The 144179-nt window shown below is 43.6% G+C and overlaps 1 protein-coding gene, 1 long non-coding RNA gene and 1 pseudogene across 6 annotated transcripts; 2 read left to right on the top strand and 1 right to left on the bottom strand.

Annotated features, from left to right (window-relative positions):
- Positions 1-28754: 28754 nt before the first annotated feature.
- Positions 28755-70378, bottom strand: LOC149871607 (uncharacterized). Its single transcript, XR_016440276.1, has 3 exons — positions 70297-70378; positions 36426-36459; positions 28755-28822 (listed from the first exon to the last, which is right to left on the bottom strand). It is a non-coding gene; the product is annotated as an uncharacterized LOC149871607 (long non-coding RNA).
- A 286-nt stretch (positions 70379-70664) lies between these two features.
- LOC149871606 (uncharacterized) lies at positions 70665-81382 on the top strand. 5 transcript variants are annotated; one of them, XR_016440274.1, is made up of 5 exons: positions 70665-70992; positions 71542-71812; positions 72072-72222; positions 75532-75630; positions 75718-81354. XR_016440274.1 is itself a non-coding variant. In XM_090032846.1 (4 exons), the coding sequence occupies exons 1-3, from the start codon at positions 70900-70902 to the stop codon at positions 72218-72220; spliced, it is 513 nt and encodes a 170-aa protein (XP_089888972.1). In that variant the 5' UTR covers positions 70671-70899; the 3' UTR covers positions 72221-72222; positions 80141-81382. The 5 variants fall into 5 exon arrangements, 2 of the variants coding, with proteins under 2 accessions (XP_089888972.1, XP_089888970.1); XR_016440273.1 differs by having other exon boundaries at positions 71542-71952; positions 75532-81355; XR_016440272.1 differs by having other exon boundaries at positions 70670-70992; positions 75532-81354.
- A 52631-nt stretch (positions 81383-134013) lies between these two features.
- On the top strand, positions 134014-135342 carry LOC149871605 (hyaluronan synthase 3 pseudogene; annotated as a pseudogene).
- The last annotated feature ends 8837 nt before the right edge of the window (positions 135343-144179 follow it).

Below are 144179 nucleotides of genomic sequence, written 5' to 3'. Positions count from 1 at the left end.
GAATATATAGGCTCATATAACTATTACGGTGGTAACTTTCCTCTGGCAAAGTGAGTATGACTCCATGCTTGCAAAGAATGACATTCAGAGAGTACAGCTTTTGCTAAAATGAATGAAAATCCTTTGGTATGCTATATTTCTGAACTGATCCATGTAAACAGTTCAATAATCTGTACACTATTATCAGAACACCATTAAGCTATGTCACCCTATATCAATTCAAAACTCAAGCATAACAAACTGAGCACTACATATTAGAAATTGATAGCTATTAATTTCTCTTGAGCCTACTCTTTCCATCCAAGGAACACACATGTAATACTATTTTTGATCACGACAAAGAGCTTTCTACTATAGTAGGCTTGTGGGTTTTTTCCTCTCAGTTGTACATTAAGTCACTGGAATCTTTTGTTTCAATTGCTTGTCCAGTACTTTATCAAACACTTCTCTTGCAGGTGTAGTGCTTTCCAGTTAAAGAAAAGAATGATTTTAGATATTATCCATGTTGTGCAATATTCAGTTCAAAACATACCAGTTTGACAAACCATAGAAAGGCCTCTGAACACCTGCATGTAGACACCTGCTTTTATAATACAAAAGTATTGTGCAGTACTTTCTAATTAAATATTAAAACAATTAGAGATGAGAAGCAATTTCATCTAACTTTAAGACAAAATTTCTATCTATTATGCAGCCTGTATCTATGCATAGCATAAAAGTCACCATGTAATGAATGTTTTTACAAGTAATACATGACGCTTCCCCCAACAATAAGTTACCAACATGCCATCAGTGGAAGTTACCCTTCTCTAAATTACTGAGCTTTTAAGACCAGATAAATGTACCTGGTACAAATGGTAGGGAATAGGTAGGGAATAGGAACTGATAAATATTGATCTTTCTGTTTTAAGCTTGGCACCTGCAGGTAGGACTGATCGTTGCTTTCAACGTATTTTTTTTCTTATGGGGCATGGTATGTTGCATTGTTTTTATTAGGGAGCCATTGTTCTCACAAGCAGGTCCACTGTAGTCACTAATGTAATTAAGGGGTACACAAGGTAGCCTTTCTTTAGTTTTCCTGTCCACAGAATAATAGTATTGCTTTCACACTTCTTGATGAAATACAACCAGTGTACTTGCAGCTTTTTTGACCTTTTAAGAATTTATCATCTTGATGATGATACTCTGACATTGTTCTTGTTTGTGTCATCTATTGCTTGGCTTTTCTGTAGCATGGCTTTGTGCACATTACTCAAAGTCTCAAATGTCAGCTTCACTATACAAGCACTAAATATGCAAAATGGTTGTAAAGACTCGAGTCTAGTGAACACAGAAAAGAAAAATTGCAAATATTTCTTTGAATCCTTAATGAGGTTCACAATGTTTGTGCAGGGGGAGAGGGGGAGAAGGGAAGGGATGGGAAAGCAGGTCTCTACTTTTCTGTGACTAATTACCCATAGGAATGTTTGCAAAAGTAGAGAATTTTAAGCTATTGTTGCAAAATATTCTTGGAAAGTAACTTTTGAATTTGTAAGCAGAGTATTTGTTCCTGAAATGCCCTAAAAGTTAAACTAATGGAAGTCAGAATGAGTCATGTATGTTCATATCTGCCCATGCTCCTATGTGATACTTTCAATAAGAAAATAAGATGCTAGGTGTTAAAATCCTTGAGTGACATTTACCCTTATGTAAAATAAATTGGGTTTATTCATAAAGAAGAGAATTTTATTAGTGCTTAAATAACCATTGTCAGAATGATTATGTACAGACTTTGGTATTCATACTTGCATTTGGTGTGTATCATGGACTTTTTAATGATTTAACAACATACTGTGGTATATAGGATCACATACTAATTTCCTGTCCCAAATTTCTTCCTGATGCAATAAAAGCCTATGAAACACCTAAACGTAAATATTGTAGACATTCAGATCTAATAGACATGACTCCACCAGCAGAAGTTTTCAGATTTAATTAGTCTCCAAGTTAGCAAAAATATAGGCTAATAAACACTCATAGGAGAAATAAAGCAAAACTAAGCTATGTGATTCTGAAAAACGACCCTTATATGTATGCATAGTTTTGCCCAATAAAAAATACCTTTGGAGCAAATTTTCATAACTTCATTTTGTCCCTAATCAACAGTTCTTTCATGGTGGTGATGTCTCACTTGATTTCTCAATTTAAATAATTAATATTTATATAATTACATGCTGTATTTAATTGTGTATATATAATTAATCACATTTAATTTTTAATTTCCTACAGGATACATAAATCTTATACTGGCAGTGGAAGTAGTCACTTAACTTTGGAAAGGAAGAACTGTGAAGCCACAATGCATAGACAGCATGCAGAGATTGAGCCCTGTAATCTCTCCCCCATTCCATGTTTGACCAATAGGAGTTGGTCAAAATTAAGCTGTGCTAGGACATACTTCTTACAAGATGCATAAGAACTGCATTCAGACTGCATGCTCAGGAGCAGGAGAAAAACCAATATAAGACAATCTGACCATTCTAGGATTAATAAATATCTAAATGTAAGTAAATATCTGTCTTTCAACTCTTGGTAGAAAAAAGTATGTTTCCTCAGCTGGTATATTGTGCGCCCAAGTTATTTTCCTATGGTAATATAATGCAATGTCAAAAAAAATTACAGGTCTCTTAAGTGATTTAGAAGCCTAAGAACAAGTATCTTAGGCTTGTAGGAGATTAACTCCCATTGACAATCAGTGACATTTAGGACCTCTTTTGAATTTTTTTTCCATTTACTGAAAGTGACTGGGCCCTGGCCTGTGTGGGTAGTGTTGCATCTAACTCTACTAATAGCACTCCATTTCATAGGCAAGGGCATATGATTAATGAGTCAGATGAGGCTTGCAGGACCCAAAGCAACATGAAGGAAACTTACTACTCTCTTATTAGCTGGCTTAAGTTAAGTGATGCATAAAAAAGCTACTATAGAAAATAGGCAAGGACATGTCTGAGGTCGTACTGGGCAATAATTAAGTCAATGTCAGAAACTACATTGACTTCAATACGGCCACTAGGAGTTCATCCATATTATCAATAGTATCATATCACAAGGTTCAATGGTTTTAGAGCCACTTGACTTTATTCATTGCATTAGTGTCTGCCATTGATGATGTCGGTTTATAGAGCAGTATTCAGAATGATGCTTGCCATTTCCAGCTTTAATATCTGTTCACAGAAGAGGACAGCAATAGAGGAGTAGGTCTCTTGTTCCCAGGACTCAGCCCTCCGATATGCATCACATTAAATATTACACACACACACACACACACACACACACACACACACACACAAACTCAAAGGTTGTTTTTAAGGGGAAGAAAACCTCTTAGATCATAACAGAAGTGGAATTTCATTTTATGGACAGACAGGTGAAAGTCTTATAATCAGACCTCTGTGCTGGCTGGAGGGCTACACCCAGAGAGTGGTGGTGGAAGGGTCATTTTTGACCTGGAGGGATGTGGGCAGTGGGGTCCCGCAGGGCTCGGTCCTCGGGCCCACAGTGTTCAACATCTTCATCAGTGACTTGGACAACAGGGTAAAAAGCACCCTGTTCAAATTTGCTGACGACACTAATATGTGGGGGGATGTGGGCATGCTAGAAGGGAGGAATAGGCTGCAATCGAACCTAGACAGGTTACAGGGGTGGGCAGATAAGAACAGGATGGGTTTTAATACTGACAAATGCAAGGTGCTGCAGCTGGGGAGGAAGAACCAGCACCATACCTACAGGCTGGGGAACTCCCTTCTTGTCAGTGCAGAGGCAGAAAAGGATCTTGGAGTCATCATTGATGCCAAGATGAACATGGGCTGGCAGTGTGGGGATGCAGTCAGGAAGGACAACCATACCTTGTCATGCATCCATGGATGCATCTCAAGCAGGTCCAAGGAAGTGATCCTCCCCCACTGTCCAACAGTAGTCAGGCTGCAGTTGGAGTACTGCGTCCAGTTCTGGGTGCTGCACTTCAGGAGGGATGTGGACGACGTGGAGAGGGTCCAGAGGAGGGCCACTCACATGATCAGGGGGCAGCAGGGCAGGCCCTACGAGGAGAGGCTACGGGACCTGAACCTGTTCAGCCTCCACAAGGGAAGGCTGAGGGGGGATCTAGTGGCCTGTTACAAACTAGTCAGAGGGGACCAGCAGGCATTGGGGGAGTCCTTGTTCCCCCAAACACTACCAGGAGTGACTAGAAATAACGGTCACAAGCTGGCATAGGGTAGATTCAGACTAGGCATCAGGAGGTGCTACTTCACTGTCAGGGCAGCTAGGATCTGGAATCAGCTTCCAAGTGAAGTGGTGCTGGCTCCTACCCTGGGGGGTTTTAAGATAAGGCTTGACAATCACCTTGCTGGGGTCGTTTGACCCCAGTACTTTTTCCTGCCGTGGCAGGGGGTCGGACTTGATGATCTGCTCAGGTCCCTTCTGACCCTACCAACTATGAAACTATGAAACATTTGCATGTGCACCTGGGACCACAACACATAGGGCAGGGGTGGCAGGCTGGCCCCAGAAGTCAGCCTGCCAACTGAGGGCTGCTCCAACCCAGCTCAGCATGCTGTAGAGGGGCTGGCTGGGACATGAGTGTACTTACAGTGTGGCACTAGCCAGCAGGGAGCCCTTGCACTGTAGCACCCTTGTGCCCCAGCCAGCCCCATCAGTGTCTACATGTGCCTTGCAGTGGAGTAAATACTCCACCATAGGATAGTACTATCTTATGGCAGAGTTAATTAGTTTACTCCAGCCTAATAACACTGTGTAGACACTGATGTTTTACTGCAGAGCTAATTAATCAGCTCCCTAGTAAACGTCTTGCATAGACATGCTCTCCTTTTTGCAATTTAAGCCAGTTACAACTAGACTTATCTTAAGTGGGCATAGAGAAAAAGTTATTACTTTCCACTTTACAGCAATCTTTTGCACTTTTTTTTCAATGTTTCATCACAGGTCATGTTATATAAATCTAATTATTACTGTGACTCTCCTTTGGACTCCTTTCAATCAGTCCACCTTTACCTTAAAATGTAGTACTTCAAACTAGATATGGTATTCCTGGTGAGTCCTTAACAGGACTAAATGAAAACACTTTTTCATACATCTTACATATAAAACCCTTTTTTTACTTTGCATCAGTATGGTAGTTGCTGCCCCTGCCCCTGCCGCCCCTGCCTGTTGACTTGTATTCTGTTTATGATCCACTATAAACCTTCAAATCCTTTTCTGCAGATGGGCCAATCATTTCCATTTTACATTCCTATACAGTAGCTAATTATTTCTACCTAATAAAGTATGTTGAATGTCTCTTTGGTGAATCTCATCCCATTTTTATTAGACAGTTTCTCAAATTTGCTAAAATAATTCTGGAGGAGTGATTGGAATACAAAGACTTTGTCACACCTTCCAGCTGTTTATATTCCATCAACCAAATCACTGAGATTATAAATAGATTTGGGCCCATGACAGACCCAGCAGAATTTTAGTTGATGCATCCATCTGGTTGAAGAGTGAACTATTGGTAACCATTCTTTTAGTTCAGTTTTCCAACCAGTTGTGCATGTACTTGAAAGGATGCATCTTTTGCTACTTTTGTGACAAACTGCCCAAACTCAGCCAAGTTATAGGCCTTAAAATACTGCAGAGAGGCAACCTGTGTAGTGGTTCATAAAGATGGATTGAATGAGGCAGTGACTCTAGAAAACAAGACTCAGACTGTTTCGACAAGGGTAAAATGGGTAAGGAGCCAAGGGTGGGTGAAAGCAGATGGATGGGTTTGTGATCAGATGAGGAATTCCATTGAAAATCTGTTCACTCACCAGAAGAGGATATGTCTATGTATGCAAAGCTAGTCTACATATGTACCGCTAGTCAACATCAATAATTTATAGTAGCTATTCTTTATCAGCTGCATCAATTTTTCTGTATCTTTTTCCTTCTCAGTTACCAATGAAATCATGCTTGTCTTCACACTGTGCCTGTGCGCATGTATGTATGTGTGTGCTTCCCTTCCACCACTGGAGTTCTCTGAATTTTCACTCACATGAAAAAATTCTTGTGTTTGACTAAATACAAGACAGGCACCAAGATCTTTGAACTTAAACTGTGAATATAGGAAGGAAAAAAGAATTAATTATCTGTATTGATATTTAAGTTTTTATGGATCATTGGCAGAGATATAACTTTCATTTGTAATTGTCCAACTCCTAGTCAGATTTTATTTTCATTAATAGGCACCTTTTTAACTTTAAGAATTCCTTTTTGTCTCTCCAAATAGTGATAGTAATGTTTTCTGGAAAAGCCTTACTTGTACGTGACAATTTGTGGCTATCATTAAGCTGATATTGGGTACTTTTAATTATTTATGTGTTTTTGTAGGACTGGGACCTTATTTGCTAAAGCACTGGCAATCTTTTCTTGCTATCATGTAATGTAAATATACAGTTTTATGTATTTGAGCAAATGTATGTATTATGGAAAACTGGGAGCACTGTAAAATTGTCTCCTCATATAACCAGGTGCCATTGAAATCTATTGCTATACAACATAAAACAGGATTTTCTATTTTATCTGAACAATTGAATGCTAAGACAATGCCACAAAACTGCTAATATGACAAGATTTCTTATTAATGATGCATATTACAACAATACTTTTATTTCTGGTGTCCTATAGATAGGAGAGCATAATGGAAGAGCTGAATTTTGGCCTTTACTGTTTAATTTTGCTAATCATTTCTCACTTGACATCAATGGCATATTTTACCCAAATTTCTATATATCGCTTCCTTTTTATGCTATAACTAGATTGCAAGGGGAAGAGGTGCAATGGTAAACTATGCCCAAGAAATTCATAAAGTTGGAGACAAGTTTCACAGGTATAAACTGTGTTCACATGAGAGCATCTGGGCCTTAGTTAAGCTGTAAATATACCTCTATATCTTCTAAATCAACATAATTTTGTTTGCAGAGACCCCAGTGACTATTTTTTCAGAGCCCTTCCAACGTCATACTTTCAAAAGTAAGCTTCTAAGTTATATCAGATGTAGGGTTATAGTAAAATCTAAATGTACCCATGGTGGAGGTGGGGGAATTCTTGGTGAGATGATTGTGGAAACAAAGTTTGCTAGCCACAGATGGGTAAGAACTGATCTGATATGTGATGGGGGAAGTGGCTGAAACAGCCTTCTTAAAAATAAAAAAGGAGAGAGAACGTTAAGTTGATCTCTAACCGTACTTAATGCCTGACTGGCAGAATTTGATGGTAATCAGATTTCATGGTCTCCTTCAGACAGTCACCATAGCCTTTGAGGGAGTTCCAGGAGTTACATTTGTATATGAGAGGGCTGAATCGTGCCCTCAGTTTTAGGATAACAAGGAAGAAATAAGCAGCTACCAACTCTACGGGGAAAAAGAATTATCAGGTTATCCTGTTATGAAAGGCATGTTGTCACAGTGAGTAACTTTACAGTCCCAAGGTGCTTGCATCTAGTGACAAGGTTTTGAAATGACCAGCTCCATGGAGAAGGGAAAAATAACAAGATTTGTTTGGGTTTTGTTTGTTTGTTTTCCCCAGTGACAAGCATCAGCAACCTTTTAGGAGCATCAGGCCAAATTAATGCAGCTCGCTCTGAAGGCAGGCTGCCACTTGTGACCTGTCTGCTACTGCTCTCCTCACAGCCACTATGCTCCTTACCTGTCCACCACAAATTCCCTTGCTTCTGCCATCTCAGATTTTCAGGGCAGGATGACACCACTTTGCAGGCTGATCTAACCCATGGGCTATAGGTTCCTTCCCCTTGCCATGACCTTACGAGAGAGAACACCAAATGGATTAATCATGGAAATGAAAGGACAGTTTAAACCTCCTCAGGTGCATCTACATGAAATGCATTATTGTGCATTAGTGTAGTTTACTATGTGGTGCAGGCTCATGTCTACATGTGTGTGCCCTTATTGCGCAGTAAAAATGGCTAAGCGTGCCTACATTTGATACCTGAAACTACAGGTATTAAATTTAGTTGTGATGAGTTAGTGTGCAGTAATGCATGTATAGACACTACCTGGCACTAAGTTTAGTGCTGGGTCAGCCCTGCCACTAGAGGGCTGGCCCAAGCCCAGCCCCAGGGCTCCTAGCTGGGAGCCTCTCCTGCCTTGGGGCTGGGCTGCCTTTGTGACAGCCCCTACATGCAAGCTATAAAAGCCAACAGCCATTTTGTCCCTGGGGCATACACCGAAGGGACCTGTACACTTCCCAGGAGCACTGCAGGCCCTGTGTGCCCCCCTGGACAGGACACAGGCTGCCTCTGCCTGCCTTGTCTGGGAGCCAGAGCTGCTGCTTGACCACTTCAGGGCCACCCAACTGCCAAGGCACCCCCATCAGGCCAGGTGGGTACTGAAAAGGGCTGCAGACTGCTGCACCCCCTGGCCAGCTGTGATAGCTCCCCAGGGATGCTTACTGTTTGCCCTTGGCAGCAGGGCCACCACCAGCTCCCTGCTGCTCACCCCCAGCAGCCTGCCCTGTGCCTGCAGCTTCTGTGGGGCAGTTGAACTATTATTGAATGGAGAGGTCATGATCAGTCTGAGGGTTTGGGTTCTCCCAGAACAAGGTATCTGAATCATAAATTCAGTGCCAACAGTGCCTTGCAATGCCCCTGCGCTGGGTGCTGCTGGCAGCTGCCCAGGGCCAGCAACAGAGGGACAGCTGTGTGAGGGCCCACAGAGGTGGCACAGGTTGCACCATGTCATCTGCATCCTCACCATTGATGGCCAGGCAAGCCCATGTGTGCATGACCATGCCATCCACCTGGGGACCTAGGAGGAGATAGGGTACTTCATGGTGCTCTGGAAAGATGCAGTGATCCAGAGGCAGTTTGAACAAGGCAGGTGCTCAAATGCCTACTTATGAGGCCCTGTCAGGTGGGATGCAGGAGTGCGGGCACTCCTGGTTTGCGTGGTAGTGCCACATAAAGGTCAAGGTCTTACAGGCACGATGTAGCCAAGACCAACCACAGTCTTTGGTCCAATTGTGCCTGCAAAGCTATGCACTTTATGCAGCAACTGACCGAGATTTTAGCACCTCAAGACCCAGGTTGCAATCCGGCAATTTTCACCACCAGTGGCAGCCTGCCCAAGACCCCACCCCACCTAGCTCTCCGGCTGGTATATCCAATGGCAGCTCGGGGAGCCCTGGTTAGCGGCTGTCTTGGCCACTGAATAGCCTCAGATCCCACCACAAGGAGCAGCCAGCCATATCACTGCTATCAGCCAGTAGTGCCAGCTCCTCTCCAGAAGGGGGTCTCTAGGCAGGCACCCTCCCACCATACAGACACCGGGCACAGCCAGACACTGTCACTGACAGAAAGGCCTGTTCCAAGCCACCATCCATTCCTGCCCTGGCCACATCAGTAGTCCCGCACTGGGGGGAAGGCCTTCCCAACTTCTGACCCTTCCCTCACTTCCTTGGTCCTGGGTACTCCTCGCACAAGAGGCAGAGAGGCAGGGCACAGTTCAAAACTTTATTGAGAGGCCCGTGTCCCCACAGGTAGATAGGTATAAGCCTCTCATACCTTGAGGAAAGTATTGATGCCAGCAGTGATATTCTCCTTGGCAGCAGAAGGCAGGGACATGTAGCATTGCCATAGGTAGCCTTCCAGGTGGTGGCAGAAATTGTGGGAAGCCCAGGCTTGCCCCATCATGCTATTGTAGCTCAGGATCCCAAATTCCATCAACACAAACCCTACCCCCTGCGCACCCCCAGCACCACTCTTAGGCCTGCCACATCTTGTACCAAAAATTCTTTATTCCCCTCACAAAACCCACCCCCAATCCTTTCCCCATTCAACACACAGAGCACCCTTGCCCCTTCCCCGAAACACAGAGCTTCTCCCCCTCCACCAACAGTGCTCCCTCCTCACTCCCTCCCCAACAAAGGTGCCCAGGCCTTCCAAAACAACTCTCCCTGGGCCTCACAAATTTTGTGCGGCACATAAGTTGCAACCTGGGGGGGTTGTTCTCAGTTACTTTGAGGCAGGCAGTAAAGGACTGCCAGTGGCCTGTGAGGCAGCTGAAGGTGCACTTGATGAGGGCTTGGGTCCCTATGAGGCACAGATTAAAGTGGGCCTGGTGAGGGTTTAGGTGCCTGGTGTAAGTATCAAAATTATGCCTAAGTTGGCATAAGTAACCTTAGTTACTGCACAGTATGGCTGTGCACTATAAACGCACGCCCATACTGTGCAGTAATTTTCAGTTACTGCACAGTAACCTAAATCACTGCACAGTAAAAGTGCATGTGTAGATCCACCTACTATAAACCAAATTACTCAAGTATAGCTTTGGCAGTGAACCTTTAGGTACCTTCCACTCTAAGGGCTGGAGGCAGGCAGCCTTGATTAAGGCAGCCATTTTCAAACTTAGGCAAGACAGGCAGAGGCAGCAGTGGGATGCCAGCTGCCGAGGCAGGCCAGACAGTAACATCAGCCAGCCGAGCTACTTCTTCTGGAACATCTTGGAGGTAAGGGCAGGAGCTATGGGGATAATTGGAGGCTCCTGGTCCTGGGCATGACTTAAAACTGCACCCTCTGGGGAAGGAGGGTCTGGCAGGACTGTCTGTGGTGGGATAGCTTCCAAGAAATACCAGACCAATTACTTCCCACTGGTGAAAGGTGGGTAGGGGCACCTTAACTCTGGCCATCTGGTGGGTTAGTGTTGAGAGTGAGAAGGGCCAGAAATGCCTGGAGAGGCACCTGAGCCCTGCAGGAATGTGAGACCCCAGAGGCCCTGAAGGGGGCAGTGATTATATGGGGGTCTGCTCAGAACAGGGTGCAATGAGAGGTACCTGAAGGAATGAGTATGTGGGGTGCAGAGTAGGGCTGCTGAGAGTGGCCTGAAGGGCTGCCCAAGAGGTATACAGAGCAGAACTACAAGGGTGGTTTGAAGGGCAGTGCATGGGTCAACCCCAAACATGAGAACAGGAGCAAATTGCCTGGTGAAGGGCTAGGGGTAGAATCAGCTAAGTGTTTGGCACAAGGTCATGCCACATGGAGTAGGGGGGCATGAACAAACTGAAGGTGCTGCGTGTGCTGTGCCAGAAAGTTAATAGGCAAGCCTAATGGCTAGGAGGCTGCTCAAAGGAGAAGGGCAGGTTCTATGTGGCCCAGCAAGGGGTGGTGTGCCAGAGGCCCCTTTGAGAAGGGGGTGGAGTGTAAGAGACCCCTTTAAGAATGGGGTGGAATGAGTATGGAAGAGGCCCAACAATGGACTGAGTCTTTTCTAAGATCTTTCCTGGGATAGAAGTCAGGCTGATGGGCCTATAGTTAGATGGATCCACTTTCCTCCCTTTCTTGAAGATAGGCACCAAGTCCTGCATGGTTCCAAATTTGAGCCATTGCTGGGGAAGTTTGGGGTGGCAGTGAACAGGTCTTGGTTGTCCAAGCAGTGGGGCTTCCCCATGCCTCCCTGCCTGAGGGTGAAGGGGGGTCATGGTGGCAGATGTTTTTGGGGCCAGGTGGCAGGGAGGGAGGGAGGGAGAGGAGCAGGAAGAGTCCCCAACAACAGTTGGCAGGAAGGGGGCAGCAATGGGGAGTGAGGGAAGCTGTGCAGGCCTGGGTGGGGGCAAGGCAGGGGGAGGTGTAGGCAAGGGTCATGGTGGTAGCTGTTGTCAGAGCTGGATGGCAGGGAAGGAAGAGAGGGAAGTGGGGAGGGGAAGGGGAAGGGGAAGGGGAAGGGGAAGGGAGGGGGAGTCATGGTCGTGGTGCCCTGCCCCCCTGCCTGGCCCTGACAACAGCTGACACAGAGGGAGAGGCAGCAGGGAGGGGAGTGGGGAGGTGGGGTGATGCCCCGCTATGAGGCAGAGGTGGGTGGGGGGAAGAAGCCCCCACACTGGAGGCTGAAGGAGGAGGTGGCAGTGGCAGAGGGAGTCTTTTCATGGCTGGCCCCAAAGGGTGAGGGGGAGAAGGGGCCATGTAAGCACTCCCTGAAATCTGGCATTTTTCACAAGCAATTAGGTAGCTTGTAATAAAAATACAGAAATCAGCAAACCAAGATATAAGAAAAGCTGTCTTACTAGCACCTGCAGAGATAGATGATTCTCAGTGATTAGATCTTCTAAGCCAAGAGATGCTTTGGAAACTATTACAATTATCTGTAGCAGTGGTGCTCAACCTTTTTGGCTGGTGGGCTGGATGGGCAGTCCTCAATCTCTCCATTGCTGGATCCAGCAGAGGAGAGAGGGACATAGCCCAGCCCCTATTCATCTGTTTGGTGGAAGGGGGTTTGCGCTGGCTTCTGTGGGGTGGGGAGTGGGAGTGGACCAGAGCCATGGGAGAAGCAGGTATGGTGTGGCCCCAACTGGGCTGGGTGGAGGGAAGGCTGGGGTATGGCTCTGCAGTTGTCCGAGGAGGAGGGGGCTTGGCTTGGCCCTAAATCAGCCATGAAGGGGGAGGGAGTTGGAGGCTCTGTTGGTAGAAGGAGGTATGGCCCAGCCCCCAGCTGGCCAGGTGGAGGGAAAGTTGCATAGCCTGGCTTTTCAGGGAGAAGTGGGTGCAGCCCGGCCTTACCCCAGTAGTCTAGAGGGAAGGGGGCATGGTTTGGCTCTGATCTGGCCATATGGGGAGAGTGTCATGGCCCAGCTCAGACGTGTCCCATGGGGTTTGGGATTTTGACAGCAGGAAGGGGTGGCACTGCTCCCCCACCACAACATTTCCTAACTCATGGGGAGCTCTGTGGGACAGATTTAAAGACTCTGTAGGCTGGGTTTGGGTTTTTGTCATTGTTGTTGCTTGTTATTCATTGTTTTCTTTATTTTGTTTATATGGAGAGAGTAATCCCTGTATAGTCCCCTCTCTTCAGGATGTTGACAATCTAACTCTGCAGAGCCTTCCTTTCCATTATTTTTCTCTCTGGGAGATATTTTTGCATAATAGATAATAAATAAATTATACTTTATTGTATTTTCTTGATCTTGTATTTCTATTTTTTTGTGCTAGATTGATTGTAGACTACTGCAAAACACGATTAGGTGCATCTATGTAATTAGATAAGTTCTATCCTACATAGATGATGTGATTTCAATTCCCTTTTCTTTGTGAGTAACAAGAAATGATTTGCATGTTAATAAAAAATTTATTTCCTTTCCCCATTTCTCCATCATTCACTGGGTATCTGTGAAGCTAAACTATAACAATAGTTCTAATTATGTTACTTTAGCATTTCTAGTCTGACATTGTTTTGGGAGTTCCTAATTCCCCTGTGCAAATACGCTTCGGACTGAAGTTTGGTATTCAAAATAAGTATGTTCATTCTCCCTAAGAAAATCTGCTTGAGTAAATGCTAAATTATACAGCTTTAGTTAGGAATATTCTTATGTATTAGGGCAGAGCCAGGAACAAAGACCGTAACATTCTAAGGACTGTACAAACATTTGTGAAAAGATGAGAATTGTCCAAAAAGCCGATAAACTAAACATACAAAAAATCAATGGGTAACAAATTCTAATAAATTTGAACAAAGTCTTTCTAATATAATAAAAGGCTTAGTCTGTCTGTCTATCTTTCTGTTTGTCTGTCCATAACACTTCTGGCCAACTGCGCATGCGCCACCAAGAGGGCAGGCGGTGATTGGCTGTGCAGCCTGGGAAGTTTGGCAGCAGGGAACATGCCCCAGCTGCCTGAACAGTGGGGCTTCCCCACGCCTCCCTGCCTGAGGGTGAAGTGGGGGATCGTAATGATGGCACCCCCTGCTGCCCAGCCCAGATGCTCCCCAGAACAGCCAGCAGGGAGGGGAGTGGGGAGGCAGGTGGACATGGGCCAGGCAGACCTGGAGCAGTAGTAGGGGGGGAAGTGGGATCAGACCTGAAGTGGTTGGAGGGAAGCAGGGCCATATGCAGGGCTTCTTCCCCAACAGCCCCCCTCCCCCTGTTAATTCTTGATGGGCAATTTCTTGTTATTTGTATATGTGTGTGTGTGTGTGTGTGTGTGTGTGTGTGTGTGTATGCATGCCATGCACACATATATTTATTCTAATATAATAAAGCTTTAGTCTGTCTGTCAATCCATAACATTTTGGGCCACTGAGACAGCACATGCGAATTGGCTGTGAGGGTCTCTGGCATTATGGACAGAGGGAGTAAGAGAGCCTCCCTGCCGCTCCCCCATCAACAACAGCCAGCAGGGAGGGGGAGGTGGTAGGGAAGAAGGGAGGAAAAGAGGGAGGGGAGCAGAAAGGGGAAGGAGAAAGAGGGGTTCTGGTGGTAGCACCCCCCCACTGCTGCTGCATCAGCCCCCCTTACTGCTGCACCCTCCCCCTCTTACTGCTGTTACCTGGCCCTGAAAACAGCCAGCAGAGAGGGGGAGCCAGGGGGAGGGAGGAAAGGGGTAGGGGAGGCAGGGAGGGGGATGATGTTGCCTGCTGCTGGGTGTCAGCGTCTGTCACCATGTGCAAACTCCCTTCCCCCCTATTCCTGGGAGGTGGTGGCAGTGTGGGGTGGAGTAACAGGGGGTGGGGGGATGCACCAGGCCAGAGGTGGAGGGTGGGGGGACACATGGGACTGGAGGCAGAGATGGGGGGGCTCGAGGGGGGGCACACAAAGCCAGAGGCGGAGCGGCGGCACCGTGGGGCACTGGGTTGGCGCACTCCATCCCAGCCCACGCTGCCATCATTCATGAAAGGCAATTTGCTAGTATTTCTAATAAACTTGTATATGCAAGTACTAAGTAACTGTAGTAACAATTGTGCTGTCAGCGTCTCATGTAGACATGGCCCCTGTCTTGAAGTATTTATAGCATTATGCAATTCCCTTCTCACTTTGATGTAAAAGGGCAGAGAAGACTGAGGAATTTGAAAGAAGGCCTTGAGACTTATAAGCTGTTGCAAATTCTGTAGGCAAGTACTTGGTGCAAAAATGTGGCATTCTGTTAATGTAATAGCAGATGCTTTCAAGGGTTAAGTGCCTCACTTAAGCCTATGTGTTCTGACAGATAAATTACCTGTGAAATAAAATTCAAAGTAGGCAGGCTCTAATTTCCTTTTTTTAAAAAACTCTGCTGCTTTTTCTTTTACTTAAAATGTAAATTCAAAACTAACTTCAGTTACTGAATTTGGGAGATCTTTGGATTAACAAAAATAGTTAAGATGAATTGAAGTGTTTGTGATTGTGAGAGTGATTTTCACCTTTTCCTCCACACATGATAACACAGTGACTGAAAAATTACCATATAGTAAAAGTAATTTCTAAGGTTAAAAGAGCAAAAGTCTTTAGATGTGCTCTTAGTTATAAGTATTGTAATGCCTATGCTGCACTTAAATATTCCATATAATAAGCACATTAGGCTTTATTCTTAATATGTATGAATTAGGCCTCAAACTGAAATTGGGGTGTAGACTTCAAACATTTCCAGTGTTTGAGGTGTAGGAAGGGGAAGATTAGAGTTTGGACTTTAGCTTTAGGCCTCATTAATGCTATAATAATTAGACATAATATAGTTTGCAAAGGAGTGACTAGTTCTCTAAGCATTATTCTAATGTTTTTCCCCCCTTCCTGATGTACAGCAGACAACTGATTTAATTAATTCATAGGATTAAATAAAATTAATTTGTATTTTTTTTCCTTTGAAATCAGCTCCCTCATGAAAAAGTCCCATGGAATTAAATAGGAATTAAACTAGTAAGGGTGTTCTGTAAAAATTGATTAAAAACCTACATACAACTTCTGAGAATTATTATTTTTATAGCAGCTTGAGATTCATCCGCTAGAATTATATTGCAGGATTAGCACTCTTTATAAAACCCTGTAAGAAGTTTCTACAGTTGAAACCAATATAGAAGACTTGTGAAAAAGTTTTACAGAAAAAAAAGAGATTATGTCATTTAAATAAATAGTTGGCTTGCAATCAGCGCGCTTTCTCTAAGGTGAATATAGGTGAACTATTCCTGAAGATTTAAGCTTGAGTCTTAACTGGTAGGAAATATGGTTTTAATGCAATTTATATTAACACATTAGCAAAGCAGCTGACTAAGAAAATGGTGTGCACTATTTGCATGGGTATTTTTTCAGTTCCCAGATGGAGCATCATATAATTTGTGAAGAGTTTTTTGGCTGACTTATCAGTAATTTTTATCAAATATATATAATACTTGTGGGTCCAGTCTTCCAACCACTTAGATGTGTACAATATAAGGGAAATACAGCTCAACATTTCTAGTCATCAAAGAATAAGAAATCCAGCCCACAATTACTGTATTTTTCAGCTTCCTTTTCTTTTCACATATTAGTAGAGTATACATTTTAAAAGTTGAGTAAACTAGTTACATGGCACGGGTGATAAGAAGTGCTAACTTGGAAGACATGAAATACTGTTTATAACTCATGGCTGTCTTCCCTTTCTTATCCTTAGATTTATGACTGGTCCTCTTAACTCTAGCAAATAATGTAGTATCATCCCTGGCATTCCTTGTTTTTTCACAGCAGCAGTAATATGGTTGAGGTAACACATGGAAGCAGTGTCTGTGCCATCTCACAGACCCAGCATAGTGGCATAGTGTAATTAGGTATGAACTAATAAAGGACACCTCTTTAAAATAATTCAATTTTTTCACAACTGAATCATCCTGAATCATTTTTATGTAGCAGACTTGCCTTTCAGAGCTTGGGTTGTGTCCCAGGCTTGAGATTTTGCTGTTTTGGTTGGTGGAGCCCATCCACCAATCAGGAGGCAGCAAGAGAAGTTAAATCACATCCCTTTTCTGAGAGGAACAGGAGAGGAGCTGATTGTAGACTGCAACACTGACGGGTCTGGAAGACTTCAGGGGCGGAGCCCTGGAGAGTATAAAAGGAGCTGCGTGCCCAGCACGAGGGAGACGTGTCTGGGATGGAGAAGAGGGAAGAGCGGGGCTTAGAAGAGCTGAGGAGAGCTGCTCAGTGGGGTGAAGCAGTAGCCCAGAAGTGCCCCTGAAGACTTCTATCAGCGGGGAATGGCAGCACGGCTTACAGTGTCCAGACCCTGGGAGCTGTGTGAGGCAGCTCAAGTCTGCAACCTCTGGTGTGTGGCCGGAAACATGGTGCACAGGCCGGTGAATGGAGCAGGATCTTTGGAGCGCTTGGGTGGCTTGGGTCCCCAACCTCTGGCATGAGGATGGGAGCTTGGTTCAGGATGCACTGCACAAAAGGTCCACAGGAAAGGACTGAGCCTAGTGCTGCACGAGGCGGCCCAGGCCTCCAACCCATAGCAAAAAGTTGAGTCCAGGGAGCCAAATGGTGCTTGAACCAGAAGACAGGGCCAAGCCAGAGGCCCCAGAAGCCCTGCATAGCAGAGCACTGTTCCAGGGGACAGTGACCACCCCCCCATGGGAGAGAGGGGGCATGGCCTGGCTCCGACCCACTGTACTGGGGCTTTGGGGTTGGGAATTAGGTGGTAGGGGAAAGTGACAGTAGTATTTGCTAGTACTTCCCCACTGCCAAATTTCTTGACCCATGGGGAGCCCTGTGGGCTGGATGTCACAGCTCCATAAATTTCATTTGGCCTAGGGGGGCTGAAGGTTGAGCACCCTTGATATAGAGGATAGGGTGTTGAGTATCACATTAACAGCATAGGACTAGCTGTTAGAAATTCCTGAGCTCCAAACATGGGTCTCACCATCTTTCAAAGAATTACTTAACATTTCTTCCTCCATTTTTCCCTGTAAGAATAATGACTGTTACCTACTTCAAAGTGTAAAACTTTTTCATAAATCAAAAGCATTCTTCAAAGCCCACAGGTCAACTAATCCTACACTTGTACTGAGAAGTATTTCAGGGCTACAACAAACTAAAAAGGTAGACACCTAAGTCTTACATTTAAGTCTATAATTGAGATTCTGAGAACCTCTGCTTAGTTGTAAGGTATGTACTTAATAAGGTCAAAAAGTGAGGTGCCTAAAGTCCCTCAGCCGCTAAAACTTCTATAAAATAACCTACTTGTTAGAGCACTTGGACAAAATGTGCAACTGATTGAATTTCCTCCTCTGCCTAAGAGAATTAAAACACTTTTCTCACCTTCCATGAGGGTGTCATAACCTCTTGCCTATAAGTTGTTCTGGGGTGGAGATGCTCTCCAGCCCTCCTATTGAAGCTGTTCCATTTTGGAGGGGGAAAAAAGGCTGCATAGCCCAGTAGTGCCCTCAGTTGCTTATGATGGTGGAGGCCTGGCTTTCAGTTTCTGCTTTGAAGACTTTTCAGTTTTTGAAAAGGTGACACTACCTACCTTTAGACAAGGCTTCTAGGCTGTGCATCTTGTATGCTGACAGGACCAGCTCAAAGTAGATGAAAAGTCATTCCACGCCCAGTAGCCCACAGGGTAAATAAAATTAAAACATACTACGCAGTAGGGAGTGATGTGCTATCATGTCCAGCCACCTTATGACTCCCCCACCCAAATGACCAGGTACTCATGGACAACTGGATGTAATGAAGCCTGGATCAGCACTTGAACATGTGAGATGACCAGCCCCCCATACCCCTGCTGCACTAAGGTGTCTCATTTAAGGCAGGTGCAGGATTTATGATGTGCATACAAGTGTTCTAAGTGTTTCCATACTGACCAACTTATGTGCCTCTCACTCAGTATGCTGAGTGCAGGGCTGCCCTAACTGCAAGAGGGTTAAGTTGCAGCCCCAGTGCTCCTGCCTGGCTGCAGCTTCTTCCCTTGCTCTGGATGCAAGAGCAGCTGGAATTTCCAGGCTCCACTTCTTTTTTTTGCTACCTCTCCCTGCCCGCTGAGAGAGGGGCAGCATGGCATGGCCAGGGGATCTGAGAGTGAGCCTACAGTGCAGTGATGGATGTAGGGGGGCTTCTGTGTGGTGCAGCAGGGAAGGGAGGATCATGTGTACAGTACATGGTGTCTTTGTCTTGCTTTGGTGTGGGTTATAGATTTGTGTCCCCTGCATGTGTGGCCCATGGGGCATTTGGCTCCTTGGTGCTTAGAAACCATGTTGTAATAGCTTACATTCTGGGGTCCAGATTCAAAAAGGTGATTAAAGCACCTGGTCGCTTTTTTAGTTGTGTTTTATGTGCTTTTCACCCAGCAGGTGATCAGCATAGATCCAGTGGGATAGTTGGGGCCCAACTCCAGTGTGAGATGCACGGGTGTAAGTCCATTGCGACCCTGTGAGCTCAGACCCCAGCAGACCCCAGCCTGACCCCAGCATAAGCTAGGAGGTAAGTGGGACCCGTGGTGGGTGGGCACTGGCCAGTGGGGCAGCTGAGTTGACCCAAGGAGGCTCACACCCCCCCACAGCTCCTACTTAGGCTAGCCCCCAGGGAGCAGTAGAGGAAGAGGGGAACTTACCTGCCCCCTTCTCCAGTGGGACAAGTGTTTCCTATCCCTGAGAGCAGAATAGCACTGGCAGGTGTACTGCACATGTGCGGCTTTTAAATGGTCATGCCAATGGAAAAAAACAGTTGGGACCCAACTCCAGTGCGAGATGCATAGGTGTAAGTCCATCACGCCCCTGTGAGCTCAGACCCCGGCAGCCCCCTGGCCTGGCCTGAGCACAAGCCAGGAGATAAGTGGGGCCTGCAGTGGGTGGGCACTAGCCAGTAGGGCAGCTGAGTGGAGCTGAGGAGGGTCACACTACCCCATGGCTCCTACTTAGGCCAGACCCTAGGGAGCTGTATGACTGGAGTTGTGCAAACATATCATGCAAACAGGTTCACTCTGGGCCTGGTGCATAAGTTATCATGGGAATTTGCACAGGAGGGTGAGCAGGAGGGGTAGAAGGCTCTAGGTGGCTCACCTAAAGAGAAAGGTCACCACAGCAGTAGCCCACCTGTGTGATAGTGGTGATGCACCACACCCCAAAGATTTGCCACTCCCCCCTGCAGCTGGAGCCCCTCCCCTCTTGTACCACTGAAGCCTGTACCCAGATGGAGCCCATGGTTCCAGCCTCTACCCAGACACAGCCCCTGGCTCTCAGCTGTGGGGCTGCTTGGCATATATGCAGATGTCTGGGATCAGGAGCAAGAACACCTCCCCTTGTAGGGTGTGCTCCAGATTAGAGTTCCTGGAGTGTCAGATAGGGGAACTCCAGGCTATGGTGGAAAGTCTGCATGTCATTAGGGATGGCAAAGAGGAGATCCATGCCTATCACCAGGCTCTTCACCCAAAGAATGAGGAGGGAGGAGCAAGGAAGGCTAGCAGGATGAGGGCATATAAAAGGAGTCTCCGTGAAGCCCAGATGGGGGTTGCTTGGACAGAGGTAGTCTCCAGCCCTAAGGCACTGTAGCAGGGCACTGAGGTGCCTGCTACTTTTGACAGCAATGAGGAAGGAGCCCAGGTGCTGGTTGCTAGGGCAACAGGAGGGAGCCAGTGACTCGCACCTGTTAGCGGTCATATGACCGGAAGGGGCAGGGCCTGGCTCCCATTTAAACCCTAGGATTGAAGCCAGATGGGTAGTTGCCTGACAACAGCTAACGGAGAAGGAGCCCTTGCAGAGCTATCAGGGAGGAGAGGCCTGATTGCAGGTGCAATCCCGAGACTGGTAAAGGATGGAGCACCCCAGGAGTGGCTGGAGTAATGCTATATTTGAACAGCTAGAATTTATGTTATAGACTAGGGGCTTGAGTTTTGTGTTTGCTGTTTACCACCGGAGGTTTGGGTGAGGCTATAAGGGGATGGAGGAGGCCTCATAGAGGGTCCACAGCAGCATGGGGACCCGGGCACGAGAGAGGGTGCAGTATTGGGGTACGCTGACCACGAACGCGTGAGAAGCCACTGCAGTAGGGGGTGTGCCAACCCGAGCGTCAGAGAAGGTACAGTATTAAGGGTGAGCTTACCGTCAACACCAGAGAGAAGGCGTTGCATTGTGGGGTGTCAACCCGAGTGCCAGGGAGAATATTGCATTGTGGTGCACCGACCCCGAACCCCAGACAAGGGGGCAGTGAGAGAAGCCCCAGGCAGAGGGGGGCAGCGATTCTCAAGTGCCAGAGAGGGTGCAGAGAGAGAGAGACAAGAGCTATGGAGAGCCCGAGCACCAGAGAAGGCACAGAGAGAGAGACAAGGGCTGCAGAGAGCCCGAGTGCCAGAGAAGGCACAGAGAGAGAGAGTGAGAGAGAGAGACAAGGGCTGAGGAGAGCACAAGTGACAGGAGTGAGACCAAACAATGTCCAGTACATCAGTGAGGCTTGGGGCATGGTAAAGGGGTGGTTGGGGCCACGCATAGCCCATAAGAAATACTGAGCATATGCAATAGCTACTGTCTTGCATTTTGAAAGTAATGGGTGAGTGAGATCAGAATTATGTTAACCTCTCATCAGTTGTTCTAAACATGACCTTACATGTGGTCAAAGCATTTAGATAGATCTATGCTCAATCCCTGAACCATGGAGCCATGTTGTCCAGCTCATAGGACTCCACACAGGTCTGAAAATTTGGTGTCAGGGCATGGTAGCAGCAATTGCTACTTCTCTGCTGCCAAGTTAACAGACCTATAGGGAGCACCATGGGATAAATAGCATGCCTGATCAGTGTATGGAGGTGGCCTGGGGCCTAGGGCCCAATTCAGGTATACAGAGGCCAGCTAGATGTAGTGCATGGTTCAGATCTGAGGTGTGGGGCTGAGGAAGGTAGCATAGGGTCTGATTTGGCCTGCATCTAGGCCCCGCACTACTCATCTGGCCTGCTGCATCAAAAGGTTGAGCCACTATTTTAAACCCATTTAAGCCCAGGAGAATCTGGTATTTAGGCTATTTTCTTGGGCTAAGGGTGGCCTATGACTTGGGCCTCTCAATGCTTCACTAGTGCTATAACCACTAGGCTGCTTGCAAAATTGGGTATTGACATCTCTTCCTCCTGATTCAAATATTGGTATTCAGACTGAAAACCTCATAGAAATATCTAACTTCTGTCTAAATTTGAGAGGTAGGATTTTAATCCTGTTCTGTAATTCCTATACACTGGCCTTAAACAACTGCCATTTGGTTTGAATACTGACCTCAAGATGCTTAAAACCTTCCATTCAAGGAATATAGATCTAGGTGCTTAACTTGGATTATTGAAGTTTAAGTGAGTCTTTTGGCACAGTTTGCTTTTAATTTTTCCTTAGTGTCAAGTGTAAGATACTAAAATGAACATAAAGGCTAAGTACACAGTCACAAAAAGGCCAAGGCTGAATTGATTCAATCTTTGCAGGTTAGTCTAAGCTTTGTAGATTGAACTGATGAGCAAGTAACAGACATTCACTTTTGTATCTGGAAATGCAGCCACATGCCTGCAGTGGCCCAGGCCAGAGGCTAGAGAGTGTTAGAGCATGCCTCCCTGCTCAGCTGGAGCAGCCAGCTTGGGCCAAGGCTAGCCCACCCACCCATCCTGTGTGGGAAGGATTGTGGGAAAAGTGTAAAGCATCCTGGGATGCTGGGAGACCGTGTGTTAACATGAATGTAGAGGGTATCTGGGACATAAATTCGATAAACCTATTTAAATTAAATCAGTTAAGTCTGATACAACATCCATCCAGGTTTATCTTAAGCTGGTTTCAGGCAATTTGAAAGCAGTTTATGTGCACTGAAATTCTGTTGTGTTACAGATTTGAACTAGTTTCCAATCACTTTTACACAGTTTACGTGTAATTTCTGTCCCTAGCCAAAATGTTTTCTGAAATGTATCTGATTACTGTAAAAGGAAGACATAGCATTTTGGGTGCTATTTTTCAATAACTGTCCAAAGGGCTATCTGCAGCATTCATCTCTTTGGGCCTTGTTGCATATTAATTTTAGGCAGTTTCTGGAGCAATCAACCCCTGGATTGTCCAGACATTAATGCCTGAAACTAATTTTAAGTACACTTTAGGCAGACTAAATTTATGCAGTTTATCAGCCTGCAGAGCACATGCCAGCTAGCCAGGTCACAAGGCATAAATGAGACCAGGAGTGGGCTTTATGAGAAGTTGGGGGGAAAACAAGGTAGGGGGCTGGATCACATCCCCATGAGCTGAAGATAACATCCAAGGCAGAGGTGGTATCTCCCTTAGAAGTCCCTTTTCTCACTGCTCCCATCTTCCAGCCATCCTAATTCCAGATCCCAATGTATTAAAACATGAAACCTTCTTTAATGTTTGTCACGGAGTCACGTAAGTGCCCCGTGACTGTAAGTGTGATTGCCAGGCAGCTCAGGTGCCGGTTACCAGGGTGACCAGGTGGGTCACATGGCCAGAAGGGGGCAGGGCCAGGCCTTTATAAACAGCTTAGGCTGGAGCCTGCCTCAGTTTCCTTCTGGCTGCTGCAGGAGCAGGAGCTCTGCGGCTGGGCTGAGTGGCTTGAGTTAGTGGTCACAGCCTTACCACGCTAACCGGCTGCGATGAGGCGGGGAACAAGAATGCCCTAAAGGGAGGTAGGCTTGAGAGCCTTGGTGGGGCTTGTGTTTATGTTCGGAGCAGGGAGACTCTGTGTGGTTTATGTTACAGCCGGGTGGCTTGAGCTTCTGTTACAGCTTGCACCGGAGGACCGGGTGAGACTGTAGGGGAGTGAGGAGGCCTCACGGGGGCTCCCCAGCAGCTTGGGGGTTCCTGGTGCCCAGTAGGGGCACAGTGCCAGTGGAGCACTATTGTCGGTGCCGGAGAGGCACCGTATTGCGCCAGGGAGGTGTGGTGTGCGGGGTTGCAGACCCCAGCCCATAAGGGCGGTGTTTTGCCCAGTGGGGCAACTGGACCCAGAGAAGAGTCAAGGCGACAGGCACGGCGGCGATCACCTGTGCCCCTAGCATGCGGAGCATGGTAAAGGCCCTAGAGAGGGCAAGGCCCCAGAGCAGGGCAGAGAAGGAGCGCGAGGCATGCGGTGTCGGCCCTAGAGAGGGTAAGGCCCCAGAGCAGGGCAGAGAAGGAGCGCGAGGCATGCGGTGTCGGCCCTAGAGAGGGCAAGGCCCCAGAGCGGGGCAGAGAAAGAGCGTGTGGAGCATGGTGTTGGCCCCAGAGAGGGCAGAACAAGAGAGAGGGTGAGCAGGTGAGGAACGCTGGCAAGGGCGCCGGTATTAGGGTGGCGGTAGCGAGCCTGGCCCAAGGGCACCGGTATTAGGGTGGCGGTAGCGAGCCCGGCCCAGGGGGCGCCAGCGATAGTCGGATACCGGTGAGACAGGCCCAGGGTGCAGGGAGCGGGCTGGAAGATAGGAGCCTGGCCCAAGGGGGCGCCAGGTGGGCGAGGAGCCCAGGGTGCCCGAGAGAGAGAGGGCACCAGAGGGGCGAGGGACCGTACAAACGTCCCACAGAACAGCTGCGAGGCTTGGGGCGTGCTGAAGGGGACGTTTGGAGGCATGCATAGCCCTTAAGGCGGGGCACATAGATGATGTAAAAATCACGGTTCGTTTCTTTGGAGGCTCAATGAATATTAATGATCCTTCAGGCACACATTGTTGGTGGTACAAAAGGGTATATATTTGCAAATAGGGTCAGAGAGAGAGACAAAAGATCAAACGCTCTGCTCTGCCCGCGGGGAACACTTCTTAGCAGGCTTTTATCCCCTCTCTCCTGAGCACGTGTACAGAAGCAGGAACTCTTACAACTCATTTCCGGTTCATACAAACATGTATGTGAATACGTCACATCATACATCGCATGTGTATTATAATTAACTACTTAAGTATGCGGGGCGGATAGGCTTAATATGTATTAGCTTATTGCGCTTGCCCAGAAAGCACTTGAGGTTATGAAGTGTTTAAATTCAAGGTCAAAATCGCAATTATTTTTATCTAGTCTAAGAAATGTGGGAGCCAGGAAAGAAAGTGTGATTTTAGTGTAACAAAGAGATAGTAAATTTGCAGAACAAAGAGAGAGTGATACCTTAGTACAAAGAGCCCTTAGTAGTTTTTTTTTCCTTCAATTTCCAAACCCCCCTTCTCCCACCAAGGAGACAAGGAGAGCTAAGCAGCTGTGTTTTTCTAAATCTGCTATTGATAATGCATTTTTAATAATATTTCTAACATAGAGATACCCCATTTCAGAGTAGGGGCAGGAACATCGGTACCGTCAACTAGGGGAACAGAGGCAGCCTCCCATACAACTTAGTTGTCATCAAAGTCGTGGCGGGCAAGATTCTGAGGGTGCTGAGTTTACCCTAACGTGACGGTAGGGGGTGCTAGGGAGTTCACGGTCGCTCCTAGGCCCCACTCCCTCACAATGTGCTTACTCTTTGTTTTTCAAATTTTTTTCACTTCTATTTATTTTACCCTTCAGCAGCTGTTTCCCTTCACTTTACCACCATTCCCCCACCCCTATTTTCCTTTCTACCTCCCATTTCACTGCCCACCCCCATTCCACTAACTCTTCACTTCCCAGCTTCGTGCCCCCTCCGCCCCACTCACCAACCTATGTCTCACCCCCACCCCCCCACCTAGAGTAGGGGTGTGTGAGACTGCATAAAGCCCTGTAGTGGCAATTCACAGCTGTGCAGGTGTGGGGCAGTCAGAAGGTTTTAACCTTAAGGTGTGACTACTTGAAACTTGAGCTAGTATTAACATTGATCAACATTTGAGCTGCTCAAAGAGCAATGTGTAACAAGGTTCCTGGATCTCTTTTTCCCAAAAAGATCAGTATAATGCAGTAAGTGTGGTAGACCTTCATGAGCAAGTGTTACTATGATCTAGTTAAAGGGAGGAGATACCAGTGATAAGACCAACTACAGAAGAACTGCTGTACTAAATATCACTGAAAACCTTTCTCGCTAGTGATAAAGGAAATAAACTTTGAGCATCAGCAAGTGACAGTACTGGAGTGGAGAAGTGGATTTTTGTGACGTTTAGATCAAAATGACCTGTATCTTTATGTACAGCACATTTGGCAGGACATTCTGAAGCAGAGACTTCTGCCAGGCCCAAATCAGAATCCATAGAACAGGATCAATATTTAATTTTACACTATCTCGCACATTCATTAGATGAAATGAGAACAGAAAATATGCAGCACTATCTTCCATATTAAGCAGTGGAGGTAGTCTGTGTTACAATACAACTTAAAGACCAGGGGCCAAATCCAATATTTGTGGATGTAAATATGGATTAACTGTTTACTGCAATGGTGTTGCCTATATTTTTGCTGGTGTAAACAGAGAACAGTTTTTCCCCTTAGTATAATTCCATTGCTTGGTAAAGTGTATGAAAGCAAATCTAGACTGCTGTAACACAATTGGGGCACTAATATGTTACAACATGGTGCCTTCAGGTAGTACTATGGATTCAAGGGTAGGCTCAAGTATTGCATGTTTATGAGTTAAGATGCTAGAACAACAGCATGGTCCAATGGATATGACATTGGAATAAGAGCCCAACAGGATCAAAAGTTTGGATTCTAATCTGGGTTCTGACCCAGTTCTGCTGAATGACCTTGGTCATGTCACTATAAGCTGTAACTTCCTGCACTGTCTTTCACCACATTTAAATAGTGTTCGTCACCACACCATCAGGATTTTGATGAAGACTAGGGTTAGCTTGGCTTGCATGTGAACCTGAGGTGTAACATGACTCCTTCCAGAAAGGGACTCATATGCCCATTGTCATTTTCATGCTTTAGGTTGGTTAGCAGTCCTTTTAATATTTTAAGAAACACTTTGCAGAGGACTCTGAAGACCTTCTGCTCCCATTTATTTTCAAATACATTTATGAAAAATTCTCATATAGATAGGGACCTTAGGATGATATTAATAAAACATAATGTTGGTCTTCTCTTTGCCCAATCATACTGGAATCCTAATTAAATAGGGTTCTAAGGTTAGTTTGGATAGGGTCTCTGCTACAGTATGCTACGCTCCTGGATTTAATCACTATAGACTACATAAATAGTTCTTGAGACCACAGCTATAGAATATTCTTTTTTAAACCATAACTAACTCTTCAAATTTTTTCCTCTCAACTCTTTTTCTTGTACCCACTTTTGTCAACCTTCGCTGGCCTGAATATTTGAGACTGACTGACTTAAAGATCAAGTCAGTGGAATTTTCTACTGACTGCAACTGGCTTTGGATTAAGCTGCTTGTCAGCTGCTTTCTGGTGTTGGGTGTGCCCTTATCTAATGTAGAAAACATCAAAACCACATTGATGCACGAAATAAAAAGCACTCTACCTGAATACTTCTCTGCACTTAAATATTTCAGAACGATCTTGCCATAGAGGCCTGAAGAGCACTTGAATGACCTTGATATGGCTTGCTTGTTTAATTCAGACTGAGAAATTAAAAAGAATGAGACATGATCAGTAATAACTGGAGATCCAGGTTTTCCATTTCCTGTGGAAAAAATGTGAATCGTGACTTTTCTCCTTTTAAAGGAGAAGCTGCGAAACTGTGGGTTTGTTTCCCTTTGCAGACCAGCAGAGTTCCAGCCTGCAAGGGGCTGCTTGAGGCTGCAGGGAGCAAGAGGAGGGTGATCAGAGGCAGGGGGGGCATATGCATGTGTGCACACATGCGCACGGTCAACAGTGCAGACAGGCAGCATAGTTTCATAGTTGTTAGGTTCGGAAGGGACCACAATAGAATACTGAATCAGCCCCCCTGCCCTGGGCAGGAAAGAGCACCGGGGTCATGTGACCCCAGCCAGGGGCTTGTCCAGTCTCCTCTTAAAGACCCCCAAGGTGGGGGAGAGCAGCACCTCCCTTGGAAGCCCATTCCAGGTTCTGGCAACCCTTACCATAAAGAAGTTCTTCCTGATTTCTAACTGTCTCTGTCAGTTTGTGGCCATTGTTCCTGGTTATTCCAAGGGGTGCTCTGGTAAATGGAGCATCTCATATGTCTTGATAGCTGTTCCCTGCTTCCACAGCCTGTATGCCTCTTTCTTTGCCCCAAGGCTCTCCTGGATTTCCCTATTCAGGCAAGAGGGCTTCTTGGCCTCTCTGCCCTGTTTTGTTCACAATGGGATTGTCTCTTCCTGCCCCCAAAGGAGTGCTCCTTTAAGGAATGACCACCCTTCCTGGACTCCCATCTTGCCAATGCTCTTGATCTTCAATGCCTCTAACTAATCTCCTGAGCATGCTGAAGTTAGCCTTTCTGAAGTCTAGCACTTCTGCCCTGCTGGTTACTTTTCCCACCCTATGCCGGATAGTGAATTCAGTCAATTGATGGTCACTATCCTCTAGCTTACCTTGTACCTGCAGATCTCCCACCAGGTCATCCCTGTAGCTAGCACCAAGTCCAGCAAGATATTTCCCCTAGTGGGACTGTATACTTCCTGCATTGGATAAATGTCCTGTATGCAGGTTAAGAACCTACATGAGCAGTTAGATCTGGCTGACTGCTCTTCCCAGCAGATGTCAGGGTAATTTAAGTCACCCATGACAACCATGTCCCTTGACCGAGCTGCCTTGAGAATTCTATGTCTAGCTCATCCTCCTAGTGTGGCATTCTGTAGTAAACCCCCACTACAAAATCCCTTTCCCCCCAGCCTTCTAACCCACAGTACCTCAACTTACCTGTTCACTGATCCCAACTTGATTGTGGAAGATGTGTACTTCTCCTTAACATAGTGAGCAACACCCCCACATTTTTCCCCACTCTATCATGTCTGTATAATCTATAGCCCTCAATGCTTACTGTCCAATTGTGAGTAGGGTCCCACCAGGTTTCAGTTTGCCCAACCAGGTCAAAGTTATTGCTTGCAAGCAGGAATGCGAGTTCCTCCTGCTTTTTCCCCATGCTCCTAGCATTAGTGTAGGTGCCCTTGGTACCCTCCTGTCCTGATGCCACTTTGGCCCCTTAGTACTTACCTGGGCTGATCCAGCACATGGCTCACTGATCCTAGGTTCTCTTTCCTCTGCATCCCCTAGTTTAAAGCCCTATGTAGGAGATCAGCCAACCTGTAAGAGAACAGACTTTTACCTTTTGAAGAGAGATAAAGACCATCATGTCCCAGGATGCCCCTTTCATGGAAGTGTGGATCATGGTTGAAATAGCCAAAACCCGCATGATGACACCAACTCTGGAGTCACAGATTGACTACTCTGATGCAGGCGTCTCGATGCTGATGGTGACTGCTGACTGGAAGAACTGACAGGAAGACCACCTGCACACCTGACTTCCCAAGCCTGGCCCCCAAAGCCCTGTAGTCACTCATGATGCGGCCAGGTAGTCCAGACTGTATCATTTGTGCCCACATGGTTGAGGACCATGGGATAATAGTCAGAGGGCTGGATGAGGTCAAGAATCCTTGCAGTGACGTCCTGGATCTGGGCAGGCGGCATACTTCCTGCGCTGTGGGGTTTGGACTGCATGGTGGAGAGCAGTTCCCTGGGAGAAAGGAAAGGGGTGGCATAGGTAATGCATGGGGAGGGGACATGCTGCCCGAGACTTCTGAGCCCAGAGCGGGGCATGGAGCTGCAACCTGGTTGGATCAGCTTGAGGCAGGAGCTGCCTCAATGGCCCAGTAGGTGGGACCTGGTGTGGGAGGGTGAAGTGGGGTGGGGAAGCTCAGTGTTGCTTCTGCAGCTGCTGGGAGCGCCACACGACCAAAGCCACCAAAGTAAGGCACCCCCTGTCCACCCAGCAGCAGTGTGGGGGAGGGGATAGAGGTCACAATTCCATGCCACTGTGGCATCTCACTTTGGCGGCCATGGTGGTGCAGCTAACATAGGGTTATTGGCAGTGGCAGCAGCACAGAGTCATGGTCCCCTGCTTCTCCTGAGTGGGCAGGGGGTGCCTCACCTTGGTGGCCATGGTGGTGCAGTACTCCCTTCTAAGCTGGATCCCCCTACTGGGCTGCAGAAGTGGCTCCTGCCTGGTGCCAGCCCAGCCAGGCTGAAGCCCTGTGTCGTGGTGTGGGAGCAGAAATATAGGGAGGCATGTGCCCCCCCCATGTCCCTTTGATGCATCACCTATGCTCATACCCCCTCACCACCCTTCCCCACACCCTGGGGGTCTGGGACCTGGGATGGGGGGTAGCAGGTCAGGAGTGAGGGGTAATAGCAGGGCTGGGGGAGGTGGGAGCTGTGCGTCAGGAATGAGGAGCAGTGGCAGTGCCAGGGGACAGTAGGTTGGTGGTAAGGGGCACCAGGAGGGCTAGGGGAGGTGGGAACTGTGGGTTAGGAGTGAGGGGTACTGGCAGGGCCAGGAGGCTGCAGGTTGGGAGTGAGGAGCACCAGCAGGGCTGGGTGAGGTGGAGGCTGTGGGTTGGGTGTGAGGGGCACTGGCATGGGCATAGGCAGGGCACTGGCAAATCAGAGCTGCTTGGTGCCACAAAACAGTAGGGAGGGGATGGAGGGGCAGCCACAGATGGACCGACATCCTGGTGAGTGAAGGGAGCAGAGTGAACTCTGATTTTTCTATTATAAAAATCCAAAATATATAGGTACTTAGGCTTCCAAATTGCTTTACTTGTGCTCAGAAGAGCTTCTAATGCTTGTTTTTTACTATGTGCACTAGAAAGGTTTTTTTCTTTAACAAGATACTTTTTGTTTGAAATTGGAATTTTTTCTTTCAGTTCAAATGACATACTAATTCTTCACTGCAGTTCCTTTGTGGTGAACACATTGCTAATCTGGAGAGCTGAAATAAAAGTTTTCCTGGCTTTCTTGGTTAGATACAATTCATTCAAGATATGGGGAATAAACATGAAGCTATCCCAATTTCCCACAATTGTATTAAGTGAAAAAGGCTTTGAAAAGCTAAACATCAAATCTTGTGTCCTTGCTATGAAAGCAACATATGTGTCTACATGTGCTGTCAGGTTGCCAGTTTCCAAATTGCAGATGTCCCCAGGGTTTGCCTCTCATCAGGCTGGGTCTCATGAGTGCCAGATCTCTTTCGGGAAGTGTGACTTTCACCAAATCCTGAAGTTCTTACTCGGTGCCTCATTTCCCAATGTGTAGGAATAATTTTGAGAACTCAACAAAAGAAATCGTGTCTGCTGCTTTTAGTAAAAACTGGGAATTCTGGGCTCAGAATCACCCAGAGAGTCACCAACACACAGGATGTCCATGTGATCCCACATAAAGTTTAGCTTTCTAATCCTTCTAATTCCTGATAGTATAAAGCCAATTAAGCATAGCCTTTTTCTCTCCCCTCCTACCAATGATAACAGTGGCTTCCATTGAATTAGTAAAGATGTATGGTGGGACTAAGTCCTATGAATGGGTTTCATCCAGGCCATTCAGTAGGTGATTTATACTGCAAATGTGGCTATACTGCAAGTGAGAAAGGGAATGTGGGCAAGGTAAGGGAGGTGGGGATTTGTGCTCCTGTTTTAACTATATGACCCAGCTTCCTACCTGCATGACGTAGAACAGTGCTTCACACAAAATACCTCAGCTTTTGGGGATCTGGACAAGTAGCTCTACCATTGTATAGATATTCTGGCCAGTCTGGCTGCTGAGTAAGGAACAGGACGTGTCCCAGCTTAGGTCTCTTCATACCCGAGTCATATAAAGGCAGCAAAATAAGTGAACGTACTTTTCAGTGCTGCTAATTGCCCTCAACTTCCATGGAAAGGAGTTGGAGCTGCAAGTCATCAGAGCTATTGAAAGTCAAGATACGTATTTAGGTGCTACATGTTAGTTGCTTAAGTCTCAATGTGTTGGCCCTAACTACCCTGTCTGTCTTTCTCCACTAGGAATATAGCAATAACACTTCTTCATTACCATGCCATTGATTGTGAGAATTCATGATTTTATTCATAAGAGACTTCCTATTGTTTCCTCACAATTTTACATGATTACATTATGTCTACACACATGCAAGTGATGTTTTCTCACAGCTAAAGGCTTCTACATGCACATTTTCTGAGTGCACAACCCCAGGAACAGCCCTAACTCCTCCCGTCCTTTAGACTCTTTTGCTTCTATCCAGTTGTCTTCACTTTATTCAGCTCCTGCTTCTTGTTCTTGTCATGAACAATTGTCAAAGACTTGTCAGGGAAAAAAAAAAACCTTTATCATTAATTTTTGGCGAGAGCTAAGGTAGCTGAACAAAGTCTCTAAACTGAAGGTGTTGGTTAAACATAAGCATACCTGTAAATACACACACACACACACACACACACACACACACACACACACACACACACACACATATAGATGTGTATGTGTGTATTTATATGATATATTTATATACATAAATATAATATAATTTTTTTTTTTGGTTAGTGGTAACATTTCTGCAAAACAACAAGATATTTTTTTCTTCAGTTGCAGTGATAACTAGGGTGAGGCAATAGAGGCGACTGCTCCAGGTTGCCAGTGGGCATTGGGAGGGGAAGTGTATGAAAAAACTGGCTTTTGCTACAGTCATACAATTGTGATCACGGTTGCAGCAACAACTGCGGGTCACTGCTACATCCCCAATGGGAGTCACTACACTCCCTTTGGGAGCAGTCACAGTGAGAAGAGCTCACTGTACATGCACTACACAACCAGCATTGGACCCCTGCTGAACCAGATGAGGCAACTGACAACTGACACCCAGGAAAAAGCCAACCTATTAAATGGGTACTTTGAGTCAGTCTTCCATCAGTCCTATGGGATGCCCATGCCCACTATGGGACAGGGAGGTCTGGGTGAGGGAGTTCCCCTGCCTTCCATAAATGCCGACCTCGTGAAGGAACATCTTGAGAAGCTGGATACCTTCAAGTCAGCCAGCCCTGACAATCTACACCCCAGGGTACTCAAGGAGATGGTAAGCATCATAGCCCAGCCCCTGGCACAGATCTTTGAAAACTCCTGGTGCCCTGGTGTAGTGCCCAAAGACTGGAAGAAGGCCAATGTGGTGCCTATCTTCAAGAAAGGGAGGAAAGTGGATCTGGCTAACAATAGGCCCATCAGCCTGACTTCTATCCCAGGGAAGATCTTAGAAAAGTTTATTAAAGAGGCCATCCTTAATGGACTGGCTGACGCCAACATCCTAAGGGATAGCCAGCACGGGTTTGTTGCGGGTAGGATTTGCTTGACCAATCTCATTTCCTTCTATGACCAAGTGACCTATCACCTGGAGAAGGGAGAAGAGATTGATGTCATATATTTTGACTTCAAAAAAGCTTTCGATTTGGTATCCCATGATCACCTCTTGGCGAAACTGGCCAGTTGTGGCCCTGGGTCCATCACAATCGGCTGGCTGGGAAACTGGCTCTGTGGTTGGACCCAGAGGGTAGTAATTAATGGAAGTCACTCATCATGGTGTCCTGTGACCAGTGGGATACCCCAAGGCTCTGTCCTTGGACCCATATTGTTCAACATCTTCATTAATGATGTAGACATTGGAGTCAGGAGCAGACTGGCCAAGTTCACCGATGACACCAAACTTTGGGGCAAAGCATCCATGCCAGAAGACAGGCAGGTGATCCAGGCTGACCTGGACAGGCTCAGAAAATGGGCGGATGAGAACCTGATGGTGTTCAACACTGAAAAATGCATCCTTATAGCACTACAGAAGAAAGAGACTTGGGGGTCATCATTAACCACAAGATGAACATGAGCCTTCAATGCGATGCTGTGGCTAGTAAAGCAACCAAAACATTGGCTTGCATCCACAGATGCTTCTCAAGCAAATCCCGGGACATCATTCTCCCCTTGTACTCAGCCTTGTTGAGGCTGCAGCTGGAGTACTGCATCCAGTTCTGGGCTCCACAATTCAAAAAGGATGTGGAGAAGCTTGAGAGAGTCCAGAGAAGAGCCAGGCGCATGATCAGAGGTCAGGAAAACGGATCTTACGATGATAGGCTGAGAGCCATGGGGCTCTTTAGCCTGGAAAAGTGCAGGCTCAGGGGTGATCTGATGGCCACCTATAAGTTTATCAGGGGTGACCACCAGTACCTGGGAGAACGTTTGTTCACCAGAGTGCCCCAAGAGATGATGGGGTCGAACAGTCATAAACTCCTGCGAGACCATTTCAGGCTGGACATAAGGAAGAATTTCTTTACTGTCTGAGCCCCCAAGGTCTGGAATAGCCTGCCATCGGAGGTGGTTCAAGCACCTACATTGAATACCTTCAAGAGCAAACTGGATGCTTATCTTGCTGGGATCCTATGACTCCAGCTGACTTCCTGCCCTTTGGGCAGGAGACTGGACTTGATGATCTCCCGAGGTCCCTTCCAGCCCTAATGTCTATGAAATCTATGAAAGGGGGCAGATCCACAGCTATTATAGTTTCTAGAGATAAGGATTGGTTCCATAATTCCTATTACTTTTCTAATGGAAGATAATAACTATTCATCTCTCTTAAATTTGTCTATATTGGTTGTTCACTATAAATGGATTTGATTCATTCAATAAACAATTAATAATGAAATGTATGTACCCATTAAAATGAATTATCCATATCATTGACCAATTCTGATTGATAAGGTACTCACAAAACAGTAGAGTACATATAGATGTTAGGCAGCACTTCAAGCCTTTTATGCTTAACTGTGTAACCACTGTAATAAATATATGCATTTGCAGTGGTTATTGCTCTGTTGGAAGAGTTTTGTGCCTTGAGAATTATTGGTTAGATATTTACTTTTCTCTGTGGATTTTATGTTTATGCAAATGTTCACTCTTTTTATGGCATTTTGGCAGGTAAACCTTGTCAAGTATTTCCAGTAACTAAATTTGTAGGTCAAAAGCCTGCAATACTTTTCCATTTAAACTCCCACCAAAGTCAATGAGGCAAATCTTGTAGCCCTTATTTTGTGTGAGGTTTTCTTGTTTAATGCTGAAATGCATATTGAAGGATCTGGCCCCATATTAGTTATTCTAAAGCCATGAATGTAATGCCCCTCTTCCTCTCTCCCAAAGGATATCTGGCAGCTTGTCTGTTCCACAGGCTGTGAAATATTGGCAGGTTTCAAAACGATATGTCAACCCTTTTGACAGTTAGTCAAAGGCCAAGACAGTATGCTCATAATTTTTTGTAGAAACCAACCAGTTCTGAGTTAGAGAGAAGCAAACTGTTTCGCTTAAAATAAGAACTCTAATGAGATATTTCCCAAGTGGTACCTGTGAATGTATGTTCAAAGCTAAGATGGCCCAGATTGCAAACTCAAATCAATCCCTCTTCACCACCAGAAATGTAGAAATCTGAAATAAGCATAAGAAATGTAGTGGACCTAAGGAATGAACAAGATCTTTGGCCTTATTTGAGTACAGGTTGATTTCTGTCTCTGTATCTGAAAGTTCCCAAAGTCTTGCATGTGTGGGGGACCCAGGGTATTGTTATGTTCTGTCCCTTCTGACTTGAAATAATTCATAACAGCAATCGTAGAAGGGTGTTTTATTTTAGGACTCAGACTCTATTCCTCCTCTCTTGATTTAGTAACAGTCAAGGAAAAAATGGCCATGATTTTTGTTTGTCTGTTTCTCAGGATCTGATTCCCATTTAAAAAAAACAACAACAAAAAACCATTGCCCCTATAACTGGCCACAATTAGCTCACTAGATGGCAGTCAGGCAAAGACTAGTATGAGCCAGATGGCTGGACTTAGCTCCTTAATTGCAGAATTTATTTCCTAATCCTACAAACACATATGACTAGTCCTATTATCCTCAAAGCGAACTCCCTGGCCACGTCCAGATAAGTGTGGCTGTGCGGTCTGTGGTGCTGCAGACACATCTGTGGTGCCACATACTGGTCATTCAGCTGTTCTCCATGTGGGGTGGGGGGAGCAGGTTGACCCCTGGATATCCAGGAGTCAAAAAAACCCAGCAAAAAAACCAAAAAGCGGAGCAGTACACACAGGGGCAGCATGCACCATTCAAAACCAGAGCCTGGGCAGCTGGAGCCATGCTCCATCTGTTGGCCAGGCTCTGAGTGGCAGGATCACTGCTGCTGCAGCCCCAGGAGCACTCAAGGACCCCAGGTAAGGCTGCTGGGACCATCCCAGTGCTGTTCTATTCCACCCGGACTAACCTGCCGCATGCCAGAAGGTGTGTGGCACAGGCGTTCCCTGGGGAAAAGTAGTGGTGGCACATAGTGTGTCACTGCTAGTTGTCCCCAGGGAACCAAATGTCCATGTTCATGTGGATGTGGCCCATATATCTTTACAAGATTGTATCCTTAGGATCAGGACCCAGACACATTGGTAACCTATGAACAAGAGGCTTCATGACACTATATGCTGCTTATTTGTTACTTTGGTGGGGCATAGGTCTTCATCATATATTCCTGTTGCAATGTATATTCTAAAAGGAAATCCTGAGACCAAATCTGTGCAACAATTTTCAGATTTTTGACTTTTTTGATAATGGCATACATGCTGTTGGTGCTTTACAAGTAAGTGATAACCTAACAAGTTTGGATTGTATCCTGTAGTGAGAAACTCTTAAGTGCCATGAACCTGCAGTGTCATAAATAATAACTAATAATAGGTGACATGGTAGTACTATTATTAAAAATAACTAGTGGCTGATTCGAAGCATCCCCAAACCATTCAATTTAATGTCATGTTAGAGATCAACTACGTCTCACATCCATCTTATTGTTTATTTCACTTACCCTTGTTCTTGCTTTTCACACGTTTTTCTGTCAGCTATAAGACAAAGATAACTCCTGTTACAGATTAGCAAAATTTTAAGTGCATTAGGAGAAAGAAGTGTTTTTTCATTAAGTTGGTGAATGATTCTGTTGTGTTCCTAATATCCTTAAATCTTTGTACAGTCCATGAAAATTAAGGTGGTCATCTTCAAAGGAATGCTCATTGCCCAGCAGGATCAGAGTGCTGAACATTTTTTGAGCAACAGAAGTGATTTAGCTTGCACATTTTGCATTCATGTCTGAATACCATGTACTTAGTGGAACATTTCCAGTAATATAACTTGTTTTGTTGATGAAATCTGCTCTTTAAGGATTAGGAGAACAGACAATAGGATGATAGAAAAATATAAAACATTTTTCTCCCCTGGATTTAGTAACAGCCCCTAATTGGAAGTCTTTACTTTTATACATCTGGGACCAGAAATGCCAAGATACCAGGAAACAAGCTGTTATGTATTTCTAGCCCACTTAGAGTAGGAAGAGACAAATTTTGTGACAAATTGTTCTTGTGAGATTTCCAGCCAAAGACTACAGGTTACAGAACTTGTCCTTTGGATAAGAAGCTCTTTTGCTGTGGGTTCTTTTTTAAACTAGAATTTTCAATGTTTGGAGTTTCACCTATTGATAGTTTTCATAGTTTTTGATAGGATTCCTAGTCACTTTCAGAATGGAAGGCTGAGACAATGATGCACAAGATTTATTCTGTCTTTACTAAGTGGATGAATTCACTCTTGTAAAAACTATCAGAATTGAATAGGCATTACCACCATATCTCTTCTGCTCTATAATGGAAGAAAAGTCTTTATTCCTTGAAAACACCCCTTGACATAGCTAAAGGATTCTCTGGTAAATATAAATGGCTAACTTAAATATCTAATAACAAATATATACAATACAAAAGGATCTCTGGGATCCAGCAAACACCTGGTCACATCCTGCCAGGAATAAATCTTAGGAAAGTAAAACAGTACTAAGACTATGATTAAAAAGAGCACACAAATCTATTGGGACTTCTTAAAGCAGGGGTTGTCAACCAGGGGTACACGTATCCTCGGGGGTGCTTGGAAAGGGGCTATAGGGTATACTTGGGCATGTGGGGATGGAGTACTGCCACCCACCACCCTGTGCCACTGCCTACCAGGAGCAGGGATTGGGGGGGGGGAGGAGGAGAGAGCAGCAGCTCCCCTCTGCAGGCCACATAGGTGCTGGCCAAAGGTGGTAGTGGGGAGCTTGTACGTGGCAGCAGCCACCTCCATCCACCAACCCACGACCCCACTGCTTCTGTGTGCAAGCCCCCTCCTCCACATCCGGCTTCTGCCACCCCTCTTCTGCTCAATGGTGTCCTCCCTGGGGAGTTTTTTTCCCATGGCAGGTGCAGTCCTGTGCCCCATAGCACATCTGGGCAGGGGCACCATAGGCTGCTGGGGAGCCCACACTGTGGGGCTGCTGCAGCTGTGGGCAGCAAGCCTGTTCCCCAGGAGCAGCAGCCACAGCAGTATAGCTGCCACTTGGAGAGGTGAGACTCCATCTCCCCACCACCCCCACTTGATCCTGATCTAGTGGTCTGTATAATCCCCTTTCCTGCCTCCCATCCTTCCTAGGTGCTGAAGAAGCTTGTTTCTCTGGAGTACCTCTGCTCCAAGTATGTTATTTGGTTCTTTGACTACTTAAACCTAACTAACAATTAGACACCTGGTGCATACCACATCCTTCACTGTAAGTGAAAATTGCTCACTTCAGTTGCATGAACAATTCACTGTACTTTATGCAGAACTCTATGAGCAAGAATCTACATGGAGTTGACTTAGCACTTGATGAAATGTTTTGACTTCTTCTATATTTCTAACTGATATGAAAAAGCTTTCACAAAACTAGGTGAGTCACTGAAGACTTGATGCTTTCCTTGTTCTTGAAAATATATAGCCTTCAAGTTCCTGGGATTACCAAAACACAACAGTCTATTATGTATCAGGCAGCTAGTAGATTCTTTTTTAATTTTGATTTCTGTTATGATAATATTTAATCAATAGGTTTTACTTGAAGTTTGATCATTTTTTCTGTCTTGCTGTGTTGGCTCTAAATGCAAACTTTTATATTTCTGTTCAGTGTGATGCTAAAGAACCATAATGCTAAGCATTTCCTTTTTATGACTGCTGAAGTTGGACTTACAATATCAATTCTTTTAACGTCCTTCCTGATGCAAGAAACAATGGGGAAAATGTAAATACTTTTAATTTTTTTGCTTTCTACAATAAAAATTCAAAATAGAATGTATGGACATTATGTAAAAAGACACTTCCATGAAAGATTATAGATGTTCTGGAAAGGTCTCATTGAGTCGTGTACTAAAATGTGGGGTAGAGAATGTGTTGGAGTGATGCTGCAGCTAGGTCCCTTTCAGTCTGATAGTCATATGATTTTTATGCTGCAAGAGGTCCCTTTCAGTCTGATAGTCATATGATTTTTAATTTAAAAAATACTACCCAAAAATACAATGCAGTGCTTCTCTATTTGTGATGGATGAGTGTTTTACTCAGAGTGCTTAATATTATGCATCCATAATATTTCAGGGTGCACTCATATTTCTATGTGAAAACTGGATTCTCACCCATGTAGGCACCCATGGATAAGCACAAACAAGCACATTTTTGCTAATTTATAATCTAATGAAGATGTGATTCATAGTCACAATCCTTTTGGAATTCACTATTTCTTCCTGAGGTCAGGGATATCAAAGACATTGAAACACTTTTTCATCAAAAGAGTGAATTTGTAACCAACGATAATTTATTTATGCTTAATCTCAGTCAGAAGAAATTTCCCCCAGGGAAATTATCTCAGAACCACCCATTGTGATGTTTCTTCCATTTTATTCTGAAGCATCTGTGACTGGTGGGTTAGGTGCAGCTGTGGCAAGATCCCGGTCTAGACAAATCACTATTCTGATTCAATATGGCAGTTCACATGAACATAAAATAAATCAAAGCTAGCATGTTATTCTCTGGAGATTTTAAAATCCAGTGGAAAAAGTGTCATCAGGCCAATTTTGGACTATCATCAGATCTGAACATGGGTGACTGGCAATTAAAACACACAGGTGAAAGAAAAAAAAGAGTTTCTATTCAGTAAATTGTTCTGACTTACAGCAGCCAGTAAGACACAATGGTGTGGCTTGTTGGGAACAAACAATTATATATAATATTTGGCCTACAGTGTAGTGGCCTACAATTACTTTGTCATATACGTGGTGCTTCACGGGCAAATGAACAAACACTGATCACTTGGTGAGGAAGAGGAAGAAGTCACAAACATTTTTAAAAAAATTAAATATGCTTCTTAGGTGTTCCGGCTGAAATCAAGCCCTTCTAAAAGAAGTGAGGAAATGATGCAATGATGCACATAAGTATGGGAAGCTCCTGATGGGAAACTGAGAGTGGTCAAAACTGAGTTCAGTTGAGGTGCAGGAAGTCAAACCCATCATTGAAAGGTGAACGTGGGAGGAACAAAAGTCCAGTTGGGCATATGCCCAAGGTTCTAATACCTATTTAATGGGCTGCTACTCTCTTGAGTATTTCCACTCAAAAAGATGTCAGATTTTGGAGCTGTTCCAAAAGATAGAATGATATGAACCCATAGGCACAAGTTAGTGTTTTAGAAGAGCATAAAAGATTGTGTGAGTTGTTGTTGTTTTTCTGGGTATTGCCTCTATATATCATTTCTATCCATCACTTGTCAGTATAGCTGCTTGGACTGATAAAAATAACTTCACTGAACCAAATATAACTCCATCTTTTACTGTTTTTGAGGAAACAAGCTATTTTTTCCTTGTAACAGGTTAGTCAGCATGCGAATGAACACTGGGAACAGCAATACATGCATTGATTCATTAGTCACCAGTGAAAGGTCATCATGGAATTTATGAAGCCATTTGTCATGAAAAATATTTATATCCCAATAGAGATCAATATCTAAAGATATTTGGATGGAAATTTTCATAGGTTAAGAAATTGCTTGTGGCTCCCATGACATCTTTAAAACTGAACCATTGTTAAAAGCAGTGATGCTCTACCCAGAAATGTTAGAGATGAAAAACTTCGAAGAGGAGCGGGTGGAAGGAAAACCTCTTTGAACAGGTTCTACAAAATTAGACTTCTGTCCTGATATACAGATAAAAATCTTCCTGTTTCCCACCAACCCAAGGGAAATTTTGCATTCATCACCAAGCAGGGTAATGAAGTATCTTTTCATGTCGGATTTCTTACTTTGGGAGATGTTCTATTTGTAGTAATAACATGGGAGGAGAAGAAAGTCCCAAGTGGTAGCACAGAGCTCTGAGCAGTGGCAAACTAATTCTGCCTAGGAACATTTTCAAATTATTGGAAAATGTTTTGAAGTTGCACACTGCAAAGGCTGCAAGAAAGAGCTTTTCTTGATTACTAGAACTGCTAAGCCACTGCATAATGCCTTTGTTTGTTTTGACACATACAACTATTCACTTAATAAAACAAAATGGTTCATTAAGCCAATTCAAGTAGAAAAATACTATCAGTATGGGGGACTTTTTGTACAATTTAATTTCCTTAAGCACTTTATCACTGGCATTAATAACATCTTTCCTTTCATTTAAAAATGTGTTTAGATCCTTTGTTGCATTCTTTTCTTTGGCATTCTGGTTTTTTTTTCCGCCCCTAGTTCTGTGAATAGAGTTGTTATATAAACTTGGGCAGTTCCTCTGAGACATTTGTCCTTTTTCATAATCCTTTATCAAAAGCAGCTATAAGGCTTGACTCAATACTGTTTTAAAACACTGTGATAACAGAGTTGGAATAGGATCAAGAGCCATCTAGTCTACTGGGGAGTCGACCTTTTTGGCAGATGGGCCACAAATTAGGCATGCCCCTAGTGCCACTCTGATTCCCTTGTCCTGCCCAGTCTGCACTCTGCTTTCTGCTCCCAGTCCTGTGCTCCATGCCTGATCTGCTGCTCTGCTTCCTTTCCAGTGCTCCCTGCCCAGTCTGCTAGTTTGCTTTCTGTTCCCTGATCAGTCAGCTGCTGTGCTTCCTGCTGTTCTCCCAACATAGAAGCTGCCCATGACACTTGTGGCCTCTGTGCTGCAGGTTGGCCACCCTGATCTAATCCAGTAGCAGGATCTGTTATTCCTAAAGCATTTCAGAATAGGCAAGATGCATCCTCTTGACACTAAGATTTGGGGAGAAGTGGGCATGCTAGAAGGGAGGAATAGGCTGCAATCAGACCTAGACAGGTTACAAGGGTGGGCAGATGAGAACTGGATGGGATTCAACACAGACAAGTGCAAGGTGATGCACCTGGGGAGGAACAACCGGCACCGTACCTACAGGCTGGGGAACTCCCTTCTCATCAGTACAGAGGCAGAAAAGGATCTTGGAGTCATCACTGATGCCAAGATGAACATGCACCGACAGTGTGGGGATGTGGTCAAGAAGGCCAACTGTACCTTGTCATGCATCCACAGATGCATCTCAAGCAGGTCCAAGGAGGTGATCCTCCCCCTCTATGCGGCACTGGTCAGGCTGCAGCTGGAGTACTGCGTCCAGTTCTGGGCGCCACACTTCAAGAGGGATGTGGACAACAGAGGAGGGCCACTCCCATGATCAGGGAGCAGCAGGGCAGGCCCTATGAGGAGAGGCTCTGGGACCTGAACCTGTTCAGCCTCCACAAGAGAAGGCTGAGCAGGGATCTAGTGGCCTGTTACAAACTAGTCAGGGGGGACCAGCAGGCACTGGGGAAGTCCCTGTTCCCCCAAGCACTACCAGGAGTGACAAGAAATAACGGTCACAAGCTGGCAGAGGGTAGATTTAGGCTAGATATCAGGAGGTGCTACTTCACTGTCAGGGCGGCTAGGGTCTGGAACCAACTTCCAAGCGAAGTGGTGCTGGCTCCTACCTTGGGGGTCTTTAAAAGGAGGCTAGATATACACCTTGCTAGGGTCGTTTGACCCCAGTACTCTTTCCTGCCATGGGAGGGGGTTGGACTTGATGATCTGCTCAGGTCCCTTCTGACCCTACCAACTATGAAACTATGAGAACCTTGAGTAAAACAAGATTCGACTACTTTCCTAGTCAGTTTGTTCTACTGCCTCATGTCCTGCCTTCTCCTTCTCTATGGCAGCTTTCCAAATATTTGAAAACTGCTACCATGCTACTTCTTACCCTCCTTTTCGATGAACTAAATAATTCTAGTTCCTTCAGCTGTTCCTCATATGACTTGTATTTCAACCCATTTATCATCTATGTCGCCTGCCTCTGGATCAAAAATGCGACCCAGTATTCTAATACAGCCTAACAGCTACTGAGTAGAGTGATACTGGGGAGGTGTACACAAGATGTTTACTATGGAGTTGCCTAATTAGCTCTGCAGTAAATGCCTTGGTGTCTATTAGGCTGTAGGAAACAAATAAACTCTTGTAACAAGTTACTACTTGTAAATACAAGTACTATTCCGCTGTGGCTTTTTTCCACACCCAGTGTGCACATGTAGACGCTAACCCAGCTGGCTGGAGCACGAGGGTGCTTCAGTAAGGGGCCTGCCTGTTGGCTAGCCCTGCACTGGAACACCCTCGGGCCGCAGCCAATACCTCTAAAGCATACTGAGCCAGGTCAGAGCATCCCCGGGCTAGCAGGCTGTCCCTCCATACTCCCTGCCAGCCAGGGTTGCTGTGATCTGGCTCAACATGTTGCGGTCCCAGGTGCCCGTGTTTGAATTTGGGGTGGAATTTTGGCTGTGTGCCCGCACATTGCAGTTGTGGGGAAGGGATTTGTATTTGTGCACTCGCACAGTGCAGCAGGGGGTCGGGTATCTGATGCAGCAATGGAGGTGGATGAGGAGGGATGTCCACATGATCTTGTGGTCAGCGTTTCAAGGAGTGTGGCCAGCATGGTATGCAGCCCCTGCTAGTGTGACTCCCAGTGGCTTAGAAGTTGGACAGCCCTGGTGATAGCCTTGAATGGACATCTCTATAGCAGTGCAAGGAACTATTAAAGCACTTTAAATATCAGCATCACTATTATCACAATATCAATATTAAAACACTTTAAAGGTCAATCTCATGACACCAGTCCTTTGCCAAGATTTAGGGCTGCATGGGATAATTGAGGAGAAAGGGCACAATGCTTATACACTAAGTATGAGCTAGCTGGGCAATGCCTTAATTTGATTATGCTCTAAGTTATTCAGGATGACCTCCCCAGCCAAATAAAGGAGTTAGAGATTGCTAGGAAGTAAAGAAGCTACTTGCTTCCTGGATGTATAAGTATGGGATGGAGCAGGATTAGGTGATTCCTTGGAGTCAATTGTGCTTGTATCCAAAATATGCTGCTGGCAAGCAGCACTCTGCAATGGAAAAGGAGGTATTTTATCTTTGAGAATGCTTAAGACATAGCCAATGAGAACATTTCGGACACAGTATACTGGCAAAGCACAGTATGGAAACTTGAAATGTGTTGACATGAATGGTGGAGAAAGGGGAGGGGTTTATTCTCAAAGCAGCAGCAATTGTTAGTCTTCCTGCTGTGCCTATGAGCTGTACACAATGTGCTGTCAAATGCACAAACTGAAAAATAGTAAGCAAAATATTGTGCTTACTGTTTTAACTTACAATATTCAGAGCTGTGACTTGTAACAATAGCAGGGTATTTTCAGATAAAAGGTCTTTTTATGACTTTTTATGACTTGTTTGGAGTCAGAAAAGAAGCCTTTCAAATGCACGGTATTGAGCTGAGATTCAGGAAGTATATCTACAAGACCAGTCTTCCTGGAATACCCACTGCAGCGATCTGTAAGCCACCAGATGACAAGTGCTATGCTGCATAATGCTGTTCTTTAGCTACTGATAAAGAATAGGCTTAAGTGAAAGGAGATTTGTAACATGAGACCATGAATGTGTTTCTTGTAAACATGATTCAGTTTCACATTATGACTTTTCAAAATCTTTTTCATTTCCATAAGGCACAGCTGTCCAACTGGTGGGCTGCAGGTAGCCACCAAGGGATACAGTTCCTGCTACAGATATTAGACACCTCAATCTCCTGCTGGTGCCAGATGAGTCCTTATGCTCCCCCTCCCTCCTCTGGATTTCATTTTCTGTTCCCACCCCTTGGGAACAGAGGGTAGGATGGAGCCTAGGGGGTGTGATTGAGCCTACAGTCAGCACCTTCAAGGAGTCCTGTAGGCCTCAGAAGGACCTGGGGAACCCATGTAGCACATGAGCATAGGCACAGTGCATTGGAGGAGCAACTGCTGCACAAAGCTTTGGGGTCCCGCGTGGCACAGTGGATGGCTTGCGCAGCACATGAATGGTGGACCTGCAACTCCTGGCCACTTAGAAATTGGAGAGTTAGCCACAGGCAGGGTGTTGGACTAGATGACTTCTGGAGGCCCCTTCCAGCCCTTGTTTTCTATGATTCTGCTTGGCAGAAAATGATGATCTCCAAAATAGTCCCTCATATTCCATAAATAGTGTCTACTTACTCTTGACCTGGTGCTCTGACTGATCACACTTTCAGGATGGATTCAGTTCTTCATAGCCCTTCAATTTCATTTTACAAATTTCCATTATACCTTCCAGCTCTGTATCTCTGTTCCTTGATGTTATTTATATAGTACTTTGGATAAACAATGACAGCTGTACCAGACAAATAGCTGAGTCTTAGCCATCTGGCTTGCTGGCTTTAACAGGAGTTGTACCCTCATATCCTCTTAGGTCTTAACCTTGAGCTGGTAGCATTTAGCAGTGATACTTTTTCCCTTGAACTCCATTCTTTTATTCTATCTTCTTGCTATCTGTAGTTGGCATAAGGTCCTTGTGGCAGAGGCAATTTGTTTTATGTCTGGACAGTACCTAGCTCAATGAGGCTTTAAACTATAGACACTACTAATACAATGCAAGTAATAATGAAGAAAATAGGGTTAACTAATATTTGTCTCTATTATACCCAGAACACCATGTATCTGTCATCAGGATTTCCCTTCCACACTTTCATTGCTATTTCTGATTGCTATCTGGATCCATCCAAACTCTTATTTGTATGCAGCTTCTCTAATATAGCTAGAGTGCACTATGCTGTCCTCCATCTGTTTACCAGTGATTCAGTTATCTATATATTTTAGAGTATTTTTTGTTCAAATATACTAAATGATCTGAGATTAAGGGAAGTGAGCCTGGAGTTGCTGGTCTACCAGAGTCAAAGCAAACTAGGTAAACAGAGAGCACATAGCAGAAAGAAGAAAAAGAAAGAAAACATCATTGAAAATTCAAGCCGTTTTATGGTAATCGTAGACTGCAGTTACAACAGTATCTCACTATCCATTCATTTTACTCTTTTACTTTCTCTGCAGAGAAGGGTTTTAGGGCATCCAATTATAACATAAAAATATTAAGCTAATCACTTAATAAGATGATCAAGATCACTTAAATCCTTCACAGACAGAAATCTTGAGTAAAACCTTTTATCTGTATGTCCTTAAGATATAGCAAGAATGTGGAGAGCAGGGAATCCTTATGGGACCAGAATTTTGGCTGATGTAAATTAATGACTTTAGTGAATCTGCTCCGACTTGTACCCACTAAGGATCAGGTCCAAAATGGAGGCTCTTCTACACGTGATGATGTCACAATGTACAGGTGAGGAAAATTTCCCTTTGTGGCATCACACATTACACGTACATGAGTTTTGGGGGTTTGAAATGAGTTTGCATTGTTACAAATTAAATGACCTCCCGATGTAGTTTAGTTTGCAACTTTGCAACTTGTAACGTTGCAGCCATTAATCAGCTCGACCCCGGCCATGGAAGAGGTGGGTAGGCTCTGCAGAAAAAAAGGATTGGGCCCCTTGCTACTTCTGCCTTCAGCAAGCTCCTGCAAGCTTCTGCAGCCAGCAAGATGCCTGAGGCCACCTAGAAATGGACTGGTTTGCCCCTGGGGCAGCACAGGGAGGTGTCAGGAGGGTGGCTGGGTGTGCTGGCAGCTGCAGAAGGTGGTGGGGATAGTGCACAGGGTGTAGAGCCACCCAGGCTGGCTGCTAGCTTCCCCAAGCCTGCCTAGGCTTTCAGCACCATCTGTGCCACCTTCTCCAGCTGCCAACACACCCAGCTGCCTTCCTGATGCCCCCCATACTGCCCCAGGGGCAAGCCAGACTGTTCCCAGGCAGCTCCAGGGATCCTGCTAGCTGCAGGAAGCCTGCTGAAGGCAGAAGCAGCAAAGAGCCCAATCCTTTATTTCTGTAGAGCCTGGCTGCCTTTCTTGCAGCTGGGGTGTGAGCTGAGAGATTAATGGCACAGATTAATGGCCTCCCAGCTACAAGAGAGGTTGTTAGACTCTGCAAGGGAAAAAAAAGAATCAGGTGCCTGCAGCTGCCAGGACAATCACATGTATACAGTGACAGAAAAATAAAAGCCATCTTTCAATTAAAAACTCACCATTTCAATTTAGGGGGCATAGAATGCAACCCTAAGGGCTAAAACCCTGTCACATGTACAAATGCTTATGCTTTCTAGATGAAAGGTAGCATATAGATGTAACAGATTAACCATTCTTTCTAATTTAAGCCCTCTTAGGTAAATTCATTATTTATAGCTTTATACTGCATGGTATGCTTCTATCTAATTTTAAAATATACGGGCTGAAAAACAGTGCTACATCTCCCTTAGATTGTTTATTTCCCCAGTTTATCCTTTGAAAATGATCTCTTGGTTTGTGCAATCACTATGTATTTTTTTCTTTGTTCCAAGAACAGACATTTTTCTCTTCCAAACTTCCTGATGCCATCTAGGCTGTAATCAGGCTCCATCCATTCTCTTCTCCTGCCCTAGGCTGTGACTGCTTTATCCAGAACATCTGCTAATCAAGCCTATAGGCTGGAATCTGGCATTTCACACCACTCCTGTAGCATGTTGGGGCACTGGATCTGCATAAAAGTAAATCCCATGTCCTTTCTCTGACCTACATTATATTGCTTTCTCTGCTGGCTAAACAGACTTAGCTGGAAACCCTCTGCAGCTGTTTGGAGTATGCCGGTATGTCTGTATATTTGCTCTATCTCCCTGCCCAGTTTTGTAGGAATATCATAAATGATGCAAATAGCTGTAAGATGCCCTTTGTACCAACAGTGAATTCCATCTTTATATCCAATCCAATTGTAGAATCATCAGTAGCTCTTATGCTTTTGATTTTTTGGATGAATCTAACATTGAAACAGCTAAAAAGTTCACAGTTGATGTTTGCAGTAGCTCATACAGAATAAATAAAATCCTAACCCTCCCCTTTTCAACATTATAATCAAACCATAAAGAGGGAGGCTGCCATACCTAATCAGTGTATTTGTGAATGTGAAGAGAAACATTTCTTTTCCAGTGGTACTGAATGATCTTTAACCTGATGGAAGTTGGCCATCTCAAAAAAGACTCTGATGGAGTCCTTTTATTAAATATCCTGCAGATCTACAACTTATGTTGTGTGCTGATCAGCTATGTCACTGTTTATATTTGTTTTACTGCTGATAAAATTTTCAGATGACACTAAGATTGGAGAAGTAGTCAATAACAGTGAATACTGGTTGGTGAGCTGGGCCCACTGGAAAAAAAAGTGGATTTAATGCAATCAAATGTAAAACAGTACATGTTGGAAGAGGGACTGTAGATGATACTTACAAAAGAGCAGAGTGTACTTTGAAATGCAATGATGCTGAAGAGAAGAATCCTTGGACAGGGGGTGACAACATATAATTTTTATCCATAGCTTTGGTGAATGTGATGCTGGAATACTATGTGCTCTTGGCCTTTTTGCATTGAAAAATATTGAAGAATTGGAAGGAGGGACAAAAAAGAGGCGTGAACTTTGTGGGTTTGATGCAAATACTCTCTGTTCATCTAGGCTTGTTTGCTTGTCCATGCACGTAGTGGCAGCTCAGCCTTTGAGGGTGACATATATCCCTTTCCAAACACATGCTAGTCAAAAAACACCCCTTAGAAAATTCATAATGCCTGAAAAGATTTGAAACTCTAAGGTACAGACCATATTAACTTGAATATAAGATGAGGTTTTAGTTCTCCCCAATGGCATTTGGGGGGTGGGCAGAGACAGCAGAGAAACTCATTATCTTATATACATAGTGATAGACATTTTATTTAGTTCCCCTCAGTATCAATTCTTTTTAAGTCAAGCCACTACATGGGCTTGACACTACAAGGTCATGGTTTCCTATATTTTGACACTCTCTTCAGTCCCACAGCTGAGCTGTGCTTTTCTTTATCATTTTCAACGAATCCTTTTTCTTTACCAGCCTTATATGTCTGGCAAACCTAACCAAACGGGGCCCCAAATAATTCACCCAGAATCCCTCTGTTGACCCCTCTCTCAGCTTGTTGCATATGACTAGTGTGGCCCTGCCCTCCATGAAGTGAAGCCAGCCCAGATTACCCTGTACCTCATCTGCATATAAATGTTTGGAGGATCCGTCAATTCATGACAAGAACAGTCAGTTCTTGGGGGGCTAATTAGCACATGACTCCTTTGGTGGGGGGGTATATGGAGTATACACATACTGAGTAGTGCTGACCTCTGGGTCACTGTGGCTTGAAAAGCTGTTGACTCTGCTGGAGCCCAGCCTAATGAAGTATTTGGTAAGTCATGTGCCTTTTTGCTTTGGACTGATATCATGCATAGTTTGCACTATATACAAGTAGGTGTAAAGGTGCTGCTTAAAAGTGTGTTTATAGAGTTCCTGTGCCAAAACTTGAAGCAGTTTCAAAAAGGTAAAACGTATCAATTCTGGAGGAACTAAATCAATGGGTACCCATAGTAATTAACCTATGTGCAAGATTTACTATATGTAAAGTCAGTGTTTTCAGATTTGCTGCTGAGTTCCATGTGCTCAGGGGGAGCAGGGTGTGACAGCAAGGGGCTGCAAAAAAAAGATGGGGGGCAGAGGGCAAGGGGACTACCTGATCCCCCAGATTTCCTTTCCTTTCTGTAGCTGTGGGAAGGGGACACATTCAAAGAAACCAGCTCCACCTGGAAAATCATAACAGATTTATAAATTTTCCATTTATAAAATCTTATCATTGGAGCATTGTCTTATCTTCGAGTAAATATGGTACAGCTAGTTTTCCATGTCTCTGTGTACTTGTCAACTTCTTTGCTTTAGTCACATTCAGTGTTTCCCCCATATAACCAGAGGGACACCATTTTGCAAGCTCAAGTCAGTAAAGCAATTACTTGCCTGACTACACGCATTTCCTTGTGTGAACAGTTTCTCACCAATGTAAGTGAAAGCCTCACAATTCAAGCCCATTTTAAATTTTCTTTTTTTGTGGAAGGCTTTAAATGCATCAAGAGAGGGAAGGAAAATCATTTAAAAGAATGGGAAAATGTGATTTAAAAAACTGGTTGGGCAACAGATGCAACAACTGAACGACCTAACGATTCCTTTGTAGACTGACTGGTTTTCAAGTTTGCTAAATTGATTCGATGGACAGCCATTTGAAAGAATTTTAGTCATATTTTGTGGCTGCTAGGCTGTTCATTGACACAAGCATCTTCCCTGACAAACTGCTGCTGTTCTGGAGATTTCTACTTGAATCTTGTAGTGTAATGTTCAGGACATAACAAAATGGACATCTCATCTGCAAAATAGGTGCTCAAAGTGAGTAATTTAACAGCTCTGATGGCACCCAGAAATGGGATAGCCATTTTACTTTGGTTTGGTTTAGCTTACTCTTTTGCACTGGGTGAATCCATCACTGTTGCCCTTTGAAATTTGGGTTTGAATTGTCAAATCTCAAAGCAAAACACAATATAAACTGAGACGTTTCAAGCAGAAAGGTGACTGTCTGAAGATTTTGATGGAGACAGAAATTCATCCAGAGCTTTGTGGAATCAATGGACATAGTCTGGATATTGTAAGCTGGATCCTCAGCTGATAGAAATGGTGCATCACTGACATAAATGAAATTACACTGTTTTACTGCAGCTGCGAATCTAGTGGTTTGTCTTGCAGCAAATACAAATGCCACATTAAATTTGTGTGGTTATCATCATGAAGAATGTTTTTAATTATATTTATAAGTGAACTCCTACCCCTGTCCTGTAGGTATTCTTAAATGCTCCCATGGACTATTTGCATGTTATCAAGTACTTAAAACAGGTCAAGATCTGATTAATAGTGTTGAAGATGTTTTGTAATAAATGTAGGAGGAGTATGCTTTGACTATATCCCCTACAGATTACTTTTCTGCTCAAAGTATGCATTTCAATTTAAGACAAATAACAGCAGCTACAGACCTAGCCAAAGAAATTATAATATGTTTGAGGTTTTAGCCAGAAGGAAGGGCTTGCTGGAACTCTGTGACAGAGGGTGAAAGAAAGGCAGATTATTTATATCTCATCATTTCTATTTCACTTGAATTTTTTTGAATGCAGACCTAATTTGCCTAAGAATGCAAAATGGGGAAAGGAAAATGACTTTTATAGGAAAAATGTTTGAATGACTTGATAGAATTTGAATACCGGCATATTGAAGTATTTTCTGGTTTGTGAACAAAGCTGATAGTTTGGCACAGGGACCTGTTAATTTCTAGCCCCTAAAATATAAGCTTTTATTATATTTATTTTGCTATTGAAAAAAGATGTTTTCAGAGAAAATAGTTGCTATAAATTTGAATAGTGAATATTTATGAAAATCCCATATCATTCAGCTTGCTACTTGTGTACAGCTTGCAAATATAGATAACAGGGATTAATACAACTTTGGCTTTTTATTTATCAATCTGCCTAGTGGCAAAACTTATTTTTTTTAAATATTTAGTTTTCATTGAATGCATCACTAGGGATGATCCAAAATGACTATTTTCTAGCAAGTCCTGGGGGACAAAGCCTATTAAATCTATCACACCAAATGAGTGATAACTCACTTAACAACTTGTGGGATACCAGTTGGATAGTCATGATCATAGGACCATGGGAAAGTAAGTTGGAAGGCATCTCATAAAGTCATCTAGTCCAGGCCCCTTCTCCAGGCATTCTAATCCCTGACTAAACTATTCTGTCCAAGGTTGTTTATAGATGTTACATTTTTCTAGGTTTAATCCAGACTACAGCTGTCACTATACATGTGGACATCTGTAGTCTGAATTAAAATTGGCTCCAGTCCAAATTAACTAATCTTCATTGAATTAAGGTTAAAGTTAATGCAGACTACAGCAGTTTGAACTAGGCAATTTAAATTGTATTAATTAACATGTATATACAGCATTGCTTTAAGGAAAAATAGTTCTTAGGAACTCAGATAAGCATTCCTTAGGAATGCAGATAAGCATTGCAAATATCAATCCCAGCAAGGGAAACTCAATTGGGTTTTTTGCAACGCAACAGAGGCTATCAGGCACAAAGTAATAATTTGACAAATTATGTGTAAAATGTGCCAGCAGCACCTCACCATGTCTAAGTATCAGTATCCTGACTAAGCCCCAGCCCTGCCCAAGGGCTACTGGTCTATGAAGATGGGGGCAAACCCCCTTTATCATCTATTAACCCTTAAATCAAATTAAAATTTGATTTGAACTGCGTGATGTGAATCAGTTTAGAAAATGGTAAGCACATCTACAAATGGCCCAAGTGTCTGTCTAATCTGCTTTTGAAAGTTTCCAAGCATGGGGAATCCACAATTTCTCTAAGTAACTTGCATAGGTTATAGAGAGAATCCACATGGAGAATCCACAGCTTCTCAATGATTTAGATCATTGGTTCTCAACCTTTGGTACCTTACCAACCTTATCAACCATGTTGATTGATGTGGCAAAAGCAAAATCGGAAGTCCCACTGTGGCACTTCTGGTTTCGCCACTGTGAGCTAAGTCCCACTTTTTCCACCACAGCCTGGGGCAAAGCAGCCTGCACAGGGCCTCCCTCCCTATCCCCTGGCACACTGACACTGGGGAATGAAAGTGCCAGTGCACCAGACATGGTAGGAGGGGCAGCGGCTGGAAGTTCTGGCCCGAGCAAGCAAAGACCAAAACGCAGCACCCGTGTACTCCCTGTCCATGTCTCACATATCCCCAGGGGTACGTGTACCATGGGTTGAGAAACATTGATTTAGATTTTAAACCTAGTATTACCCAACCTTTTGTATCAATGGGCCAGATGAGTGGTATGGTATGGGTCAATGGGCTACATAAGGCTTACGGGCCTGCGTGAAGGAGCCAAGAGCAGTTGGTATGAGAACAGCTACTTACTGCCATGGTCCAAGGGACAATGAGCCATGCCACATTGGAGCGGTGGTATTTCTAAAGCCAGCTGTCCCTCCAGATTGGAGGGAGAAGCTTAGTTACTTCACACCCAGGCAAGAGCCAGTGTGAGGCAGATGCTAGTGGGCAGAGCACAGAAACTTCTTCTAGGTTCTGTGAAAGACGGAAGGACAGGTTCTTCAGCGGGGAGGAGGGGAAGAGCCCACAGAGGAAGGATGACCAGAAGGTCACCATTCCAGAGGGAAGAAGCAGCCCCACTGTGGACCCAAAGGCTCTTCAGGCAACCAAGGAGAAGCTGGGTCTCACCACCCAGAACTTGAGCTCACCTGGACAGACTGAGGACAACCCGGCATGGGGATGGGTGAGTCTGGAGATGCTGGGAGAGAGAGGCAGTGTTTGGGGGCGGGGGGGCGGGGCAGGGAGGTTGTTGATTTTCTGTTTTGGGATTGTAACATTACCCTTACATGGACATGAATTTTGCCCTGGCCCACAGTGGATTTGTAACACTTTGAAGGGGCCAGTGGCACTGAGAGAGCTGGAAAGACTGGCTTTGACTCTCTACTTTGCTCCAGACCTGCAGGGAGCTGGGAAATTGTTAGTGGATTCTAAAGGAGCATCCCAGAGGAATCCTTCAGCATAGAATTGAGTTACTTATAGACAATGACTCAAAAGTGCGGCTGTTTGCATTAGTGACTGAACTGTGTGCAGAAAAACTGATGCTTGACAGTAGCATAGAGATTTTGTCGATATATCAACTATCTTTGGTGTAATCATTCCAGCAGCATCCTAAAATACCCAAATGAGGAAAAAAAGATGGCAGCGTGGGCATAAAATGCTGGGAAGCTGTACCAGCTTGTCAGATGTGGTAACAGTAGGGTGTTAAGGGATGGTGAAACCCCATAAGAAAACCATTTTTTTGAAATTATAGCCAATCCACTAACTCCAGCTCCCATTAAAAATTTGTGTTCCAGTAAGATGTGGCAGGCCAAGAGCAAACCATCTGAGGTAGGAGACTGTAGCGCTTCTGAATCCATCCCTCATGGCACAGACTCACAAGATCCCAGGAAAGGGGAGACCACAGCTCTATAGAGTGAGCAATTTACATCCTGATCTTGTGTGCACTGGGCTGGGACCTAGTCGAGCACATATTGGATTGAGCCCCAACTCTAAACACCATACTGCACCTTCTGTGTCATACCAGATCAGACCCATTGCCCTAGCTCAAGTCCCATGTATACTGGATTGGCTCTGGCCCTGTATATACTGGATCAGGCACTGCTGCCCTGACTCTGGACCTTAGTATGCTGGATTAGACCTCAAGGCCCTGATCCATGTGTGCCAGTAGGATCCTGTATGCAGGGCCATGTTATCTGGCCCATGGAGCTTGTAAATTTCATGGTGGGGGAGTGGTAGCTGCATTAATTGCCTCCCCCCTCCCCCTCCACATCCTGTCTATGGGCTGGGGGTTGAGCGCCCCTACTTTAGAGGATTGACTTTCTCGTGGTGTTTTGTGCAGTGCCTAACATTGATCTTTATGTCTAAAAACTGCTCAAAAACCATATGATTATATTTCTTCAATGATGCTTTCAAACTGAAGATGACAAAATCATTTCTAGATCAAGTTTGTGTTTCTTAGCTTCTGCAGAAACTCAGTTTAGAATCTTCTCAGGTTTGACGCAATCATTAATTCATCAAACAGGGTTTTCTTAGGTTGATATCATTTATTCGATGAACTGTATAGTTGGGACAGAGTTAGACACTCTTTACCAGGTCTGACCAAAACAAGCCAAGCACAGCATAGTGAGAAACAGTTGTAGGAAGGGGTGAAAGAAATTGCCAGGGTGCAGATATACAGTTAGTAGAAGAAAAGAGATGATTACTGGGAGATCAAGGCATATCAAAGGGGATGAGCACCATTATTACTTTCCATGTGTCAAAAGAATTCCATAAACTAACATCAATGCTTTCTTTTTCTAAAGCTTGTCTAACTATTCAAACTATGCAGCTGGCCCATGCAGAAGGCTGTAGCAGGCTGGGGGACCACAGGCTCCAGCCCAGCTGTGAGTAGTAATGCTAACTGCAGGCTGCTGAGGAGGACTGGGCCAGCTGAGGGAGATGATTAGCAGCCACAGGAAGTAAAAGACTCCCAGGGAGGGGAATCCAGAGAGTCAGACAGACAAGGTGAGAAAGAATGGCCTAGCTAGTGCCTACAATGCCAGACCAGGGGCTTTCAGGGTCTGGAAAGAGGCACAGGGGCTGTGAGATTGGGAGCAGCAGCAGCACCCTGGTAGAGAGCTGAGTCAGAGCCAGCCTGGGAGGCAAAACTAAAGCAAGGAAGGAACAGTAGTAAGGCACCTTCTCAGAGGCTGAAGAGGACTCAGAACTGTGAGTTAACCCTTTAACCCACATGGACTGTGTTTGGATTAAAATTTGAAGACTAATTGGTATAGGATGGCATGTATGTGACATGCATGCCCTTGGAATATGGACTATATCATGTTTGAAGACTGTTTGAGTTAGCAAAAACCCCAAACCTGCTACAGTCAAATAAAAGTGATCACCCTAAGAAATCCTCGCCAGTCACATAGTTTGTGGACTATCACAACTACACCATCACTCCTACACTATTGTTCATTAGACAGACGAGCTAAACCACAGTTTGACTATGGTTACCCTGAATTATGGATAAGAAAAAGATGTGTATGAACCTTACAGACCTAGAATTGCTACTTGAAGTGATCATAGGACAAAGCTCAGTGGATGAGATTTATCCAGTAGTTTCAAGGAAGTTCATTTGATAAATGTAAAAGTCCAGAAGCTGTTCATCCTATTCTTGTAGCATTAAAAAGCAAACTCTCTTTGACTTCCAGGAAGCAAGAATAAGCCTTGTGAGATGAAGGATACATTATTAAATAAGTGCAGCTCTCTCTCAGGTACTTAGGTAAGCAAAAGCACATACATAGAGAGTGTGCAGCAATATGTACCTGGATTTAGTGACTTCAGTGAAAATAGAACTAACAATTATGTTCTGTTATGGCAGTAGCAGACTGGAAAGAAGAATGTTTTCTCCCCACAACCTATCTCTCACCTATAGACTACCTCAATTTACATTTTAACTGACTGGCTTGCATAGGTACTGCCCTCTGGCTGCTTTACTACTCCATCCAGGAAGAGCACAGATCAACTGCAGGTGCCTCCTCTGCCTGAAGGGTATTTGTACCTGAAAGCTTGCAAAAAAGAATTTTTCCAACTATTTGAATTGGATAAAAGATATCGGATTTACCCAAAGAACCTTGTCTGCTAGTATTTTCTCATTTTGGTAATGTAGTATTCGGGCCCTATTTTGCAGCTAGAGTTTTCTTTTCTATTGAGACCTAAAAAGAGAAAATACTGCACTGTATATAGGAAAGTGATCTCATCCTTAATATTGATTTATCTTTATGCGATTTTTCTCAAAACTCCGTTGATCATTCCTCTGTGGAAAAGAAGTATGAATGACTGCTCTGTGCTGCAACACACATCACATAGCAGGCTGGCAGATGTTAAGCAGCTATATTGGCAGATGTTGTATGTAAGTATAAAGAACACTTGTGGAATTCTTCCAAAAAATAAAAAGGATATTTTTCCCCATAGTCTTATTTGTGAATAGTATACAACTGCCTGGGCATTGCTGGTATGGGTATGCATATGTGGTTTGGTGATAGTGGTTTTTAACCAGAAAATGCATTTGCATTAACTTGCTGTATTATGTATGGTATGTATGAAGTGCATATATATATATATATATATATATATATATATATATATATATATATATGAGGCCCAAAGTGGTCTCCAAATACTATGGAAAGAAAAGAGGAATTGCATGTATTTGAAAGGGCCAGGTTTATAAAATCTTGCCATGGTTTCTGAATCCTATAACAATCCTGTTCTCAAATTTCCAACACAGAGATGAAAGTTATATGCTCCATCTTCCTGCTTACTTAACAAATCGCCACAAGAGGTCAATGGTGAAAAAGAAGCAGTGTCTTACTGTTTGGATGCACCTAAATGAGATGTTGCATTCTGTAGATTAGGGTGTCCAATTTCTAAGCAGCTAAGAGCTGTAGACAGTGGGAGCCACAGACTCACTGCATCCAAACTGCATGTCATGCATGCACATGGGAGCTCTCTGCCCCCTGCCCCCTCACAGCATGTATGAACACACGGGCATCCCTTTCCTTCCTCTACTGCAGTGTGCAGCACTCCACCTCATTTCTGCCTGCCTGGCCTTGGGCTCTCCTGCTGAACAATACTGAATGCACACTTCAGTCCCCAGCAGCACAAGCTATATGCACCAAGGGAAGGGTGTTCAGTAGAAGCTGAAGGAAGGAGGGGAAGCCCTGAGTCTCCAGTTGCTGCTTCAGCCAGGGTAATAAGGATAGAAGTGGCTAGGTGGGAGCCAATGGGCAACATGTTAACCTCTCATAGGCTGCGTGCAGCCTATGAGCTATCAGTTATGCAGTCGGGCTGTAGATAGTTCTGACCTCTTATAACTTTATAATTTCTCTGGCATTCGTTGATTATTACTCAACACTGATAGTTTTGAGCCATAGCTGGGTTTCCGAACCAACCCACAGCAGTTATTTCAGGCTTAAGGTAAATGGTTACATGGATCGGGTTATGTTTCTAAGGCATTCTTTCCAACTGGAAATCTAGTCTTTTTTTCTTTTTGAGACATAAAGCTTAGATTCTAAAGCAGAAGTGTGAAAAAAACAAATAGTCTGTGGGCTGGATCTGGCCCACAAAGCTCTACCATCCAGCCCTCTATGCTGCCAGTGGGTTTCTGAGTTGATTCACAGGTGGCATATGAGGTACTTTAAGTGACCCTGCATATGGCATCTGCTCCAGGACTACACCACACTGCCCAAATGTGGCATGTCTCATAGTAGCCGTCAATGCAGTGCAGCCTTGGAGTGGTATCTATCCCCATCCTACCTCCTCCAGGACATACCTGGGATCCAGCATTCAGGGCTAGTCTGTGGATCCAATCTGGCTTTCAGACTTGCCCTGCACCACTCATCTGGCCTTCAGAGTTGGATGAGATTGACACCCTTGTTCCTGAACATCAGCAGCCTCCCTCCCAAAATACTGCTTCTTCAAACCAAGCAATTTCCTCTTCACCACTAGTTCTTATTTCTTCACAGCTCATAGACTTTTCACAAAATAGCCAGATATTCCAAAGCATCTTCCCAACTCACCAAGGATTCTCTTCCTAGTTTCCTGGTTGTTTCAGCTCAAGAAGTGAAAGGATCAGAGACAAGCATTCATTCCTAGTGTCAGCAGTTGATCTGTTTTCCAAACCGAAGGCAACCAGGTGAATGATAAGGAGCTTGATAGATCAAAGTGTTTGAACTGTAATGAACACTCAGCCGACTGATCATTGAATTGCTGAAAAACTGGGGTTGGAAGGGATGCCAGGAGATCAAAACAGGACCACCCCAGTTAGATCATCCCAGCCAAGACTTTGTCTACCCAGATCTTAAACACCTCTAAGGGTGGAGATTCTACAACCTGTCTGGGTAGCCTGTTCCAATGATTTACTACCCTCCACCTGAGGGAGTTGTTCCTAATATTGAACCTAAACTTCCCTTGCTGCAACTTGAGACTGTTGCTGCTTCTTCTGTTATGTCCCGCTACTGAGAGTAGTCTAGCTCCATCCTCTTTGGAACCACCCTTCAGGTAACTGAAGAGTGGTATTAAATCCCCTCTCAGTCTTCTCTTCTGCAGACTTAAGTAAACCCAGTTCTCTCAGCCTGTCCTCAGAAGTCATGTGCCCCAGCCCTCTAATTATTTCATTGCCCTGTGCTGGATTCTCTCCAATTTGTCCACATCCTTTCTGTAGCAGGGGGCCTAAAACTGGCCATAGTACTCCAGATGTGACCTCACCAGTGCTGAACAGAGGGGAAGAATCACATCCCTCAATCTACTGGCAACACTGTTACTAATGCAGCCCAATATACCAGTAGATTTCTTTGCAACAAGGGCACTCTGTTGGTTTATATCCATTTTATTTTTCACTATAACCCCCAGGCCCTTTTCTGCAGAGCTGCTGCTCAGCCAGTCAGCCCCCAGCCTATGCCACTTCATGGGATTGTTCTGTCCTAAGTGCAGGACTTTGCATTTGTCTTTACTGAACTTCATGCGATTTCTTTTAGTCCAATCCTCCAATTTGAATGCTGAATATTTTTACATGGTTTCTGAGGCAGAATTAAGATGCTCTGACTTCTGGGTCATGTCTACATACCAAACTCACTTCATGGAGTTATAGTAAAGGTTAATTAGCCTTTATAATTTGATTTCCGTTGGGATACAAGGGAAGTATCATCCTAGTCCAGTTAAAAAAAATCTAGTGAAAACAAAAGTTTAAACATGATAGCACTTTTCCATGTTCAGGACTTCAAGAGTACTGCCTAGTATAAGTTTCTGGTGTACTCTTGCCTCTTTTTACAACAGGTCAGTAGGATGTCAGGATTCTGTTTTTAAGGTACACAAATATTTCTGGGTAACAGCTTTATACATTTATATATAATGTAAAATATTTTAAAGGATTTGGTGTGATCCATCTACCCTTTCTGATGGTGTTCTTTACCCATATATGTGTGACAATACACTCAATCAGAAACTGCGATTTTTAATGTGCTTGAAAAACGTTTGGGGCATATTTATTTTCTAATTGCTAGAATTATACAGTTTACTGACCCAAAGCAAAACAAGATGTTTTCAACTTTTGCTTTCATCTAAAGCTGCAATGAGATTTGGTGGTGGTGGGGGGTGGGGGTTGGTTTTTATTTTATAGGAATAGGTTGATACCTTCCTTGTATCCCAATAGTAATCAAATTATGAAACATGTAGGAAGTGAGATTTTAGCCATGCCATGCAAAATGCCTGGGTAATTTAACAAGATATCAGTTGACTGAGAGACAACAGATTTAAAAAATGCATAATAATGTAGACTGGAGCCCACTGGCAAAACATCGCAGCAAAGTCATTCTTCTGGTCTGGAGGTCTGTGAAACTTACTGATGACCCTGGCCAACTATACAGTCTTTTCTCACAATTTTATTTGTTTTAACTTTTAAAGATTACCAATTTTTATAATTTGCCATTTGTGTTTTTAGATGGATCTTCTTGACCTTCTGAAGCTTCCTAATGACCACCTGGTCTATGAACAGGTAGCTTGCTTTTAGCTGCATGATCATAGACTGGGAGTGGCAAGTACAGATATTTACTGGTGTCAGGAGCTGCATGGGGAACCCAGTGTAAATAACTCACAGTGGGGAGAGGGATGGATAAGTCCAGGGGGTTGGTGGGATTGGGAGAGCTGTCAGGGGTGTGTGTGTGTGTGTGTGTGTGTGGTGGGGGGGAGTTTGTGGGTCTGTCAGGGAATTATCTGTCTGAAGTAGGGAGGCCAGGGGCCTAAAAGTAGCCTGGTTAAGATCAAGAAATAGGAAGAGCACAGCTTGAGGCCTGGGGCAAGTGGTTGGGCTTTGCCAGCCCTGGGGCTTAGCTTCAAATGCATGCAAATATTCACTGGATCAAGCTAACATGTCCCTGATCTAGGTTAATTAACCTAATTTGTGCCTGCCATGTTACCTGATTTAATCCCCTGCCCAAATGTCTGCACAAATGGGCATTCAGACTGGCCTAACCCTAGGTCTATCCAAATGTAATGTCTGTACCTACCCTTAAAGGGTAATTTACAACAAAGGGGTGATGGCTCCTAAATGATAAGAATTTGCTTTCATTAAACAGTAGATTAAGCCACACCTGGTCTTTTGAAGATTTGCCTTCTTTCTTTTCTTCTTTTTTTTTGTTTTAATTGTGCAGCCTATACTTCAGTAGGAAGCTCTTCAAGGTCACTTCTATAGTGCTTTATCATACTTGTCCTTCAGCATTTTGTGTTTTTAGTTTGTGAAGTGACTTGGTGCTGCAATTCTCATTGAACTTGGAAATGTGGCATCCCACTTTTTTTCCCCTGCAGATTTGATGCATTACTCGATTACAGGCACAGAGAGATACAATACTGTCAAAAAATGCTTTGCTTTACAGAAACATACCCTGACCCAGAGGTAGCGTAGTCATTAAATTATTTTGAAGTGGACTAGAGTACATTTGTTTCTATGGCTAGGCACAGAAAGAGATACAGTGGGTGCATCTGCATGAGATGTCTACTGTGGCGCTGCCTAATAAACACTGGAGTAAATATCTCAGTATCTATATGTGTGCTCCTATTAGTGCACACAAAACTAATAAAATGCACAGAGGAGAAGTACTTGCATACATGTAGACACTGACACTGGCTGGAGCATGAGACTGCTTCAGTGTAGGGGCTACCTGCCAGCGAGACCCACACTGAAGCACCCTGTAACAGACTACCTTTGATGCTTGCCACTTTAAGGCCTTAGAGCTAGCAGCAGAACAGCCTGCAGGATACTGTTATGGCTGTGTAAAGCTTTGGGTGCTTATTCAATTTGGAGTAGATTTGGCCTGATTTGGTGGCCAAATCTCTGAATCCAAATTGAATCGGGACCAATTTTAAAGGTCCAAATTGGTTCAAAGCTGTCCAATTTCCCTCCCTCACCCTATGGCTGCTCCCGTCTGCCCCACCTCAGTACTTTAAAGAAAAGCCCCTGTGCTTACCAGGTGCTGCTGGGTTGGGGGGGGTGATCCCCACTGCCCCATGCTGCATGAGGGGGTCTGGGCGAGTCTCCTGGCCCCCCAGCCCTTCCCCCCCCCCAGCTCTGGCTCTTTAAGAAAAAAAAAGTTGAGAAAAGCCCCAGGACTCACCACTCCTGCAGCACCCTCAGGGGCTCATGCAGAGCTCCCCACGTGGTGTGGGGCAGTGGGGGGGGGGGCAGCAGGGATCACCTCCCTGCTGGCAGAAGTAGTGAATCTGGGGGTTCTTTCATTTTTGTTCCTTAAAGGGCCAAAGCTGGTCCAGGTGGGGCACCCATGGGGGAGCAAAGGGGGGGGGCTCATGCAGAGCCCCCCCATGCCACATAGTATAGTGGGGGGTAGTGGGGATCACGCCCCACCCAGCAGCACCTGCTGAGCTGGGCCATTTTTTTTTTCCCCAAAGAGCTGCGGTGGGTGAGGCAGCCATTGCCAGGCTGGGGGAGAGGCCGGGTGGTGGTGGTGGGGGGCAGTCCTGGCCTGGCCTGGCTTGGCTGATTCACAGATTCAGAGATTACCAGAGTAGGAGATCACCAAATAAAATCACTTTTTTCTTGTTGTAAAAATATATATATATTATTCCTTCTCATTATCTGTTCACACTTGACAAAGACTTCAGAAATAACCTATGACAACAGGTGCATTCTACACCTGTTACAATAAAGTTTGTAACAGATGCAGAATTTACAATTTAGATCTGTTCTGATGGTATGTAGGGAGTTTGATAAGGGCAGCAGGAATGAAGAAATGATGTTTATTCACAAGTATTACTCAGAGCAGAGGGGGACAACAGGGGCCTGATTCTCTATCATCTCTTTGCACTGTCACTTGCAATGGTGCAAGGTACAAAGAAAGAAACAAACACTTTGATTTGTTATCACTGTCTACTCATTCTGTACTGATGTAAATGACTGCACAAGAAAAAGCTGAATTTTCTACCTATTGCAAGACGAGAAAGTAAGCAAACTTAAAAAGGGAAGCTGTTTTACTGGTACACCACATGGGAAAGCATCTAATGAGTTGTTTGAAGAAAAAATCCTTTCAAAAGGATTTCAAAATCTTCCAAAACTTCTTCATGGTTTGTGTGACCAGACTCTGGAATAGACTCCCAGCGGCGGTGGTGCAGGCATCTATCCTGGAGATATTCAAATAGAGACTGGATGCACATCTTGCTGGGGTTATTTAATCCCAGCAGTCTTTCCTGCCTAGGGCAGAAGGGCTGGACCCAATGATCTTACAAGGTCCCTTTCAGGCCTAAACTTCTATGAATCTCTGAAAAAATGGAATTATTATTTTAATTTGTTTTTGATCCAACTTTCCAGTAACAGGCCAACTCTTCTTCCCATCCCCCCCCCAAATAAAAAGTAGCCACCTCTTCATGAAGATTACTACATCAGCAAGATCTTCCACAAACTTGGTTCTTTATAAACTGCATATGTAATTTCACCTCTACCTGTATCCACACATTTGGAAGCTCTGTGTGTAGCAATTTGAGATAGTTATTATAGAGTATCAATGATGAATAACAATTGCTTTGTAAGACTATAGTTTGCATGTATAGATGAATGACTGTGAGGTGAATGGAAAAATATTGAAAGCATGGTGTGCAGGCAAACAGGTTACCAAAACATGGAAGAATTCCATGGAGAGACTGAAGACACAGCTTGTAACAGACATAGCAAGGAGATAAGAGAGATGTCAGATGCTCTGAAGGACAACACTCAGAATGTTGCTGAGTAAACTCATCTGTTTGCCATAGTGGGAAATTACTGGGGTTCAAACAAAGAAGGCACAAAGTCAAGAAAGGCAGAACCGGTCACTCAACACCAATTTGATACCCCCTATAAAGGGGAGAGGCTTAACAGCAAGAGGTTGGGTAACACTCTGCGTACTTCACTGGAGCACAGACACACATCTGTATGAGGCTCTGCTCCTCATCTTGTACTCCTAGGCTGGCCACCTAGTGCAGTACTGAGCAACGGACTTTGGTAACTACAACATCTGCAGAGTAATTGGGAGTAAGGGTATGTATGTGTGAATGTATGAGCGCTCTTTTGAATATTCTAATCAATAAACACAACATCTTGCCTTATCCCCCTCAAAGTCTCACTTCTCATTTTAAGCAATTGGTAAATTGTATAACACCTGTATATACTGTGTATCACTAGTTATGTGTGAACTAGCCCAGCTAGGATCAAGTAGGATTATGTTGTCTGGAGATTCTTCCAATTTCATTTTTAAAAATTTGTTTGAGTGGGCCTGACCCAAAACCCTTGAATCCAAAGACACCCAAATTATGGGGATTTTACAACCAAAGTCTGAATATTTCATCCCATTCATGTATTTCTACATAATTCTGAGAGACCCTTTGGACTTACTAAATTAAGTGATTCCTGAGGTACTCCAGGCTTCATTTTGATTCGTCTTAACCATAATACAAATTGGAGTGATGTCCCTAGAATCACTAATTCTAAAAATGGGAGTATAATACCATTGCAAGCCATGGAGTTACTCTGGCTTTATACTGTTGTGAATAGGATGAAAAAATGATTCTGTGTTTTCCTCTGTGCCTGGAATGCTATTAGCCAATCACTGATGTTCAATTATAATAATCTAGAACTGGAAGTGGGAATCTTCTTGAAGTATTTCCCATTGGATGAAGGAATGACTAATGGAAATCCTGTATAAATGTCTGTTCTTCTCCTGTCTATTGGCTACCCCTGTCTGAGATTTCCAGTCTACTGGCTACCCCAAATCGGTTCAGATAAGTTTGGAAAAAACACTGATAAACAATTAAACTATCTCAAAACAGCTTTAAGATCTCAGTCATTGGATACCTCTACATGAGACACTTTACTGTGCAACAGACTAATCTACTGCACAGTGAAGTATCACTGTCTACATGTGTACGGCACTTACTGAGCAGTAAATTAAACCACTGCACAATTAGCTAGTACCTGTACATACTAGCATGGTCAAGGGGCAGTGGGTCAGGCCCTACGAAGAGAGGCTGAAGGGCCTGAATTTATTCAGCTTCCACAAGAGAAGGCTGAGATGAGATCTGGTGGCCATTTATAAACTCACTGGGGAGACCAGCAGGAATTGGGTGGGGCTCTGTTTCCCCAGGCAGCACTAGGGGTTACTAGGAATAACGGCCACAAATTGTTAGGCAGAAGGTTCAGGCTGGACATCAGGAGATATTACTTTACAGTTAGGGCTGCCAGGCTCTGGAATGGACTCACAAGGGAGGTGGTACTCTTTCCTACCTTGGGGGTCTTCCAAGAGGAGGCTGGACAGGTATTTGACTGGGGTGTTATGACCTTGTACTCATTCCTACCTAGGGTAGGGGGTCAGACCTGATGATCTGTTTAGGTCCCTTCTGACCCTAAGCACTATGAAACTGTACATCAGTTACTGCACAGTAACACTCCCGTAGATGCTGACCAGAAGCAAATTTGCTCCTAGTTAGCTGAAGAAGCAGGGGAGCACAGGGGACCGGTAGCTCTCTGTCCCTGGTCCTGGCATTGCTAGGAGCTAGGAACCAATTAGTGGTACGATGGAGGAGCTCTCTGCCCCATCCTGGCTCCCAGCATGGAGCTGGCTTTACCAGGAGGTGGGCGAGGGCTGGGAACTCACTGGCAGCTGTGCATCTCAATGGGCATGAGGCCAGGAGAGCTTTGCCTGCTTCAGGGGCAGATCTCTCCAGCCCTGTGCTGATCTGGTCTATTCCTGATTGTACATGGGGCCAGGAGATACCTGCCACTGCTGCTAGCAAAGCTCTCCTGGCCATGTGCATATTGGGACTGGCTTCATGTTCCTTGCTAGCCCTTGGGCTAGCTTGGAGCTCCCCTTGACTGTTGCAGGGAGCCAGAGAAGGGTGGGAGCAGCCCTGTACCAGGCTGCTCCCATTGGAAGCAAATCTGCTCCCAACAGGGAGCACATGTAGAGGTGCTTCTAGGGAAGGCTTACTGTGCAGTATTAATAGCATGTATAGACATACCCACTGTCTCTCTCTGCAACATTTAAACTAAATATATAATTTTGGACAGAATTAACTCAAGTGTAAAGACACAGCTTGTTTCTGATTCTCTTGGAATCAATAGCAAAAAGATAAATAAAAGTGCTAGCAGAAAGCTGAATTCAAAGAATGACTCTGGTGATAGTCATGAACTTTACAGATTCATGTGAAAATGGTGTACTTGTTTCTTGAGAGAGTATTTATCCTGAAATATGTGGCATGATGTGTGTTAAATCAATACAGGTATACCTATTACTAAAGTTCTTAAAGGTATACAATGCATCTGTAAAATGGATTAAATTCTAAAGGTTCAGCTAAAGGTACCAGCTTCTCTGGTAAGTGGTTTGAATGTCTGAGTATGTGACCGTATTTCCATGCCCTGTTATGAGAGTCTGGAATTACAAATGCTTTTATTTCTAATCTGGTCAGAACAAGGAATTCAACTGACCTGGACTGAGTTTACTAAAACCTTGGCTCTTTATTTGGTACTATTATTATTATCTCATCTGAAGATTTCAGAATGTTATCCCAACCTTTATTAACATCTGAAATATATGCTATAGGAAGTTGTTGTTAAATATACACTATTTACCCTACATCTCTATGTACAATTTAGACCAGAACAGCACAGAACACTTTAGTACCCAAATAGGCTCAAGTGTTTAGATATATAATATGCTTAATTTGTCTAAAACAGTGGCTCCCAACTTTTTTTGCTGTGACCCTAAAACTAGGTCATGACCTCTATCCCCGCCACTGACTTGCAGAGCCCTGGCTGGGCTGGGATCATGGGGGCAGTGGTGGCGAGAGCCGTGTGGACTGTACACCGGGAGAGCCCCACAGGCGAGAGGCGCAAAGTGAGAGGTGGACCCCTCATGACCCTGTTTTGAGTTGTGCTCTGAGGTTGGGGTCCACTGATCTAAAATCTCAGCTTCATTTTTTGTTTAAAAAAACAAGATGACCACCATTGCTACGAAACCTATAGGTTGTTCACCCTCATCTTCCTGGAGCCTTGTTTATATCTTCTCTCTTTTTGTTTTTAAATGGTAGCTAAACTGATGTAGCTTTACTTGTTGAAAATAGCCTTGGGTTAAAAACCCATGGTTGACAGACACCCTGGGCTGATAGTTCACACCTCTCCAATTTATATGAAGTAAGATGGCCAGTGATGATTGAGACCAGTCTGATGGTATGAAACAACAGACCTCTATAGGAAAGGCAAATAAATGGATATTAGTGATTTTTATACTTGAAAAAAAAATGCAGCATGAAGCCAAACCTACAGTCCCACACAATTATCTTAGAACATTTGCACAATCTTGTGTAAGTGGCACATTAGGTTGGTGACTCAACTCAGTGGAGTATGGTTTGTGGGAAGAGCTTGGAAGACTGCTTCTGTTTTGGTTTTGTACTCTGCTAGTTAAGTCCCTGCTCCAAAAACATAAGGGTAGAGGGAGTGGAGAAGAAAAGACTCTTAATCAGTTTTATGATGCCAACTGCTGTCCAAATGTTCACAAAAAATAAGCAGTGCAGGCAATATGTGTCATCTCTTAAAGAAACTAAGAAGGAAACAGAAATGCAGAAAATGATATATCTTGCTTCAGGGAAGGAAGAAAATTTAGCAAACAAATGCCAAGTATAAAATATCCATTGCTCAGCTCTGCCCTGATTTTACCAAAGTGGCTCACAGAACAGTAGCCATGTTAGTAGCTTTTGTAGAAAGGACAATACTGCCTTTGAGAAGATGAGTAGTGGCAGAGAAGGATTGTTTGTGTGTGTTCTTTTTTGTTTACATACCATTATCACACATCCAATCAATGCAAACAACCCAAATAATTCTAATCCTAAAATATAGGAAGGAGTAAGTTTTCAGTCAATTCTAAAACCTCTTAAATCTTTTCATGCTGGTCAAATGTATCTGAAGCAATTGGATTTTTGGATGACAGGATATTGCATTTCTTATCAAAATCAGTAAAGAAAGGAAATCAGTCCTCCAAAATGATGTACAACCTAGCCTGAAATAAAAAATGACAAAAATGCCTCTACTCCTAATGGATGATTTTTCTAAAGAAGATTATCTGGCTTCTTTCTCAGTGCTATAGTGTGGATCCATCCATCCCAGTTCCCTCGTAACTGTTATTAAACTTTATCATTCACAGAGTGAAGGATAAGCAAAAAAGTTTACTAACGGTTCATTAGAAGGGCCCTTCTACTGACTATAGCTTTAGATGTCGTTCAACAGAAAAGTGGGTGCATCTACATGAGAGATGTTACTGTGCAGTTACCTAGTTCGCTGCACAATAAGCCTGCAGATCTACAAGTTCTCGCATGTACTGCACAGTAAAAACCCTTAATGGTGATTAAATTTGCTACCTGTAAATTCAGTCTGATTAAGTCTGATTAGTAACTGCACAGTATCAGGTCTGTCCAGCCACTAGGGGGCTGGTCTGAGGCCAGCCCCAGGGCTCCTGGGGGATGGGAGGTGGTGGGAGCTTCTGCTCTAGGGCTCAGCTGCCTCTATAGCCTGGCTGCAGGCTATAAAAGTGCCACACACACCAGGGAAACTAAGGGCACTGTAGGCCCCATGTACCCCCGTGGGCAGTCCATGGCCCTGCTGTGCCTGCCTGCCTCACACCACCCAAGCAATGATGCTGGGCACTGAGCTGCCACACAGCTGCCAGGAAACTGCTCTTGAGCCAGGTGGATGCAAACTGCAGCCCTTGGCCAGTCCTGTCAGCTCCCCAGGGCTGCCTGCAGGGAGCTGACAGGACTGCACCTCCTCCCAGCTGGCCCTACAGGGGCTAGCACCACCTCCCTGCTGCACACCCCCAGCAGGCTGCCTTGTGCCTGAAGGTGCTGCAGGGCATAGTCTCTGCTGCACAGCTGCCAGTCCTTTGCTGTGCCCCTGTGCTGGGTGCTGCTGGCAGCTGCATGCGGGCCCAGAGAGCAGGTACAGGACCCAGCATGGCCTTATTCTTGTCATCCAGGCCCAGCACCACCCATGTGCACATGCCTGTGCCCTTCACCAAGGGCCACAACTGGAGCCAGTAGGAGACTGGTGACCTCATGGCTGTCTCAGGTGACACGGAGGAGCTACACCAGTTTGCCCATGCTGAACAGGTGGCCCACATACTAGAGACTGGTGGGTGTGGCCAGCTTCAGCAGAGCAAGGACCAGGCAGGTATTGGCAGGGAGGGCTGTGAGTATGCCAGTGTCCTGCCACTCCAGGTCATGCCAGAGTTGCTGGAGCAGGTCCTAGAAGGTGGCCCAGGTCACCCAAAAGGTGTCCAGCCACCGCTTATCATCCTAGGTCTGCTGGATGAGGTGCTGCTGCCACCAGTGCTGGCTAGTGTGGAGGGCCCAGAGGCAGTGAGGCTGGAGGCCCAGGAGGGTGATGGTGGCCCTAGTGCTGGCATCATGGAGCCCTTGTTGGTGCCCCTGGCAGTGGCAGCTATGCAGCATTAGTGGCCCTGGGATGGTGCACTGTGGGCAGGCAGGCAGTTGCAGGTTGTGGGGGAGCTGTGTGGCATGAGATGGCCATGGGCCAGGTGACTGTAAGCATGGCAGGGTGAGCGCGATGGCCAGCAGGTTCCCAGGTCATCAATGCTAGGTCCAGGGGCTGGGACAGCTGTAGCATAGGAAGGCAGAGTGGCCATGGACAAAGCTTTCCTGTGCTACTTCTGCACTTGTCATGCTGCTCCTGAGCAAAGGAAGAGGCTGACTAGAGAGGACAGGGCAGGGCTGGCTTTTAAAGAGGGCTGCCAGGTGCTAGCAGCTGCAGCCAGAGACTGTAACTCCCCCCAGTTGCAGCACTGGCACATTGCAGGGCTGCAGTGGACTGGCAGTACATTTTTCACCTAATCCTTGCATGTGTAGACACCTACGCAAAACTGTTACTGCACAGTAGCTTATTTTACAGTAAATCTAGGCTGGAGTAAATGCATGTATAGACTTGCCTACTCTGTAGTAAAAGAGGACTCATGTTTAAATTGTTTTAATATTAATCTACAATAAAACATGTAAAGATACAAAGACATAATATTCAGCCACATTTTTTTTCCTTATGTCTTCTACATGCAAAGGAGGGTTGCCTGCAAAAATGTATTTAATATAATGCTTGACCCAAGTACATCTATTTTAATTCAAGCTTTAACAACACCTAACTGATTCTCCCCACCCCCAGACATGTGCTCCACAGAATAGTGAAACTTCCTTATTACCACAGCATCACATTTACTCTGTTGTTCCAATAAATTTATTCAGCAATGCCTCATTCCACAAATCAATTCAATTAAATATAGCTGGAAGGATAACATTTTACAGTGTGGATTGATATAACTGAACCTTAACCCATCTAATCTATTTTAGCTTGTATATCACCACTATCACAGAATCCTCTACAGAGTGGTAGGACCTACAACATTCGCTAACCAGTTGTTTACATAGCTGGAAGTTAAATGTTGATTTTTGGAGATGCATTCAAGCTCAATAACAGCTTTAATAAAATCTAGGTTCTCCACTATCCTTGTAACAGGATGATAGCAAGGGAGAAAATGACTTTAGGCAAGGTTAAAGCTCTCAGTCTTGGGGAACCACTATTTTCATTTTGTCATTGGAATAACTGAAGTAAAGAAAAGTTCTTCACATAAGGTCATGGAACAAATCATCAGCAGAGATGGTGGGGGAGAGAATTCCTGACTCTGTCAGGTACTTCAAGCCTTACTAGATAATTTATTTTCCAAGAAGCAATGGAAAATGTACCATTCAAAGTTGATACTGCATCTGCCTTTCCCTCCCACCCAACCCTCTTCTTTTGATCTTACCCCAATTTGTCTCCAAACTGTGATGCTGGGAACACTAGTCCTTTCCCGTCTCCTTCATTAGCATTTTTGTTTGTTGCAATATTTGGGAGCCAGGAGCAGCATGGAGAGGAGGCATCCAGGCACATGTGTGTCCCCTTACCAGACGCAAGGCAGATGCAGCAGCAGTGGAGCCAGCAGCGGGGGCGGCAGCAGATGATCCCCCTAAGGTAAGTGGGCAGAGGGACCGGATGCAGCTGAGCCGGATCCAGACGGGAAGCCCCCCGGATCCCTCTTAGCTGAGCCGGTAGGGAGCCGTGCTGTGCAAACAGAGTGTGCAAATGGGGAGGGCTAGGGAAGACTGTCCCCCCAAGCTAGGGAGCACCCCCGGGGTTAACCCTCGGGGAGCGGGCTCTGGAGGCACCGGATCCCCCCCAGCGGGGGAGCGCAGGGGGCGGGACTGCCAGCAAGCACTTCCAGAAAGACCAGAGTGCCTGATTGGCTGATTGGGGCACCAGCGGGAAATTCAAACTGCGGTCTTTAAAAGTCACAGTTTGATGTAGCCCCTGGCACTTGGGAGCCAGGAGCAGCAGGGAGAGGAGGGATCCAGGCACACGTGTGTCCCACATGCATGTGTGCCCCCTTACCGGACCCGAGGTGGAGGCGGACACAGCAGCAGTGGAGCCAGCAGCAAGGGCAGCAGCAAGTGATCCCCCTAAAGTAAGTGGGCAGAGGGACCAGACGCAGCTGAGCCAGATCCAGAAGGGAAGCCCTCCGGATCCCTCTTACCTGACCTGGTAGGGAGCCGCGCGAACAGAGCGCACAAACAGCTGCATTCTGAAAAGTGCACCAGTATTTGCATCGGCGTTCGCGCTGGTGGGCGAGCAGGAAGGGCCAGGAGGGAGATTCCTACTAGGGCAGGGTGAAGGCCCTGCACTAAGCTAAAAACAAGCAGCAACTCCTATGATGGTGTTGACGCAGAGTGCTGCCAGGGCCCATGCCTGGGGGGAGCAGCCTACCCGGGGCTTGTTTGAGGCTTCCACCTAGACAGAGCCCATGGGGGAGCTGGCGTCCCCCAACCTCCTGGCCTGCAGGGGTTGCCCAGCAAGGCCCAGGGGGGCAGGGATTGGGAACCCCCACACCTGTCCTGCAGGCGTCCACCTTAGGGCCCTGGAGGTGCAGGTGAGGGAGCTCCAGGAGGAGGTTAGCAGGCTGAGGGGAATCAGGAAGGTGGAGGAAGAAACTGATGGCTATTTCCTTTCCCTGCAGGGCCACACACCCAAGGAAGAAGCACCTTGGGAAGTGCCCTCCACTGCAGAGTGGCAGATGGTCACCTCCAGAACCAGGACTGCTCGTAACACAGCAGTACCATTTCCTCCAGTTCAGCTAGAGAACAGGTATGAGGCCCTGGCAACACTGAAGGAGAAAGAGGGAGAGGAGGCAACTTCACACTCTTCATGCCCTGAACAGGCCAAAGGAGCCAAGCAGTCCCAGAGGAGAAAGCATCGAGTGTTCGTCATAGGCGACTCCATCCTGAGAGGTACAGAGGGCCCCATTTGTTGCCAGGACCCCTTGACACACGAGGTCTACTGCCTCCATGGAGCAAAGATTTGTGACATGATGGGGATGATCCAGGCCATGATCCAGCCCATCAATTACTACTACATGGTCCTAATCTATGTGGGTACTAATGACACAGCCAGGAGAAGCCCTGATCACCTGGTGGCAGACTACCGCGCTCTGTGGGGGCATGCTGAAGGAGATAGGTTCACAGGTGGTATTCTCTTCTGTTCTACCAGTAAGTGGACATGAAAGACAGCATAAGACGTGCATCACAGAGACCAACTGGCGGCTTAGGGAATGGTGTCTTGTGGCGGGCTTTGGCTTCCTTGACAACAATCATGATGAGAGACATGCTTGGATGGGACGGGCTCCACCTTTCCCCTAAAGGTAAGCATGTGTTCTCTTCTAGATTGGCAGATCTCCTCTGGTGGGCTTTAAACTAGGGTCATCAGGGGAAGGGAGGAAGATGAGGGAGAAGGAAGCCTTGGACCGCTAAACCAAGCAGCACTCACAAGTACAGCCCAGCATAGACCGACGAGTGGAACATATACACAGGTAAGCAACAGGGGCAAGGGCAATGCTGTGATTAGGGGGCCAGTGGACACATCCACAGGAGGCCTCAAATGCCTCTACACAAATGCTCATAGGAACTTACCCTCCTGCTAGCTGACACCAACTCAGACATACTGGGGCTCACAGAAATGTGGTGGGACCCAACGCATGACTGGACAGTGAATATCAAGGGCTATAGGCTGTACAGGAGGGATAGGACAGGGAGGAAAGGTGGGGGTGTGGCGCTCTACATTAAGGAGGAATACACATCCTCACCAGGTAGCACAGTCAGAGGAGGGGCACACGGAAGTGCTCTGGATTAGAATACAAGGCAGTTGAGGGGAAAGAGACTTAATGGTGGGGGTCCACTACAGACCACCCAACCAAGGGGAAGAGCTAGACCAGGAATTTTTAAGTCAGCTCACGGAGGTAGCTAGGTCAAAGGACGTGGTCATCATGGGTAACCTGAACTTTCCAGACATCTGCTGGGAAAAGCAGTCAGCCAGGTTTGACAACTCATGTAGGTTCCTTGCCAAAATGCAGGACCTCCATCTAACCCAGGAGGTGCACAGGCCCACTAGGAGAGACGCCTTGTTGGACCTGGTGCTGGCCACCGGTGACGACCCAGTAAGGGGGATGTGGGTGCTCGACCATCTGGGAGACAGTGATCATCGCCTGCTGGAATTCACCATCCAGCGCAAGGTAGCAAAGGCCTACAGTAAGACAGCAGCCCTAGATTTCGGGGGGGGGACTTCAATGAACTAAGGAGAATAATTGGGGAAGCACTGAGGTCCTGGAGGGGAGGGGAGCCAGGTGTTGAAGAAGAGTGGTTGCTCCTTTAGCAGACGATCCTCCAAGCCCAAAGGTAAGTAATCCCAACACAGATCAAAGGGAGAAGAAGGGCACAAAAGCCCCCAATGCTCACCAGAAGCATCCAGGAATGTCTTCTAGCTAAAAGGGAGGTGTACACCCAATGGAAGGGAGGGGCCATCACCAGGGAGGATTATTCTGCGGTTGCTTGGGGATGCAGGGGGGAAGTCAGGAAGGCCAAGGTGGAGATGGAACTGGGACTAGCTTCCAGATCAAGGCCAACAAGAAGTCCTTTTTTAATACATAGGGGGCAAAAAGAAGGTTCCGGGTAACATGGGGGCCCCTGCAAGACACACTAGGAAATTTGGTCATCGCACCAGACGACAAAGCTAACCTATTTAACAACTTCTTTGCCTCCATTTTCCTGAGCAGGGACTAGATCAGCCCCTCCACCAGGCCCCCCTCAGGCCCCAGGAGAGGGGCACCTAGGCCAAGGGTCAGGGAGGATCTAGTCAGGGAACTTCTGAAAGGACTGGATGTATTTAAATCAGCTGGTCTGGATGATCTCCACCCCAGAGTGCTGAGGGAATTACCTGAGGTCATTGCAGGACCCCTGGCATAGCTTTACTCATGGTGCTCTGTTGTGATACCAGAGGACTGGAAGAGGGCCAGTGTGGTTCTCATCTTCAAAAAGGGGAGGAAGGAGGACCCGGGAAACTACAGGCCAGTTAGTCTTTCCTCGATCCTGGGTAAGCTTTTTGAGAGAATTATTCTGGCACATGTCCACAAAGGGCCAGCAGGGGAGGTTATGTTTAGGGGCAACTCTTTAGAGGCAGGTCCTGTCAGACCAACCTGGTGGTCTTTTACGACCAGGTCACCAAATCCTTAGATGCAGGGGTAGCAGTGGACATAGTCTTTCTGGACTTTCGGAAGGCCTTCGACACTGTCTCTCACCCCGTTCTCATTAAGAAACTGGGGGACTGTGGTGTCAACACCTACACAGTCAATTGGGTCACCAACTGGCTGGAGGACCACACCCAGAGAGGGGTGGTGGACGGGTCATTTTTGACCTGGAGGGATGTGGGCAGTCCTTGGGCCCACATTGTTCAACATCTTCATCAGTGACTTGGACGAGGGGGTAAAAAGCACCCTGTTCAAATTTGCTGGTGACATTAAGATGTGGGGGGATGTGGGCATGCTAGAAGGGTGGAATAGGCTACAATTGGACCTAGACAGGTTACAGGGTGGGCGGACAAGAATAGGATGGGATTCAACACTGACAAGTGCAAGGTGATGCACCTGGGGAGGAAGAACCAGCAGCATACCTACAGGCTGGGGAACTCTCTTCTCATCAATGCAGAGGCAGAAAAGGATCTTGGAGTCATCACTGATGCCAAGCTGAACATGGGCCAGCAGTGTGGGGATGCAGTTAGGAAGGCCAACCGCACCTTGTCATGCATCCATGGATGCATCTCAAGCAGGTCCAAGGAGGCAATACTCCCCCTCTATGCAGCACTGGTCAGGCCACAGCTGTCCAGTTCTGGGCGCCGCCCTTCAAGAGGGATGTGGACAACATGGAGACGGTCCAGAGGAGGGCCACTTGCATGATCAGAGGGCAGCAGGGAAGGCCCTACCAGGAGAGGCTATGGGACCTGAACCCGTTCAGCCCCCATAGGAGAAAGCTGAGGGAGGATCTAGTGGCCTGTTACAAACTAGTCAGAGGGGACCAGCAGGCATTGGGGGAGTCCCTGCTCCCCTGAGCTCTACCAGGAGTGACTAGAAATAAGTCACAAGCTGGCAGAGGGTAAATTCAGGTTAGACATCAGGAGGCACTACTTCACTATCAGGGCGGCTAGGATCTGGAACCAACTTCCGAGCGAAGTGGTGCTGGCTCCTACCCTGGGGGTCTTTAAGAGGAGGCTAGACAATCACCTTGCTGGGGTCGTTTGATCCCAGTACTCTTTCCTGCCATGACAGGGTGTTGGACTTGATGATCTGCTCAGGTCCCTTCCGACCCTACCAACTATGAAACTATAAAACATTCTCCTGTCACTTCCTTGACATCTCCATTGCCCTATCTAGCGCATACATAAATACTGCCATATATATATCCTCTTTGCCTATCTTTGAATCATTATACCATTTCTTATTTGCTACATCACATTATCTTTTCTTGTGCTCCCTGTGCAGCTCCTCATAGTCCTTACCTACCTGTCTGTCAACCCACCCAGAACATATCTCCTTATCTTTTCTTCCTTACCATAGTGTACATGTGGGATGGCCTCTATGGACTGATTAGGTTCAATATTGTCTCTATATTTAAATCCATTCTAGTGAGCTGCTCTTGTAAGGCACATGTGAGTTTCTAGGATACTGGAGAAAATCTATTGATCTTACAAAAGAAGAAAACATGTAGATCATTGCCTCTTTCAGGTAATTTTTACTATGACCAGTTCTTACCTCCATCACTTTACTCGTTGTGCCAGTTTTCCATTATCTGTTTGTCTATCTGTCTTTCAGATTATGGGCCCTCTTCTGCATAGCTCACAATACCTGGGGCCTTGTGGCTGCAAAACAAAATTAATACCAATGTTTGTAACATGCTGTAAAAACATAGAATTGTAAAGGATATAAAATAACTGACCAGAATTTCTTGTAAAGGGAGCTCAGTAGGGAATGAATATACATTGTACTCATTTGAGTGTATTTTCCAAAGATTTTGTTAGAATTACTGCGGATACCTTGCTAAACACACATAGCTATTCAGGATAAGGACAAGGCCTCAAGAACTTTTGGTGTCATCAGGGAAATCTTTGTAAAAATTTCTCATTTCCAGTCACCTTTTCAACTCTAAGCAATCATTCAGTAAAACTGTAGCTTCCTAACTCCAGCATTAATTTCTTTAGCCTTTGTCGTCAACTAATTCAATCTCTGCTTGATTTCCTTCACACTGGAGTTCTCAATCTCCCTCTAGATTATACAGAACTTATTTTCATTAACTGCTGGAAAGCTGATCAGGTGTACATCACTCACACTGGGATTCATGTCTTTCAGCTCACTAGTTGCCCTCTTCTAGTGTTTCATCTGGGTTCATTCCTGTTGGCTTTTCTTTCTTGTTTTTTTCTTTGAAACAAATGAAAAAAGTTGACCAAATATTTCCACATGAATAGTTATAGAAATTTGAAATGAGTGTGTTGCAGCAATGTTTCCATCATCTCTGTGTATTTACTTTGTATGGGCATGTCAGTGACTGAGATTTTACTAGGGGTATCTACATGAGATCCTTACTATGGAGTTGCCTAATTTAGCTCCACGGTAAAGCATCTCAATCTACACTTGCCAGCAAGCAGCCCCTGCACTGTATGTAGCACCCGTATGCTCCAGCTAGCCCCTCTGCAGCATGTTGAATCAGGTCAAAGCAGCCCCCCTTATATATATATGTCTAGCTCCTCGTGGTCTAGATCTGGTCTGGGGGGTTGTTTAAGTTTTAACATTCCTTAGGCAATTAGGAATTACCTAACATTTTAGTGGTAGCTTTGTAGAGAAATTAATGAGACTTAATGCATGTGTTTTGTCAAGAAACAGGCTAGCGCAATAAGCGTACAGATTTAGATAGCAAGAAAATTAGTCCCATGCTGCCTGTCTTAGAACAGCATGTTTGATCGTGGCTTGCTGAGAGTTAGTCAGTATGTTTAGTCTTGCTGTAGTCAGTGTTGAACGAAGAAAGTAGAACTCTCTAATGAACAGTTCACACAGCTTTTTATGGTCTATTGTCAGAAGTGCAGCAAGCTAGTTATTTTTACTCTATCCCAAGTTTAATAACCTCCAGGCTTGACCCTTCTGCACAGCTGTCTGTTCTTCTGCCACTTATAGATTTTCTGTCACTTTGCCCTGACCAGTATCCAAATCCCCTAAGTGAACCTAAACCTGTTTCAGTAAGTGCTCAGTAGCTTGAAGTTCTTTTTCTGACATAAATAGTAAACTTTTTGTTAAAGAAACACCTCAGATAACATCCGAAGTAGAGGACAAATATTTTTTAAAGGACTCCTTCAACTTTGGTTTTAGGATTTGCCTATATAGTTTGGCCTGTACAATAGTTTTACTAATGAAAGACTACATGCTTGCTCAAATTCAATTACTCCCATGCACAGCTAATTGTATGAATAACGTATTTATCTAAAATTTAAAATTGATGTCCTAACTACCGGCATGAAAAATTATGAAAAAACTAAAGGTCAAAAGTAAACAATAAAAGCTGATATTGTAAACCTTCTAAAAACAGTTTGATGCCAATGTTGCCATACCTCCAATGCCATTTTGAACATTTTTTCCTCCTAGAACTTTAGCTGTTCAAATAAGTTCTGAAGTTTTGTATTTAAAGTTACCTATTTTTTTTAAGGTGCAAGAGAAATTGAAGGTGAAAAAAACTGTTTTCTAGCTTCTTCATGATGTAGTAGTAGTAGTCAGAAATTCTCCTAGTATTCAGTTAATTTCCAGACTTCTGGTTTATATATGCATACTTATCTCCTATGTATTTATTACCTATTCTTCATGAGTTCATCTTGAAATATTTGTAAATGAGTATATCCATTACCTATCTCCAGCATAATTAATCTACCACCAGTATAGTGGTCACTCTGGGGGAATTTATAATGGGTTTCCTTACATCCTATTCTAAAATAGCATTTTAAAATAGCCATCCAGATGTTCCCCCTCAACAATGTTAGGATACCTCAGTACTTCTGATCTTATTACCCAGTGCAAAGCTGGCAAACTATGAATAATCACTAGATACCTTGTTTTCTGACAAACAACATAAACCCACCACCCCCTCCTCCCTCCCCTCCAAAACAGCCTGAAAATGGGGTGTGAGTATTAAACAGGAAAGCTGATTTCTATCCTTTGTTTGCTGCTCCACAGTGCAGCAGCTGTGGTATTACTAGTCAGGCAGCTGATGCTTATTGCTCTTTGCTCTATAGGTCTTAATGATCATCTCCCCTTTTTAATGATCCTCATTTTCCACTAATCAAGCAAAGTTTTCTTAGAGCAATTTTGCTGCCTGCTAGCCACTCCTGCTTTCTCTTCTTCTATTTCACATCCCTGGGAACTCTTTTGAAAATTATTGCTCTTTTTAAAATGATAGATTTATCTCTGAACACAAGTCTTCAGCAGCAGCTAAGGTTTAACTTTAGTTAAACAGAAAATGGTAAGTCAGATGAAGATTAGGCTCTGTCCCTGTTCTATGCAACTGTAACTCTGGAAAAATCTTTTTTTTTCCATTCCTTTCAAAAACAAGGTGCATTTTATATTCCGTGGCATGTTGTATGCAAGAAAATACAGTACAATGTTCTAGCCACAACATAGTTAATCACCTCTGTTTCTGCTTCATAACTCAGAAATCGATCCTAAGGTTAGTGTAAAATCAGTATTGGACTACAGAACACACTTCTAAAGGTGCCTTTTTAGTATCAGACAAAAATGTGCATCTACTACACGTGTAATTGGGAGAAAAAGCTGGAGGACTTTGCCTTTATTGCAGCATGGAGCAGGGTGACAGGATTTGGTCCAATAGATTTCAAGCTATTAAATATTTTTACAGTTCCAAGTGTGTTTGAAATTAGTCTGTTTCACTTTCATTATACATCCTTACAGAACTGAATTGTTTCAGTCACCTCTGAATTGTGTAACTAGTATTTTAATGCCAAGCTGTAATGAAAGAACTAACCCAGGAAGAGATTAGCATAATATCTTACAGTATAGAACAATAGATGCCCCACTTCTACAAACAAATTAAGTCATTTGGTTTAAATAGCACTATAAATCTGGGAAGATTAAAGTTTGCATTTATAATGAAAGAATGAATAATTTAAAATACAACACAATAAAGCATACAAGGCTATTGATTGCCTGCTTTGTTAATAAATAATGGGTAAAAGACAGCATGACTCACTTAAAAGTATTGTTATTTTAGAGTTCTTATGGAACACAGGCATTTACTTTCCTTGGTGAACAGTGTGAAGTTTAGTGTGCAAACTTAAGGTGCACAAAGGTGCTGGATATTTTGGTGCCTGTTGGTAGTGTTAGCAACTAAAATCATTTATCCACCTGTTTTGATATAAATTGGTCTCATTTTATTGACATGTTATTCATCTAGTTTTATGAAGTTTTGAGGCCTTGAAGATAACATTTCAATCATCTCTGACCTGCATAGGACCTTGGCCAATAATTCCTTCATCAAGCCTGCAATTTCTTGTTGAGCCAAAGCATATCTTTTAGAAAGGCATCCAATCTTGATTTTAATGATTGCAGTGATAGAAAATCTGTCATGTTCCATATGTTTTCCAATCATTGTGTACCTTTACAGTTAAAATGTGTGCTTTATTTTTAGTCTAAAATTGTCTACCTTGAGCTTCCAACCATTGGATCTGTAGCAAAACCCCCAGTTTTTTTCCTATTTTTATAGTGTTCACTCCCCTTCCCAACCATTTCTAACTTCTTCTCTCCCTCTCCATTCCCTATAGATAAGTATAAGTAAGTTAAGATGTTGGATAAGCTTTAAACATTTTTATTTTGGTAGCAAGTTTTTGGATATCCGCTGTTCTATTTTGTATTATTACTAAGTTTGTATTGATTTTTACTGTTGTATTATTATCATTTTTGTATTGATTTTTATTGTTTCATATGGATATTGTATGGTTTAGGCCTGTGTTTATAAGTGAACCAAAATCATGTCAAGTTTCCATTTTATATGTCAAGTCTCCATCTTGTATCCTCTGCTTGGGCATCCCCTGTATATCGCAACTGTATGAGTCACATATCCCTCCCATGTAAATTGGTTCCCGGATGAATAAGTCTGATTGGGAAAGATTGAAATACAATGATAGCAGGCCTCTACTGAATGGCCTGTAACAACTGGGCCATCACCTCACATTGATTCATCCAGGAACCACAGACCTCGCCCAGGAACGGAGACAAGATCAGCATTCAAAAGGCAAAAGACCCTGCAGAACCAGCAACTCTCACTGTTACAAACACCCGAAACTGCACATCGCTGCATGGAGCGCACATGTTCAGTATGCCAGTGGCTGACCCTTGCCTGGGCATGCCTCCTGTCACTAGGGTCACACAAGGTCTGCCCCTATAAAAAGGGACAGTGAAGACGGACCCAGTGGGATGCCTTTTCCTTTGGACCAGCACCATGGCACACCACCCAGAGGCCATGCTGGCGACCCCCCTCTGGACAACATCTACTGGCCTGGATAGGTAGATATTACCTGCACACTTCCTCCTACAATTTGGACTCTCTCTCTCTCTCCCTGTCTGCCTGTCTGTCTCTCCTCCTGGACTTCGGTGGACTTCAGCCCCTGCATCAAGCCTATCTAACCCCTGCTGCCATTGTGTGTGGGTGGGTGGGTGCAAGGGAACCAATAAGACATTGTGTCACCATCTCCCCATTTCAGTAAAACCACTGTCATTTGCAACCCGAGTTGGGTCATGTTTTACTAAATCCCAGTCCCTTCCTTATCTTAAATTCCAGCCTCATTCTCTCTCTTTCAGCTCTAGTCCCCACCGTCTGCTAGTTTCCTGATCTCCTCCCAATTCCATCTCCCCTTTTCTGCCACCTCTCAGCCCCCCGCTCCTACTGCCTTTTCCCTGTGACTTTCTGCTACCTTTCTCTGTTTTCCTGCTGCCCAGCCATCTGCTGCTTTTCCTGTGATTTTTTTCTGATGCTTTCAGGCTTTCCTTGCTCTTTCTGTAGTCATTCCTGCCCCCCCACCCCCCAGCTTCCCAGCTCCTCCTGGCTGTCCTTCAGTTTTTTTTCCAGCAGCTGGAGCCTTTCACTACCTCACAACACCTACTGCTGCTCCCTGCAACTTCTCTAGCTGCCCCAGAGCCATCCTCTGGCTCCTCACATCCAGAGCCCCTCTTTAACACTCACACTTTGCTTAGTCCCATTTTTCCCCCTCCCCATCTACCTTTTCAGCTCCTCTGTAGTTCTGGCTCCAGTCCCAGACTCTGTGCCGGCATACTTCCCTGTTCTTCAGGCTTTGGGCATTGTCTTTTAATCAATTAAGATCAATTAACCTAAAGTTACCCTTGAGCCTCAGTTCTTCAACCCAGGCCTCTGTAGTATACCAGTTCTAATCCCGGTAACTTTAACTCCCTACACTTCTACTTTCTTTCCTTAACCTTTCCCCAGGTATACGAAGCACATACATACATATCGCAATACCCAACTTAGGAACTCACCTGTGTGTATGTGTAGGTGGGTGGTATGTGTGTAAAGTAGTCAATACACATATATGTATTAAATGTACATGAATACACATGTATATGTATATAAGGACTATACTGCAGTTGCTCGGGGACGCAGGGGGGCAGTCAGGAAGGTCAAGGCGGAGATGGACCTGGGACTAGCTTCCCAGATTAAGGACAACAAGAAATACTTTTTTAAATACATAGGGGGCAAAAAGAAGGTACTCGGTAATATGGGGCCCCTGCAAGACACAACAAAGCTAACCTATTTAATGACTTCGGAAGTCCTTTGACACTGTCTCTCACCCTGTTTTCATTAAAAAACTGGGGGACTGTGGTGTTGACACCTACACAGTCAAATGGGCCGCCAACTGGTTGGAGGGCCACATCCAGAGAGTGGTGGTGTATGGGTCATTTTTGACCTGGAGGGATGTGGGCAGTGGGGTTCCACAGGGCTCGGTCCTCGGACCTGCACTGTTCAACATCTTCATCAGTGACTTGGACGAGGGGGTAAAATGCACCCTGTTCAAACTTGCATGACAATAAGATGTGGGGAAAAGTGGGCACACTAGTGTCAAACCGAGTTGGTAAACCAAGCTCACAGTATTGGTCATGGTGGAACGGCTGGGTGGTGGCAATCAGACACAGAACAGGCGGGATTTTTTGAGGTGGAGTTCTGAGGCACGGAAGCGTAGTGGTTTCAAAACAGATAGAGATTTATTTGACTTATGCTTTTGATGGCGTAGGTAGTGATGCTTTATTCAGTTACAGTTAATTAGTTGCAAACAATAAACAACGGAGGGGTCTGTTGGCCTACAGGGTTCTCAAGTAAGTCCTTGCTTTCTAGCCAGAGCTAGGTGCGGCTGCCCAACTTGATAGTTCCAGGGCTGGTTAACAGCTCATTAAATGGAATAAATGAACAAACAAAACTGTAACTCAATGGATGGAATGAACGTCGTGACGCCAGTCCAATTGGACAATTGAATGGACAATTGAATGGTCATTGACGAGGCCGAGGTCGAGAGCCGGGATGTGATGCAGCGGAGATGATCAAGGTAAGTAGGGATGAGCTGGATCGTGGTTGATAATGGATGCCAAAGTCAGTCAGATGCCAGGTAAGTGAAAGCCAGAATCAGTGTCGAAGCCATAGAGGTAATCGAAATTGAGGTCGAGGTCAAAGCCAATAAGTTCGGTAATCAGAGTAGTCAGTACGAAAGAAAACGAAATCGAAGGTATGAATTCGCTGTGTGAGATTGTGACGAGAACCAGGGGATTGAATCCCAAATTGCTCTCTGCCTCGCAGTCCCTGCTGAAAGCAGCCTCTGCTACAGATAGCACACGGTCTTTCACTCTCTCACCAACGACGCCCACAAAACCCACACCCAAGGTGGGGGGTCAGAAGCCTTTTAAAGCTACCCCTTAGCCAATCAGGGTGCTTGTTATAAGAATTTTCTAGAACACTGATGTCATGCTCTTACTGACTGAGCATGCGTCAGGTTACTTGTCTGTATAGAACAGAGCATGCGCAGGGCTGTAAGTAGATCATGGGTGATTGACAGGTTTAGCGTTCACCCAGAGGGCACATGCTGAGCACGCTGCGGAATTTTCCATAGGCCTTGTCTGCGCATGATCACACTTAACTCTTGTGTTGCTAGCACTTCTTAAAAATCTTACTGGGACAACTAGAAGGAAGGAGTAGGCTGCATTTGGATCTGGACAGGCTACAGGGGTTGGGTGGATGAGAATAGGATGGGATTCAACAGTGATAAGTGCAAGGTGCTGCACCTGGGGAGGAAGAACCAGCACCATACCTACAGGTTAGGGAACTCCCTTCTTGTCAGTGCAGAGGCAGAAAAGGATCTTGGAGTTATCATTGATGCCAAGATGAACATGGGCTGGCAATGCAGTCAGGAAGACCAATCTTGTTATGTGGTGTCATCCACAGATGCATCTCAAGCAGGTCCAAGGAGGCAATACTCCCCCTCTACATGGCACCTTCCTGGTCAGGTTGCAGCTGGAGTACTGTGTCCCATTCTGGGCGCTGCACTTCAAGAGGGATGTGGACAACATGAAGAGGGTCCAGAGGAGGGCCACTTGCATGATCAGGGGGCAGCAGGGCAGGCCCTACTAGGAGAGGCTACGGGACCTGAACCTGTTCAGCCTCCATAAGAGCAACGTGAGGGGGGATCTAGTGGCCTGTTACAGACTAGTCAGAGGGGACCAGCAGGCACTGGAGAAGTCCCTGTTCCCCCGAGCGTTACCAGAAGTGACTAGAATTAACGGTCACAAGCTCCTGATGTCTAAATTCAGATTAGACACCAGGAGGCACTCCTTCACTGTCAGGGTGGTTAGGATCTGGAACCTACTTCCAAGTGAAGTGGTGCTGGCTCCTACCCTGGGGGTCTTTAAGACAAGGCTAGACAATCACCTTGCTGGGGTCGTTTGACCCCAGTACTCTTTCCTGCCGCAGTAGGAGGTCAGACTTGATGATCTGCTCAGGTCCCTTCTGACCCTACTAACTACGAAACTATATACATATAGAGATATCATTGTGTGTGGGGGGGGGAGGTATATAAATTTGTAATCCACGTATGTGTATTGGATGTGCAGGTGTTGGTAACTGGTAACTGATTCTGTCTAAAGTTGGGGTGTGTAGCATATATGGGCTTAAACTGGTGATAGGTGTGCATGTGCCTAGGCTGGTTTGAATGTGTATGTGCCTGCGCTGGTAGTATGTGTGTGTGTGCACCTAATTGATTTGTGTGTTTGTATATGTGCTATTGTACACCATGCTGTCCTGTCTAACAGCACAATATTGATATCCTGAGCATTGGCTTGATCCCTCAGGGCAACAGATCTTATGCCTTTACCTGAAAACAGAAGCAACTACTATCGGAAATTTTTCTCATATTGGTATTTGCAAACAATAAATAGTAGAATATGTCTACAGTCGAATATACCTACCTATACCTCCTCACACCCTTCTGTTTTGAAAGCTAAGTGGATTGAGCTGCTTTACCTGTTTGCTGGGCATATCTACACATAACCCCATGGCACAGTTCTTACTGCCCCATCATTTAGTGTTTGCTTAAGGATGTGCTAAATGAAGGCACAATAACAGCCGTTACTGTGCTGTCCTGGTGGTGCTTGGTTATAGTGACATTGCATCAGCATCACAGTTTGTGCCTGCCAATGTTACCTTGCTGAAGCACATCACTACAGTGATGTAGCATCTTGTGTTGATGTGCTCACTGAGTGGGAACTTTTCCATGCTTTGCATTATTTTCTGAATCTTTTTCACATTGTTAGTGCCTGTTGTGTTTTACAAAAAGTGTTGTATCAAGGAACCATAAAGGCATGATGAGGCCTATGCATTACACACAAAGCTGGTAGCTTCTGAAGATAAAGTTAGACAGTGTTATGTGTGGGGACAGTGTCCTGTCCCTGAGAGAGGGAGAAAGTGTAGGCTGCACCTTTAAGGCAAGCTTCTGAGAGGTTGGAAGAAGCAGACTGGTGATATAAGCCCTGCACCAGAGGCAGAGGGGTCAGACTGACCTGGGGAAAGCTGGAGGCAAGAGCTTCCTGCTTGGAGCTGAAGGAAGCACAGCTGGGAACTGGAGACTGGCATAGGCTGTGCAAGTGAAGGAACTCCTTGTATAAAGCTCAGGAGTGGTACCAGAGATTAAGGGAACTATGAGAAAGCACTTCAGGTGACAGCTGACAGAAGCCAACAGGACTAATTGGGAGCTTAGGGCCCAACTGCAATGAATTGATTCTGAGATTTGCTCAGTGCATTTGGAACCAGAGGCCTGGATTGTGCCTAAAGAGGCTGAAGGGGACCACTGAGGTTGATAGGGGGCTGTTAAAGATTGTGGGGGCCAGGAGATAACAAGAGACCTGAATACAGGGGTGACAACTTGAAACCCTCTAACTGTAGATGATCAGTTGAGGCTAATGATGGAGTCCTAACCGGGGACAGTTATTTAGGCTGAGGGAGCTCCATAGACTGAACAGAACTGAGACAAGGGGAAAGAGCCTGGAGGACTAAAAGAGCTGAGCCAATAGAAACTACCTGCCTTGCTCTGATGAAGTGGGGGACAGCCTCCCAAAATGTCATCAAAAACATCAGATGTGACAGGTGAGTTCAGAGAAATACCTAGATTAACCAGAGGAAAAAAAATGCAATTAGACTGGTCACGAAAAAGCATCTCACCCACTTTTACAGTGCGAGGCCCATTGCAGAAGGATATTTTTAGGAGAATAAAAGGTTACTGTCCTAGTTCCAGGGATAGTAGTCAATAAATGAAAGTGAATATTCTTTTTTGAAGAGTGGATGTAAAAACTAGAAAGTATATAACAGTAATATTCACTAGGGCTGTGTGAAATGGCAGCATTCTGTTTCGACCAGTGTTTTGATGTTTCAATGGAACAGCATTTTGTTTTGAATGTTGTTTCAATTGGAAACAGCTGTTCTGTTTTGTTCCATCGAAACAGGGTCAAAACAGTGAAACTGTTTTGACGTTTCGCCCACAGGATATAATGGGGAAGGTTGAAGCAGCCTATAACTTGGTTATCTTTGGCCTGATTTGGATGAAACTTTCAGAAATAGTAGCACATCCTGAGGGAATAAATCCTGCCAAGTTTCAAGTAGATAGGTGCAGGGAATTTGTGGAAACTGTACCCCAAATTTTTGAAAGCAAAACTTGTGTCACATGTATGTGTTGAGCCACAGTGGGGTCAAAGCTGCAGGCATGGTAGCTCCTGCAGAGGCCACAAATCCTGCCACGTTTCAAGGAGATGGGTGTGGGGCCCTGTACCTGTAGCTGCTGACAGGCAAAACTCATGACATGGGTGTTTGTGCAACTGACTGCATGTGTCTTGAGGCAGTTCCTGGCTCAGTATTGATTTTTTCCTTTCCTTAGTCTGTGGTTTGGTAGGTGTTAATCCTTGCTCATTAACTCATTATCCCAGCTAGCTACTGTGTTATGCAATCAGTCATGATTACTCTGGGACCAGCTCAATACACAGTAGTTAATGAGCAAGGATTAACACCTAGAAAACCACAGATTAAGGAGAGGAAACAATCAATACAGAGCCAGGAACAGCTTCTGCCCCCAGACAGAGACAGTGAGTTGCACAAGCAACCATGTCATGAGTTTTGATTCTGATGTGGCTTAACACATACACCTGACATGAGTTTTGCTTTCAAGATTTTGGGGTGCAGTTTTCCTGACCCCCCTGCACCTAACTTGGTAGGCTTTGTGGCCTCCACAGGGGCTAGTGTGCATGCAGTTTTTACCCTGCTGTAGTGTAACACATGCACATGGCATGAGATTTTGCTTCCAAGATTTTGGGATGCAGTTTTGCATGCAAGTCAATTTGAGTCCCTGGTTTCAGAAAAACAGTCCCCCATCATGTGTGACCTCCATTTTTCATTTCTAGATGTAGGGCTTTGTAGTCAGGAGAATTAAAACACACATTCAAATGAGCCCTACCTACCATGTTAATTTTTATCACCCTTTTTCTCCCTAAAAGAACAATAAACCAATTTATGTAAATCATGTCTTTGAATACTATTATCTGCATATTCAAGAAAAGAGCTCACTTCACAGTAGAATATACCTATGCAATATTCCTTGCCATTTTCATATATTATGTGGCTGGAAGGGATCTCTCAAGATCGTCAGGTCCAACCCCCCTGCACTTGGGCAGGAAAGACTGCTGGGGTCAGATGACCCTAGCAAGGTCAGCATCCAGACATTTTTGAAGATATCCAGAGTAGGTGATTTTACCACCTCTGGGGGTCAGGGGGGAGTCTAAATGTTTGCTTAAATGTTGTAATAAATCAGGATTGTCTAAACAGGCTTTAATTTGTGGTGGTTTTATTAATGAATCATGAATGGGCAGAAGCAGAGTGGTTTAACTCGATTAAGCCATGTGTACTATGTAGTAGATCACTCTTTAAGATCATGGACCCTGGCCATACACTTCTTTATCGCATTTAATTCTTGATTACACAATTGTAAGAGAAAATGTCTATGGAAAAACAAAGCAGTTTGTTTAAGAAGGTATCTTGGCAGTGAGCCCCTGAAGGAGAAATAGTTTAAGGCTAATTTCTAAATGTGGTCTTTCATCTTGACAAATGCTTTGAGAACAAAGGGAAGAGAGACTTGCATCTAATTCGTGATGTATTTGACTGGTAAACACTTTTATGTGAAGATTATGCACATCTGCATGTTGCTGAAGAGTCACCCTAAAAGCACCAGAGTTAGGGATAAGTACTCCTAGCTCAAAATCAATTAACTAAAGTATTTTTGTAGTATACTGACAATACAAATATTAATTATGTGAGTATCACCTGGATCTAGCTTTGAAAAAAGTAGGGGTTAGGAGCTATACTGGTTTGAAAAAAAAAAAGGCTGAAAGAAATTGTTCATAATGTGAATTTGGATAAAAGCCAAACATAAAAGCTTTCTTCATAAGCTAGTTCTTTTATTTACTTCTGTGGATAATCAAGCAGGCAAATTTTTCTGTGCAAGAACGTTTATGGAAAGAGAGTACTAAAAACTCCAGCTCACATAAGTATTTGTAGGCTTTTTCAAGTTAAAATAATAGAATCATAGAAAAAGTATTCAGCAATGATACTGAAAGCTCCTAGAGGCTTCATAGCCAGCTAGCCTGTGAACAGAAACAATACCACATGACCTTTCACTACATGACAGGTTAACAGGGTTCACTATAACATAATTGTCTTATATTGTCATATTCAAACTTTTATTTCTGATGCTTCTAATTCTACTTGGAACCACAGATGTTTGTGGTAACGGAAACATGAAAGGGAAAGTTAGGTGACCTTCAAAAAGCTTAGTATAATGGAACACTTCTAAAACATTTTATCTAAATTTTCTGGTTCTGATATGATGCCTTTGCCTTAATTTGGCAATGATCAGGTCTTTATCAAAGAGATTGGGTGTTATATTGGATTTTGAAGTCACTAGCAGGGATTAGTCATAGGCATGTCAAAGAACCTGTTTTCAGCTCACAAATGAAAAAGCTGATTCTGTAAAAATACCTGTTCAAATTAGTTGTGCTTTACTCTACAATTTATTAAAAATGTAAAAATTTGAATCCAAAATGTATGATATTCCATTTCGGTTCTGAGCTATTCTGTTTTAGATATCACTTTACAGAGGTGAAATTAAACCAGATACAAAGCATGCTATATGAAAAGCTTGAAACCAAACAGTTCAAGTCCATTTGTGTTTTATAAGCAAGACATTTGCTAGACTGTTTCAGCTCCTTAGAAATTGCCATGATTCTACAAGAATCTGAAATTGAGTGCATTTAGGATGGACAACATGCTATTGCTTCCATGCAAATGGACTCCATGTTGAATACAGTTTAAAGTCTGGATTCAGAATTAAGTGGTAAAAATAGCAATGTGTGTGCTAATAGCTGTGCCTTTTTAGTGTACTTGAAAAGAATTTAAAAAAATACCCGGAACCATTGCAGGCTGTAGCAAAGCAAAAAAGGGAAAAATGCTTTCTGTCAGACCATTTACAGAGTTAGAATAGCATATGTAAAGGACAAATACTAAAAGCAGGGAAGAAACTCAAGAGATGCTCAAATAGAGAGGGTGAGTCTCATTCTTTACTTTTTTTGATTTCTTACTCAACAAACAGTAACATTTTTCACAGCTCCTGTCTCAAGCAGTTGTTATATTAGAAACAAAAGGGAAGTTAAATGGGTCACTTTCTGAAGAAAACATTCATGCTGATCCAGCCCCTTTAGGTCTCTGGCTGCTAAAGCAAGGCACTTCAGTATTGGGTAATAAATAAATACAAAACAAAACAGAAATGTAGAAATACAGAACTAAGAGGACCACTTCTTTTTGAGCTTTTCTATCTTCGAGCACACTAGTTGAAACAGGTTTTCTCTCCACCCCCACCGAACAAGTGGAAAAGCAACAGGAACAAATGTGATGTCTCTCTAATAAAAGCTGAAATGCAAACAGAGTGCACTGCAAGCTAATGATGATATTCTAAGGGGAGAAAGCACTCTTAAAAATGGAAAGAAGCAACCAAAAATACTCCTGGGAGTTAATGGTCAGCTATCCAAAGTAACCTCACTTTAAAAGGAACGTTGGAAAATTCTTCATTTGAAGTTCCCAACTCTTCTGCTCAAACCAAAGATGATTTTAAAGAAATAAATCTCCGATGGTGTGCAGGACATATAAGGAGTCAAAACCAGTGCCCTGACTTTTGCATAACAGTAAAAAGAAACCAAAATAAAGAATGATCCTATGAAAGAAGATGGAAAATGAGAAAGCCCTAGGACAGCAAAGGCTGAAAGAATTCCTGGGTTGTTCTGTACCTTGCTTTTTTGTTCAGAACGAAGAGTGAGAGAAAGGGAGAAAAATATTACCATGTAGCTCTAGAGAGAAGCAGAATAGGAGGGAAAAGAAAGAGATAAGGTTGAAAAATCAGGGGGAAGAGGAGAAAAGTCAAAGAAGAGAAAGGGGGGGAAATGACAGTAGTGGGGAGAAAAAAGAGGGACACAAAATGTCTGGAGATTGCTTAGTACAAAAGGAAAGGGCTACGGGATGCAACAAAAGACTGCAATTGAAGGATTCATCTGAGTGCTTGCTACAGAACCCTATGCGGCTTTCCTTTTTAATAGAACATACGATTTTAAAATGAAATTGTTAAATGAAACAATGACATCAACACTCAAACTAGAAACAATTTTCTGATATTAAAAATATCAACCTATGATAAAATTATTGCAAGAAAACTATAATAATCAGGATATAGATGGATCATGAGACTGAAAGGGATGTCTATCAGGTGATAGGATCACAGGTGTGGAAGAACATATTGGGCACATCCATACATGGAGGCACATGCGCATGCAGCAGCTCAAATAGGAGCAGCACAAAATTGTGCCAGGGATTTTTGCCTCAGTGCATGTGCCTGGACATTCATTTTGGTGTGGGGCAAGTTGTGCTACATGGGGCAAAATGACCCTACCCAGCTCCTCCCAGATCTGCAGCCAGGGGGAACTAGAGGCTGGGCCAGCACCAAGATAAAAAGCTGCCCTAGCAAGCAGCTCGGGGCTTGCTCTCAGTAGTCCTGGGGTCACTTGTCCATGCACATTTCTGGGCTGAGCACCAGTGGGCAGTGACCACCGGCTCCTTGGATGCCACTGAGGACTGTTGGATGCAGTCTTGGAGGCTCTGCTTGGTGTACCCTTCAGGCACACTGATTTTGAATCTTTGACCAACACAACACTCCTATCCTGTTTTTGCTTTAGTTGTCCAAAGAATATAGTAGTACCCACAAGGGGCTAATAGTTTAGCCAGGTGGGCCTTAAGGCCCACTCTGATTGGGTACAAATAGGAGCTTCTGGGGCCCAGCCAACTGGTATCTGAGGACACTATCCCCTTGTGCCACCTAGACTGCTGGAGTAGCAGTAACCAAGAGTTCCCTGCACTCTTTACTTACTACAGCAGTCTGGTAGTGGGGGTTGCGGCCTGGATATGATCTGCCACCTGCGACAGCATGTAGCCCCAAGGCTGTGTAGCCCCAGACCCAGATGGGGACCGCACGGCTGCAGCAGAAGCATCTGCACCTCTGGGCCAGCTGCTGGTGGGCCATGGCTGCACAGCTGGCCTTTGTGCAGCACTGCTGCCATGTGTGCCGCTGCCTTGCCTTTTGGGCAGTTATCACCCAGATGTTCGCAGCATGGTGGCCTGCTTGGAACTTTCAAAGCATATCCTCCTGCCCCCAAGTGGCCAGGAGGTTAGCCACCTCATTTGCCCTCCAGCTGGGCCCTGGGTGACAGCCCTGAGCAGGCTCCTCTGCTTGAGTCCTGCCATTTGCCTCACTAGCAGGAATCATGGTGTTCCCTATTTAAAAACTGCAAATTCTCTGATAAAAAATCCCAAATTCTCTATCTATATCTATAGAGAGAGAGATCAGTTGGGCAATGTTTTCTTAATGTATTTAACATTTTAAAGCAATTTGGAAGCCTACCAGTGTCTCTATCATCATAATAAAATAAATTCTAAACATCTATATGCTTTGATTTCAGCTTTTGGCTTTCTTATCATACAAAAATTAGAGCTCCCCCTGACCCCTTCACTAACCAGGATGTGGGGACAGCTGCTTCTCAAGCCACAGCTCCTACCAGCAGGTATCATCCTGTCTGGCAGCTGGGCATACTGAGTGTGTGATGGTCCCAGTCATGCTGCATCCTTTTTCTTCTGCTTGCCCCAGTATGCTAAGTGTGCATGCCCTATGTGCTGGGGTAGCAGAAGCACCATAGAGACGCTCTGGCTGGAAACCAGAGCACCTCTCTGGAGGACCAACTTCCGAGTTACCTCAGGGCATGGTCTGAGACTGTGCCCTGCCCTGCTTTTTCCCATGTGGTTTTTCAGTTGGTTTGTTTTGATACCTGGATACCAGGAACATTTTTTGTTCACAGAGTGCCTCTTGTGGCATCTCATATTGGCTTGGGATGCTTCAAGAGCCACATGTGTACTCTTCTGGATGTGCCCATTGAATCCATTCCCACACTATTACAAGAAACCAAATTCTACAGTTATTTTTATAAATGTAGAAAGCAGGTATTAAATAAGTAAGATGGACAATCTGCAGTCTTCAAAAGCTGCTAAGCTAAGATTCAAGATAACACTATATAGAGCTGCTTGGTTTAATAGCCATGATAGATCGCCTTGAGCCACCTTTTATATAGTTTGAGTGAGAGTTTAAACAAAAGCAATAGTGGAATGATGTGGCATAGTAACAGGATAGTCTAGGTCTTCATTGGTTATAGTCTGAAATGTCGAAAAGGTCTAGAGAAGGTGGGTGCTCACCTTCTTTTTCAAAATCAATACAAATAAGTGACAGTTGCGTGCCGCAATCCTTCAGATTCTTTGAAAACCTCATAAAATGTTAAAATAGACATTTGACTCTAACAAGAATGCATGAAAAAGATTCCTACAAAATGAGTAGAAACAGCAATTTGTTGTGGGTTTGTTTCAAAGGCCATTGAAGTCAAAGGCCCTGTTTCCAGTTATTTTAATGAGTCTTGTACAGGCACCTAAGCAACTTTCTCCTCCAGTTAGGTACAATTAAATACATAAATAAGGATGGCAAATAGGACATTTATTCTAGCAAGATAACTTGCATTTGAAACTTGAATAAATCCTGCATGCTATATACCAAATAATTCTAGTACTTGATTCAAAATTTAAGATTTGTGGGGGAAATTTGATAAAAAGGAGAAAACTAGATATTGTAGACTCCCAATATGTTTGCATGTTTATTTCAGTATTAATGCTTGAGAATTCTCATTCTTTGGAAGTATCTTCATCTAAAAATCCAGTATCTCAAGTAATTGATCCAATTTACATAGCATTACAAAGAGTTATCTATGTACGTTTACATAACTATTCTCAGTCACACAAAATGTTAACATTTGTGTACACTAAACTTCATTTACTGTAAAACCATCATATCCATATATAATAAGAATAAATTAATGAAATTAACTATAGATCACAGAGTACCACTGATCCAGCTTCAGTTACAATGTGACTGTAACACAGACATTAGTATTTATTTATATACTTTTCTGGCATGCTCATCACCAGACAATTAATAATCCAATAACAGTCTGACAGAATATGTATTGATTAGTAACCTCATTTTACTGTGGGGAAAGTGAAACAGATCGGGGAGGTGGCCTGCCTGGAAAATCTGTGGAACTAGAAACAGAACTTAGAATTCCCAATTTATAGGTTTTTGTCTTCAGTAAAAGATGAGTTGGCCATTTGTTTGAAACAGTAATGCCTGTTTGGGAATATTAGAGCTTATCCTAAAGAGTTCATTTACAGGCAGGCATTCAAATTATGTGTCACTCTGGCCACTGACATTCAGTTAAAGATAAGATTGGATCTGATCCAGGAGGACAACAATCACAGGTCCTGCCATGTCACATACATGAGAGAAGGCACAATTGTGGGATCATAGATCAGATCATGCTCTATTGCTGGTGCAGGTTCCCCCTCAATGAGCAAGTCCCACTGCTGGGTGATTGGCATTGAAGCCCTTTTGTTATGGTGTGGTCCCAGGGTCAAGAGTACTGATTAGCAGATCGATGTTCCCAGAGGCAGGAGCACATGGGAGCCCTTCAAGGCTCTGGTATGCTGCTGAGGATGAAAGCTCCAGTGCCGGCCACCCATTCATTTTAAGGTGTGATGGGAACCAGCCACAAAGGTTATTACACACATTTTATGTATTAACTTTGTGGCTTATTCCCTATTTTATTGTTCCACTATTTTTATGAAAGTGTGGCTAGTTTAGTACTTTAAGACATGGTTAACTGGTGAGTTTCAAGCAGGGGCATGAGTTTCAAAGGCACCTTACACGCTACAGTTCCAGAAGATGCTCATAGACCATACACCCTGATTTCTAATTTGCTACTTGCAAACTGTGTTTGAAAGTGGTATAAATCTTTATCAAGAATTAACTGTTTTATGCTTGGAGGGCAGCCTTTCCAAACATTTTCCCCTGGGTTAATTTCATGGGCAATGTTTCTGTTTAAACTCTTTGAATAAGAAGGCTCAGAGTTTAATTTAAACATTTGAGTAACTGTAAAATAGCTCCTGATGCATACATCTGATGTGGTCAAGTCAAAGCAAAAAGAAAAACAGTGGTCTGAATTCGCAACTATGTTCGATATGGGTTGAGGATAGCTGAAGGTAGTGGGAATCTAAGCTTAAAAGATTCTCAGATCCTTGGGCTGGCCTGCTTACCAGTGACTCTTAGAAGTTTTCTAAATATTTCTGTGTCTAGAAACACTACAGTCTATTTTACCTAGGGACCACGGCACCACCAGAATACTCAGTTTACTGGTTAGCTATCTTTACATCCCCTCTACCACCAAAGAAGCCCAGAGAATCCATGTCAGGATTCTGGCCCATTAATTCTTCCCATCATTACTGTAATACGCATCCATAGTTTGCAGGGACAGGATAATGTTAATGATTTGGCATTTTTCACTGTGATGAATGACAACTCTTTGAATGTAGCTGTCTAAAAAGCAAGTCTGAAAAAAACCTCACCTCAGTGTTTCACATTTATTCTCCCTGAGTGCTTTCCATACCAAATTTATTCAATTTACAAGAAAAAAAAATGACATTGTTTTCTAACAGCAAGCGTTATCTGGGCCTGGGAATATATCGCCAGTCTGTCTGCCTTATGCTTTAGCAATGACACTAAGTACTCTGGATTAAGAACTGGTAATTTGAGTAATCAGGCTGGAAGCAGAGCCTGAGAAGTCAGCTCTAGAAATACAAGCTGAAGTAGCTCTGCACAGCAGAGAGTAGGAAAACTAATTTTCTATCCCCAATAAATAGGACTATTATGAAAAGATGAGTGATAAGTCCTAGTGAATAACATATTTCAGAAATATTTCTTTTTTTGTTCATAAATTGTCTGCAGTTTATTATTTTCACAAAAGTGCTTATCCACAGCCGTTTGTCAAATTTTGGTGTATACTTTTTGATCTGAAGATTGTTTCAATGACTAAAAGGAATATTTAAGCTGTGTTGGTTGGTTTTTGCTCGCCTGTTTCTTAAGTGTGGTCTTAATATGAGAGTGCCACTGAGAATATTCATGTATAAATGTACTTTCTCAATTTTCTTATTTATTGGCCTAAAACGTCTTGTTTCTCAGAAAAGTTCACTAGTGTGTATAGCTGGAGAGAGATTAACAGATGGGTAGACACCCTAAATAAGCCAAGTAATGAAGCACATGCATAAATTGTAACTGGTAGATCCTCAGATTTAACTCAGCTGTAGTTGAAATTATATTTTGTTTTTGATGTAAGAATATTTCTAAATACTTAATCTAGCTACAGATATGACTAAAATAAAAGGGCCACATAAATAAATATTATAATGGGATGAGAATATGATCAATAATAATTATTTGAAATAACAGGGGTCACTTTACACTTATTTTTCAGTGCACCAACCATTCTCTAATTCTTTTATTACTTTCATTGGCAGTGGTTATTATATCTCCCTTTTTACTTTTTATTGTCTTTGTCAATAGGGAGGAATCAATTCTTTTTTAGAATATATATTTCTTTTATACCCAGCAGTTCCAATGAATATTGATATTGATCACTGAAGAGACAATGTGTTCTAGTGGTACTGAACCAGAATGTAGGAGACCTGTATTCTAAACCTACATCTGATATTAATCTGCTGGATAACCTTGAGTAAGTCACTTATCTTCACTATCCTGCATTTTTGCACCTGTAAATACGGAAATGATGATAATAGTTTTCTCTCTAAAACACTTTGCAATCTACCAATGAAAAGTAATTATGCATTCACAACAAAGAAAGATGAAATTATGGCACACCATGGAAGACTGAATATCACTTAAGTACAGTATACACATGGGAGTGGCTTTCCGATATTTTTTTCAACAGTCTAGAACTTGAATAAAGTATGTGTGCTGATCTATAAAATATTCAGTTGTTAATACAGTTATATTTCACAGTTTGTTACTGTTTTATTTTTTTCTGAAACAATTTTTGAACATTTTTAAATCAATTGCTTCAGTGGAGATGCAACCATGAAAGAGAGATTCTGTTTATAATTCTCCAGTAACCATGTTTGCATCAGCAAATGTTAATTTGGGAGGGGATGGGGGTGTTTGAAATGAAAACCATGGAACATTTTGTCTGAATGTATCAACTGAATCAACATTTTCATGAGAAATTCTCAAAAGATTTACTTCTGGCAAGATTTAAACATTTCATTGCAACCTCTGCATTATAGATACTGTATTTACTGAAATATAAGACAAGGGTTTCCCCTCCCAGTCAGCATGGTGGGGGGAAAGCTCCTCACCTTACATTTACATACAGGGAAATGGAATTAAATACACTGTCTATCTTTGAACTGCTGCTAAAAGCAATATGTGATCAATAACGGAAACCAGCTATGAACTTGATTTAATACAGCCAATGCTAAGCATGACTATAAAACACATGGCCCATATTGGAAAAGTATGATGATGGGAACCTTCCCCAAAGATAAGTTAGCACAGGCCATCCAAATAAGATATATGGTAATGTCCATAGAGCACAGTCCCTATCAGCACTGACACTTTTTAAAGTAATAGAGAACCACTACATTTTGACTTTTTCACTCCCACAGCTGACCTATGCCTTTCTTTCCCATGTCCAGTGATTCCTGTTTCTTCACTAGCCTTAAATGTCTGGCAAACATAATCAAATGGGGCCCCAAATAGTTCATTCAGAATCTCTGTTGCCTCCCACCTCAGCCTATGATTATTGTGGCCCGGCCTTCTATGAGTTGGAGCCTGTTTGTGACAGTTTCCTTTGAGGCCCACTGTGTCTGAAGCCAGCAAACCCACAGGCTGGGAAATTGAAGACATGTAACACACTGTCCTATAACATGAGATAAGGTGGCATTAGGTCACAGTGTAACTTCAGAGCCCTTGGGATTTCCAACTTTGGTGGACAGACCAAATTAGGACACTGGAAAATGACCAAATTAAGATATATACATGTGATCAGTTTGTGAAACAAAGGAGTATGCTGACAGAACAAAATGTGGACAGTGTGATGACCACAGGGAAACCAGTCAATAATACCAGAGATAAAGTGTCAGAGGGGAGACAGAATACAAAAAGAGGGGTTTCAGAGCAGCCAAGGGTCCCCGGTAGGGGAACCTGAGGCCACCATGGACAGAGGGCACACCACCAGCCTGTCTCACCCACCCCATTAAGAGGTGCGGGCTTTGGCTTTCAACCTCCAGGCTACTGACATTTGGCATTCAAGAAAGAACCACAGAATGAGGCTCACATATTGGCCAGATGTACCTTCCTTCTGTGACAGCCCTAGGACTGGTGGATATAGAAATGGGGGGTGCTATTTTGTTTGCCTTGCCTGCATTATGCTTATCTGCTATCACTGTGTATCAATAAAATTTGCCTATTGTCAAATGGAGAAGGAACAAGGTATCTGGGTCATAAATCCAGTGCCAACAATTCTCACACAGATCCATACTCAGCAGTGCTGAAATGCTGTTGATTCTCCTGGAGGTCCAACCCAATGAACAATATGGGGAATCATGAGCCTTTTGAGTTTGGAACAATATCATGCATAGTTTGTTTTTTATATAAGAAGGTGCCAAAGTGTGTTTATGGAGTATCTGAGCTAACACTTGTAGTGTCTGTTAGGGTAATGATGTGAATTTTGGGTGTGGGGGTAATGATCTAGATTTTGGGGGGTGCTGGGTGTGCAGCTGAATAAAAGTTATTTCCTGTGTCTCAGCAAAACCTGCTGGTCACAAGGCTGTATGATATATTAAAAGCAACTAACTTAGCTAATGCTTAAGTAAGCAAATTCTTAACAAAAGGATAGGGTGCAAGGTGCATGAGGTGTTGTGTAAAAATAGGATACAGCCCACCAGCTATCATCAGGAGACAAAGCAGAAATATGGCCTTGGAGAGGGTGCTGAAGTCAGCAAGAAAACCAGAAAGATCCAGTGAGAAACCACAACTGACCAGAAGACTGAGGTCAAAGTCTAACACATGTGTGCTTAGCAGAGAGGCATGTAAAAGAATGAAACGCATAGGCAATACCATGCTAAGGAAGCAAACAGTAAACAAAGGTGGAGCTTGAGATGGGTGGAAAAATGGGTGAAACCAAAGGAAGGACCTAGGTGGAGTAAATGTTAATATGTATGAACCAAGGTGTATAGAATGCAAAAAGAACTAATGTTCAATGCAGGTCCCCTGGTTCATGGGCTGTGTGTCTGTGAGGGACCCTTGTCTGAAGCTGTCTCCATTCTGAATAAAGCTGTTGCAAGCAATGTTTGCTCCCTGCTTGATCTGGCTAATGAGTACCAGGATCCAAGAGCAATTGGATCATCATCTCCCTAGTTGTTGGGTGCCGCATGGAGTCATGGTCTAACAGTTTCAAAAGAGATAAAGTGCATTTTCTCACATCTTCCATGTGCTCAGGTAGAGCAAGGTCTGGGACAGGGCTGCAGAGGGAAGAAGTTGGTGTGAGGCAAAGAGCAAAGGGATCCCCCAGATTTATTTTCTGTTGTAGCAGTGGGAGAGAGACAAACTCAAGACAAACCACCAACAATTAGTTTCTATATTTGGAAATGTATATCAAATTTTATAAATTTTCCATCTATATAATCTAATGATTGGGGGTCTTCTTATAAACAAGGTCATCTCATATTTGAGTAAATATGGTAATAAAGTTAATTTTCAGCTTTAATTTGATGTATTGCAATGTTTTGTTTGATAAGTCCAAAACAAATATATTCAGAATATTTCATTTAATACAATTTCATGTTTTTTTACTTCTTCCCCTCCTTTTTGCCCTGCACACCCTCTGTTTGGGATGAAGTTAAATTCCAAAATCTTGCCATTTCTAATAGAACAGAAATTTCAAATTTTAACCAGGTCAAATAGCGCAACAGAAGAATGATCTCTATGGAAATGTATTGGGTCTTATTTAATATTCTTTGAAAGCCAAGAGAAAAGCTCCCAATGATTTTGAAGGCCTTTTCATAGTGGATGGTTGAAAAAGGATCCATGCTGGCACTCTCAGAAGAGTATGTAATACCACAGGTAATAATATTTTGCAGTTATCTTAAGTATCTCTCTGAAGTCTATCTGAATTAGATCTCCTAACAACCTTCCAAAATATTAGATTGTATGTTCTCCATATTAGAGATGAGGAAAATAAAAGCACAGAGGAATGAAGGGACTCCCGTACAGTTGTGTGTGAAACTCTGGATCCAAAGCCAATAAAAACCAGAATTGCAATTTTTTTCCATATAGGCTTTGTCAAGCTTAGCATCAAGTTATAGAAAATCTAGAAATAGGACTTGGATGTCTTGGCTTCCAGCCTGTGCTCTAACTCCAGATTGTCTTTCATTCATCTGTACTACACACATAGGCAGGGCAGGATAGCTTTCAAAATGCTGTCAGGTGTACAATCTGCCCTGGTTAAAGAGTCTGTATCAGGAGGATCTGAGTACCTTACTCTATCATACTTTTTCTGATGACTTTTTCCTCTTCTTATTTGGCTTGTTTCTTCACCTTGATTTGTCTCTAAGTTCTGGTCTAAAGGTAAAATCAATAGTGTTCTTTCCCTTCTATTTTCAAAACATCATAAATAAAATACATTCCTTAACACACATGCCCTTATGCTTTCTGAAATAACATGACAGCAGAAAGCAAAAACAATATTATCCTGGAGGCTGTTTAGAGTTTGATATTTATGCTCCCACTTCTCCTCCCCTCCTCCCATTTGGTGATCCTTGTTGATGAAGTTTTGTTTTACACTGTGAATGCTTATTTCTTGGATTCTTTACTCCCCCAGGCATGGAGGATGGAACATGCTACAGCTGCAGGCAGGTTCAGACTTCTTCACTGGTCTCAGCCCCAGGAGGAAGGGATGTGGGGAAAGACAAAGAGAAATGAGGGTGGGGAAGAAGGAGAGAGGTGTGGCCATGGACTGGTCACAAAAACTCATTAAGTGACCCACCAACTCAAATAACTGCCCACCTTTGCTATAAACCCATTTGGATAAAACAGACACATACTGAGTTAAGAGCTTGTTTACATGGGAAAACTGTCCTAGAACAAGATAATGCAGGTGGCATGCAACATTAAAACTCATCAGTAAGCAGAAATGATCAGAAAGTGTTTTCCAACCAAATTCAGAGTTTCAGCAAAACTCAAATCTTCTTCCAGAAAATGTTAATTCTAATTTTCCATTTGGAAAGTAACGGAAATATTTTATTTTGGGTCAGTGTGACCTGAAATAGAATATTTTTCCTTCATGAAAATGAGCCCAAAACTTTAGCTGGGAATCAGCTTCTTGAAAAAGTGTGTTTCAAATATCGATTGACTCCTACGGACTACACTCATTGGAAGATAATGATTCCTACTATACAATGCAAAGACCAATGAGCAAACTGAACCTGTAATCACACCATGGAGCCTGGCTCCTTTGGAAAAGATATGTGGTGTTGGAGTGATGGGTGGGAGGGGACAGGGGGGACTATATGTCTTACAACAGAAGAGAAATGGAGTTTAATGTTGATCTGAGTCAAAATAGAACTTTTCCATTTAAAAAAAACACAATTTTTTTTTTCAGGAATGTCAGTGTTTTGTCTTGACTGAAAAGGTCAGTGAAATGTAGGCATATTTTAAACTTGATTTTTTTTGTGAACTTTTGTTCCATGACAGCACTCAAAAGTGCATCTCATTGTATCACATGAAAAATGATGACAAGTCAAAATTCCCACTGGATGGAAATTCCAAAGTTTGCACACCTTTATCAATGAACATATAGGGTATATGAATGTGATGCCTATTCCTAACTCTTAAGACATCGCACACACAGTATGTCCCTAACACACTATACAAATAACAAACAGTAGTGTTAATAAACATATGCCAGAAATAATACCATGCTTCTGTTGATCTTCCTGATGGTACCAAGGACTTATTTAAAGCTCTTTTCTTCATGTAAGAAAAAGTAATGGACAATCTATGCAACTTCTTTCAAATCGTAAAAGCCATTTCCTTTAAAAAACCAAAATAGCTAAAGAAATGTAAAAGCCTTTCTCCCAGGAGGTCTTTGTCTATTTAACTTCAGAGAGTCCTCTGTAAGTTGAATGAGTCCTTAATCAGCAATGCGAGAAATCCTCATGCTCCGTCTTAAAAGTGAATGAGCTACTTCATGCTGCAAATCCTTAAATGTAACACTTGACAATTCCTTGAACCACAATAAACATTTAAAACATTAGCAAGCAAGTAGTCCATTGTCCATATCTAAGAAGAAATTATACCAAAAAGCTCAAGATGTAATAATAGGACTGAAATCCAGTGCTAAAATCTGGAACCAAAAGCCTTATAACATTTTCAAAAAGAAAAACGACAATCCTGAAGTTAACAATAAAAACCTGTGCAATTTTAAGGATCTATCAGTTTTCTCTCCAACCCTCTCCTTTGCCCACTCACTATCCAACATCCACAAATAAAGCTGGCATTAGAGCAAGACGCTTAAGAACATGGAGAAAGCTCATCAGCCTTTTTTTTTTAACATAAAAACAAGTGCATTGTACTTGGTATCATGTAATTTTCTTTTGTGGTCAAACACTGCCACTAAATTGTGGTGAATACAAGTTTTGTGCCCTTGTGAAGATTGTGGTCAGAGCTTTGGCTGTGTCTGGATTCCAGCAAAGTGGCCCAGGAGCCCTTTGAATATGTTGTAGTAAACAGCATGCTTTCTATGGTATGCTAATTACCTTTAGTGACTGTAGGTGCAGTCACATACATTAGTGCTAACAAAACTTGTCTACCAAACAGGCAAATCTAAAGGAAAAAAAGTGTGGAGATGGGGGATGGACAGTGGTATAGTTTTTCTAGCTCAGCTGGTTATTCGTCCCACAGCAAACAGCTTTAGCGACTTCTCATTTTGTTTTGTTTATTCTGAGTAGCAGAAACCCTTCTCAGTTTAGAGGATGCAGTGCACGTTACCCAAGCAAGAGGCTGATGCTGCTAGATATTAAGGCTAGGGACAGAAGTTATACATAAACTGGTTTAAGTGATCAGAAATTAGTTTAAACCTGTAACAGAACAGAAGCTCAATACACATAAACCACTTCAAAGATAGCTGATACACCTGGTTGAATGTAGTATCAGACTTAACTGCTTTGGGTCAAACCAGTTTATGAAACTTCTGTCCTAGACCCCTTCTTGGTTCAAGTTAAATCAGAGTCCCCCAGCATGTTTCACAACTCTGGACTGGGCTGTGCTGTCTGCTCCAGAGAGCAAGGCAGTCCCCATACCTCTGCTCCCTAGCCGGAGAAGTGAGAGCTGGGTGACAATGGGGTGGAGTGGGGCAAGCCTGGCGGGGGATGCAGCCCAGTTTGCATGGTGGGTGTTGCCCCCCCCCCAGCAAACCCTGATTGGGGTGTGGTGCCAGGGAGGGGGGCTTAAACACCCCTTCCTCCACTCAAGTGTACTGCTGGCTACAACCCTGGACTACAAATCCCAGAGGCACCTGGAAGCAGAAAGAGAAAGTATGGAGTAACCCTGCAGAGTTCTGGTTCTGTGATTGTGGACTGGAAATCCCAGAAACCTTGGGAGCAAGAGGAAGAGGAAGCAAATATGTAGTCCATGCAGGCTATGTGCCAGAGAGCCATGCTCTAGCACCCCCAGTTTCTGGCCTTCGCTGCAGGTTTGTGGCTGCACTGCCTGAAGCAAAGGTAAGTGCCTGTTCACTTCTGTTTCAATTTAATTTCTGCATCTTAGACTAACTTGCAAAGACTGAATCAATTCAGCCTCAGGCTTTTTGACTATCTGTACTCAGTCCAGCTGTTAGAAACTGTTATAGCCAACCATGGAAGTCCGTGGAACTATATCAGTTTGTACTAGCTGAGGATCTGCCCTTTGGTTTTGATATTTTTTTAACTCTTGCTTCCTTCAAGCCCTGTTACCTCTTATCTGTAAACATCCATGAAGAGATCTTTAGAAAGAGGGCTGCAGGATGATATCTGCACAGAAGAGCTCAAAACGTGTTACTTGTGCAGCCTGAAAAGTCATGTTTTGCAGTCAATTGTAGAACTATTACATACTACAATTGATTGTACAGCACAATCATTCACTGTTCACAAGGATCAAACAGCTATAAGCAATAGGATCATTACTGAAAAGAAAAAAAAATTAAAATTCCAGTGTATTCACAGATTGTATGTGTGATTCAACATTTGCCCATTTCTAGTGAAAAAAAGAAATCCTATGGTTCATATAATGAGCTTTTTTAATGGCATAGCTGAACACTTTGCAAAAATGTCAGCTCTGAAAAACTTGTGAGGCTTCAAGAAACAATTTACAATTATGGGAGCTGGAAAAGTATTTCACCCCTTTTGGTTCTGAGAGAAGGAAAAGCTACAGCACAAAAGCTATAACAGACAGGAACATAGAAGCTAAGGGAAATTCATTGTTCAACTTATATATTACATTATAAGAAAAAATAAAGAGGTAAGGGGAAAGGCTTACTTCAGTAATAATGAAAGAGCTCTAAACAATAATATGTGACCTGCAGCCATAAGAGTAACATCTCAGTCTGAGATCTTATCAGATCTTTCAAGTTGACTTGGGCTAACTTTGGTCTGTACTTCAATAAGACCTGCACAGATAATCAAACCAAGTCCCATTTGGAAGAGGCACCTGAGTATCCAAACTTTTAATCTCATTGTTTAGGATGACCAAATACAAAAAACTTAAAGAAGGACATGTCCCGCTGGGCTAAAGCTGAGTGAATAGCTAATGGAAATACACAGCCATCATCAAGAAGAAGGTAACTATCACAAGATTGCATTCCTTCTATTAGAGCAGACTCACTTTGCTGTGCTTAGTGAAAACAGTTTATGAAAATTGCAGACTAACTTTGCTACAAGAGTCAGTTCAAGCTGGGGATAAAGCCACTGGTGCTGGAGGAAAGTCAGCTTGATGGGACAATAAGCTGAGACAGCAGCTTTAAAATAAAAGACTCAGTTGGCTATTGTAACTCTTGGCATGCATTTTAGTCAAACCATTTCAGTTTAGATGATTATATATGGATTTTGTTGCTTAACTTTGGGAACCTATGACTGGCTTGACTAACTGGAATACTACACCTGCTCTCCCAGATTTACAGTCTCCACCTCAATATCAATATGCCTCCCTGCTCAAGTACAACATAAATTACAGCTGTATAATTAAAAAAGCATAAATTACAAATTATTCAATGCAATAGGGAAAAGACACAGAGAGAGAGAAAGAGAGAGAGAATATATGAAAGAACAAGCTAGCAGTGTTAATTTGAAAAGATACCCAGGCATTTATTTTAAATGGCTTGGTATGGATCAATGAATTGTTAAAATGTTTACATATTTATTGAGGATTAGCATAATAAATTCTAGACTGTAATGGCGCTCAATAAAACTTTCTGCTCTGCTGATTAAGAAATTGTTGTTCATTTATTAAAATCCCTCTGTTCCCCAGAACTCCCTCCCACCTTCAGGCCTGCTCCTGGGAACAGAAATCGGTGGTCTCAGGAACTGTAATGCAGTTTGCTAATCCGTTACTGCAGCAATGAAACTGCAGAAGGTCCCAGTGCTGGGTTTCCAGCTGCTGTCATTGCAGCAATTACATTTTGCTTAAAAATGTGCAACATATTATTTCAGTAGCCAGCCTATTACACTGTATCAATGCCAATTCAGAACTTCCTTTTGAGGTTGCTGTGGGAATGCAACTTGCCAAACATAGACCCAGGAGGGGCAGCTGCAGTGAAATACTGCAGCAGCATTTTACCAGCTTGACTGATTTCAGCAATGTTATATGGTGATGGGCTGGGATGCGAGGACTGTATATGTGAGGAGGCATCTCTGCTTTGTTTCTATCCTTTCTCCACATTATATCAGTTTCTCTCTTTGACTTTTTGGACTTCTTCCCATTTTGAAAACTGCTACCCCTGTTTATCTCTGAGACTGAGACCACAACAAAGGAGTCAAAAAGAAGGTGGTGCAATGACTCTCTACCCCATCTGCTAAGCATTTGAAAATATTTACATGTACCAGAGTGTGTCCTTCGGGATGGCAGCACAAGCACTCACCCTTGAACCAGAGCAGTGCAGGAAAAGGTAATATACTTCCTGCACAGTGATTTCCCCAGGAGGCCTTCATAAGAAAATTGTGGAGGGTGGATTTTTTCAGGGAGGTCTGGATTGTAGATGGCTGTGGGAACAACCTGATGTTCTTTCAGTAGGGCAGATGCCTGGGGCTTAAGGAAATCTGAAAGGCCGGCTGTGTATTGAACTTGTGTAGAATTACTTCCTGGATGCAACACACAGACCATATTATAGTCCTTATAGCCCATACTCCATTGAAAGATGGAAGCAGTGGGAGAAACTGGCAGCAGTCCTCTTAGCTTGGCTGTAATTTGAAAGTAGGAAATGCAGAGAAAAGGGTTAAAAGGTCAGTCTGTCGGGGAAGAAAAACATGTACACAGTGTAATATCCCATCCCAAATGCTGTAGAAATGGTTGCTGAGAGATCCACCAAGGTAAGCGAATGGGGATGTGAACTTCGTAACTATGAGAGGACTCTGGGGGAGGAGAGAGTTAATGATAAATAAAAGTCTTACTATAACTTGCTACAGAATGGCTGCCACTTCCTAGGGCACACAGTTGTTCTCGGCAATAACGCACCCCTCATCACTGCTTTATGCTGATGGTTTTTGTAATGGCAACAAAACATCTGAATGCATTTCGGCATGTTGGTTTCCTGTGCTATGATGTCCAAAGCTACTCCAGGGGGACCCATACCTCACCACTGGAGAAGCGCCACAGGGCTCAGCCATGGAAGAAGCAGTAGGTATTGAGCAAGCTCAGGCTTTTACCACTGTGTTATCTAATGGGATATTGTAAAACTGCCCTGAACCAGATCTACATTACAGCTTCCACTTGTGGTTCCATAGGGCAGCTATACTGTGTATGAATAGCAGATCTCATTTTTGCCAGCATAAAAGTAAGCCCTACAAATGGCTCAAAACCCCTTGTGGTCTCTTATGTTACCAGGCCCCCAAGCACATTACAAGCTCTCAGTAAGGACATATTTACAGCTGGTGTGAATGGTTATAGATCAGTTGGCTTCAAGGGGCTGATGACAAAAGATTCCTGCTGAGGGTCCAATTTATAGTGCAGCTTCCCAAATCAGCTCCTCTTGTGTTTTGACCAGCATTTCCCTGTGCCTTGCTATAGCAGAGTTTCTATAATAATAATAAAAAAAGATGTGGTATATAGTATCTTGCTGGACTCTGTTTTCCAGGTATTTGTTTTGCAGTGTATTCCAGTTCCTTCCAAATGTTTTTGGCAAAATGGGAGCATATGGACCTATGTCTTTTACAACCAGTAGGTTTGCAAGTGATGCATCCTTTTAAACTTCTAAAAATGCTGCATCACTGTTTTCCTGAATCATACCTGATAATATTTATTAATATACCCAGATTATTCTGAATAGTTAATAACACTTAGTGTCCAAAATGTTTGAGCAGGCCAAAAGCAAGTTACCTCATATAGAGTCACCTGACACTGAGTCATTAAGCACATCTGAAACCTTCAAGGTCTGATGACACGGTGAGAAAAAGGCAGGAATCCAACATAAATAGTATTTTATGAAGTATGAAAGCAATCTTTTAAAAAAAAAAGATGCTTCATATGGCTCCTCTGGTTTTCGGGAAAAAGAGACTTTATTTAGAACTTTTCTTAGTAAAAAAAATATAATGACTAGAAGGCATAGAAAATTACTGTTTATTATTTATGTGAATTGGGGGAAAGATTTGGGCAGTCAGTAATATCTCTAAACTTGCTGATAAGGCTAAAATTTGTCAGTGCAGAAAATTCTGTTAACTTGAGCACTATGTTTCCAGACAAATGCAGTGACCTACACAAGAAAAATATGACTTTTTATTTATAGGAGTGAAAAGAATAATGCAGAATCAGGTGTATATGTCTCGACACAAAAAATTCTTTTCTATTATATAAAGTATAAGGAAAGGTATATAGCTACAACTATAATTACAATATTGATTACAGAAGCCCTGGTGCTTCATAAACCAATGGAAATCAATACAGTTATGTATTTGCTTAAACCTGCAGGATCAGAGTGTTTTGAGCTTCCTCCTTGTCTCATTCAGACCTGTGTGAATAAAGTGTAATTCCACAGAAACCAGTGAGTCTAATTCTTAATTATACCTGTACAAACACAACATTGATATAATTAGCTTAACAGTTATTTTTTAAACTTTTGTGGAAAATATTTTTGCCATTAGAAAAAAAATGAAATCAGTTTGGTAGGTCTAAATTCCTCAAAAATACGAAGTTGGGGAGAATTCTTTTTCATGGAGATTTGGCCAGCTATACACAATGAAGAGTTAATTTTAAATTTAGGGGTAAATGGGACTTGAATCCAGACCTTATCATTCCCGTTCACATGAAGTCAGTTAATCTTTAGAGTGTCTCTGTGAGGAGTGAGAAATTTTGGGGCACAGGATGCTTGTGGAAATTTCCCCTCTCATGTTTCAACTGGGAGCTTAGGCATCTAAATATCTTTGAAGACCTTGATTTTAGTCTCTGAAGCTGTCAGCTTAATAACTTGCTCAAGTGTTGATTTTACTACTAGAACTTATGTAAAACATTATTTAAGATTAATAAAGGATCTCAATTTTTGCAATTGCATTCATAGCAGCTCTCATTTCTGTTCTTCTCACTCAGATAACACTTTATTTCCTTCCTCAGTAACATTTGGTAACATTTTGTTTTCTTCTCTTTTGTAATTGTTTTGTGGATTACTTAGTTCAGGGACAGCTGATAGGTATGGGATACTTAGTTCCTTGCTGTGAAAATCTATCTTTTGAGAAAACTTCAGGGAAAAACTTGGATTTTGACTGCACTTTTGATGCCTCTGCCACCTGCAAAATTCTTGAGAAACAATATTAGACTTTTTTTCTTTGTATATATGTTCTTCACATGAGGCAATTCTTACTGACTTCAGTGGACATGGGTTTTGGTATCAGGCTATTAATGATGTTGAATATGTCATACATACAGATGCCCCAAGGAGAAAGGACAGTCACAAGCTTTAGGGGACCTAATTCAAATCTCGTTGCTAGCATTAGGACTCTCAACATCACCTGTTTCAAATCAGTCGTTAAATTCAGCTCCTTGGATTGTGGTCCCACATTATACAAAGTCTGAGGATATTTATGTTTGGGCCTTTGTCCTGGTTTTGGTAAAATATATTTTTTTGTGTGCATTTGTTTCTTGGGGGGTTTTCTCTGTTGGATGAACATCTTACAGATAGAGGATATCTGGTTAAAATGCCGCAGTTTGGGCTCACTTCTAGTAGGAGCTATACAGGAATATATGGGAACTGTTTTTCCTGTATTTTGGTATAAATCTTCTATTCCATTGCAAGAAATGAAGGACATGTAGCAAGTTGTCAGATGTCAGCATCAGGAACCAGTTCAAAGTATAAGCACACTGACACTTTGCACACTGTTAATCTTAGATAGCTAATAGAGCTAGTCAGGAATTTTTAAATTAACTTTCTAATTTAATTTTAATTATTTTTTTTGCCAGGAAATGCAGTTAACCAAAGCTGGAACAGCTCTTGAAAAGAAATCTACCGGTTTCTCTGCTAAAAGGCAAAATCCATGATTTTCTCCATTTTTTCCATGGGAAGCAGAAAACCTGTTTCCTTGATGATCACTATCTCATTTAAAAAGGAAATGAGGCAGTCATAGCACTCAGGCAAGCCCAAATAAAGGAGGAAAAGGAAGGGTTTTTTCCAATGTCGTTTTGGTGATACCATTATTAACTCCATAATTGAGAATTATGGAACAAACAAGATTTTAGGCTGGAGAGGAAGCATGGTTAACTGGGCAGGTCACTTAATGAGGACCTGAGAAAACAGATCCTTTACTTCTTATGCTGTATCTGTAACACAAAAACTGCTAAAGTAAACAGGAAGCTTCCCTAAAAGGGTAGTTAAGACCTTTTCTAAATCAGGAGAATCCTTGAGAAAATCGGGAAGAGGCTGTTCATACTTGCATCTAAGTATGACATCCAGCTGATTCTTGAATAAAGGATCAACCTCCATGGAAGTGCCCATGCAGGCTTCTCTCAGAGTGACTCATAGGGTGCTCTGAGTTTGACATGTGTTGGCTCTGTTTGGGAAGCAGAAAGGTGGTATAGAGCATGCCAGACGAATGTAGCACCTAAATTGTACTTCTGTCTTTGTCAACCATCTTGTGTACCTTATTGTCCCCATCTGCAAATGAAAATCATGTTGTGTTTTTTCTTTCTACAGATGAGCAAGTCTATCCACATGGCTTAGGTGGGATTTACATGAACAGAGGCTGTGTATTTTTGTTCAGATGATCTGCTAGAAAAACTTTCTTGGAGACATTTGAATAGATGTTTGAATGCTGAGCCCTTGAAGAAGAGAGAGCTTGCAGTACTTGTGCTGCATAGCCAGAGGTCCCTGTGTATGCTTCTTGGTGCAGGCTCCTTCAGCCTGCTCAGACTGAAAGCAGCAGTGCATTGATTAGCTGCCCCAGACAGTTCAGGATTAACCTGTGTCTCCTTGCAGCATAAGGTGGAATTGTGAAGGGGCATGTTCTGGTCCCTGCTCAGTTGGAGCAGCAAAGTTCAGCACGTGGCAAGGGGGGAACTGGAGAAAAGCACCCTGGGATGCTAGAGGACTATATTGTGGCATCTCTTAAAAGGGAACATATACAGAAATTTGCTCTCCCAGGAGAAATTGTTATTATTATTCTGGGTTATTTCTCTCTTGAAGCAGCCATTTTTCCTCTGGGACAAAAATCCTGAGGATCTGTACATTCAAGGTTTCTCTGGGAACAGCAGTGAATATCTGTATATGGCTGGAGATCGTGTTTTGAAGGTGACAGACTAGGGAGTTTGTGATGTGTCAGAGCAACACAGAAAATGTTTGATGATAGTTGAAGGGTGGTATAGACAAATGGATCACTGTGTGTGGTATCACTGGCCAAGCTGAGGTTTCAAGAGAGTTAATATTATAACAAAGTTGAAAATTGTGCTGTTTAGGGAAGTCCATGACAGTATGGGAGAAGATTTTAGAGCTCTGCCAGTATCAGACAAGTACTTTCTGAGTGCTTGAATTATTAAAATTTATCAATGTTGATACAACTGTTATCACTTAAATATGCCTGCTTAGAAAGGACTCCATTGGCCATTTCTTAATGGCCCATTTTATCACCAGGAATTCACAAACTGTACATTATGTAATTGAATTCAGAAGTTATATTTTGCTCCACTACAAAAATATCAAGTACATTAAAATTTTTATTTTGCTTGCTTTTACTTCAGCTGGTACAAATCCAAAGGACTGAAATTTTTGCAAAAGATGGGATGTTCCAATAGCAGCACTAAAAGTGGGAATTGAGAGAGGCTCAGAGGAAACTTGTTAGAATGTACCCTCCCCCTCATAGTCAGCAATAGGTTTTCTAGCTACTTCTGAACTTGCTAACATTGACGTCAATGACAAAACTTCAATTAACTTCACATAGAAGTGGATGAAGCCTTAGGAATAAAAATTGGAACTGTGAACGATAAATGCAGAAGCACAGTTTTGTCGCACAGTATGAAGCTATTTTTGTGAAACTCCAGAAGCAGCAGGGATGAAAATGGTAGATACCCCTGCAGCTTATACTGTTTCCCTTGTATTTGTAAAATTGCTTCTATTCATGAACTCATTAGAGGTGAGCCATCTACTCTCCAAAGAGTGTGTGGGAAAAGCTCCTATATAGTACTTTTGCAGAGATTGCTCATGTGAATGCATTTTTGATGCGCCATGAACTAAGCATGCAATATCCAGCATAAAGCCAATAGACTTCCAGGATCATAAAGAAGGGGCTGGATTAAATTCGTCTCTGTGGAAGGCCTTTCCCTGTTCAGTTGCTGCACAGGGATTCTCTACACCCTTTGTGCTCTGGACTTCTGGCCAAGCTCAACAGGGCCTTGGGAAGGCTATTTGAGCATAAAGCTGACTGGGGCTGATCTACCATTTTTTTTAATTGACCTGGGTTTATCCCTGACAGGGCAGGACTTACTACCACCAAGTAAAGGTGGTTAGGGCTTTTTTTTCTGGCAAAAAAACATATCTGTTTGGAAAATATCAACTGGTTGAAACTGAAACTGTCTGTATGAAGATACTGGTATATCAGAATTCTTCTAACAAGGTTTCAAAATCTTGAATTAATTCCTTTTGACACATTTTGAAACACAAAATTTAGAATATTTTTGGTCAATATTTCATTTTGAAATGTTTCATTTGGATTTTCCTTCCCCACCTCCAAGTGAAATACGCATTTTGTATTAAAAAAGGTCAAAACCCAAATAAAACATTTCAAACTAGCTGTGATTAAAGACAAAACATTTGCGGTTAAATTTCTGTTGTAAAGGTATTTTTTTTAAATACAGGATTTTTAGTTATTCTTTCACCAAATACTTTAATGGAATCAAAATGACTCACCTTCAAAAAGGCTACATAAAGCTGGCCATGTGTAAATACAGGTTTAGGAATAAAAATACATATTTTTTCAAAAGTCTGACTTTGACTTGTTTACAGTCATAGAATAAGAGGGCCCTTGTACATGTGACTAAGAGTCCATGTACATATTAAGAAACTGCCCCTTTTTCATGGTTTAATTGCTCTTTTTAACAATTTAGTTGCAGTTTTGGTGGCATATTTCACTTTAAATGACTTTTGTATATAGCAAACTAAAACACATCCCATGTATTTTAGTTTGCTAAGTAACAGTATTACAACAGTATTCCTCATGTGTAAAAAGGGCCCTGTCTAGAGAAGGTGGAGGGGACAGTGCATGGGGTGCTGGAAGCCTGCATGTGCTCAGGGAAGCTAGGGCTTGGCAGCTGCCCTCCTGCCACCTTCCCAGGGCAGCCAGCCCATTCCTGGGCTGTCACAGGTGGCAGGAAGGCGGCGGTGATGATTCACGAGGTGTTGGAAGCCCACCAAGCCTGAGCCTCCCTGAGTGTGCCCAGGCTTCTAGTGCCCTGTGGATCCAGTGGGTGCTGCCTGCAAGCTGGGGGTGCACCCACACAGTTAGCACCCTACCCAGGGGTCACTGACACCACAGAGGGAAGCACTGAGCTCTGCAACAACTCGGGGGCTGTGCAACCCAGCATCAGCTCATGCAGGCAGGCTCTGCCGGGGGGGGTGGGAATCAGCAAGGGGCCTGATCTTTCTCTCTGGGGCCTGCCTGTGGCTTCTGTGGCTAGGGAGTGAGCTGCCTATGGGTCGCACAGCCCCTTACCTGCAGAGGACCCCAATGCTTCCCTCTGGTAGTGGTGCCCCCTTGGCAGCATCTACCCACTGACACCCTGTCTGGGTGGTCCCAGGGGGCACCACCACTGCAGAAGGAAGCATTGAGGCCCCTACAGCTCAGGGACTGATGGAAGCTCACGCCCTAGCTGAAGAGGGAGGCGGACAGGCTTTGGGGGGCTGGGGGCAATGCGTTGGGCTCCTCCTGGCTTTTTTTTTTCCTCTTTCAATGGACCCTGCCTGCTTCATGGTAGGGGGCCCCAGTGCTTCATTTTAGCCCTGACTTGCCTGCATATCTGTTTGCAGTCTGATTCTGTCTGGCCGGAGTACTCTGTTATTTCTGTAAGCATCCTGGTTGGCTGCCGAAACAACCAGTCTGAGTGCTCCAGACAAACAGAATAAGCCTATTTATTATAGATGTATTTAAACAAAACGAAACAAAAAATCAAGTAACCTGAAGCAAAGGTATTTTTAGATTTCCCACTTGCAAAAAGTATCAACATTTTGACCTTTTGCCTTGAGAATTCACTGCACAATGTGAAAATATTTCAATGTCAGAAGCATTTGTGGGATGGGGAACACGATTCCATTAAAACTGCACTGCCCAATGCTGCTTCAGCTTGAGGCGTATGACAGTGGCTTTGTTACAACTTTGCTTCTACTTGGTAGGTTACAAATATTAAAGAGTGTCTACTCTACCGTGGCCCAGTAGAATTCCCTTTTAGCATTCTCAACTTTTCAGGCTTCAGAAAGTGGATTAAGTCCAATAATAAGTTGAAGAAGGAAGTGTTTCTTCTGCAAAGGGGAACAGGAGGTAAGTTGCACAAGCACCTATGACGCGAGTTTTTTGCCTGTGAGCAGCTAGGGGTGCAGGGCTCCAGAACCCCTCCTGCACCTACCTCCTTGACAGATGGCAGGTTTTGTGACCTCAGCAGGGTCTAGCAAGCCTGCAGCTTTCACCCTGCTCTGCCTTAACACGCAGTGTCACCCATCTCACGAGTTTTGCTTGTCCGCAGCTTGAGGTACAGTTTCACCCAAACCCTTGCACGTAGCTCCTTGAAACTTAGCAGACTTTGTGGCCTCAGCAGGGGCTAGCAAACCTGCAGTTTTGACCCTGCTGTGATTTAATGCATACATGTGACATGAGTTTTGCTTTCAAGATTTCTGCTTCTCCATTATAGCCTATGGGCAAAACGTCTGAACAGTTTCGCCATTCTGACACTGTTTCGGCGAAACTGAATGGAACAGCTGTTTCAAATCGAAACAAAATTTGGAACGGAACACTGCCATTTCACACAGCCCTAGAAACTGCTATTAAATTAAGCTTTTTGACATAAAATGTTTGCAGGAATATTTGATTCTATATATTATTCATTTGGAGAATTTTTGTGGCTTACATTTTCTTCCTCTGTGCATTATTGTTACAACACTCATTTCACTGCAGATTTTATTTACTAGTAGAGTTTGAGGGTAATTGTAGCTGTGATGATCCAGGAAATGTGTGGGCACTAAAGGTTATTTAGCAACATCTTTTATTGGACCAAATGTCTGCCAGTCCGTTCATAGCATCTGACAAAGTAATGCCCTTGCCTACAAAAACTCATGCACCTCTGAACTAGTGAGGGTAGGGTGGCACCTTGGGCCCCCTCAATATGTTTACATGTATTACACAATTAACCATTAATTACACAATTAATTTAACAATGAATTTAAATGCTTACCGATTAACTCTCATTCCATAAAAAGGTCCATCCAGCTATAAAGTTAGGGCTGAAATCTGGCATTTCAATCCAGATTTAATTTGCACATGTAGCAGGGCTCTCAGCCGCAGGGTTGCACCAGGCACAGGCAGGAATAAGGTTCCTGAAGCTTATAAGTGCTGGTGCAAAGGATGTCATGGTCCACCACGCCAGCCAGCCTAGTGGGTAGAGCTGTGCATGGAGCTGGGGGTTTCAGGGGTAAGGCTCCAAATCCACATGCCAGGAGCTGGGAATCAGAAACCTAGTTACCAAGTCTGAATTAAAATCTACACAGCAAACTCCAAGAGTAAACTAAACCAGGGTCAGAAGTCAGGAAGCAAATCTGCAGAGACAGTTCAGAGGTTGATATCCAAGAGCAAGCCAAGGCAGGATCAGGAGCCAGAGAAGTCAAAGATATTGCTGGGGCAGGACCTGCTTGGAGACTAACGACTAAAATGTTGTGTAGCAATGGTCAGGTGCTGGAGGAGTTCCTTAAATGCAGCTTGAAAACCAATTGGAGGGAAGGGGTCAGTACACTTAACAGGTCAGTGCACTTAACAACGGCTGCAGGGCAGGAACCTTCCTGAGCATTACATAACAATCCCAGGCTCCCCCTGTACTAGTAATAAGGCATGGTGGGCTCTGATGCTGGATCCCACAAACATGTCTTCTGCCACACACATGTGGCAAGGCAGAAGATGTGATTGTTTCGATCGTGATTCAGATCCTATTTTGCCTTTAGCTGAAGATTCAACCTGACTTCAGTATAACATGGCTAAATCTAACTACTTTTGACTATCAGATGAGCTACTTCTTCTCTTAAATATACTCAGAACAGTTGGTGCACAGGTGTAGGACTAAGCAACTTTTAGTGAAGTTCATGTACAGTTTTTTAACATCTCTGATTAAAACAGCAGTCAGTCTGGCTTAGAACTCCTCTTGAAGTCAAAGAGATCTCTACAGATCAATGGCAAGAGTAGGAATAAGTATGCATTTTTTATCTAAATTGCAATCACAGAAGTGTTTGTATTTTAAACAAGCTAAGTACAAACCCGGAGCATGCTTAGGGGTTTTTCTAAAGGAACTGCTAGTATAGCAGGAACAAATAGTACTTGCAGCACTGCAGGACACTTGTTACCTTATTTAATAGTATCGCAATCATAGTGGGAGGAACAACTCCCACTGAAAAAACAAAGGACTGGAGGGCTGGACTGTAATATTCTGGATAACATTAACTTTCTCCAGTATAGGGACGCTGTACAGATTTTTTACAAGACCATTTTAGCCACCCCTTGCAATAACATGTTACGATTCTGAATGCTTATGGTGGAAGAAATCCTGTTTATCAGGTTGCTTGTTAGCTGCTTACAATTATGCATAGTTTCAGGATATCCTGATGAATTCTGTGACTGGTGCTGAGCATGTATAAACTGGATTTTGAAAAAGAGATCCCAAACCTCAGTTGTGCCTAGAAAGGTTACAATTATAGGTATATATATCTTAATAAAACTATGATAAAAATTGGCAGAGCCACAAAATATAACAGTCTGTAGTTCAGTCTCTTATCTGGAAGGTGGATTATTGTAGTTATTCATCATTTTGTTCAGTTAAACAAGTATTTAAGGATTCTTTCAGGAATTTGAGTTTGGGGTTTTTTTTCCACGCTGAAACAAACACATGCTGTGACTGCAATGGACATTTTTCTTTCTTGCTTTTCTTTTGGAAGAAAATCCCCTGTGGAAAGATTTTTAAAGAATTATGGCAGGCTTCAGATTTAATTTTAATTCTTTGCCATAATAAAAGCAATGGAAACTTTGATTAAAATTATGGCAGATCCAAAAGTGTTGCCTCATCTGCTACACTGTCATATAGAATATTATTTTTCAAAGCTGAGCATCCATAGAGATAGAAAGCAAGCTCAGGAGTGCAATATGGTCTAATTTCTGTTGTATTTCTAGAGATAATACGGAAGATTGAAGATGATTTGCTAATCTTGAGAGCAAAAAGGATGTCTGAGATGGAGATTTCCTGAAACATGCAGTGTTTGTTTATAGTAAATGTGTTGTTGTTAGAAATATTATTAAAATAGAAATATTATTAAAAATGTATAGTGAATAGAGTGTTGTTAAAGCTGCACAGTTTGTATCTCGTACCTGATAAGAAGAAACACCACCAAGGACATCTCGCTAATTTACTATCTCTTTGTAACACTAAATCACACATACCTTCAAACTCCTCTGCCTCTACTCTTGTAAACTACAAAGGCTGTGATTTAATTGGCTGTGTCCTTGGGAAAGGGGGGCGGGGTTTGAACTTTCGGTAACCTGGAGAGCTTTTCTAAGCATGCATAATTAGCTAATGCATATATGCCTATCCGCCCCGCATACTTAAGTAGTTAATTATAATGCACATGCAACGGATGACGTGACGTCATTTCATATATGTTTGTATGAACCGGAAATGAGTTGTAAGAGTTCCTGCTTCTGCACACGTGCCCAGGAGGGAAGGGATAAAACCCAGCTGAGAGTTTTCCTCGCGGGCAGAGTGTGGTCTTTTGTCTTCACTCTGACCCTATTTGCAAATATACCTTTTGTATTGCTAATAGTGTGTGTCTGAGAGTTCTTCGCCTTCCGAGAAACGAACCGCAACATTTTTGCAACATTGTGATCACAACAGAGATGCTGGGCAGCTAGGGCTTTGCGGAAGAGCACCATTTCATTTCAACTTCCATTTTGCCATTTCAAAGGGACGGTGTTTGGTTTCATCATTTCATTTAATTTTGAAGCACTGTTCCATTTCGTTGTTGAAACAGTTTTGACACTTTGCCCATAGGCTATAATGGGGCATCATAAAAATGCCTATAACTTTGTTATTTCTTGCCTGATTCAGAAGAAAGTTGTAGACATGGTAGCCCCTTCTGAGGCCATTAGGCCTGCCAAGTTTCAAGGAGATGAGGTACAGTTTCCCAGAAACCCCTGCACCTAAGTTGCTGATAAGCAAAACTTGTCATTTGCCAACAGTAGCAGCCTCCTGTCATCCCACATGCAGACCGGGGGCCTGCACCCCCAGAAAGGCTGTGGGGCTGTGCTGGACTCCTCCCAGGGGTGCAGACCCCCAGATCTGCATGCGGGATGATGGGAGTCTGCAGCTGCCATCTGGGACCGGTGCTGGGCACAGCCTGCTTCCAGTGCTGGGAAGACTAGGGGCCAATGCCTTTGGGAGGGCTGTGGGACTATGCCGGACTCCTCCTGGGAGTGTGGGCCCCCAGATCTGTGTGTGGGATAACAGGAGGCTGGTGCTGCCACCTGTCATCCATGCGGCTGAGTTCTGTGGGGCTGGCATAGCTGCTCGGAGGAAGCGCCCTGGCTCTCCCCTGCCTCTTGCCACCAGGCTGCTTCGAAACTCAAAATGTTTCAAAAAGTTTCGAGTGCCCTCATTTCATTTGGAAGATGTTTCAAAGCCTTTCATTCTGTTTTGAGCTTGAAATGCTTTGAAATGAAACTCTCGTTGAAATTTTGCACAGCCCTACTGGCCACCTAACCTTGAAGTTGCTGAATGATTGCATAGCATGGGGCTAAGGACCCTATGCAGCCCTACCTTTTACCTTTTATTTAATAACTACTGATAGCAGGGAGATGCCATCTGATAATTACTTTCTAGCCTTGTGTTAATTTAGTGCTCTTTCAACATTTTTTTTCACCTCAGAACAACTGAAAATGCAGGATTCCCTATAATGTACTTAATCCTTGCCTATCATGTAGGCAACTGGAGATGAGCATAGTTTATATACCCTTTGCACCATTGATTTAACTTCTTATGTTTTACTTAGCTGATTTTTGGTTGGTTGGTAATGCCTAAAAATTAAAAAGAATACTTGGGTCAAACCCTAATGGCATTTTTAAACACCAATTGGACTAGAAAAATTGAAATTTTGTTTTCAAATGTTCCAAGGGAGCATTTTGATATTTTTCAGGATTCTTTTCTGTTTGACAAAATATTCTGATATTTTACAAAACAGCGAAAGATGTTTCACTCAGCCTAAATCATTTTCAAGGGCAGGGAGAGGAAGTGTGGCTGAAGAGTTTTGTCCTGCTTTAGTTTTATCAATGATGCCTATACTCAGCTATTTTTAAATAGGTGCCCATAATGGTCATGGTTTTGTGGCCGCCTTTCGAATGCACAATGGGTAGAGACCACCAGATTTGTGACATCAGTAATTGAACATATTCGATGTGATAGTAGGTTGGTGAAACTGCATTTTAATTGCCAACAGGACTGACAGTACTAGACTTTCTTGTTCAGTGATTCCTGTCAAGTATCAGCTGGTAAAATCTTTTGGTCCCCACCACATTGAGCTGTAATTGAGATCTGGATGCTTCCATAGGTCATTATGTGTTTCTTTTGAGTTAACTCATCTCTCTTAAAAAAATCTTATGTTCCCTGAGTAGGTTTAAAAGCATATATATGAGAAACTGAACATTTGGAGCTTTATAAGGACATGGACTAGGGAAGACCTAAAAGATTTAGAAATTGAAGTTTGGAGGTGGGGGTGGGGGAGGGAGGAGAAGTCTTTAAAATGTGGAGTTTTCCTGTAGCTTTGGGTCCAAGTTTCCCACCCTTTTAAAAAAACCAAACAAAAAAACACCCTAAAAGTGCTTAACTGTAAAGTCTATACAATTATTTAGATGTCCATTTGAGATTTTATATTAAAAAAAAAAAAAAACCCTAACAAAATTCAGAAGGAAGCACGAATTGGACTAGAAAAATTGAAATTTTATTTTTAAATGCTTCAAGGAATGTTACAGACAGTTGGCAAACCTGCTTCCCCTCCACTGCTACCCACTGGGGGTTTCTGAATATGCTTTGGATATTGTATATGCAGGATGGGGGATTTGTCCTTCTTTGCATTTGTGGCTGGGAGGTGGAAGATAGGTGAGGGTGGGCTTGGCTGTCAGGAATCATGTCTTAAACACAGAGAATAGGGCTGAGAGCAGGGGGTCGCCTAAATCTGGCCCATGGGATGAATCAGGCCCATGGTTGGCTCCATTTTCCAGCAGCCCCTGTATAATTTCTTCTGCTGCCCCTAGCCCTGCTGGCTGGACATCCCAGCCCATCCACCCTGCATCCACTGCCAGGGGAAGGACACATGCAGGTAAGGCATGTGGCCAAGTGGTTGGGATGAGGCCACAGCCGGGAGTGAGATGGGTGAGTGGTGCCAAGGAAACCCCAGGATCCTGGGGCAGTTACAACATGGGGCTGGGGTTGGGCAGAGCCACGATCCATTGCCCACATACTCTTGTGACAAATGCAGGTTCCACAGCCAGGGGTGTCAGGGAGCAGATTGTGGCTCTGCCCCAACCTGGGCCCTGTAATATCACTGTCCCAAGATCCAGGCCCTGGCCCTGGAGCAGCTCCCCACCCAGCCATGCACCCTGTCCGTATGGCTCTGGCTGGTCTCAGTGGAGACCCTGGGAGCAAAGAGCCATGAGAGCAGAGGGCTAGGCTGGGCTGGGACAGAGCCCCATGCTGTTATAGCCCTATGCTCTCAGGAGCACATGGATACTGGCCAGGAGCCATGCAGGCAGGGGCTGCTGGGAAATGGAGTCAGGCTGCTGTCTGGATCAGCCATTTTGCCCACCCCTGGCTTAGAGTGTTTCTGTCCTGTGCTCAAATTTCCCCTCTTTCTTGCACATCCTTTAGGTGCACATACTTCCTTTGCATTCTGCCACCTCCCTCTTTCACAGAGAGGTTTGCAGAAGAAATGGGGAGAGAAGTATCAGGCTCTTTGCTGTTGCAACAGGGCCAAGTACAGACATTACACTTTGATCGGTATAAAAGATCAGAAGCTGGTCTAAACCCGTAGCAGAAGAGACGTTTAGCACACATATGCTGCTTTAAAAATGGCAAACTCTGGTCTAAGATTTGCCCCTATCCCACCAAAGGGCAAATGCCTGTTCTCTTTGCTACCACTCTGAACTATGCCACTTACAGAAAACTGCATAACTTTCCGATTGTTCCTTGGGCTTTTTGAATGTCTTTAACCGGCCTGGGTGAGGGAGCAGCAGCTGCAGCAAAGGGAATAATTTACTGCCCATTCATAGCAACAGCATGATATAAAAATCACGGTTCCTTTCTTTGGAGGCTCACGAATAATAATCCTTCAGGCACACATTGTTAGTAACACAAAGGATATATTTGCAAATAGGGTCAGAGTGAAGACAAAAGACCACACTCTGCCCGCGAGGAAAACTCTCAGCTGGGTTTTATCCCTTCCCTCCTGGGCACGTGTGCAGAAGCAGGAACTCTTACAACTCATTTCCGGTTCATACAAACATATATGAAATGACATCACGTCATCCGTCGCATGTGCATTATAATTAACTACTTAAGTATGCGGGGCGGATAGGCATATATGCATTAGCTAATTACGCATGCTTAGAAAGCTCTCCAGGTTACCAAAAGTTCAAACCCCGCCCCCCTTTCCCAAGGACACAGTCAATTAAATCACAGCCTTTGTAGTTTACAAGAGTAGAGGCAGAGGAGTTTGAAGGTATGTGTGATTTAGTGTTACAAAGAGATAGTAAATTAGCGAGATGTCCTTGGTGGTGTTTCTTCTTATCAGGTACGAGATACAAACTGTGCAGTTTTAACAACACTCTATTCACTATACATTTTTAATAATATTTCTATTTTAATAATATTTCTAACAAGCAGACTTGCGTCTCCCATATTCTGCAAGAGGAGCAGCAGTCATGTGACCCTTTGCACCTTAGCTTTCCTCTTGGGGGAGCATGCAGAGATTTGACAGAGATGAAAAACTGGTCAGCAGCAGAATGGGAGAGAGACACCCCTGCTACTTGCACCAAAGGTACAGACAGATGTGGAGCTTCCCACTCTAAATCATGGTACTTCATAAAGTGCCACGAGATAGTGACCCTCCCTCCACAACAGATGCCCCCCCCCCCCCCAGTTTCTCTGTTGTTTAGGAGGGGGTGGGAAATTGAGCTGTTGGGGCCAATCCAACAGAAGAGCTTCCTGCCTGCAGCTTCTCTCCCTTAGCGCCTCTCCAGTACTGCCTGCAGGAGGGGAGGAGAAAAAGGGAGGTGGGGGGCAGCTGCAGGCTGGGGCTTGTTCAGTCCAACCTGGAGGAGGTTGGGGGGGGCATGAGGTGGGGGGGACTCCAATTCACCTACCCCCATCCCAGCTCAGGTTGGGCAATCCCCAGTCCTCCACTCCTTCCCTTATCCCTCTGCTTTTCTTCAGACAGCACCAAAGGCAAGGCTGGCTGCATCAATCCAGTCCTGATCATGTACAGGGACATGGAAGTTACTTAAGGCATTCTGCTTTGGAGCGCTTTCATCTGAACTCGCATTAGATGAGGATGAATTCATTGTGTGATAAGCCACTTTTAAATCTGTGGGTTCAGCATTGGATTTGCCCGCTCCTACTGTCCTATACCCAGGGAGTCTTTACCTCTTACTGCTGGAGAGATGGATTTTCTTTACACGAAGACAGTAAGAATCTGGGTGTGACAGAATGTTGTGAATAATTCTTTTTAATGATAATAGGTAATGTTAAAGTCCCTGGCTTCAGAAGATGTAGGGGAGAGGATTAAAGTGCTCTTGTACCTGTGAACTCCACAAATAAAGTACGTCTTTTTGTACTTCTTGCTCCTTTATATCTATATCAGTCCATACAAAGTTCACAGATTGTCAATAAAATATTTTCCTAGCTTGGCAATCCTGTCTGGGTCTTCTATAAGACTTTCTTTCAAACTGGAAATCAACAGGGTGATTTATGACTATTACTATTATTTAAGACAGGACAGTAATGACATGAAGGATTTATTGATGGAGGAGGGGAGGAGACTTCCAGAACTTTTTATTGTACTAGAGGTAAAAAGAGAAGAAAGGAAGAGAAAGCACAACACAGGATAGGTTTAATATTTCTATCTAGTAAGTGCAATTTCAAACCTATATAGATTAAGGATGAGAGACTTCAGCCCTGATTTTCAAATATGATTTCTGAATTGACTGCTTATTCAATAGCTTTGCAAAATGTTTTAGATCTTCAGATGAAAGGCAAGTCAAAGTTTTGAAACAAGGTTGTATAAAGTTAGACATCTAAACCTCTATATTAGGTTGTCAGAAAAAAGTGGTTTGACTCCCCTGACCCCCATACATGCTATGCACTGTCCTTATTTAAGAGGGAATATAAAAGCACCAAGAGTCTAATATTGGGAAACTATTTAGTGGTGGGTGCATAAATGTATCTCACTTCAACTTATTAGGGGCTTTTTATCAGTATTTTATTGCAGGCTTATCCTTTCAAAGTTATTAAAATTAAAATGTAAAATTAAATAGAATAAAATGTAAAGGTTTAGTCAGAGTTGGAATTGTAATGCAGAAAGTAACCAATCGCTTTAGGAAACACTGGTTTGATCTCCAAAAGCATGTTGTTCTTTCATTGTGCATGCATTACTCCTATATGAACATCTTTGATAATATCAATGAGTGAATATATTAAATGCCAAAAAGGATACTTTAGGGGAGTTTGAGCTCTAGAGACAACAGCTGTACTGCTGTCGATTAGCAGTTCTCCATTGCTTTGGCAAACCCTTATATGTCTTTTCATGCAGACTGACTTTTAATGAAGACTATCTTAGTGCTATTAGTAGTCAGAAGCTGGCACATCAGGTGCAATAAAATCTAGATTGTAGATGCACTGCAGTATATCTATCTACAAATGTGAATGCTGAGTTGCCTCAGAGAAAACACAATGGCTTTCTTTTTTTTCAATTTGCATTTTTATGTTATGCCACTCTCCATCCAACAAACCCAGTACACATTATTACTTTTATGCTTAGCTCATTTTTTTAATGTAGCAAGCATCATCCTTAGAATTATACCTTACCTAAGGAAACAAAGACAAATTGCAATATGTTTTCAAGACATGCTAACAGCTCTTGGCCACATTAAATCCTTCAGCTGGTATTGAACAAAAAAGTTTTGATTGGAGGTAAATACCCAGTAATTTTGCTCTTGTGCTACTTCTTTATACCTGTGTGAGCCCACAAGTGGTCTAATTGCATTTCTAAGGAATGTATTAGTTACTGATTGCAGATGGATTTTAGACAGCAGGAAGTTGTAATATAAAAATCACTCTTTATGCAACAACACAAAAATGTTAACCATTCAGGCCAAAAATGCATTAAGCTTAATACAGATCATGACCAGCAAAAGGTTTTCTTATACCAGCAATAGCTAGGTACAGACATTCAAAAAGCCTGCAGCAGAATTGAACAAAGTTATGAGGTTTTCTGTAAATGCTGAAGTTTTAGATCAGTAGTGAACATAACTCACATCTGCCCAGGTGCAAGGAGGTGAGAGGTAAATCTTAGACTGGGTTCTGTCGTTTTTAAACCAGTCTGTATGCTGAACTTCTGTTGTGGGTATAGACTGGTTTTGTGTGCTGAACTTCTGTTCTGTTACAGGTATAGACATGTTTCAGAAAAATTAAAATGATAAAAGTATAATGTCTGTGCCTGGCCAATATATACTTCTGATTAAAACCTAGAATTATCTCTATCTTGTCTCTTTCTTTCCTCCCCTATGTTTCATTATATCCATCCATTGCCTTTTAGCTTTGATTTAATCTTTTCCCCAAAGAGCCTAAAATACATCTTTTTGTTCTGCAGTTGTAAAGCACCCATCACAGTGCAATCATGGTCCATAGCTGAGCTTCTGGGTGCTATCTCAATACACATTTATCTAGCTATCATATAATTCTATACCAGGGGTGTCCAACCTTTTTGAATGTGGGGCCAGATCACGAACTTTTTATCACCCAGTGGGTTGGCGAGCCATATTCAAAGACCTTGCAGTAAGTGGTATCACATCAGGAAGTGATGTCATGTGACCTTTGACACCAATGAAGTTGCAGGAAGTGACAATGAAATGGGTCTGGAAATGTGGTTTAAAATCCAAAATAAAAACAATATAAAAGCAAGAATGAAATAATACCAAACACTTGACTAAAATACTTTTGCTTCTACTCCCTGCTCAATGAATGAAAGAAGCATAATGCAAGTTGACAGATCAAATGTGGAAAAGATATCAGCCAGAGTGGAAACTAATCAAAGCAAAAAAATATGGGCATTTTTTAGAATAATCTTCAAGAAGATTTACTTTTATTGAATTAATAACTTGTTAGTAACACATCTTTAACAAGTAGCAACAAGTTAAACCCCCAATCCCGCACAAAGAGAAACAGAAGCAAACACAATTCAAACACTGGACAGTATTTTTACAGACCTGGTGCCCGGTCGGCCTAGTGCCATGCCCGGGTTGACATGGTGCTGCAGGAGCTGCTTGGCTATAACCAGGTTCACCTAGTGCTGGAGAAACCATGGGGCCAGTCCAGGGTTGACCTGCTGGTGCCATGCCTGGGTTGACGCGGTGCTGCAGGACCCTCCTGGGCAGAACCGGATTGGCACCGGCCAGGAAAAGCAGCATGCAGCTGAAGCCAGCTTCCCATGTGCTGCTGGGAACAGAAGGATGTTGGCCAGGTCTGCACCAGGCAGCAGAAGTGGCGGCAGAGATGTGTGCCACTTGGGACTGACAGTGCAAGCCCGTCCTGTCCTGAGTGGCACATGGCTCAGCCACCACTTCTGCTGCCCGGTGGAGACCCAGCCGGGCTCCTCCTGTCCCCAGCAGCACATGAGAAGTGGCCCACTCGGGGCCTCGTGTGTAGGCAGCTGGGCCCGGAGAGCCTCAGCACCCTGGAGGAGACTGGCCAGGGGAGCAGGCATTGCCTTACTGTAGGGCAGGGAAGAGGGGCTGGCTTGAAGTGGGTGGGTGAGGAGGCAGGTGCGGGTCAGCAGCTGCTGTCTGGCCTCCTGCGCGAGGCCACTCCGGAAGCACAGGGCACAGGCATGGGCACAGGCTTGGGCTCATGTCAGGGCATGGAGGTGGGGGCAAGAGCACGGGACACACCTGAATGCACATCCTCCCTGCCAGCAACCAGCGTGTCGTCGGCCCGCGAGTGGAGCTGCTCCTCCACCACCTGGCGGCAAAGTTCTCCCATGAAGGCTCCATCCTGCGCCTGCTCTGAGCCCGTGGCACTGGCTGTGGCTGCCTGGGCAGGCACCAGCTCCTCAGGGCAGGTGGGTGGATGGGACTGCTCAGCAACTGCAGTCAGTGCCACCCCCGGCTGGGGAAGGGTCCAGCCCCACGAGGGACCCAGCCGGGCCACGTCATGCTGACGCAGTGCATGTGGGAATCTTGTCTCTTCCCCAGCCCTTCAGCAGCCTTTAGGAAGCTGCTGAAGGGCTGGAGGAGGGACAAGGGGTACAAATGAAAGTAAACTGTGTTTACTTTCGTTTCCCATCACAGCACTGTGGGCCATAGAAAATGCCTTGGCGGGCTGCATGGCAGCCCATGGGCCATCTGTTGGACAAGCCTGTTCTATACTGTTGTTTCTATTTTGAGTATTGTATGTATATAAAGGGTATGTACAGATATTTAGGGAGGTTAGGGTGAGGTTAGACTGAGTTAAAAATGTCCAGCTGATCTAAGGCAAGTTGGAAGGGAGCGGGGGGCAAGCAGACTTCTGGGGCAATTGGAATGGTTAGCAGGTTCAGCAGGGGGGATGAGAGGGGAACTAGCGGGGCCCGGGGGGCTAGCAGGGGGGATGAGGGTAGCAGACAGAGTCTGTGAGCAGGGAATAGAAGGTATGGGGAGTTAGTGAGAGGGATCAGGGACTAGCAGTGTCCATGTTGGGGATTGGAAGGGCAGGTGGAGTCTGTGGGAGGGATTCTGGGGATCAGGTGGGGAAAGTGGGGTCTGCAAGAGGGATCAGGGGGGCAAGCAGGGTCCATAGGGGTTTGGTGAGGTCCAGAAGGGTTTGGTGGGATTAGGGGAGATAGGGGTGGAGGAGCTGTCCCCCACCCTGTCCCAGGGGCTATATTTAACCACCAATTCTACCCACCCTGAGATGAACAACTCCCAGAGAACTAACCCCCACTCCCCATCCCACCTGCCTCTTGCTTGTTTCCTCAGCTCCTGGCACTGGGAATAGCTTGCTGGATGGGGGTTTGGTAGAGGGTGCCTGCTAATTGCTGCATTTTCCTGTTGTCCCAGTGACTTGCAGCTGTGGTGCCCTGCCTAGACTGCAGCGCTCCCTGGCTTGGCTATTTCTTCTCCTAAAGGAACAGAGAGCCCCAGGGTGTTTGTTACAGGGGCTTGTCACAAAAAGACCATGAGAATGACTCAGTGCATCATGAGCGACCCAAGAAAATTCTTTGTCTCACCATGATTTAGATAAGTCCTTAAATATCAAGGATGATGATGCTAGTTAGTGGCTTATTGGGTACCAAGGAGCAATAAAATGCGTATGTGTAAATATTCTGAATTTTAATGTTTTTATTATAAGGTTTACATTTGCAGTTTGTTTTTTATTGTATTTTTATTATAGTTAGAAAGATAAATTTGGATATTTTAAATTTTTCTTCCATGAAGGAAAAATGATGCCAGGTATTCCACCCCAGATGGTGTTGCTTTGGTTTTTATATATAATATATGCACTGAACCCAGAGCGGTTGAGCATTAGGTATTACATAGCCCCATACAATTTCACAAGAAACTTAATTTTTTATAAGCTTCAGTTTTCCTAAAAGCATAATGGGTCTAATGGTACTTAGCTTTCTCATAAGGTTGAAGCCATTAATGTTTGTGAAATGCTTCAAAAGCCTAAATGTATAGAGTTGCACTGATGAGCAGAGGCAGGAGTTACTACTTTAACGTTAAGTGTTTTGTATTTGGCAGTTGTGTTTTTTCATCTTCAGGGCTTAGCTCAGGGGTGGGCATTTATTTTGGGAGGAGGGCCACTTACTGAGTTTTGGCAAGCCATCGAGGGCTGCATGACAGGCAGCCAAGGGCAGATAAATATTAATTTTCTAAATTTTTTTAGGGGCCTTGCAGACCAGATAGACTGGTCTGGCAAGCCGCATCTGGCCCACGGGCCGCATTTTGCCCACCCCTGGCTTAGCTGTTGCTTGTGAAAAATTACACTAGCCATATTCAAAATTGGTGTTCATTTTGAAGATTTGTGATTCTTATTGAGAACTTTGGCATGTATGACATTACCGTCACCAAGTCATATACAGTATTTTCCACTGAAAAGCCAATATTTGTCAACAGTTCTCACATTGCAGAGCTGGCCATGTTGGGGTCATGTTCCTTATTTTTGGAATGGATAATAGAAATATTTTTTGGCTATTGTGGAGGTTGGGTAACCGGGTCAGCTGTGTAGAGCTCAGTCAGGCTCCTGCCCTTCAGCTGTTTTAACTGGGTTAGCCATATTTAACTAGTAATGAAGGCCAACAGACCTCCAACCCCTTCCCTCTGATTCAGCAGCTGCTTTGAAGGAACTCCTCAAGCACCTCAGCCTTGCTGCACAACTTAGTGGTCTCCAGATCCTGAGCAGCTCCTGTCCTGACAACTTCTCTAGTTTCTGACCTTGCTTTTCATTTGTTCCTAGATTTTGGCCTTGGATTTCCTTGAAAATTTGTTTTGTGGCTCTTGACACTGGTTTGGCTCCATTCTTGGACCTTACCTTGTGGATTGTCCCTTGGATTTGGTAACTAGGGGCACTTTTACACGTGCTCCGGGGCTGGGGAGAGAGACGCTCCCTAGCTCTCTGAGAGCTGCTCTAATTAAAGTGCCCCTGCATTTCATGCATCAGAGTCTCCACGCTTAAAAATGGTGGTGGGGGTGCTTGAACTAAAACTAGTTTGATGAACTTTACTTCAGGCACCCCCACCACCATTTTTAAGGATGGGGACGCTTACACATGAGATGCAGGAGGCAGCTGGAGCGTGACAATTGCTACAATCCAGCAGACTCAATTAATCGAGCCTGCTCTGAGATGGTGGAATTCCAGAGCAACGGAGCAACTTACACGCTTATGTGTAAGTCTAAGCCTAAGTCTCTGTTCCTAGTGAGAGAGTTTTCCCTAATATCCAACCTAAACTTCTCTTGTGGCAACTTCAAATCATTGCTCCTTGTTCTGTCATCTGCCACCACTTGAGTACAGTCTAGCTCCATCCTCTTTGTAACTGCCTTTCAGGTAGTTAAAGGGTGCTATCAAATCCCCCCTCCGTCTTCTTTTCTCCAGACTAAATAAGCCCAGCTCCCTCAGCCTGTCCTCAGAAGTCATGTGCTTCAACCCCCTAACCATTTTCATTGCCCTCCACTGGACTCTCTCCAATTTGTCCAAATCCGTTCTGTAGCGTATGTCCCAAAACTGAATACACTACTCCAAATGTGGCCTCACCAGTGCAGAATAGAGGAGAATAATTACTTCCCTCAATCTGCTGGCAATGCTCCTACTAATGCAGCCTGTATGCTGTTAGCCTTCTTAGGAAAAGGGCAGACGATTGACTCATATCCAGCTTGTGATGGTGGCTACTGTATCATTATGGGGCTTAAGTGGAAATTGTTCATAGGATTCTACCTTCTAATACTCTTTGTACTCCTCAAGACATAGTATACTGGTGGAATGAGGCCCCAAGGCATAATGAAAGGTCCTATGCCACTTTTGTGCTCTGTTGCTGCGTACAACCTGTTCCAACTGCTTGGTATAAATCTGAGCACTCCAGCAGTATCCTTTAAGTGGGCCCATTTGCCAAAGACCAACCGAACAGAAGGCAGTCTGGTCACAACCCTTGTTGTCTGCGGCCTGTTCTAAGAGAGAGAGCTGAGTAGTCCAAGAGAATACTCTAGCTTCCTAGTTGATTAACAATACCCATGTAGCACAAAGTAGCTTGAATGCAGTTGAGGACTTGGTCTATTACTTTTAAATAATGTTCCAGTAGTTTGAAATTAATTACATTTGCCTCCTCAGAGAGATGTGACATGATTTGTTTCTTCCCATCCCTATTCAAGAGAATGGTAAAAGACCCATAGCTGAAACAGGAGCAGGATTGGGTCCTAGCTATCAGCAAAATAAAAGGAATGAATTGGAGTGGCTGACGTACTTCAGAGAGCAGGAGTACAACAGAAGGAGAATAAAATACACACATGAAAAGGCTTCTGAGGGCCAATCAATGCCACTCTAGCCCATGAAAACACAGCCTTTCTTCTCTGATCTGATCTGGTCAAGCCTCTGAAGACAAGGGAAGTTTATTAGAATTGAACCATGTTGATTTTGAGATCTAAACCCTTTAAAATACTGACAAAGAGGGAAAAAGGGAAAATGATCATTTTAATACCGTTGAGCCCTAGTATCACTTCATCAGTGTTATCCTAGGAAGGGATATTATCAAACATAAACAAAAACACAAAGAGAAAACCCTTCCCCTGCCAGATAAATTATTCTCTTAATGTTTCGACCAAACTCTTTTAAAATGCAGTTTTAAGCTCTCGTCTTTTTGTTTTTCTTATAACAGCATCAATTATCTTGCTCTGTGCAGAGACCAAAGGGTAAAAGAAAACTGTGCATATTCCAAGGAACTGACAAAACAATCGAGTGAGTGACAAGTAAGTCTCCAGCTACACAGCAATTTTGGTGCAGCTGCCCAGTGGTCTATGCAAATAGCATCTGGGAAATTATGGATATCATCTTCTATTTCAAAATGCTGACTGAAAACAAAATATATTCATTCCTGAACTTCTGAGGCTCTACTTATGTTTTTACTACCATTATCACCGTCTTTATTTTGTCTGTTGGAAAGGGGAAGGGGGAGTGGGGGAGGAATATCAAAGCCATACATTGCACTTTTCTTCTCAAAAGAAGCAGATCATAAAAACCCGCTGTTGCTTCCTCATACATTCAGCAGCAAAACATTTGGGCAAAGCCGTTATGCTTGTTTGCTGCCAGAAATTACTGTTATAATTAGGAAAAAAAATAAATATAAAGGTTTTCATTTCTTTCCCTTCTCCATAATTAAAATGCCTTTACCTTCTTTTTTCAAGTGCAGTATTATATTCTGACTCAAATTCATAATCTTAATTTTTATTCTTATAGTGCATAATGCTTGATTTTCTTATCTCTTAATGCTATACAAATTTTATAAGGTTGTTATATTCATGTGGTCATGGGGGTGGTGTGTTGCAGTCTGAAGCTTTTATGATATTTTCCTTATCTTTTCTGAGAGAGCTCTTATCCAGGATTAGAGAGAGGATTTTTTTAGGTCATTGTGACCTTTTAAGTCTTTACATTACACAGCTGATTAACTGTGGGCCTGGGAGCCCTAGTTCATAAATGTGTTTACAACCATGTAAATGTGGATATGCATTAAACTGCAGGACTTGGAAAACATAAGGTATGAACATTATTTGTACCTTGGTGAAGCAAAAATGCAAGATTAAGGATAACAGTAAGCAGTTGTTATCATGAGAGAAATATTTACATTTTTTAAAGTACAAAACAGCATTAAATACTTTCTCCAAAGAGAGCAGGAGAAAATTAGCTGGTGCCCAAAGATTGCTTGAAAAAATGTCCCAAGTAGATATTTAGACTATCTTGTTACTTTAAAAAGGACACTTTCAAAGTAATGGTGAGGGGCTGAACATACAACAACCTGCAGATTGGAATGCAAGTTGGAGTGAGGATGGTTTTGGAGGGTGACACCAGGAAGCTCAGTGTGCTTGAAGAATTTTGCAATAGCTCTGTACACGTGCTGTACCATGTGGCTCAGCAGTACTGAGGACACAGCTCTTCTAATAAAGATCTGGGTTCCCACAATCCAAATGGAGTCACTTTATTATTGCATAGAGCTCCATGCATGAAAGAGAATGGATATTTAGAAGTTTTTATTCATAAATGTTTCTCAAATCACAGGCGTTCAAATAAACCTTTAGGTTGGGCCAACATTTCCTCATAAGAGGAGGGGTATTACATGTTTCAAGTAAGGAAAGGAATCCCATCATCTCTTTCAGTTCCAGTTTATCTTTCAGCCCCATACAGGAAAGGCACGCTGAGATGAAAAATCTGAACATCTGGACTAGGTACATAGGCAGACAAGGTTCTTTGGGTAGATGTGATATCTTTTATTAGACCAACCAAGTAGTTGGGGGAAAAGAAGTTCTTTGTAAGTTTTCGGGTGCAGTCACTTGTCTTCCCAGAACTAGGTACAGACACTCAAAAACTTACATAGGTTTTTGTAAGCAGCATAGGTTAAACCAGGATTGAACATAACAGAAGCTCACCTTAGATGGGGGCAGGAAGGGATGGGGAACAGATACGCTTCCAGCACTGGCCAGGCCAGCAGGCAGGGGGTGATCCCACACACCTCCCCCATGCCCTGTGAGCTCCTGGAGCTGCTGCGTGGCCCTGTGGCAGTTCCTGTGATCTCCCAGGCTCTGCAGGACTGGGAAACCACAGCAGTTGTGATCTCCCAAACTGGGGGTTTTGCACAGTCTCAGACTGGCAGATCCAGCAGATGCCATCTCCCAGCCTGGCACAGCCCCGAGGCTGGGAGACCATGGAATCTATCATCTCCAAGCACAATATAGCCCCAAGGCTGAGAGATTTGGCAGCTGCCATCTTCCAGCCCAGAGGTTTCACACAACCTGAAGGTTGGGAGACCATGGCAGCTATAAACTCCCAGGCTGGTGCAGTCGTGAGGCTGGGAGATCCAGCAGCTGCCATCTTCCAGTTCAGGGGTTTCATGCAGCCCCAAAGCTGGGAGATCGGGACTTCTACTATCTCCCAGCCCAGCACAACCCTGAGGCTGGGAGATCCAGCAGCTGCCATCTCCTAGCTCTCAGATCTCCAGTGAATGGCCTGACTTGAAGGAACTTGTAGGAATTGTTCCAGGTAACCTGCTACAAATTGTCTCATGTTCCCTGGAGCTCCAAGGGAACCTATTCTTCCTTTTGCTGAGCATTGCTGGTGGAAGATGACAAGGTAACGTGGGTCAGGAGGGGAACTGGGACAGAATTTTGATAGACTGGTTTAGCCTAAATCAATTAAGTCAGATATTACATCCATCCAGGTCTATCTCAAACTGGGTTTGGCTATTTGAAGCTTATCTATATGCACTAAACTTCTGTTCTGTTACAGGATTTAAACTGGTTTCTAATCATTTATACTGGTTAATCTGTAATTAATGTCCCTAGTCCAGACATTTCTTAATTGAGGGTCACTGCTTGAGTCCTGGGAGAGGATTTGGGTAATTTTATATCCACTAGTGAAATCCACTGTGTGGATTGCTGTAGAGATTGTACACTTGATCAGTGAGAGAACAATTTACAAAGGTGAGGACAGAGATGACACTCACTTTGAAAAGGCAAGGAGAAGGGTAAACAAAAGTGCAGGATGAGAACTAATGAGATGCATTGTCTCTTTAAAATTGATGAAGGAATCCTGTAGGAACACAATATTGCTAGCTATCATTGACTTCTGAAGAACAGGAAGGTAGTTTCAAGAGAGTTTGGGAAGCAAACCTGGTTTAATATCTATCTCAGTAGTGTAATGGGGCAAGGTGAGAGGGACACTGGCCCTGAATACCAACTTAGAGGGGGTACTGCTATGACCCCATACCAGGAGTTGTTCCATTGCATGCAGAAACCTGCACAACATGGACATATGGAACTGGGCAGGTACAGCTCGACGGGGTCAGTGCCAGGCCCAGTAGTGTGGGGAAAAGTGGGGTGGAAAGACACACATGGTTTTGCCATGGAACGGTCATCTCTGTTCCCAGGGGTGGAGGGTGAACGGGGGGGGAGAGCTCCAGGAGTTGCCCTCAGTGCCACTGGCTGACCTTCTTAACTCCTCTGAAGTAAGAACAGCCCACACAGGAAAGACTCTTTTTCCTCTCCCCTCTTCAATTTCCAGTGGTCAGTATAAGGGCACTGAAAAAACATTCAGTGCCTCTGGTTTGTCTTTCGGGTCTAAACTTGAAAGTCCTAGATGCAGAATAGAAAGATTTTACCTTGCTTTCCAGAGGAAGACTGAGAATTATAATCCAAGCTTTGCTTGTCAGTAGGGCTGTGCAAAGTTTTGGTCAACAATTTGATTTAGAGGAAGTTTGGCCCAATTCAGTGGTCGAATCTCCAAATCTGAATTGAATCAGGAGACCCATTAAAAGGTCTGAATTGAATCAGAAGCCTCTGAATCCATTTAGAAAAGATTTGGATTGGCCGGGGAGAGGCACGCACAGCTGGGCAGCTGCAGATTTTCCCGTGGCTCCTCTGGCTGTTCCTGCCTCTGCCTTGGTGGGGGGAGCTGTGGGAAAAGGCCCCATCCCCCACCCAGTCCCAGCCTCCCAGCACTTCCATAATTGTTCACTGAGAGAGAGAGAGACACTATAGAAGACTCTCCAAGATACTATAAGAAGCCAAATCCAGAAAGACTTTTGAAGTAAAGCTCCTGTGAAAGGTGCATGTCATGCATAGAATCATAGTATCAATGAGTCGGAAGGGACCTAGACAGATCATCTAGTCTGACCCCCCGCCATGGGCAGGAATGAGCACTGGGGGTGGCAGGGGTCATAAAACCCCAGCCAGGTGCCTATCCAGTCTCCTCTTGAAGATTTCCAGGGAAGGTGAGAGCACCACCTCTCTGGGAAGCCTATTCCAGGCTCTGGCTACCCTTACAGTGAAGCAGTTCTTCCTAATATCTAACCTAAACCTATCAGGGCAGCTCACAGCAGCGGCACAGTGAGAGTGGGTGGTGGGTGGCTCGTCCCGGGCGCCCCTTCCCCGGCTGCAGTGGGCGGGCAGGCGGCGGGGATGTCCCAGCCCTTTGCCTCGGGCCAGCCGCTGTCCCGGCTGCCTTAACGCGGCCTCTCTTGCTCGCCCAGATGTCCGTGTGCCTCACCACAGCCCTGCGTGTGACCAGGACCAGCTTCTTTGCCCTGCTTGTGCTGGGGGGCATCCTGGCCGCCTACGTCACCAGCTACCAGTTCATCCACACTGAGAAGCGCTACCTGTCCTTCGGGCTGTATGGCACCATCCTGGGCCTGCACCTCTTCATCCAGAGCCTCTTCACCTTCCTGGAGCACCGGCGCATGAGGCGCAAGGGGCGCCCAATAAAGGTGCTGCATGCCGTGGCCCTGTGCATCGCGGCCTACCAGGAGGACCCCGAGTATCTGTGGAAATGCCTGTGCTCTGTGAAGCACATCTCCTTCCCTGACCTGCATGTGGTGCTGGTGGTGGACGGCAACGGCCCCGACAACATGTACATGCTGGACATCTTCCGTGAGGTCATGGGCTCCGAGGGCGCCGGCTGCTATGTCTGGAAGAGCAATTTCCATGCGCGGGGTGAGGGTGAGATGGAGGCCGGGCTGCAGGAGGGCACGGACCATGTGCAGCACCTGGTGTGCACCAGCCTCTATGCCTGCATCATGCAGAAGTGGGGCAGGAAGCGCGAGGTGATGTACAGGGCCCTCCATGCACTCGGCCACTCCATCAACTACATCTAGATGTGTGACTCGGATATGGTGCTGGACCCCCGCGTGGGCAGGGTCGGCGGAGACGTCCAGATCCTGAACAAGTAGGACTCGTGGATCTCGTTCCTGAGCAGTGTGCGGTACTGGATGGCCTTTAATGTGGATCGGGCCTGCCAGTCGTACTTCGGCTGTGTGCAGTGCATCCTTGGGCCACTAGGCATGTACCACAATGCCTTGTTGCAGCAGTTCTTGGAGGACTGGTACCACCAGACCTTCCTAGGCAGCAAGTGCAGCTTCAGGAATGACCAGCACCTCACCAACTGCGTGCTGAGCCTGGGCTACCGGACTAAGTACACGGCCCATTCCAGGTGCCTGATGGAGACGCCCATGCGCTACCTGCACTGGCTCAACCAGCAGACATGCTGGAGCAAGTCGTACTTCCGGGAGTGGCTGTACAAAGCGCTGTGGTTCCACAAGCACCACCTGTTGATGACCTATGAGTCCGTTGTCACCGGCTTCTTCCCCTTCTTCCTCATTGCCACTGTCATCCAGCTCTTCTACCGGGGCTGCATTTGGAACATCCTCCTCTTCCTCCTCACCGTGCAGCTGGTCGGCATCGTCAAGGCCACCTACACCTGCTTCCTGTGGGGCAACGCTGAGATGATCTTCATGTCCCTCTACTCCCTGCTCAAGATGTTTGTCATTAGCATTCTTCAACATTTTGTTTCAACAATTCAGTAGATTAGGTCCTGTGTAGATTCAGGTCAGTGTCAGAGAATCTGGGCTGCTAGGAAGTAATATAACATTTTGTATTGATTTTTGGATATTGGGTTCATGTTTACTTTTATATTTTATTTGTATAAACTTTGACATGTAGGGCTAAATCCTATTGCATTTCATGTGCCAAAAAATATGTATACAATCAGGTAATTGCATTTTTTTTGATGCATACAAACAGCTTGGGATTGGTTTTTGCTACAGAATCACTGTGAGCACATACATGACAGAAATAAAATGGAAGAGGAAGGCCATAGTCTGGTGGTTATGACAGTTTCCCAGGAGAGGGAGACCTGAGTTCTCAGTGCCATTGATCCAGAGTGGGTTAGAATCTGCTTTGTCTGCAGCCCCACAAATGAGTTTCATCTTCAGCTACAGGCTTGGCATTAGCCAGAGTTCTCTCCAGCTTGTGGTGAAAAATCTGTCCTCTCTAAAGGCCTGAATTTATGTCCAGAAAAATATCCTAATAAAATACTTCAATATGGAGAACTAAAATAATTACTTTGACACCTCCACCTCAAGGAATATTTCCACAACCAGAATGAATCCACTTCCAACAACACTTTATCTTTTGATCAACCCCCCAAAACTGAAGAAACATCCATTTGGATACCTCAAAGTGGACAAAATTCTAACCTTGACTGCTATATTGATTGGTTTAGAGAAAAAATGAACAATGGAATAATCAACAACCCATGCCACTATACAACCTCTCCCTCTCAGAGAAGGGCCATAGACTCTAGCTAACCACCAAATAATAATAGAACCAGCAGATAATGAGGAGCTATAGTTCTCCTGAACTGTGAAGACTACATAAAGAAGCCAACAGACAACTCTCTGACACCACCTACTACAAAAACTAGAGAAAGATCCTACTCCCCTTTTCACTTTGAAACTCAAAACCGCAATCAAATAATTTTAATTACAACTACAAAAAATCTACAGACCTTGATTCCTTCACTACCTAACCCAAGGACTTTTTACATACTTCCTAAAATCTACAAACAAGGAAACCCTGGCAGATCTATCATAGTAAGGACCCAAAGATATTACTGAATGTATACATTTCATCTTCACACAAACAACAACTTCACTTTCAATAACCAACACCTACTCCAGACCATGGGCACAGCTGTGGGCACAAAAGTGGCCCCACAGTATGCCAACCTTTTCATGAACCACCTGGAAGAAAAATTCTGCAAGACTGCACCATCAAACCCTTGCTATACTTAAGATATATCACTGACATCTTCATCATTTGGACTGAAAACCTGCCATCTGATTGATTTTTTTCCATCAGAAATTCAACACTCACCACCCCTCTATCAGACTGTCTCTTGAATACTCCAGCACTAACATTTCCTTTTTAGACATGATGTTCACTATCCAGAATGGTAAAATACATACCACCATACAGAAGAAGACTGTGGACCAACAGACATATTTGCACAGATCCAGCAATCACCCTAAATACACCAAGAAAGCTGTAATATACAATGAAGCTCCCCGATACCACCAGATTTGCACCAGTGATTGTTACCTCACAAATCTCAAAAGAGCCATCACTCCACAAGGACGCTCCTCCAGGGAGAGAGATCACACTTTTGAAAGCACTACCCAAATAACATGTGAAGAATTGCTGCAGTACAGAAGGAAACCCCCCATGAATTGCACACCATTGGTTATGACACATCATCTCTCCCTGGAACCTATACAGAAAATCATCAAAAAATTGCAATCCATACTAGAAGACAACTCAATTCTTAAAGAGATCTTCCCCGAACCACCCATTCTAGCCTTTAAACAATCACTGAACCTTGCCAACCTCATCACCAGAAGCAAACTTCCTAAGACCCAAAACGCACAGAATGGGTCCAGACTGTGCCATGACAAGAAATGTAAAACCTGCCAACATATCTCCACCAAACCCCCACAATTACTACACCCTACAACTGAACCATCAACATTTCTGGATCTTGCATCTGCACCTCCAGAAATGTTATATATCTCATCCAGTGGGCCAAATGCCCTGATGGAAAATATGTAGGAGAAACCAAACAACAAGTGCAGACCAGAATGAACACACGCCTATAATCCAAGATAGGAATACCCAATTATTTGTGGGGGGACATTTTTCACAAGAAAATCACTCTCACTAGTCTCTCAGTTCTAACCTTCAAGGGGAATTGACAAAACACCTTTCACAGATGGGCCTGAGAACTTCACTTCGTCAACCTACTGGATGCAAAAAAACTGTGGAATAAATATAGTCATTGGATTTATGACACATTATAACCTGTCTAACATCTGATTCCATAGGTAACCTCTCTACTTTTTACCAACTATTATCATTCTCTACCCCCAACCCCATCTCTCACCCATTGACTACCTCACTTTACATTTTTACTGACTGGCTTTCTTGCATTCATACTGGCTTCTGGCTTCTTCACTCTTTCTTCCAGGAAGAGCACAGACCAACTGCAGACCCTTCCTCAGTTTGACAACAGGTATTTGTACCTGAAAGTTTGCAAAGAATAATTTTTCCAACTCTCTTTGAATTGGTCTAACAAAAGATATTGGTTTTATCCAAAGAAACTTGTCTGCCATAAGTACACAAGCACTTTTGGATAAGAAGACCTTAGAATAAACTTTATTTGTGAAGTACTAGGGAACCTCTACAGACTCGTTGCATGGCTCTAACTGACTAGCTTAACTGAGGGACCATCCTCTATTTTGCCTAAGTAAGGGAGTATCTTTAAATTGTTACTTTTATTATTATTGTTGCACAGGTCTCCATTTGAAATTGATCCACCGCACCTTGCAATTACTATTTATTGGCTAAGTAGATAAACAACACTTGGAAAGTGTCTGTTCCATTGTAAGCACAGGCCCAGACCAGAATTCAGGGCTGTCTCTTGTTCCTCCAGTTTTTCAATCTAGCACTTGATATTTAGATATCTAAATCTAAAATTTAGATTTTAACTGGCTTATTTCGCCAGCTGGCTGCCTGGCCGTAATGCAGGGCCATTCAAGGATACTTTGTGGGCATGAGTACACCTCTGCACATGCAACTAATTTGTTAACTGTGGCAATGTGCCAAAAATTGAAGCTAAGTTACTGTGTGTCTTCCATGTCAATACTTAGAGGTAAATAGGATAAAGTACAGAAACTCTACAGAGATCCTGGTACTCAAGGAAGCAGAACCCTCTACTTTACTGAAAGTTGTGGCGTCTGTGACCAGGTTGCCAATTGTCAGCAAAAAATCAGGCTAAAATTGGCAGTCAGAATATACCATAAAAACTTTAGCTCTCAATAAAAACACTAAGCAGTTCCAACAGAATCAACACCACCGCAGCACTACCTGGTGTCTGAGCGGGAGTGCAGCACTTTTCAGGAAGTGTTGTCTCATCTGCATGCTACTGCTGGTATGTCCCAGACTACCTGTAATACTGCTGGGTCACAATAGAGCCATGCTGGGATGGTGGGGGAGTAGAGCTGGTGGGAGCAAGTCTGTGGAGTGGCCTTGGGGAAAGAAGTATGGTGCATGGTGTGGGGTTAAGAGTTCTCTGAGGGTGTGGGAATGGGGTGGGGGGGCAGCACAGTGTAAAACCATCACTGCAATCAAGTAGGGGTACCAATTCAAGATTCATTTTTTAGCTTTTTGTAAAGCTTTTTACTTACAACCAAACAATTTTATTATGGTTGATGTTAAACCCCTAAATTTGAACCGATCCACTTAACTGGGGCCTGGCAGCAGGGCAGGGCCTAGCAAAAGACTGCACTTGCATTATGTAAAGCATATATCAGTAAAAGTAATTGTCAGTAAAAAAATAAATAAATTAAAAATTTTTAAAAAGTTTGGATGCCACTAAAAACCTTGCAGATTGTTAGGATTTTCCCCCCTTTTTTGCAGTTGGTAACCTTGTCTGTGATTATGCTAAAAGGATAAGGAATAAGATGAGGGGAATGGGAACACACTTTTTTTTGTTATTTTAAAGTGTTTTGTAGTTTTGATCTTATAGACAACATCTACCTATTACAAGAAGTAAAGGGGCTAGTGTTATGCCAGAGAAAAGATTATATGAACTCAAGGATCTGGATTTAGAATCTAGGGAAAAAAATCACAGGGTTCTGTTTCTGTTACGGACCATATGGAGCAAAAAAAAAAAAAGCCTGGATTCAGATATTGCTTCTAAAATATCCATTTGTATTGTGGGTAATGGACCAGTTATATTGTGTACTGAACTGGGTGACACATGTATGGATGCTAGCTTGTTTTCTGTAATTTTCCTGGTTCTATCAGTGATAGCAGTGCTTTACAACTTTTTATATAAAATAAATCATAATGACATCTATCATTTAGTTTACAAACAACTCAGCATGTTTGCAGTTACCACTATAGGGTTTTGATGTCTCAGTAATTATGTACAACAGCGCTTCTTATGGCTGAGAATTGGTCTAAGTTGTTTGGACTTTCACAAACCTAAATGCATTTCAAAGATGAATATGTAAGACTGAACTGTGATGTTCATTGGGATTCTAATGCTAAACAGCACTTCAAAGCCAGAGATAATTCAAGTGTCTTGGGGATGAGAATGATTGCCAGAGGAGAAGTGAGAGGTAACTTCCTAGAGGAAGTTCAAAGGCAGACAGAGTAGTTTCTCTGAACACTAGGAAAGGGAATCTGATGAAACGTTCTATAAATGAGTATTAAACATAATTTAAACAAATATTGGCCATGATCAAATTCTTTCAATAAGATTAGCATCACATTCAGGAACAGTGATAAGAATTACAGAGGTATCATCTATGCCTGATGGTCATTAGTTACTGGTGTAGTTCCATTATGGTAAACTCTGAAGTTTACTGTGGAAAAAAACTAAAAATTCATCATTTGTACTACTTCTGACAATTCTGATCTCAGACATATTTCAGGCAGTGGTAGAAATATATAAAATGCAAGTTAATATTTTATAGACAGAGTGAGGGTACATAACATTATGCAGTTCATGTCTCCCTAAGCAGAGAGATAATTAATTTCGTAATGTAAGAGCTGGGAGATTCACATGCGTTTTGCATATCCACAAGTCTTTTAGTTTTATGTAAGAATTATTTATTTTGGACTTTTGTTTCCAAATATATGTGGTGTTTTGTTTAATACACTATCTGCTAAATGTGCTGAAGACAAGGAACTTGGATAAATGGGCATAAAAGATATTGCGGCAGGAGACCCAAGTACTGATGCTAGTTAAGTCACAAGTGAAATAAGCTTGGTATTCTCATTCTGGTCTCTTACTCTTATGTCTATATTGCCAGCTACCAAATATTTGGGCTTGGTTCATCACAATTATCAGTCTTTGCACATGAGAGACCTTGAACAAGATCATTAGGATTGCTTCATGGGCAGAGCTGCACTGGCAAAACTGCAATGTACTTGGAAGTATACACAGCATTTGTCTGGCCCTGTCTTTACTAATCCTGCGTTTCCTGAGCATGACATTTCCTAATGTATTTGAAAGACATGTTTTTATTGCCAAGGATATTATGAAGGTAGATTCTAAGACAAAATGCATGAAAAATTGTTCCTCTTGCATGCAACATATACTGAAAAACTGCCAAAAAGGCCTAAAGAAAGTAAGTAGAATAAGACAAGAAGGAATAATCCCTCTAAAGCTCTTTGCAGTGTGTTCTTTTCAAAGTCTGGCCAAGGATGATAAAACATACAGGCTGATGCCTCCTAGAAAATGTTGAAAAACATCGACTCTAAACCCAGTTCTGTTTGCATATGATATTTTCACCCCTACTTTTTTCCTTGATTTTTTTTATTTTTTATTTATTTTTTGTATTTAGAGCATTTGAGTTATAAAGGGATCTTCATTTTCTAAGTATTCACTGCCTGCTCTTTCCTAGCTGAAACTGTAATCCTACATGTTCAACATTGCTATTGAGAGGAATGAAACAATAGCTATTAATGGACTAATACTTTTTTGGACCATCTTTTCAAGAAGTAGAAGGTCCAATAGTGTATGCAGATGAATGTGTCAGGGATGAAATTACTTAAAAGCAGTGCCTTTCTCCATGGTGATGTGGATCTACATTAATAGGGTGAGCCCCATGTGGTATTTGATTGACCTGTAATTTGGGGTATGCTCATAAAGATTATTCATAGGAATCGTTGCCAGTACTACTGCATGTATGGGCACATGTCACGTGAATCAAATAACTCCAGTAGCAGTAATGGGTCATTTTCCTCAAGCCATGTGAAACACTGCATTCACTCATTGTAGCATTGTATCTGGGCCCAGTCTGCTGGCAAATCAGTCATTGTGCATGTGTCTGTGTGTATATAGGAGGTGGAATCACATACATTGAATAAACTTTAAGGGCTGCCATGAGGGACCACCAATCCCTGTGCTTCTATGACTTCTGAAGCAGACTTTCTTTTTTAAGTACAAAGTAAAGGTACTGTTATCCTATACTTTTGCAGTAGGGAGTTTGCTGTACTATTTACCTCCTCGGCAGATGCACAATGGTCAGGCATAACTTTGGCCTTTGGCATTTACTTTATTTCTGTGTTTAGTTGCCAGATTTCTATAGAAAACAGCACTACTGTGTGCAGAACTGTATTCATAGAAATGCATGCACATTTTTTCACTTCATCTTATTCCCACTCTTCTTATAAATTTGGCTTTAGGAGATGAGCAGACTATGGAGAATAATACATTCTTCAGGTATGCAGATTCCTTCGTCATACAGTCAGAGAGAAGTAGGACTGGAAGAGACCTCAAGAGGTTAACCAGTCCAACCCCCTCCCTGAGGCAAGATCAACCCTATCCAAACCTATCCAAACCATCCCATACAACCATAATTCAACCTCTATGTAAAATTATCCTCAACATTGACACAACATAAGCCTAACAATCTAACCTGCTACAAGTAAATCATGGAAACTATGGCAGCCAATGTCCTGCTTCTATAAAAATTGTAATATATGCTCAAGAGGTCCTGGGTAGAGGGCCATGCACACAGTTACAGAGGAAGGCACCCCCCCCACACACACACACATACACTGTTCATAGCAATCTCACACTGGGGTAAAATTCTTTTGTGACCCCAAATTTAGCAATTGGTCTGACCCTGAGCAGGGTGTAACAGCCAGAACCAGAGGGATTAATAAGCAATAAACATGTGCTTCTTGGAGGCATTTGGTATTTTGCCTAAATGAGTAACATTAGCTAATATAAAACTTGTAAGTTAGTAATCCGCAAATGTAACTTGTCTGTCATAAGTTTAACCAAAATGATAAAATTAACTGTTCATGGAACTGACTGGGCCCCATAGGCAAAGCTGTAGCTATGAGATTAGCTGACCTTTCTTCTCAGGGTTCAGCTTTGACTATAAAAAACTGGATCCAACTGCCTGGCACACCCAACACATTCCAGGAAAGCACATCCCAAGAAAGCATATTTAGAGAAACCTAAAAGGGTTGGGCTTAGTAATGTCAATTTCAAACCTAAAGGTGCTGCATTGTAATATGCTTATTGGATAAACCCAAGTCTAGGTAGTAACCTTTTATGATAATTTTTAACACCTTTTAATCCTATAGGATAACAACTATAGGGCAAGATTGTGAGTGGCTCTAAAGCCAAAAGAATAGCATAAAACTAGGTATAAAAAGCATGTGCATCAGGTGGCCAACCGGAAGTGGTCATTTCTGTTCCATGCCCGGACCCTGGACTCCCGGTGTGAATGAGGATTGGATCCTGATAAAGGGACCTTCCCCGGTAATCCCTCCGACAGCGTCAGTTGGGGACACCAGACTTTGCTGGAATCACTTGACGTATATTGAGGGACTATCGATAAGTTGCCAACCCATGTCTGTCTATCTGTTGTTTTGAACAGCCCAGTGGCTAATACCCTCACAGTGCCCAGTTGGCCTGCAACAGAATTGATCTACCTGTTGTTATTCTCTGTTGTTGTTATTTACTATTAGCTCTTTAATACTGCATTATCTGCTTCTCACATTTATTTTTCTGTTAACTAGTGTGTGTGTGTTTGTGTGTGTGTGTGTGTGTGTGTAAACTATAATTGATTTGTCTTTAGTTCACTCCAACTTTGCCCCCTCAATCCAAAACTGAACCAAACAGCCCAGTTGGTCTGTGATAGAATTGATACACTCACAGTGCCCAGCTGGCCTGTGGCAGCAGGGGAACCCTCTAGCAAGAACCTCAGACTTTGATGCCAGGAGGAAAATTGGCACAGTCCAGTTTAAGTCCCCAGCCTTAGCTGTAGCCAACACCCCATGCCTCTGGGAAGGCTTAAAAACACCCCAACAGGCACAGCAAAAAAAGGAGCAGGGGGGCAGGAATAACCAGCAAAGCCCAGAAGCATGGGAAATATCCATGGTAGAAAATAGGCATGGTTCTTAGGCCAGTGCAAAGCGGAAAGTATTCGCTTCAGATTTGGCAATTCAGAGGGACAGTGATTTGATTCGGTGATTCAAATCACTGTCCTGATTTGATTCAGCTGAATCCAAATCTGAAGATATTCGGTGCTGAATCTTATTTGGTCATAGACTATACAGGCAAGCAATGCTGACTGGAGAAGCTAGGGGAGCAGCCAGATGAGCCCCAGCTTGAGCTGGCAGCCCTGGGAGAAGCTGCAACTTGTCCAGCTGTTCCCCCAGCTGTCCTCCCACTGGGGCCAGGTAGGCAGTGCTGGCAGACCCAGGAGAAGCTGCAGGGACTGGAGGGAATGATTGGAGAACTGGGGAATTGAACTGGGAGCTGGGGAGAAGCCCA

Source organism: Crocodylus siamensis, chromosome 2 (assembly GCF_052110815.1).
Source record: "Crocodylus siamensis isolate JL-2025a chromosome 2, ASM5211081v1, whole genome shotgun sequence".
Taxonomy (NCBI): Eukaryota; Metazoa; Chordata; order Crocodylia; family Crocodylidae; genus Crocodylus; species Crocodylus siamensis.
This window is presented reverse-complemented; position numbering and strand designations above follow the sequence as displayed.

Excerpts from the sequence above, each read along its gene's own strand:
- LOC149871606 (XM_090032846.1), top strand. The coding sequence starts at position 70,900 with ATGCATGTGTGCCCCCTTACCGGACCCGAGGTGGAGGCGGACACAGCA. Across the intron at positions 70,993-71,541 it reads CAGCAAGTGATCCCCCTAAA|GGCCACACACCCAAGGAAGA; the intron begins GTAAGTGGGCAG and ends CTTTCCCTGCAG. Across the intron at positions 71,813-72,071 it reads AGGCGACTCCATCCTGAGAG|TAAGTGGACATGAAAGACAG; the intron begins GTACAGAGGGCC and ends CTGTTCTACCAG.